The sequence below is a fragment of the Lytechinus pictus genome, chromosome 17 (assembly GCF_037042905.1).
Source record: "Lytechinus pictus isolate F3 Inbred chromosome 17, Lp3.0, whole genome shotgun sequence".
NCBI classification, from domain to species: domain Eukaryota; kingdom Metazoa; phylum Echinodermata; class Echinoidea; order Temnopleuroida; family Toxopneustidae; genus Lytechinus; species Lytechinus pictus.
The window spans coordinates 24,224,734-24,368,912 of NC_087261.1; the positions used below are offsets into that span (position 1 = coordinate 24,224,734).

The following is a 144,179-nucleotide window of genomic DNA, read 5'->3' on the forward strand; positions in this document are numbered from 1 at the left end:
CTCTCGACCAATCAAATAGCAACAAATTTAGGGATATATTATGTAGCTTGCAGGATCAGGCTGGTATAAGAACTTTTCTGTATAATTCATTGTCTATTGGTTGGCTCGGTCAGGTACCGATCAAATGAAATTTTTATTTTGAATTGGAAATTTGTCGAATTTAAAAAAAATGTGTTTATATCCTTCGCACAACTGGGCTCATGCATCAATATGATCTAAATAGTGACATGAACTTTTCGGGGATTTACCAAAACTAAAGAATGACTTTAACCATGCTATGGGGGAAGTTCACCCTTAAGAAAAGTTTGTTGAAAAAAAAAAAACAGAAAAAATAATATTAAGTGAAGGTTTGAGGATAAACGAGCAGCTGCCCCATATGTTATGTAATATAAAAAATAACATAAATTTCAATTTTTAATGGTTCGTGATGACTTATTTTTTTTTCTTTTCAGGAACGGGTGTGAATTGATTTGTCTATTGATATACTGAAGGTACAGTAACAAACAATATTTTCAATATTCAAAGAAAATTACCTTTCATTGATTTTTTTCCATACGATATGTAGGAAAGCTTCTGGCATATGACGTCACAAATCAAATAATTAGAATTAGAAGTTTGATTGTTTGATGGATTTTTCTTAAACCCTTGGCAATATATATTTCTTTACCACTTTTCAAATAAACTTTTTGTCAGGGTGAATTTCCCCTTTAAATTGTAGAATGTTTTGCGACACGTATGAATATAAAATATACTTTACCATTTCTTTATTGAAATAGTGGATATCAAATTACTTTTAAATGAACTGGGATTCTTTTGGGGATGCCCATTTTATATAATCTCATTCTTAAATATTCAAGAGTAACAGTTTTACTTCCAAGTTTGAAGCTTTCCTCATCAGTTGGGCGAGTTGCAAAACAAGTTCCCAATTGCCTCAAGAATCTTCTTTTTAAGGTGTGCAAAAGTACGCTATGAAATAAATGACCCCTCTTCCCTTTGATCAATACTTAATCTACTGGGGTCACGAAAGTACAGTGGAAGAAATATAAAAAATAAATCATTCTCCACATCTTGGATGGTCTTTTTTTAAGCCTTAAATATTTAATGAAGATTATGGTTGGAAAAAGGTCGCAATGAAAAGCATGACCCCATCACTGTCCTTTTTAATGTTGAACACCAAATCTTCAAATCGAATTTACCATAAAGAAAGGTACTTTTACTCCAGAATACAAAAGAGGTAGAAGAGATCAACAACGTCTTGGGTGATCTTAAGTACCCTTTGGTCCCATTCGCTTCCCCGGACGTATTGAAACTTTGACAATGGATGGAGATATTGAAGGACGTGCCACCTTCGTTTATCTCTTAGAATTAATAACGAACTGTAATCAACATTCTTTCATGTTCTTTCATTCACAGACCAATTTACCACTCAGCACTTCTTTTTTTCCCTCTCTCTCTTTACAGGTTGATGTAAGAAAGCAGTTTCATCTTACCTCGAAAAGATGACAGCCATCAATACAGCCTCACAAAGATCGTGATAATTTGACTGAGTTGTGTAATGAGGGACGGTGAAGAATAGACAGTTCGCTCTCTTCTCGGTCTTATTCCAGATCTTATGATTGGATTGAAGGTCTTTGGGGTCTGAGGATGATGGGGATAACAATAGCGACAATAGCTTGGAATCAGGTGTTTACAGGGTCCCAACAGCTTTGACGATTCAATGTTTTGCCGCCCAATAGATCGATACACTAATCATATCTTCGCACGCAATTGGATCTTGGGTAACGTTCCGAGGGTCACCATTTCCCAGGGGCGTGCCGTGGTCGGTCTGGTGGTGGCGGTGTAGGTGGTGGTGGAGGTAGCAGTGGTGGTAGAGGTGTTTCCGGAGGGATCGGACCATAATTATGACCTACTATGCTAAAAAGGTGACGCATGTTACATGATCCTCCAAAACCAACAATATGTACGCTTCCTTTATATACATTGACCATGTTCATGATGTTGACGTAGAATAATTCAGTGTTACCTTGCCTAAAGGCCACCGCACACCTTACGACTGTTCGCGATCCGATTTTGGAGCAAACCGCATTTTGCTCATTTTCTGAAAATGTGAATGGAACATGTAATCTTATTTGAGGTGAAAATCAATTGAAAGAATAATAATATGATAATATGTCCATTTATATAGCGCAGTTACTATGTGCATGTACTCAACTGCGCTTTGATACTTGGTATCATATTAACCATTTTGAAAGATTGCAAGCCTTTATTCTGGAGTAAAGGCCAAATTAGTTTCAAATCGTAGCCATTCGTACGACTGCTATGACGTCATTACGACTAGATATAAAATTCGCTTTTATTCTAAGAAGGATGATAGCATAGTCACAGATTTGAACATAGGTATTCGTACGATGATTTAGAACATTACACAGTAAGATATTCCAAGTCTCAATATTAGCATCAAATTCTACTACGTTTTATTCTGAAATCGGGTGGCAGACAAATCGTAAGGTGTGCGGTCGCCTTAACGCTTCACTTACATGTAGCAATGTCCATGAATACAGTGTGGCACTGAAGAAAAAGTTTGATTAAAGTCCTATAATCTTATTGGGCTTGTTCTGTTGTTTGGGAGAAGAAATGTCCTTAACGGTGATATATTAACAGTATGCAGTGTCGGGAAACACAGCGAATCTCCGACCCTATTCCGGAACAAAATAATGTTCTGAAATATTTATAAATTGAATATTCTTATTCGAGGTTCAGAACGATTCTAACAGATTAAGGCGGAATCTTGGGCCTATACACCATGTTCGGAATAAGCGGTAATGCCCAAAGTAGTTTCCAAGTGTGATGACTGATTTGCCGTCATAATGATAAGTGTTTGACTTTGCTGTTATAAATGATCGAGTGTGGGGTGTGGACAGTTGGATGGTCCATGCCCATGACGTTTCAAATTTCATTTTAACTGTTATTGCATGTTGGTTCCAAATCTAAAGTATGGGATGGCCATTGTTTGGTGACATCATTTCCTTACCCGCCCTTTGCCATCATCCTCATTTCCAAAAGCTTATAAGAGTTTGGTTGCAAAAGGGGTTAGATCCACTTTGGACCTTTCCGAGAAAGATTTTTTTTTATTCTCCCATATTGTAATATTCTTATGAGAAACTAAATTGCCATAATGTACTACCCTAACATGTGAACATAAAATTGGGTATAAACGAAATCTACCTGTCTTCAATTGTTCAAAATATATCTTTTTATATTACCATTTTGAATTTTAAAAAGGGGATATTTCTTTGCCACTTTTATTCACGTTTTCATGTAAATTTCATTTTTTGTATCATCACAGCGAATAAAAATGTATAGGTTTTGAGACCCAAAAAAATAAAACTTTATGTCAAATTGATCTAACGCCTTTTCATTTTAAATGCTTTTTTCCCCCTCCGAACATCCATGCAGATAAATATTATAGAACTCAAAGCCTGCATAGAGTGGGGTAAAATCAACATTTTTTTTTAGTTTTGCTGAGATGAGGAGGGTACCAGTGCCCCCCCCCCCCCCCTCCATCTTATATTTTTCTTTCTTCCCCGTCTCTCACTCTCTTTCTCTATATCCCTCTCCCCCTTTCCCTTTCTTTCTCTCCGCATCCCGATGCCGGTCTGCTGGTAAAACCCCCTTCAAACATGATAAGCTAAGATATTAGGCCGATGTAGCAACATATTATATATATATTTTTTTATTATTCAATTTCTTCATGTTTTACCCCACTGGATGAATGAAAAGAATTTACAAGTCTTTATAGCTAACATGAAAAACGGATGCCATCCATTGCTAAACCTCTCATCGAAGACACCAACACATAATCGCCTTTCGACCAACCAATGAAAATCAAATAAGAGACCCCCAAATGAGTTATTGTAAGCCGGTTTCGTTGACGTCTGTTACGATCTTATAAGCGACTCGGGCTTAACTTGCAACTCGCCGGGTAAGTTCGCGAAAAAGTGTTCTATTGCAAATAATAATGTACACGCTCGCACTGAATGGCGAGTTTGTACGAGAAAATCACGTCAGTATACGTATCACCAATTTTCCATAAAATACGTTTTATTGAAAGAATCGTACTATATCGGTTATGGAATGTTAGGGAGTAATTATATAATTGCGGGCGTGAATTTATACAATCTAATACACTTCATTCGATATATCTGCAATCTGCATGTAATATCGCCAACAAATAATGGGAACAAACAACACAGAGGCAGTGCGCGCACACACTGGACACATTTTCAATAAGCTAGGGAGCGAGTTACTCTATAGCAGCAGTTTACAGTTTAAGACCGTAACAGACGTCGGATGTGTGTTCGGTTTGCCGGTGTGGCCGAATAAGAAATGACCGGTCCAGGGTTTACTGTACTTTTGCGATCAAGCTTCGGAACGGTGCTCCTTTGTGACCAGACGACTTTGCACTCTGCACGCAGATATGGTCAAGGCTTTTGTGGAAGGCATCATGGATGTCCAATTCTTGACTGCGGGTAATTTAATCAAAGAAACGCCGCTTTAATGGCCATAATATTATCATTTTGTAGCAAAACTACGATGATGCAACCGCGGCGTCAGAACGACATGAAAGGGACACTCTTCTGTTCTCGTCGGTTCGCGACACGATTGATTCGGTTTTTGGTGGTCAAACATGGCGAAAAGATTGATCTGAAAACGAAAATCACTTCCTCAATGTTCCGACTTATACTTCAATGAAAATTAAACCTTTTGAAAAAGATAGCTTGTACGAAAACAGACAAGTCAAAGAGATGGATCAACAAAAGTTCGAGAAATTATAATAAATAATAATAAAGTTATGAACATTTGAAGTTTACATCATGATTATGTAGATCCTCGAACAATCGTTTTCGCTTTTTCGAGGGGATGGGGGAGGGGGTCATCAAAAATTCAATGGGGGAACGGCTTTTGCTCACGCTGCCCTTGTTCACTGGAATGATCTTCTCCTGGTTATCCGTGAATGCACTTCCACTTAAAGGGATGGTCCAGGCTGGAGATATATATATATATATGAATAAATAGAGTAAAATCCACAAAGCAAAATACTGAAAATTTGATTAAAATCGGATAACAAATAACAAAGTTATTGAATTTTAAAGATTTGCATTACATGTATTCCGGTGAAACAGTTCTGGGCATGTCTTTATGAATATTCATTACGTGGGCTGATGATGTCATATCCCCACTTGTTCTTTTGTATTTTATATGAAATTAGGTTTATTCAATATTTTCTACCAAGAACTAAAACAATTGGATTGACAACAGAGTAAGTGCATTAGTTATTTATTGCCGTAACATATTTCATCAGAATGGACATGATGGAGACACATCATTTACACATGTATGAAAAAATGAAACATTAATTACTTCATGTAACAACATAAGAAAAGGGAAAGTGGGGATGTGTCATCATCAGCCCACCTAATGAATATTCATGAGGATGTGCATATAACTATTTTCACAAAATATTGATAAACTTTGAAGTTCAATAACTTCGTTATTTGCTCTCCGACTTTGATGAAATTTTTAGCATTTTGCTCGGTGAATTTTACTCTAATTATTTAGATATAAATATTTTCAGCCCGGACCATCCCTTTAACATGCGTCTATTCAATGTTTCCTACTCCTAATTGTCAGTTCTTTAATTTGCATATGAACTTGGCAGAGTGGAGTTGGCGCATTACAAATCGCATCTCTTATCATTATTGTCTAAATTAGTTTTTCATCCATTCGAATGCCAAGGTGAGTTCACATTTTGAAAAAAATATGAAGGTAAGTCTGCTCCGATGAAATGAAATGATAGCGAGCTTTAAAACAAGCACTTTAAAGATGTCCATCATTTATAAACAATACATATGTATTATGCAAAATAGTATGAACATAGACGGTATGCACATGACCTATAGTGCTACACATTGAATTTTCTACAACATTTCAAGGTAGCTATTATGCGAAATTTCAATTAAATCATGCATTGATCATTTATGCTAGGGGCTTGTCAAAAACATCACAAATGGGAAGCACAAATATGTTTTACCAAAAAAAAAACGGATATTCACTTCGAAAAAGGAGCTAATTTGTGGTCTAAATCCTGAAAATCCACAAAAGGGGTGCCCATGAAAAGGGGGGCACGCAGCTGAACCCTCCAAACGCCCCCACTAATATTCACAATCGACTTAATCTGTAATTTATTGTGATTCATGGAATCGAGGGGTATTGTTTTAATATCAAGTCCACGTCTTAGGAAATTGTATTTTTATATGAAAATGTACGAATGAAAATATTTTTTTTTAATTCGAACAGTGCCCTTGGGAATTTTCGTTATATAGAGTAAAACAGATGCCTACAAATCCAACCTACATGACCGACCTCAATAAATAAAGCTAATGTGTTCGAACAACAGTACAAAGGGTCCCGTGCCTCTTTTCTGCGAACATCCCGTCTTTGCATCCCAAAAGGCACGGAGGACCATCATGTCTCTATCATTTTTCTTGTCCGTCCTTCAGAATGGTCATGTCACATAACAGAATGTAAAAAGAAAATGGCTCAGCAAAAGTTATGAAACAAAAGAGCGCTGAGGTAATGACAATTTTCAGTTGCAGTAGTACGATGCAAGCAGCATTCTTTAATCAGTCTAGATAATTATCAAGCGTTGTGCGTACGAAATTTAATACCTTGGTCACATTTGCTCTACGGTCATGACGGTGGCCGTACGGTGAGTCGAAAACATTTTTTTACATTTTTTTTGTCCAACTACATATACGTGGTTTGAATTAAAATTAATAATACGGCTGTTTTCGACTTGACGTACGGCCGCCATAGATCACATGTGACCAAGGTATAACTAAAAAAAATAGGTCATGTTTGAACTTAGCGTGACAAATCGAAACCCCAGTTTCCAATTGTTTGACATTATTGTTCATTTATTCGAACCGTTAACAGAAAGAAACAGAAAAGCCAGGCCGACCCCATATGTTGTCTAGAGACAATATGAAAATATTAATCCGCAGACAGATTCGCTCCTAATTACCATTCGTAAAATGATTGGGAAGACAGAGAGGATATTAAAAACAGGCTTGTGAAATAAAAAGAAGGCCAACGAAAAACATTTCATATATGAAGTAATTCTGAGTTGGTGCGGAACCGTGGCGGGCCTGGGAGAGAGATGATTGTGAACTGTAAAGGCGTTTGAAGGTGACTGTACTTTTTCGAGTCAATTGTGTTATTTTGTTTGTGATTTAGCTTTACCGGGGGTTAATGAGCTGTTTAAATCACAATCAGAGTTTGAGGGTATCACAATCAAGAACCTGCTCCTCTCGAAAGCACAACGAGAACTGATTTTGATCATGAATCATAAAGACTTGAAAAACACAAACCAAATCAAATAAAGATAATTATAGCGTTATGACTATTTGAATTAAAATTAGATTGGTTTATCATGTTCATATTCCAATAAAAATCTTCGAGAGCTCAGATTACAGCGATCTGATTCGGAAAATCGTACATGCTCCGAGCGCTATACAGTGCGTCCCAGAAAAAACGAAACCGAGATTTAGCGATGATTTATCATAACTTAATCATAAATAAAATAGACAAATGACCTACCAATGTAAAGCTTAAATTCTCCTCTTTCATCCGACATTACTTATATTATTCCTCATTCACGCATGATTGAGCAAAAACAATTCGAAGAAAGGATGCCAAAAACTCATTTGGCGGGGGGTATCTGAATTTCAAAAAGAAAATCACATCATTAAAAAGTTCAATATCTGCTCTTTTCTTTGATACCTTAAACACAGAAAATGGTCAAGAAGTAAAAAAGTTATGATCCCTCGAAACAATGCTTGTATTTCCATAATTTTATTAAATAAACGTGTTTTCACTGGTTTCCCACAGAAGCTATCGCACGGTAACAAAAGACTTAATGCATGGCTGATCGTCAACAAAATGGAGTGTCGAGTGACTTTGAACGCTAGCCTGTAAAACCTCTTCATTTTATGAAATTATTGAAATTCAAGCCTTATTTCAAATAACCAGAACTTTGTTATTTCTTGACCATTTTCTGTAATTGAGGTATAAAATTTAAGAGCAGATATTGAACTTTTTTAAACTGTGGTTTTCTTTTTAAAACCCAGATACGGCCCGCCAAATGAGTATTTGGCATCCTTTCTTCGAATTGTTTTTGCTCACTCATGCGTGAACGCGGAATAATGTATGTAATACCAGATGAAAGAAGAGATTCTAAGCTTTAAAATGGTAGGTCATTTGTCTATTGTATTTGTGATTAAGTTATGATAAATCATCGATAAATCTCGGTTTCGTTTTTTGTGGGACACACTGTATATTAGGAAGTTGATATCGATTTAGTTAACTCAGTCTACATGGTCTAAATTCAGGTGTTCATCTCTTGTAGATGGTCGTTGCTCGTTACTAATAGTTTATCCGATAATTGTGCAGAAAAATCGTATGTATAGGCCTTTTTTTAATTTCATTTCATTTTAACCATGATCAAGGTTTTCCGTTTGACATTACATTTGTTATTAATATTGTGGTAATTAATACACCATGTAAAATATGATACCTGCTCAAGCAAAAGTAGCCGTGGAAGAGAGTGATGAAAGCTAAGTTGGGTATTGTGCAATAATTAGATACAGTGCAACCTTCCCGGGGCCCCGTTGCAAAAAGGTACTTATATGGTAACTTTGCCATCCAATGGTAACTACCATGGTAACGATGATCAACAGTTAATTAGAATCAAGGATTCCATACAAGTTACCATAAGGGTAAATTTTATTCAACGAGGCCCTGGATTGCTGATCAAAATTAGCAACATGAAATTTTGTCCCTGTAGATTAAAGTGGAACTTTTCAAAATGTCATCACTTTTGTGAAGTTCCATAACCGATCTCGAGTACTCTTATTCTTTTTAGACATGTTAGATCTCGTTATGTAATTGTTCAAGCTTGTTTAATGATATTCTTCTCTCTAATCATTAAAAAGTATTCAAAATTAATAGCCCATTATCACCTAAAGTTGTTTTGAGAATAATATCAGTCGGAATTATGAGTTACGAATTTTGCTTTTACAGCATATTGTATTTCGGTCTTATTTCAAAAAATTGGAACCGTCACATTTTGCAATATTTAGAATTGCTAGGTTCCTGTATGTTTTCGCAACCTACATTCATGGTAAAAGAATCATCAGCGAGGAGGAATTATATAACAAGAGGACAAATATGACAAATGGAATAGCCTGTCATGACAAGGAGGTCGACTTGATATGGGCGAAGAAACAAAAAGACAGGATCCTTGATGTGTTCTTGTCTTCTCTTCCAGATGAAGTCGGTCCATCAGAATTCCCCATCCTCATTTTAACAGGTCGACCCAACGAGATCCATAATATTGTCTTTTGTCCACTCGTTCTAAAATGGACCCAATGTTATACACGATTTGTATATACTCCTTTAGACTAAGGAATTAATAATCGTGTTTTCTTAATGTTATGACGTCGTGACTAACTCGTGACGAGATTGATCTACTTAAACGATTCAAAGATTGCATCTTTGCATCTTTTCAGGTCATGATAATAAAAAGGAAGGTGGCCCTGGACCATCCAGGTCCATGCAGACGTTTCGAAACCACGTCTCATCTGTTCTTCGGTTAAATTGATTGTAAAGCAAAAAAAAAGAAACGGGTGAACGCAGAAATCGATATGGGTTGTAAACAAGGAATTAAAGAATATTGACGAGCATTATTCTGATTTCTTGCAGAAGGTTTGAGCTGTGTACATAAACAAGGTGAGGTGCCCGAAGAAAACATAGATCGTGTTGAGCAAAATAACAGTGCTTATGTACCCTAAAGTACATCGAGTTGGGGTCACATATTGATCAATTGGATATTTAAAAAAGAAATCGTGGAGGGCCATAGACTTCAGTGGCAACGTGATGCACTCTGTCGGCTATTGTTCTACCCATTGTTTGATGACACCTGGGTTCTGAAAAAACAATGGCTCCAATGACAATTTTTTTTATACCAGCTCATCCATTAGCACCATTTCAGTTTGATGAGTGATATAAAGAGTTCATAAATAAAACGCACTCTGACTCGTCAGAAAACGAATGTTGATGAAACGCTGTCCAAAGGTTTCTAGCAAAGATCACGGCTCGAGTTCGAACCGGCACCCTTAGCATCCTCTCCGATGACGTTGAACGGTCCAGAGGGCTGGTTCATAAAGCTGGTCGTATACTTACGAGTGACTTTACGCACGACTGGTGCCCGTAACACACAAGTTAACGATTAATCGTACGCTCGATTTTCACGATTGAATGACATTGTAGTCAATGGAATCAATCGTAGACAAATGTTCTACGATCATTGCCTAAGCTTTGCGTTACGGGCCCCTGGTGATCCTTCCTTGTGCTAAATGAAATACCCCCGCTATTGCAATGGTTTGGATTTAGTTTCCAAGAAAGGTTCACCTGTCGCTCATGAAGTTGTTCGTAACTTATGAACAGCCTTTATCGTTTATTCATGAAACAGCCATCAGATACCACGTAGCCACGACCAGAGAATGGGATTAATAGGGTAGACCTTGCCCAGTAGGCCAGTTCTTTTAATGAACTGTGTGTTGATAATTGATGCTGGAACTAAACCTTGGGTATCGATTTCTGAAAATGCAGTTCCCTAAAAAAAGATCACCGGTCGCATTTAAAGTTGTTCATAATTTACGACCAGCCCTTACTTACACATGTTACTTGAAACACCCAGCAGATACCACGCAGCCTCGAAGAAAAGATGGGATTAATAGGACAGACTGAGCTAATTCTTTGAATTAACTCTGCGTTGATAATGAATAGTGGAACTAAACCTTGGATATCGATTTTCGAACTTTCTTTGGTCCTTAATTCTGCTATGGGGGTACGTGCCGATACTTTTTCCCCTGACACCGTACAGTCACACCCGCAAAACCGACTCCAGACCGAGAAATATTATCATGTTATGGCCAATGACAGGCCACCGGTAGGCTCGGGGGTCACTGCCATTGAAGAGGTGACATCATCCGTGAAAATCTTCCTGAAATAAGTATTCTAACGGGGATTCAAGCGCAGAAATCTAAACGCTGGTTTTGTGTAGATGCCAAGATTTGCACACAGGGATATGATTTTTGGCGTTTCGACATTTTTTTTGCGTTCCGCACCTATCATGCCTACCGTATGGCTTATCATTGCAGCCGAAACAAATTACAACATCTATTCGCGTTTGAGGTCATCGTGGTTTAGGGGGCTTATTCCTATTTTGGGCTTTTTCTTATTTTGGGCGTTTTTTTACACTCTAGTCGCGTCCCGCGCCTACCCGCAAAAACACCCCTCCCCTTTCCGCGTTATTTTTTTGTTTGTTTTTGTTTTTTGTACAGTGGGCAGCGGATGCTGCCCAATGTACAAGGAAGTGACCTCCCCCCACGGGGTTGGTAGTTTGGGGGTGGTTTGTCTGGCAGGGTTGGTGTGAGTGAGCATCAAAGAGCAAAGGTATTTTTCTATCAGTCCTGTTCTCAATGCCAATATCTTGCCTTGGGCTTTGAATCGTGAACATTGAATCTTGAATTTATTGCGCCCAAAAAGATATTTCAGCTGTCAACATGGTCAATGGTGGAAGTAATGGGACTTATGATATTCATATAAAAGAAGCCAGATATAAGGATGTTAAACTTTGTTTTCCGTTAAAAAAGTTTTACATTTCTGATATTTTCCTCGGAAAATGGAAGTTTAGGTATTAAATTGAATACGTTTAGGGAGCTTGTCAGTCAAAAGTCAAGGTAGATTAGTTTTGAAAGCCTCCATCCATTTGTGTCGTGTGGGTGTCTATTTAAAGATCAATTCTCCACGTTCCATGTGATCAGTGTTGAACAAGTGAATACGTGATTCCCACAAGTGATGTGAAGTGCGTTCATATTTTGGACGTCAGGTATGATTTCATTCTTCAATCTGATTTCGAAATTTTTAAGAAAATGCTTCATTTGGTATAGTGTTCCGATTTACGAGAAACGGTGATTGTTCGACTATGTGCCCTCGTTGGTGAGGAGTGAAGAAGGACATGGGATACCCAACCCAAGGCCGTAATGACCGTGCCCTGTATGCCCCATGTGCCGAAAGTTGACGATGTTGGAAGATGGAAGAAGAAACTGGAGGAATTGCTAGAAAGGTACGACGATGCACCAACCCAGTAGACTGTACTTTCACGGATGATGATGTTGATGAATATCTCTAAAGATGGATATGTCCCGCCCTAACCACTTCACACATTCAACCGCATATGCCCCCAAAAATGAAATTTACGGCTGGGTATCCAAATATACAATTGCCATGTTGATCATGAAGGGAGCATAGGATGTTACCCCATTAGCGAGAAATGGATGTTTATTATCCATGTCCAATATCAATGTGTAAATCCTTATATGAACACATCCCTAATGATCAAACTGTTATGACACATCGTCATCTAACCGTTACGAAAATTTGGGGAAGCCTCTCGCGATTGGCCCATATTTCGACATAGTTATTGACTTGATGAATCCACGTGTTGCTAGGTAGAAAATCTATTTTAGAAAAATGATCTGCCCTACCAGCGTGCATGCGAAGGATACATAAAACAATGGCATCCGACTTTACATCAAACACAGTGCACATGAACGCTGAAAATGACTTTCTTAAGTCACAGTAAAAAAAAGGTTTTACATTGATTTAAAGGGAATTCGAAGTTTGCTAATGTTCTAAATATGCAAGATGGCCTCACCACTTAATTTTATTTATTATTTGGGTGTTTATTCCTTTTATTTTTATATAAGTCCTACCCCAAATATTTGCAATCATATTCAAGTGATATTCCTTATCATTGTTACCATTATCGACGTTGTTGTTGTTATCAATATTTCATTCATAAATCATATTATTATCATCATTATTGGTATTATCATCTTTGTCGTCATCATATCATCACCATCGTTATCAAGTGTCTAATAAATTGTTCTATAATTATCATGTACATGGAGTTAAACATATTTTCCTACATAGTAGTTACATACATACATAGTACGTAGGTCATTGTTTGGGAAAATTTTCGGTTTATCGGCGATGCCATTCGTATTTATCCTTCGGGTAGCCCTTCGCAGAAAGGACGAATTATATTGATTCACCCCCCCCCCCCTTAAGTAAAGTGCGCTCAAGTCTCCACTCAAACAGGTATGGATGTTTCTAAAATGGTGCTCAAAATTGTCACTCAAGCGGCTCTTCTCGTTCTTAAGGTGACGATCAGGTTCTTGCCAACACCCCATACACACACGCACACACCAAAAAGGAATACGAACTTTAATACCATCATGATTATATTGGTGATTTTAGGTATAACATTTTTTCAACTATATTATTGCATCGACCATGTTACTGTAAAAGTCGAAATAACATTCGTTGTACTGCCAATTTACGGAATTAAATGTAAATATATCAATAAGTAAAAATAATAATAGTAAGTAAATTAAATTAAATTTCAATAACATTAGATGAAATTAAGTTACATCAAATTAAATTCAAATAAATTAAATCTTATCAAATTTTATCAAATTTAATTAATTAATCGATTAAATCAAAATCATTGAAATTTTGAAATACTGCTGTATTTCACTAACGCTTCAATTGTACAATGTTACCTGTCACTAATGATGATTGTAATTTGTTCTATTTTGTTTGTTTCCGCGTGGAACAGTTTTGGCAGTGATGATAGTTTAACAAAACAAATAGCGAAACCCCACTAACCACTGATCATCCTTCTTTACACCTCAAACCAATGAACACGCCAAGTATTTCCGATTATAGATCTGTAAATCCAATAACCTCTCTATTGCCAATATTCATTTCCTCGCCAGTCAATTGGCTGAAGTCCAGACGTCATTGTCTGTTACTCAATACGTAATTACTTTGATCTGCTAATTAATTTTCAAGTGCTTTTCATTTTCCACTTTTGTTCGAAAATTTTCAAACGACATTTTCTGTGTATCTCGAATTAAATATATCTATGTTATGTGTAACTTCCACTACATTTAAATGAGAAATTGCCACAGTGGTTGGTCCAATAGCCATTTAGTCCATATACCATTAGGTCTCATTAGACTAAATGTTGTGCTAAATAAATGAAAAGGAAATGGATATTATACCAACTGGTTATGAGACGAAATGGTCATAGGCGAAATGGTGAATAGAAGAAGTTATGATTGGACCAAATGGTTGTTAGACGAAATGTTGATGGACCGAATGGCATTAGACTATTAGATGAAAGTAGACCATGTGGTAAGTGGGCGAGTTGGCAGTAGACGAATCGGCAATTTACCTGGAACAACCACCTGTCTATAAAGTCCACGAGATAGGTTCCCCTTTAATCATTTTCTCCGTGAAAATATGAAGCAAAAGAACCTGTATACAGAAAGCCCACCTGTTTTCCAGAGCTGCAGCCTGAACAAGAATATTTCAGTATTTTATAACCTGAAAATCATTTTTCCTGGGTGAGGAAATCAGTATTTTCAAAGAAATACCACAGGACACTACGTTAAACTGAAACATTACATATCAGTATTTTGCATGAAACCATTAGTATTTTTCTCATTTTCAGAGTTTAAGACTGAAAACCAGTACTAGTTGGCAGCTCTGTTTTTGGTTGTAGAGTCAAGAATGATACGAAAATTCGCTTTGCCGAGAGTGCAGCTTTAAAGATCCAAGCGTAACGACGTGATGAGTCCCTGGGCGTACGAGACGCAAACAGCTGTTTAGGGTCACTGTACTTTTTCTCGTGCGGTGCAACATCAAACGACTCGGTTGTTTGTTTCAGGCGGGGGATTCTTCTGTGTGAACAAACAAAGGCCGTGTTCCCATCTGAAGAAAAGGGGGTACTCAAGCATCACCGTGTACAGATTGGACAATGCCTGACGTCTTCGATGTGCCGCAGTCGCAACAAGATAACCGACGCCAACCGATTTGGTGGCCTGTCATTCAAATTCGTGTTATTACCTTCTACCGGTCTGGAGATAGATTTCACTGATATGACTGCGCCGTTTGAGAATGGCGTCATGAATAGGAGGTATGGGAGATGGTTAAATATAGGAAAGACATGAATGGAGGAACAGTGTGCAATTATTCTAGGTAATGTGGAGTATTTTCGAAAGAATAATACTTATATTTATGATGTTGCATTCAGAGATTTAAGGCATACTGAAGTTGGCTTAAATTGTAGGGAAACTGGAGACATTATTTTTCAAGAAATATGTGAATTTCAAGATATCGAATGGAGGCGTGGATCTATGCTTTACAAATTAGGAAGATATATTATTTACTCATATTTCTGTCTAATGGAATGGAATTTCGAGGGAAATTATATTCGAATATGACATTAAGGAAAGAATAAGAAGGGAAAATGGAAACTTGAAAGAAAAAAACAGTTATCATATGACCTTCACAAAAAAGAAAGAAATTGAAGGAGGAATGGGCTACGCTTTCCCCCTTGTTGCACATCCAAATTCAAAAAATACATATATGTAAAGAAACATGATGGACATGTTTAAAGCGACCCCACCTTCACGCGAGCATTTTTTTTCCTTTTCTGTAGATTATTCAACTAGCATATTAAATTTAAATATGTGGGTAGGTTTCGACAAAAATTATTATTACAGAATCCAGATGGGACGTGAGGGAGAGAGGGTTAATCATTTCAACTATTTGATATTCCAAGGGCTCGCCTCAGTGCATATCCCGTTGATTTCCAAACATTAAACCTAGTTATCAATACGTATGTATAAATATTTATATAAATGAATAAACAATATGTTAATGTTGTTGACACACATACCAATATACTTGTTTGGAAAATATTTGAGATATTGGTGTTGGTTTTTTTTTATTCGTCCAGCCATGACCACTGGAAAAAAAATGAAAAACGACCTTGTCCTTCGCAGCTGATATAAGAAATTTCGAAAAGAATTCAAACTAACGATTCAATATCCCTAAATTGAATGTTTTTTCTCTGTTGTTGAACAGTACGGACTTAACTGCAAAACAAATATATATAGAAAACTTGATTAAATAGAGACAAATATCAATCAATAGAAATAAAAAATGTCTTTGTTATTCATGCTCACAATGAAAGTATTATCGCGATTATTTTTATTGTGATAAGTAGCTATAGGCGTCACTGGATTATATATGCTGTTAGCGTTTAGAAAATAAAGTACATAAAGTTAAAGCCACACCATGGAGCTATCTGTGTTTAATAGCTCCATGGCCACATCATCCTCAAGCCTGAGCACACACCTGCTAGCACCTGACACACGGGTGTTAGGTCTTATGAGTATTGAACGCAAAAGTTCTGAGCATCCATTAACACTCAGGTGGCAAACATGCCTAAAGTGTCATTGAATCCTTTCCTGAATCCTACCGAAGGTTTATTTTTTGGACAAGATTGAGAATCGATAAACCCCAGAAATTAAAGTCAAGCAACCTCCATACCCCAAGCAGAACACTCTTATTAAAAGTTGATTGAGATAAACTCTGATTTAAAAAAAAATGGAGTAGGGAGGATTTTTCGGTAGGCCAAATGTTTTGAAATTGCACTTATTGGAAAGGTCACTATGTTGGTGCAATATTGGGCAAAGATGGGGCCCCTAATTGATAAACGGTGCTTTGGGGAGGAAGGTTAGAGCCATCGTTGATGTATGAACACAGCCTCAGTAAGAACAGTCAGCGCCTCGGATAGATCAAGGCTCTTCACCGGCTTATTGACTGATTTTGCAACCAATTGTGCGTTACAGAGCGGATCGATAAATCCAATGTAACAATGGGTCAATAATTAGCGCCCAACAAAGAACGGTGTGTTTTTGAGCCAGGAACAATAAGATAAGATGTTTTATTCTGTTCTATCTTTACTTCTGATGACACATCACGGAATTACCCTCATGATCAGAGCTTATGGTTTACGGGCGATTCCCCCTCCCCTCCCCCCCCCGCCACTTTTTTCGAAAGGGTGCGTCGAGAACGGAGGAGCTTTTGGCGCGTTAACGCACACTTTCAAGAGAGAGAGAGAGGGGGGGGGGCTTTCTCGAAGGGTTCCGTTAACCCTAAAAGGACTGGGGGCCATAATGCCCCCCCCCCCGACGCTTCGCGCGATATTTCTGCAACGCAGAAAGATAGCGCTGCAAAATTTTAGGATTTTGTTTCTTTGAAGTCTCGCGCAACTTTTGAGACCAAATTCGCGACATACGGGTATAACCAAACATCGCGACGTCACATGACTTTTTACGAGGCAATGTCAAGTCGAAAATGGCTCAATTTTATACTTGGGTATATGTCTATGGGAGATGGAATTCATAAAATGATGATTATTTTTCGTTCTAATTGGTCTGCTAAATTAATTTAGGGTTTAATTTAGTTTTTTGAATGGTCTGTAATAATTCCCATTGAAATAAACAATGAAAAACAAAAGATGAAAAAACAAGCAAATACATTTTTTTCAAAAAGATGGTTTTTGCAATTTTGTTTTGTAGAAACCTTTAAATTAGATTACAAAGATGACATCTGCGAAAAAGAAGAAAATTTGAGGTGAAATTGGGTGTTAAATACGCGAATAATGTTTTTCAGGAATAAATTTGCATATTTTATTCATAATAATTTTTAAAATAATTAGTTTCAGATTTTTTTACACTAGGTTGTAGTTTATGTGGTAAAGAATGTGCATGCCGATCGCGCGAACGGCGGCTGAGATCAGAAGGGGTGCCATCATACACCCCCCCCCCCCCTAGTCCTCAATACATATCAAATAGCCCAGTCCTTTTAGGGTTTACGCAACGCAATGCTTGAGCATTTCGTGTTCTTTTTACACTTTCCATTTTTGTTATGTTTCTTTTGTTGTTCCCAGTCCCTTTTCTTCTTCCTTTAAATATTCAGCTCTTTCTCTCTCAATTTCATTGTTTTTTTCAATTATACAATTGTAATATTATATCATTCTGTACTTGATCGATTCTCGGTTGGTTCATTATTGTTGTTTAATTATCTCTATCATTTCTTCTTTCTGTTTGTTTTTTTTTCCTTCTTTGTGCCTTGCAAACCACCATTCATCTTTCCTTCATTCTTTGTCCCGTTTTTAGGCCATTTTTTTTTTACTTTCGTTCATTGCATTCGTCCATGGTATGTCTCTCCTCTGATTCGATTCGGGAGATGGCTTCATCCATCTTGCCTCTGACGTGATAGTCTGACCATCACCAGACATCAAATGGCGATATCTGAAAACATTTAATATAGGGAGAGCCAAATATTTTTGTACAAAGTCAAGGTTTCTTTAAAAATCCACTTTGCCGATGTCCATCACTGCTTGGTAGATCAACATGGACCAATAATTTCAAAGCGTGCGTGCGCGCATTTATCGAGGTCTTGCTTTTTCCAAAATGGAGAAAAACTGATAAAAATCAAACCAAATTACGGGTGATAAAACGATTTTTCTTTTTACGTGAAAATTCCTTTGATATCTTGCTAAGATAACATTGCCTTTAAAAAGGAGGGCATATGCAAATTTCGTTTATTATACATGGTCTACAATCCTGTTAGGCTAGCTCCTTATAAAAAAAATAATTCTGCATGGACTAAACCCATTTGGTCTATCAATTTGGCCTAGACTACTCCTAGCCTATTAATCGTCATTGTCTATATATTCCATTTGGTCAGTTGGTGTAGGCCCTTAATTTCCTTTGTCAACGATTTTTGTCTTTTTTTACTTTGTCAAATGAAAATTTGGTTCCTAACCAGCTCTTAATTGTAACATGTAGATCTATCTCTAGACTATAGGTGCAGGACCAAGTGATTTGGCCTATCCGATGAGATGGGCAGATTCTAAATGGAATTAGACAAAATGTGTAAATCTAATTAAAAGTGACAATTAGACCATAAAGAACGAACTGGTTGTAGAAAATATGATTACTCCATCTGGGATGAAAAGAATACCACGGGCAGTAGACAAACAGACACCGAACGGCATTTTACGGCTAGTTTAGGTAAGTTGAAGTTCAAGTCGCCGTCGATGGCCAGCCTGACTCTTGTCCAGTTGTATGCCTAGCGGCTAGCGAAATTATTTTTCCCACCGCAGTTGTGGACATCAATATGAATATTCATGACTTTCGTCTTCGGAATAAGACTACGCATGCGCGTGGACTAAAAATTGTGGCCGTTCGCGTTGAATGAAACGATCAGCACCCTAAAATTGCCTGTACCCTATAGTCTAAGCCTTAGTTCTATATCTAGATCCAATTCTTAAACACTTATCAAATTGCCATTAATGACAAGACAAAATGTTAGGCTAGGCCGCTAGCTTGGCTATAGCCTAGGCTAGGGCATTAACTCTGTCTCAAATTTGGACCTGTCTAATGCCTGCGGCCGACTAATGGTTAACTTATTGGTTAATTTTGAACTTTGGGCCTACGTTTATTTACGTTAGAGCAATGAGCTTGGTAGCCTTGGTTTGATATTAAACTAGTCCTAGATCTAAATAAATTTAGTTTAGATCTAGTCTTGTCTCTAGATATATATCTTGATAGACCACTCTGATCTACACTCATGATCACGTAAGCCTATAACGTCATGCACAAATTAACGTCAGTGCGCAGAACATAATTGCATGTGAATGTTTAAAGCGCGGCTCCAGCTCTGCATAGCTATTTCAATTGCCGAGTAAACTCGATCAACAAAATGTAATTGATCGATAAACATTCTCTTTACAATTTTTTAATTTCCCGTGCTCGAAATAGGCAATTGTGTTACTAGTTCTATATACGGACTAGACCTATTAAACTAAGATTACCAAGCTCATTGATTTAACGTAAGTTAACGTTAAGTTCAAAATTAACCAGTTCTAATCTAACTATGGCATTAGTCGGCTGCAGGCATTATAGGACCAGATTTGAAGTTCTAAGTTAATGCCATAGCCTAGCATTTTGTCTTGTCATTAATGGCACTTTGATAAGTATTTAAGAATTTGATCTAGATATAGATCTAAGCCTAATGCCTAGCCTATAGTATAGGGTACCGGCAATTTGGGGTGCTGATTCACGTTCACGCGCATGCGTAGTTTTATTCCGAAGACAAAAATCATGAATATTCATAATTATATCCACAACTGGGATGGGAAAAATTTCGCTAGCGGCGAGGCTTATAAAAAGTTTTATTTTTAACGTGTAGGCCTGTTTATGCCGGAACGCTAACAATAAGGTCTATATCTGGGCCTAACACACGGACTTACTTTAGGTCTCTCAACTTACCCATCTTACGGTATACCCATGACATGTCATTATATGTTGCACCGATCCAAATTCCAAATTAGATTAGAGTAAAATCTGAAATATTCGCTACATAAAAATCTACTAACTTAGTAGGGTCCATGCAGATGCTTACAGCTACGATAGGCCTAGTCTGGCCCATGCCACCACCACGAAATACTCGTGTCGGGTAGATGTTTCAAACTCGTTGTGGGACTAACGTTAGTTGCAAACCTCAGGGTCTTAGGGAATGGAATGCGCAACGGCAAAACAACGTACTTACAGCCGCATGTACATGGTTATAGTCCTTATTGTGGTCTAACTTACTTGTTGTAAATGTTCATCGCTCAGCAACGTTGCATGGTCTGGATTTGTACTAGACCAAAAGCTCGGTCTCTGACTTACATTGGTTGTTCCGCTGAACTTTGTTGGCTCCACTCACCAAAAAAATAGACGGCTGCAAACTGTCGAGATTTGTACCAGGTCCTCGACCTACATCTTCGTTTCCAAAGAGAGGCTGAGGCTGCAAGCTGGGTAACTAGCATTCATTTGAGCTGATCAAGAAATGTCGATAAAGTCAGCAATGTCATCTGCGAACTAACTTGTCATGCTTGTGGGCATTGTGTTATTTTGGACCTCGGCCTCCTCTGTGCGCTGTATTTCACTTTGTTGCGACCAAGGCAGAGTCAGAAGAAAGTTATCACTAATTAGTGTCCAGTGTCTGGCGTTTAATGTCTGCCTTTCCCTTTCTTGTAAAATTGTATCCATTTCAGCGTGACAATTAGGTCATTCTGAATGAGTTTCTGTCCAAAACATAGTCCAACGGGCCCTGTTAGTGTTAACTAGCTAACCTTTACATGATACATCGATCGAGAAAATTTTTGCCACTGCGCGGCCCGTGCGCGCGTCGCGCCGAGCCGGTATTGTATACATACATGATAACTGATAGACCGATATGGAATGAATCATGACGGCATAAAGGGCTTTTATCTGTTTCATTACATGTGGTATGGACCCAAAAATATTTCTTTCGCGCGTACCTGAAGCGATCCAGCGAAACTCAAAAAATTTAATCATCGCTTGTGTGATGACGGGGAAAATAACTGTTTAAAATTATCACGTGATTAACTTTTAGCCAATCCTGAATCAATATTCTTGGTATGTACGTGGAATATAAATGTTATGATTTGGTATCGCAAAGTTTGAAAATTGACCCCAACCTATACATGTATAACCAGTTCGGAGTATAACAGCTGGAATCGACACACCATGTACACCGAAATCAAAATTTGCTTCATCGCAGTGAATTACAGTTTTCACTCTTTCATGTCTTTTGGGGGTTTGAATGATTACAGAGCATTTTTTAGCCATGATCACGTTGAAAAAAATCAGCCAATAAAATTTTATACAGTGTATAACCATTTTGTGAATATGCTGAAAAGATTCTATTTGCATTGACTTTGTGCAGAAAAAACATGTTTATTCCATCTGACGGGCATGTGTAAAAGGATATGAATGGGGGTTGTTTTAACCTATTGTGATTTGATGAAGCCTCCGTTGTCACTCTGCAAAATATGTAATATTATTCTATAATTCAAACAAAAAGATACAAAAGAAATAGTGAGTGACATCGCCCACCATTTCTCTCGTTTGCATATCAATGAGTTGTGCAAATAACTGTCTTGTGAAGAGCAAGCGAAACTTTAAAAAAATATATATATTTTACATCCGATTTTGCTGGACTTGCTCTTTGGTACATATCAAAACTATTAATAGGCCCGACATTATTTCTGTTTTTTTTTTCTATCTAGGGGTAGAAATTACCATTATGTTGGGGGGTTTTAGGGGGTCTTGTTTATCTTTCGTCCCACAGAATCGAATAATTCTATAGGCCTTTGTATACACTCTAAATTTCACGGATTGAAAATACCAATCCAGATAGACTGTTAGTAGTTAGGGACCAGTCGAATTCTGGATTTAGTTTGAATATTAGGCCTACATATTCATTTTAAATCTCAAAGGATTTAAATTCAAAACTATTTTTTAGGATTCAAACTAAATTCAGAATTCCATTGGTCTCTAACTATACAGTCTATCTGTTTTTTATCTAATATTGGTACCAAGTATACAGAAAGAAATGATAGGATTTGCAAATATTTTATACAATTTTTTAGGAAAACATTTATATGATCTTTTTACTGAGTGATTGTAGTGACAGTATATGCAGAGGGTTGAAAAGGATCTACCACGGTAAATCGGCTTCCGTATCTTAAACCGTTCACAATGCGAGATCTTAACCTCATTTGGGAAGGGTTTAGCCATCATCAACTTGACATTGTGAAACTTGTCAAAAGCTTTTGACGTTCCTTTGAAATGAGGATTAGAGATGACCTCAAAATCCCTCCTTAAAACCCATGCTTTTGAGAGGGGTGATATTTTTGGTACACGTGGAACAAGGTGATATCCGCCGTGTTGAAATCCCTGTATTGCATTGAGCAATCTCGAAAATAGTACATTCACCTCTATTCAAAGTTAAACACGTCATGCCTGCTTCAAAATCAGCTGATTGCTTAGTCTCACTAATCAGACCAAAAAAATAAAGAATATGTCGTATCCTGCTATTCCAAACCATTATGCAGGATGCATTAAAACATTCGGCGGAAACTAATTTGCTAGTAGTTTAAAAGATGATTAAATTTGTCTATGCAAGAAAGCATATGTTATATTGCTACCTCGGATACATACAATCAATTAGAAATTTCGGATTGGTCCTTTTTTTTGCGAAAGTAAACTAACCGGATTAGGGAGGGGATCCGCAGTCGCTAATCCAGAGTCGGGCTTTGATGGAGTGCCAACGTGGCTGAAAAATTGGGCAAGCAAAAAAAGGCATCGCTCATATTAAGGGGTGCGCAATTCTACATGCTGCTCTGTTACATTTCCTAAGTTTACGGAGTGCGCCCCCTCCCCCCCCCCCCCCCCTTCCCGCTGGATCCGTTCCTGACCAGGGCCGTTCCCTCCCCGTCAGATATTGGAACAACCAGAGAGGAAATGATTCGGTGGATAAGTAAGAGAGCTAAAAATCATTGTTTATTTTTTTTTAAGTGAATGTATTATTTTTGTATGTCAGAATTGGATATTCGTGTTTAGACCCAAATTAGGCACCCTGCCTGGACGATTTTTACGAAAGAACGACTGAAGGCACAAGACTAACACGCAACGCCCCTGCACACACCCCTGGATTAGCATCAGGTATTGAAGGTAAACCATGTAAAACCCACAACATCATACGCCCGAGCTAACCCGGAGAAAGGGCCCTGGTTAAATACCGCCGACTGGTAACATCGGCAGTCCGATTTGACCCGATGTTTGGATGCAGGCGTACTCAAGGGAACTGGGGACTTGTAATATATAACAAAATAATGCTGATGATAATGCTTTGATTTCCAATAAAGTTGTTATTATTCACTCGAATTTTCGACGGTCCTCCGTCTTCTTTAGGAACAAACAGGAGTTTACCTTGTGACCAATCCAAATGGTAAACTCCTGAAGAAAAAGTCGAAAATTCGAGGGAATTTAATAAAAACTTTAAGCATTATCATCAGCATTATTTTGTTACATTACTGAAGCTAATACACTGTAAAAAAAAATTAATGCTAATTCAGCACTTACATTGCTTGCATAGTGACTGCTCTGTAAGTGCTAAAGTAGCACTTCATTTTTCACAGTGTACGTGAAACTGTAAGATATATATGTAAATATATATATATATATATATATACATGTATATTTTTTTTCGCGGGCTAATTATTTGTTCTTATTTCATTTCCCACAATTATTGTGATTACAGAAGCTGGTCATTATCTGACAATGTTGTGCAAATATTTACGTATGAAATATTCTTTCTTCCGAAGGTTATACACTGCAACCATGCATGCTCATTTAGGTGAGAAGTTACTAAACCATTAAGAGTGTAAACATCACTTCCAATTTTAATTTGTCTTTTATATACTGATAATTGGGTGGTCGTGTTGTTTCTTCGTCTTCTCTTTTTTATCTCTTTCTTTACTACTTTCCATGCGCAACATGAATAAAGAAAACATTGTCTCGTCAAATTATTGTTCTTTTAAGATTTTCTTCTAAGAAGCCACAAACATGACAAAAGAAATGTCTTTTATTCCTGTTGAGCGTTTATGTTTACCTCCGAAAAGGACGCTTACCTCGATGTTCTTTGGGTATTTTTCTTCTTTTATTCATTTATTTTCTCTTTTTTTTTGGGGGGGGGTAATTGTTTTGGGGTTATTTGTCTCTCATTCATGTAATAATTTTCCTATTATTTACTGCATTTCTAAAGAACCCTAGTGCAATGTTACTGTTTCCCTCAACTGCAAGTGAGTAATAAAATATGGCTTTCTCGTGGAATTTTTATTACATAAGCAGTGGCGCTTTTATATGACCATGATTACCTGAATTTTCACGAAGAATGAATGTTTCTTACAGTGAATAAAGACAAATCAAAATAGATTAACAAGTTCACTGGAATCAGTTTTATCGTAAGGCAACTAAAATGATAACCAATGAAAACTGAAGTGATTCTTGGCACATCACAGGGCAAACCACGGGCATGGCAAGATAATTCCACCACTCTGCAAAACGCTGTTTGAAATTTAATCACGTTATTTATTAAGCACGCTATTCTAACAACTATTATTTAGAGCTTTAAACAAGTTGTTGGACAATTTTAAGCAATTCCAAAAACATCAACAATTGCTCAAAAGTTTAAACAACTTGTTCTTAGAGTGACTTAAGCAAAAAAACGGTGTAAACGACCGCTATCCGGCCGTCATGCACTTCTTTTATTCCCCGAGTCTTCTAAGATAGATACACCATGTTTCTTCCTGTCCTCTTCTTTAATACTTCAATGGTGTTAAATCCCAAGATATCTTCATCTCAGCATGATCAGTGTGATGATAGTACAGTCACCCAGAGATTTTCGATCCCGTCTAAGCGTGGGATAAATCCCCCGAGCCCACACACAGCGGTACTTTGAGCCTATATAGGCACAAAACAATGACTCAACTTTCGACCAATCAGGAGGCTGGATTATTCGATATTCTTAAAAGGGTACAATGTACAAAGGGTACATATAGGTTACAACAATGGATATAAGTGACGTGCGCTTGTAGTCCAAGATACACGGGGAAGTTACGATCTGATGCAGAGGTTCGAGCCCTCATCTGGTCACGTCTATCGGATGGTGCATGACGTCAAAGGTCGGTTCCAGACGTGAGTAATCTTTTCTAATGGAACATGTCTGTAAAATTCAAACACACAAAACTGTATGCTTATCCATGGGGGTTAACGTCGTGGTTTCGACTTATTTATACAGAGCTCATAGCATCAATCAAGAAATGATAAAAAAATTTCACCTTATTGTGCTAATCTATCGTGCTTTAGAGGCCCCTTTATTTACGTTAATGGTAAAGAAAAATCAATTTAATCCCTTAAATTTGAAGCACGATGGGGACTTCAAAATTGCCTTTTAACAAAAATTGGCAGATGTATGATCATCGTGGACATTCTGTTTAAACCTTTGTTCATTTCCTATCTAAACAAGTCATTAAAAGTAATATTAAAAGTAATAATGAAGTAATTAAATATAAGTATTCCGTTTGCCAATTTGGAATATATATATATATATATATACTAGGCTTTAAATGATACAGTATCGCTAATGAGTTAATTTTAAATAAAATGCCCTGAAAATTAAAGGTTGATATGGCCCATGAAAAGCAATGACCTTGGTAGTACTAGCCGTTGACATAGTTACCTTGCTTTTTCAGCTTAATAACAACAAGGTTGTTGTTGTTGTTGTTTGGGGTTATTTTTGCATTTGTTTTTGTTTGTTTGGGGGGTTTTTGAGCACACAGGCGAATACTGATCCCCTCGGCAGGCCGAAGTTTGCCACTGTCAGGATTTAGGCTTCGTCCTTAAAAGTATGCAACTCGTTCGTAGAAAAATTAGTGATATATCATTCCTTTCGAACTGTTTCTGTAAACTCGTCTTCAATCCGAAAATCCCATAATTGAGATTATCGAAAAGTAAAGGCGGTTGTAAACATGGAAAGAGTACAGTGCCCTTCCGAGGTGAAGAGCGTAAACCCTTGGACTATTCAAGACCAGGCCCTGAGCACTCTGAGTGGGCGCCAAATAGCTTGCGCAAAACACATTCAGCTGCATGGGCACCATGCATGACGTATATGAATATATTCCAAAGATTTGGTCGGGGTCGGGCGAGGTTCTTAAGAATTGGTTCTGGCACGGTATTTCAATTCGGTAGGTTCTTGCTGGCAAAGTCGTTTCAAGTCTGAAGGTAATTTGATATGACACGCTCAGGGGCGGATCCAGGGTTTTCCAAAAGGGTGGGGCACTTTTTCTGGAGGAGAAATTGATAAGCAAGCAAGCAAACAAGAGAGGGAGAAAGGCTTTCACCCCCAAAATGAAGATCATTTCGTCCACGTAAAATTTGACGTAAAAAATGTCCTCACTTGTGTATGAATGGCATATTCCCATTTTAAACATTTAAATCATATGCTGTGACTTTCAAAAGGAGGGCACACTTGTGTACGAACGGCATATTTACATTGAAAATTTTGATTATGGCTTCGATAAGGGTGTGACACTTGCCGGATGTGCCCCCCCCCCCTTGATCCGTCAATTCGTCTTTTAAATCATTTGCCAAAGTCTATAATATGTCGACTAAGTAAAGCCAAGTTAAAAAATGAAATAAAAAATAATATAAGGGTCTACTACCATGACTTTTGGAACGCATATCTTGTTAGCAAAGGTTCCCTGGAATAAATTCGTGACAAGTGATGAGATAATTTGCTGTATTCATATGAATTTTTAAAAACTTTTATGTGTTTGTGGTTTTTTATAGGGGTATATACCTTTTGTGTTTTTAACTCTAGCTATTCTTCTTATTTTTTCGTACAAAGGCTCTTAAAAGTCCGTAATAATGGTTTAATGTGGTCATAAAACATTTTTTTTCTATATTGCCCATTTTTTAGCCATAGACAACCGAAAGTTACATACAAACCTAACTTGAATCATAGGCTCAGCCTCCAGAGGGTTTTTTTTTGGAATGATTTTTTTATTCGGGAATATCATTCTTCTGTTTCATTGCTATTTATATTTTCATTAGGTTTTTTTTTTTTTTTTTTTTTTTTTTTTTTTTTTTTACAAACAGGAAAATCCATTGCTCTTGTCGGAGCTGGTTATTAGAAAATCGACTCCCAAAGTCCAATCCAGTAAATGTATGTTAAGACTTAAACGAAGGTTAATATTAATTTTTTTATGCCACGAACATTAAAAACCATCCTTGTATTATGTTCGATACACACTCTGGGACAGAATAAGTCAAAGTTGATACATTTAGCATTACAAGGATGTGAGCACTTTTACCAGGGCCCTGGGATCGATTTTTTTTGTAAATAGGGAGTGCTCGTTTAGAAGAACAAAATTACAACCAAAAGAAAAAGTTTTCAGTCCAAAATGAAGGTAATTTTAGTCAAATCGATACTTTTTAGCACGCCAACCTGATATCCAGGGGATGCTGCCTATAGTACCCCTCAGGCAACTATTCGAGGTGCTTCAGGCCATGACTTTTACGGATGTAATTTTGCACCTTTTTATCTGAAAGTTGCAAAGGTGTATGCCACAAAGTTTCCCTTAAAAGTGCGTCCAGTCTGCCACCGGGCTGTGCCTTTAAAGGTGCAAATTTAAAAGAAAAAAAACCTAATCGAATGAGCAGTGGGGCAAACTATCGCAAGACATGAAAGAATAAAAGATGAATAATACAATATGAAGGACAAGATAGAACTCTTATCCACTTTCTTTTAAAAAAAAAAGATGATTTAAATAAAAAGGGAAGGGTTATTTACATGGTCACACTTCAGACCAACTCTTATCCGTTGTTCGCTTCTTATGTAATTAATCTTACTCAGGCGTCCAAAAAGTACCTTGCCCTATCGATGTTTTTTGCTACTATTTTTTCTCCTCTCGTTTACTGACTGAAGAGTTAAAAAAAAAGGTGTTTGGGATTATATAACAGTCCTATTAGCCGGCTGAGCGGTAAGGCCACACACGCACCACCCTATTATAGAAACCCAAGAAATGGTTTCAGAGACGAGCCAAAATAGAAGATGCTTATTATCTCTGAAAAGCGTTGGATTTTCTAAGCAAAGACGTGTTAAATACAAAGAAGAAACGGATGGCACAAAGGGCCCGCCCTTTTCACTTGCCATAAATTTCCCCCTTTACTCATTGTACCCATTCATGCCTTAATCCCCCCCGATCTCTTGTTCATAGGGCAGGCGTACTTTCTGGTCGAGGGTGGCCTTGGAACCCGCCAAATGTTCAACTACTTTATTTATTTATTTTTTATGGAGAGAAGGGGGGGGGGGGCTTTTTAGCTTTTTATCACTACTTGTTATTTATCAGTTCTAATTAGGAGTTATGCTCGAAAACATATTCGCTCTACTTCTAATGACGATGTTGGTTTCATAAGCATGCATGATGAGTAAGTGGGTCATTTATTCTAAGGATACATCATTTGTGTCACTCTCATTTAAGAGCGTATTGCGAATACTTTTGAAAAGCCTAATATAGGCAATTGATAGTTAATTAAAATTAATATCAATGTGGTATCGTGTGATCTGAATAAATGGAAAATATAAAATTGCATTATAATAAAAAAAAAATCGAATCAGATGGAAAATAAGGAATTGAAGGCATTTTAATGGGGAGCTCACCCTGACGATAAGTTTGTGTACCGAAAAACATTGAAACCTTGACGAAAATCCGTCAGAAGATAACGGTGTTTTGAAGTTCCAAAGTTTTTTGACCTCACAAACAAGCCACTCTTCCATAATGTTGTGAGATATAAATTTGATAAAAAGTGCAATTTTCTCACACCTTTAAAGTGATATCTTGTGTGTGTGGTGGATATATCATCAGAATCATCATTTTATTCCACCTTCTAGAAAAGTATGTTTTTACATGAAAAAATATCGAGTCTATAGATTCATATTACTTCCAAAACTCAGATTACTTCCAAGACTCTTTTTATGTTAGAACCTCCAAAGATTGGAACATTCTCCCTAGTAATGTAATAAATAGCACATCTATCTTGACTTTTAAAAACTTACTCAAGGCTCACCTTCTTATATTATTTCTATATTACTAAATAATTCCACTTTTCCTATCCATAATAATATCTCACAGCTAATTTATTATCGTTCTTGTCATATTATGTATAATTTTGAACCACACCACAACTCATAAAGATTTGTCATCAATTTCATTTATTATATTTTGTTATATTATGTTATCTTATCCATGTTTTATTATTTTGTTCTTATATCACGTTTTAAATCTTTTTTTTTAAACGTTACATAAATCTATTAATGTTATTTATGTCCTTTTCTATGGTAATTTACATTGTTTTATTTTTCCGATTGTTAAACTTATGTTTTTATCTTGATGCTATTTTATATTGTTGGGATCCAAACTTGTACGGGTTTTTCAAACCTTTTTTTGTATCCCTTGACATGTTTTACTTTGTATGTTTTACTTGTCTAAATAAATACAAATACAAAATATGACATGCAAAGGGGGGGGGGCTACTCGTACATTGCGTCACAAATTAAAAAAAATTATCATTTTACTCTTCCATGGATTTTTATCAGACCTTCACCAATATTTTTTTATATTGTTTCTGATTTTTTTTACCAGCTTATCTTCAGGGGGAACTTCCTCCTTAACATATTTAAAGTGTGTTCATTATTTTTTTCATCCGATTTCTAAAACTAAAAAACTTTCACCACGATGGTTCTGCAATTTTACCACATTACTTCAAAATGCATGTCACTTTTGCTAGAAATACTATATTCGAAGACCGCACAATCACAGGTACTTCATGTATATTGTCATTAATCACGACAAGAAGCTAACACATATCATGATTGTGGGTGCTTCCATGGAGCAGGTCGGAAAGTAATGCTTCAGTCTCATTTCCCCTACGGCGGCCGTGCGGCGAGTCGAAAACAGCCGTTTTATTCCTTTTTATTCAAACCATGCACCCCCGGCATGCACCTATATGTAGCTGGTACAAAACAACGTTAAAACGGCTGTTTTCGACTCGCCGTCCGGCTGCCGTGGTAGAGGAAGTGGTACTGCGCCATTGCACAATACCGTTCGCTCTAAAATGGTTTGCCAAATAATTATAGGATAAATGCAACATGCGCATGTTTGATTGGTAAATTGTCACCAAATAGTGCGGAAATTTTACGCAAAAATACACTGTAAAAATATTGGGTAAATTTTTAACCAGCACGAGGGTAATTATGCGTCCAACCAAATTTGGGCAGTATTTTAGCGTATAGTCCAGTAAGGTTAAAAATTAGCAGCAATTACTCTAGAATGTGCAAAATTTTCATCACACTTGATAAATAAAAATGTCCAAAAGAAATGCCCAATGTTGGTTGGACACATAATTACCCTCATGGAGCATTTTTACCCAATATTTTTTTTTGGGGGGTAGTGACTTTGATTTCTTACCCTGCCGATGAAACACAAACATGGTATAGGGCAGTGCCGTCTTGAGTCAAAACTTTTGAGAGGCCAGACATGGCCCATGGAAGAGGTGCGAGCGAGCACACAAAAAAACGAAGATTGTAATACAAAATTCTAAATTTTGAGATTTCATTTATTATTTTAAAAACTTATATAATATTCAACTACTTTTCATTTTCTTCCTTTCTTTCTAGGTAGGGAAAATCCTGGGGGGGGGGGGCATGGCGCCAAGCACAATTACCCCTCCCCCCTCCTCCATGTGTACGTCAGTGAGATAGGGAAAATACATCCTGCCGTCGAGTTCAGGTGCGACACGGTCGGTTGTCCGGGGGCAAAACCTACAAGTTTCTCTTCAATGCCGGAAGCTCTCGAAAGCTCAGCAATCTTAAACTTTTAAGATAGCCGTATTTAGCATGAGTATATTATTATTAGACAACACATTACTTCAACGTAAAGTTTCATATAAAATGTGATCCACACAGGCATCCCCGTCATCATGGTCATAGAGCGCTTTGTGGGTTACAGTTGGGGAGCCCCTGACGGTGTCCGGTTCGTATCCTGAGCACCTGGAATATAATATTGCTCACTTGCGCTCTCTTGATTTATTTATCGTTTTCTTTCTTTTCAAATGTTCTGCCCCCGCCCCCCCCCCCTCATTTGATACATATGTCTTCTTTTTCTTCCTATTTAAGATTCTAGCTTCCCTTTTTTGTACCATGTACCCCATCAATGTCATCCATATACCAGTATACTTGCATTGTCAGCTGGACGGGCTAATTGATAAACTAACCTTACGTCGAAACATGACAGGCTCGATTGAGGCACTTTTGTTTAAAGGCAGCTGAAGGCAATTTAAAGGCGATCATAACAAAATGTCGGAGTGAAAAACCGTACGTACACAGCATTCGGCTGTCATCGGATTTTATCAGTCCTTTTATGTATTGAATAATTATAGAAATAACAAAAACCTAATTTTCATTAAACATGTTACAAACAAGCTACAAATGGCAGTTGCGCTTCGCTTCGGTTAAGATTTGTTTGCATAAAATCTCCAACGAGGAACACGGAAAGCGGGAGTTATAACCAATGCCGATCTCGTGGTATTCTTACAATTATATAGAAAGAAACGAATTCAATGTATTAAAGTAATCGTTTATTTTTGTATTAATTTGGTACGCAGAAAAAAAAATCGAATTTATTTTCTTAGGTATAATACCAGGAATCAACTTCTAAATAATTTTAATGAACACTAAGACCCTAAGAGTTATTTTCTCATGTCACTGTCTTATTATTTCCAACCTTGAACTTCAATAAACGATGGCGTTTGTCAAAATAATATTACATATAGCTTAACAAGTGTTTGTTTTAGCAATTCAATTCACCTCTTTGTCTTGCCTTTAAGGACGAAATAGGGTAAATTGAGTTGCCGAGTGTATGGCAATTGCTCACCTGATTATATGACGTTCAAGGCTGTTTTTGTCACAGACTGCCAGATCGCAGGCATGTGCTCATGTAGTTCTCAAAGGCACCTTCAAAAGTGAAACGCGGTTACAGTGACATTGGGACTGTATTCCTTAAAGGGGAATCCAGCCTTGGCCATAAAATGTTGTGTTGGGAAGGAGAAAAATAAATTAAACAGAATGGTGAAAGTTTGAAAGAAATCAGACAAGCAATAAGAAAGTTATAGCTGCTTTAAAATTGAGATCACTAATACTATGTAGATTTCAAATTGACAACTGGGTAAGTAAATCAAGACAAGGGGCAAGGACAACTTCCCCATAGGCCATGTACTTTATTATCAGGGATTCGTACCCATTCCCCTGGGGCAGTAATCTAACTTTAACCCAGGTAGTATATTGTTTTAAGTCCTCATGAAAGAAAAATATAATTTGAAATAAAACTTTTGGGAAAAATGAAATTATAGCCATAATATGTATTGGAGTACATGGAAGAGTAGTCCTTGCCTTACATTACTATGACATCCCATATGCGACCAATTTGAAGTCTCCATGGGTATAGTGATTACCAATATTTACAACATTTAAAAAATCATAACTTTCTTGTTGTTTGTCCAATATTGTTCAAACTTTCACCTATCAACTTGTCTGATTTTTCTTTTCCTTATAAAAACAAGTTTTTATTTGGGTTGGATTCCCCTTTAAAGGAGGTGTGTAGGGATCTCTGAGTTGACAGAAAGGGGTTTGTATGGATACTTTGCCTTGGGTAAATGGTCTCAGTGCACTTGGGCTTGAGTTAAGATTTTTGAACAGTGAAACCAAGCTAGAAAGGCGAAACGGGAGAATTTGGATTAGCTGTTTTCATTAATATCCACGTTGAATTAGGGGTGTGAACGGTCGTGCTCATGGCCAGTCATAAACTCCAAAATCTATAACACCAGACATATCAATAGAACGATACAACATCTCCCACAGTGTAGAATTTGAATTGTGACTTGAACATTATAAGGTGAGACAATGTGAACGGGGTATCTGTGATCAGGGGTATTCCAACTGAAAGGGTGACGAACTTGCCGAATTATTTTCACGGCGCGTCTTAAATTAACCTTTAGAACTGTATTGAACTGTATCTCTCGTTGTTAATCGCTGTTACTTGGGGGTTTTATTTGCGAAAGTGCGCGTGGTAGACTTTTATGAGACATTAGGTAAAAGATTAGTGTTTTTTCATTAAAAACTATTAAGTGCCAGATTCTATTTACGGTCTCGAAAAGAAACGATGCCATGCATTATTTTAACAGGGCAAAGGAGTGACCAGTGAAAAAGATGAATATTTGGGGGTATTTTCTTTCTTTCGATCATTCCGACCGACTGCATTTATACTTCTTTCACCGTGTTGATTAGAATATCACAACAGCAACTATTCTAGAGGCTGGGACAATGGAATAATTTCCATTTCCAATGTACTGCTCATTTAATAACTGTGTCAATGATTGTCGTTGTGGCAATGAGTGTCGTTGCACGGTCTATTCAAAATGGACACGATCCAGGAAGTTGTACTGAACATGTTGGCCAAGAGAAGCAAACTATGTTGCCATTTCACACTTGAAATTGTCATGTTTTGGAAAAGGGAGAATAAAACCAAGATAGATTCAATGTGTTAACAAATTTAATCAAGAAATTTTTCTGTTCTTTTCATCTTATTCGTTAATCACTTGATTAGGATCCCTACATGAACAAGAACACCTGGGAGGCAAATTTTATTTTTTTAACCCTGTTTCCGTCTTCATCTGCGCATTAATAGAATGGGCATGTTATGATGTTTCAACATGATATTGAATATGTTTGCGGTTCGCTGGCTACCGCTACCTCAATGAAAAGGGAAAAAATAAAATTTTAGATGAAAATAAATTATTGGTGCGATGAAAATCTATTCCTATCCGATTGCGTAAAATAGTGAGGTGGGGAAGAGGGCATATTGTTGGGGTTTTTCACCTCTCTCTGGGTAAAAACCTACACATGTTCGCCTGTATTCTGAAGATGTAGAAGCGTTTAAAACGTTGGACCATAGATTATTTTCAGCTAATAGCTTAGTACAATAACACGTCAAGATTTGCTGTTAGAGAGCCGATTACTCACCTGTTCATTTATTGTGACGTCGACGCGCATGGCGTAAAGTATGCGCAGAAAGTGATGCGCACAAGCATTACTGGGGAACGTCTTTAAAGTATCTGAACCAGGGAATTCTTATAGTGGGAGTCTCATTTTCACATAATCACAATATAAGTGCTTAAATCATTCATGATATCATTTTATCATTATTCATGTTATTATTATTATTATTATTATTATCATTATTATCATTATCATGACTATATTATTATCATTATTATTATTATTATTGTTATTGTTATTAGCGTTGTTGTTGTTTGTATTATTAATGTAATTAATATATCTTATTATCGTCATCATTATCATCATCATCATAATCATCAGTAATAGCAGTAGTCAGGTAGTAGTAGAAGTAGGAACAGGATAGCAGTTATTTTGTGTCTCTTTTTTATTTATACAAAAGCTATGCTATTGAGTGAATCCTGGGTAAATCCCCAAATTTCCACAGATATTCACATATTTCTATTTATATGATGTATTACAAATTGCTTACAAAAATATTATAACGACATTAATAACAACTTCATTTTTCTGTTAATAATCATCATCATCAGCTGTGGCAGCTTCAGCAGCATTTTTACACTTTTTTTTCAATTCGATGATAACACTCCGTTCACTCTTCTTCAACCCCCCCCCCCCCCTTCATTGATTCAACATAATTATTTTTTTGTGATTTAAGGAAAAGATCGAACACCCGTAAAGAATTGACCTTGTTGTATTCAACGTCACAGTGTGCTTTTCCTCTTAAAATTCCCATGATCACAGCCAATCATTGCGTTGAGATAATTCAGTAATTATCGATTCATTAGCAAACCCTTAAACCAATTCAATCCCATTGTGAAAAATTATAACGTTTGCTCAAAAGCTAGGCGTGTTTCCATTTTTGTGGTCACAGCTTGAAACTTGTCATCCCTTTTCGTTTTATTCCCTCTACCGAGCATCAAGCGCCTTAGGCATTTAATCAAAAGGGAAAAGACGCTATATAAATAATATGTATTACTATTATCATTGCTATTTAACACAAAACTACCTGAAACTTAACCCTTAACCCTCACTAACTCACCCTCCAAAGATATCGGCTTCGAATCGCGCGATCGCAACGAACATTTGCAAGATGGTAGAGAATTACATAATATAAGCGGCTGCATAGGTAAATTGCACTAGATTTGTACATTTTATTTTTTAAATGAATTAACTATGCTAATTTGATCATGACATCATACTTTTTGCCGTAATTCATTTAACAAAAGTCCTAGAAGGCTAATGTTGGTGAAAATGTTATTTGTAGCATTCCTGACAATTGTGAATTAAAAAAAAAATGGGACCAAAATCAATTCCTTATGTATTTTATTGTTGTAGTTTATTTTTATGTACTTCTTTGGGGGTGGTTGTTTTTCAATGACATAAATAGCATCAAATTGAATGAATGCTTTTAATTACAGTAAAAATAATTATTTATGAATTATAGCTGAAAACACATTTTGTATTGACTTTGTACATGAAATCACATTTTTAGCAATTTTGGGTCTGGCATGCACTTACCTAATGTTACGTAATTAATAAACCACGTACCTAAACGTCACAAAGTTGGCGCGAGACCTGAAAGTAAAAAGCAAGCGAACGGCGAGGTAAAAATATAAAAATGGAAAACAAAAAAAAACATCGCACGGCGGATTTATCGCGAAAAATGTCGAAGAGGGGCACTGGCGGCGGAAGCCCAAAAAATTAGGGGGGTCCACCTGAAATTTTGGGATGGACACAGATAAAAAATTGCCAAGCAAAAAAAAAAGGGTTATCATCCTAAATTTTTAGGGGGTCCACCTGAATTTGGGGGACGCAGGAAACAAAATTGACAAGCAAAAAAATGTTAAAAAAGGTTATCAACTAAAATTTTAGGTGGGCCCGTCCCCCCACCTCAAATTTAGGGGGGACGAAACCCCCCCCCCACCCCCCATTCCGCCGCCTTTGAGGAGGTGGGAGTTAAGCCCCCCCCCCCCCCCCCCCGGGTAGTTAGTAGGGTTATGTCCAATTGAGATGGTTGTCTTCACGTTCATGAAAATCATTGATAAGATGATTTCTGCTTCCTGTAGTTCTTTCGATATTATGTCTTATAATCATCATGAGCTCCTTACAATCGCTCTTTCTATGCAGCCGGAAACACGCTTCAAGCATCCCTACGCCAATTCAACATCGGAAGTCCGCCTTCTCGAAACACACCTATCATGCTATGAGGTGAATCTACTTTGGAAACAAAGAAAGGACTTTGAAATGCCCCCAGCTTTCCTATAATTATTATAACCATATCGCATCGTTTGATCTCGAGAGTGTAAACGATTTTACATCTTAGTGTTTTGTTGATTTCTTTTTTTTTCCATACTTAGGAAGACAGGGGTGACCACGACCCCGTCTTACAAAGATTTGCGATTGATTTAATCAAACACAACTATGGAAAGTCAGCAACATCATCATCCAGAAATCTTTTTTTTTCAACACATTTTCTAGATATGATGTCCATTCATTAATTCATAGTTTTCTAGAAAATGCAGTGTGCGTATTTTTGTTTACAAAGGACATTGTGCAAATTTCCTGAGGAAAATTATCATGACATTGATGGATTTCCATATACTTGAGGTTGATTGGATCAATCGTAGCTCTTTGTAAGACGAGGCCCATGCATTCCGAATTCGCACCAAAACGTCCATTCATTTCGGGGTCGCAAGATGCTTTTTTTTTTACCAGGAAGAGGGGCGGGGTAGTGGTGTCTCATTAAGTGACAGAACCATACCCTTCATTTTAATAACGAAAAATGGGACGCATTCTCAACGTTCAATGTGTTTTAGGTAAAATGACAAAGATACCATCTTGACCAAGCCTCTGATAGTGGGATTCTTTCCGAGATCTACATTTATGCAGATTTTCTTGGTATTTCGCCTGCCTGGGGGGAAGGGGTGAGCCAAACCCTGGAAATGCTCCTGGCGACGGCTATATGCTATTTAACGTGTCATATACAATATCCTTTATATTTACATCTCCGGCGGCTTTAAGAAAAGTACAGGACACCCTCTTGGAAGAATGCGGAGACTTCGCCCTGCGTTTCGTGCTTTCGGAGAATCACCAACAGGGCACCATTGAGACTTCAACAAACTCCAGTGCATTTCTCTCTCTTTTTGTGACGTGTTGGGGTAACTGTACTTTCGCACTCTTTAAGAATGTTTGGAAGATGATATAGAGATGCAACTGTTTATATTCATTGACTCCTGAATAGCAGTTCTGAGGCTTATTCATGTAGAGATCGAGTGACTACCCACTGTCCACCACCCCACCCCTTCTCCTGATCATTATCTTCAGGGGGTTCAGCTTGTATCTTAAAAAAAATGTATTTATGAAAAACAAATAATAAAAACAAAGATATTTATGAGCGATCCAATTAGGCGAGAGGGAAAATTAATAATAGGACATGAGAAATTAAAATAAAATTTGACATGAGAAGACAAAAACCTAATCCGATTTTTACAGAAAAAAAAACATTTGGGTATAAATATGTTGGAAATATAATGCAATTGATTAACAAGAACACTACTAAGACGACCTATTTTGCTAAAACAGTGTTTAGGTATCTCGACCCCCATCTCAGCAGCTTGTCATTGTTTCATCACCCCTCCCCCGCTTTCCTTCGCGAGAGCAAACGGTGACTTTAACTGTGACAAACGCCTGAGGTCGCTGTACTATTTGGATGGATGTGAATTCGATGGAGAGATGAGGGGTGATATTACTGTAAAACGACAGCGATGGACTTTCTTCACGACGTGTCTACTCGTTAAAGATGCCCTCACTTCTCCGTAAGTGACTTTCTTTCTTCTTCCATCTGTTTCCATAATCTCTCTCTCTCTCTCTATCGCTCCCTTTCTGTCTGTCTGTCTCTCTCACTCTCTTTCCATCTTTTTTTCCAGCTTGATTGATTTTTTTTTAATCTCTCTGGTTTTCTTGTCATGCTTCTATTCATTCTTCTTGTTCTTCTTACATTTCTTCTTCTTCTCCCCCTCCTCCTCCTTCTCTTCTTCTCCTTCTTCTCCAACTTCTTCTACTTCTTCTTCTTCGTTTTTAATATTATTGTTATTATTATCATTATTATTATCATCATCATCATCACCGTCATCATCATCATCATCATTATTATCATTATATTTTACTTCTCCTTCTATTCTTGTTATTTTGAAAAGAGAGAAAGGAAGAAAGGGGAAAAATAAGGGTTCACATGAAGTAGGAAACAACAGGAATCAATAAAAATAGAAAGAAAGGAAAAGCAGAAAATAAAATGAATACATAAAAACATATAGAAATAATAAGGAACACGGGGATGATAAAATCCATAGAGTAACAAGGAATGAAAGAACAGAAGAAAATGAGATGAGACTGAAAGGAAGGGGGGGGGGGAATAAAGGACGAAGGAATTTGATAATAAGATTCATAGATAGGGTAAAGGCATACATAAAGACACTAAATGGAAAAGACTGTTGGGAGAGAGAGAGAGAAGGTGCGAGAGAGGATGAGATGGAAGAGAAGAAGGGGAAGAAGAAGAGGCGGAGGAAAATGAGATGAGGGGAAAGGAAAGGGGATAACGGAAGCGGATACTTTAAGAAGCTGTCTCTGTCATTATGATTTATTTTAGAAGTAGGTGAGAATGGAGACCAGTCAGGCCGATTGATAGGTCATCTGCTCTCCCACCGCCAACGGCATCAGACATTTGGCAGAGTCTTCGAAGAGGTTCAAGTAGATATGAGATATTTCAACAGCAGTGGCGTAACAGGCGGGGGGGCAGGGGGGGCAAGTTGCCCCCCCTGGCGGATTTCACCGGGAAAATAAAAGAAAAAAGGGGAAAAGAAAAAAAAGGAGGGAGAAAGAAAGGGAAAGGGGAAGGCAAGGGGAAAAGGAAAGGAGGAAAGGGAAAGAGAAAAGTGAAAAGAAAACGAAGAAAAAACTTTTTTAATGGGAAATGAAGGAAAGCGGGAAAATGTACGAAAGAAGAACATTTGAGAAAGAACAAATCATTGAGAAATAGGCCTATGTAATGCAATAGCACGGTGGGAAATAAATTTAAAGATGGCAAAATGGCAAACAATAGCGGGAAACGAAGGTAGAATGTAATTATTCAAAAGCTAAATTGGAAAACAAAGAAAAGGGACAAGAAAAAAAAAACAATAACACGACCGGGCTGCCGATGATTGATATTAAAGAGCGGGAAGAAAAATGGACTGCATACAACATTGTGCTATATAAGCTTGCTAAATTTTATGCAAATAAGCTACCGGGGCTTTGCCCCAGACCCCACGCAGTAGGGGGCTCTTCATCTATAACCTTCAAATGGCTCTATAACGCCCCCGTTCAATCACTGGCATACAGGAGGAGGGGGGGGTCGTGGTTCCACACCCAAGAGGAAATTAAAAAATTTATAGGAGACAACGTATAATGAAATGAATGGAAACAATGAAATGTGTTATTTGCTGAATATAATGGAAAAATCTATCACATAATTAGAATTTAATTTCAGTAGGCAATTTTTTTCCAGCTCGCTTTGCACGCCGGCGACTTTTTACAAAATTTTTCCACATTGCTATGTTTTGCCCCCTCAAAATATTTGGTTCATTATGCAACTGGGTTTAATAAATGTGTTGTGTAAAAGCTATATTCTGTATATGCCCGCGATTTGATTAAATTGCGGAAATCTGCGAGGTTTAAATGGCTTTGATATCAAAAAGTTCCGGGTGCTCCGCCCCGGATCCCAAACGCGTATGGAAGGGTTGGGCCATGGCCCCAAAAAGTTCTACAGACAAGAACAACAAAAAAAGGAGGAAAGAAAAGCAAAGGAAAATTGAAGGATATGATTTTAATTACTGAAAATAATGTCAAACAATAGCTCAAAGTTAGATTCTCATGAAAAGTTGATTTTTTTCTCGCTCGCTTCGCTCGCTCGAGACTTATATATAAAGCAGCTTTTTAGCACATGTGCTATACTGCGCCCCTCGTTGTTTTTTTGTTTTGTTTTGTTTTTTACTCTTCACGCTACTGCCGCAAATAATCCTGTTCACAGTGGCGTACAGACCAACGTGACAAAAAAGGAATCTAAAGAGAGAAGAATGAAATATATTATTCTCTGGATATCATGTCAAAATCTATCACAAAATTTGATTTTTGTATTAAAAAGGTAAAAAAATTTGCTCGCTCGCTTCGCTCGCTCGCAACTTTTTTTAAAGATATATTCTGGCCTTCTCATAATAGTCGCCTCATTACACCATTACGCCTGTTCATACCATGATTATGACCGGGAAATTTTTGGCTCTTGCCCCCCCCCCCCTGGCCACCGACCCCTGTTACGCCGCTGTTCAACAGGTAAACAGTGGAATAACGTCTGCTCAATCAACCCAGGAAGCCTTTTATAGTTACATTTTTATAGGCGCAATTCTTCATCTTCTCTTTCGAAGGAGAAGAGGAAGAAGAAGAAGTAGTATAGTAATAGTAGTAGTAGTAGTGGTAGTAGTAGAAGTAGTAGTAGTAGTAGTAGTAGTAGTAGTAGTAGTAGTAGTAGTAGTAGTAGTAGTAGTAGTGGAAGTAGCAGTAGTAGTAATAGTAGTAGTAGTAGTATTAGTAGTAGTGGAAGTAGCAGTAGTAGAAGTCATAGTAGTAGTAGTAGTAGTAGTAGTAGTAGCAGTAGTAGTAGCAGTAGTAGTAGTAGTAGTAGTAGTAGTAGTAGTAGTAGTAGTAGTAGTAGTAGTAGAAGTAGTAGTAGTAGTAGTAGTAGTAGTAGTAGTAGTAGTAGTAGTAGTAGTAGTAGTAGTAGAAGTAGTAGTAGTAGTAGTAGTAGTAGTAGCAGTAGCAGCAGCAGCAGGCATGCATCAGTATATCGTGTAGCCAATGTGGAGAACCTCTCGACATAATTTTTTGAAGTCTGCTTTAGGTGATCCCAGGCATTAGCTGTTCCTCAATTTTATATTTCTCTTGTAATGTTTTTATTTAATCATCTTGCATGGAAATAAAGTTTAAAAAAATAAATAGATAAATAAGTAGAAGTTGTAGTAGTAGTAGTAGTAGTAGTAGTAGTAGTAGTAGTAGTAGTAGTAGTGATGATGATGATGGTAACGATGATGATCATCGTCACGATGGTGGTGGTGGTGGTGGTGGTAGTGGTAGCGGTGGTGGTGGATGTGGCTGTGGTGATTGCTAGTGCCGGTGCTGGTTCAGTTGAAGCTCGTAAATGCCGCTGATACGAACTGGCCACGCACCCACAATAACGTTTCGAGAAAAGACTAGGCGCAGTTGAAGAAGATGTCAATCGCTCCGTTCACAGTCGTTGTTTATATGTGTACTACGATATGAGAGCAAAAGTCGTTGCACTTTTATTTGCGGGAGTCTCGGGCAAGGATTCCCAATGATGTCATCAAGACTTCTGCAGATGTCTTCACAAGACACGTCTTCTAACACCCCCCCCCCCTTCTCCCTCCTTCCCGCCCTCTTTCCGTCCCACCTTCGTCCTCTTTCTCCCTCATTGCCTCATTCTCCCACTGTCTTTCTCACTCTCCTTATAATCGCTTATCTTTTTTTTTCGCTCTCTCCCCCTCTGCCCCCTCCCCCCTCTCTCTCTCCCTCCATCTCCCCCTTCCTCACTTCCATTGCCTTTCGACGTCTGTTCTTGTCTCGCTGTATTTTTTACTCTGATACCCCTATGCTCTTTCTCTCTATCCTTTATCACTTTCAAGTGTTTTGTATGTGACGGTATGTGGGTGGGTGGGGTGTGTGTGTGTATGTGGGGTGCGGGTGTATGTGAGTTGTGGATGAGTGTGTTAAATCACATTTCCATTATTTCATTCATCTGACCCTGTTATGTATAGCCATGCCAATATGTATGTTGTCAAGGATATTATTTTTCGAATAGTAAAATGAAAAAAAAATAACAGAATTATCCATCAAACGAAATATAACAACATGACAAAATACTGATTGAATTCAGTTTTCAGTTGAAATCCAACACCCCAACAAAGATATATGCGCCACAATGACATTTGTAATTTCGTGGAGAATAGTACGAAATGCGCATGCTCTCTATCGTTCTTGTCTTGTGAGAAAATCATAAAGACATTCAAGCATCATCTTCTTCTTATTCACCCTGCATGATTTTAAACAACCTTCGGGAATTTTGTTCTTAATAATGATCGTGTACCAAACAGGGCTTAATCGAGACCAGACAAAATTTAGGTGACCCCTGCTTGGGAATCAGGGGAAATATACACCCCATCGCCAACCAAGAACATGTGTATTTCTTTCTTTAAAACAGAGGATCTAGACGATACTTTATAAACTCTGAATATCAAAGGCTCTACCTAATTTTGAAAATCATCATAAAAATTTGCACGTCACTTGGCAACTGTTGTAGTAACATTTCCATTTCGAAATTCCAGATTTCTGAAAATGAGTCAGGAAATATGTTAGCCTATTGTTTTAGGATTGCGTTTTTGTTCTCTTTGGTTTTCAAATAAGTGTTACCACATATGAAGAGTTTTACTCCAAAATGAGCTAAATCAACATCTAGCGTTTTTCTGTAAATCATTTTTTTTATTCACCACTTTCCCTTATCTGCTGCTGTTTATTTTAATATATATGCTAGTGCTATCATCTCAGATTAATTAATTAACGGTGTTTTTTTTATCTTGCATTCAATATAAATTTTGAACATATTTGAAAATATATATATTTTTCATGGATTTTGTTCCATTTGGAATAAAACCTTAGTCGAATGTCTAATATTTGCAAATTCAAAAAGGTTTAATACTGAAAATTGAACTCGAAACACATAAATATTGCTAGCAGAATTTAGTTTACATCTTATTTTCTCACGTTTATCATTGAAAATTTTCGAAAAGAATAAAAAAAATGTTAATCTTTTCCAAGGACGGTAACTATTCGATGTCTTATTCCAAAAGGAGCTAAATCCGACAATATTCATAAAAATAGTAAAATACTGTTATTTTCATCAACATTTGCACCGATGCTGTGAACTTGTATCCACAACATGAACAAATAGTAAAATTAACCAATTTCAAATTACCATATGGTAGTCTTGGGTCCTTTTGTAATAAAATTATTTTGAATTTAGCTCCTTTTGGAATAAAACTAAAATGTGCAATCAATTTTTGCCAACCAAATGCGACATGGTGCATTTGATTCACACGTCTAAGATATGCCTACATATATTTATATTTTAAAAATAAATTTTGGTCAAAAGTGGATTTAGCCCTCTTTCGGAATCAAGCTTTTCATATGTTCACTTATCAATTATCATATATCGTGGTTATATGTTAAACAAATTGTTATACTGCTTCTGAGTAGTCTTTCGAGACTGTTAAATTGCTATTAATACGCTTGATTGATTTCAATTTAAACTTGAATCCTGAATTTGACTTTTAGTTTGAATTTCATTTCGGATTTGAATTTAAATTTAAGTTCAAGATTAAATTACTATTAACTTTGGATTCGAATTCAAATTTGAAACCTGAAATATGGATTTTTTATCAATTTGATTTTGCCTTTCATTTCAATTTCAGTTTCAATTAAGATTTAAATTTGGATTTGGAAATAAATTTGAAAATTGACATTTGAATTTGACTTTATTTTTAATTTGATTTTTTTACTTGAATTTGAATTTCAATTTCAATTCAAATTCAAATTTTGAATTTTGAATTAAAATTTGAAAGTTGATATTTTGAATTTTACTTTATTTTTCTATTTGATTTTGGCCTTCATTTGAATTTGAATTTCAATTATTATTTCAATTTCAATTAAGATTTGGAAATAAAATTTGAAAGTAGACATTTAGATTCGAATTAATCTTTAATTTGATTTTGATTTTGAAAATAAATTTGGATTTGAGTTTTATTTTAGAGCTCTATTGAATTGAGTTTGAATTTGAATTTGAATTCCCTCATAGTTAGTCAGGTACAACCATTCCGTGGATGATTAGGGTGCAACCCTATTGATTCTTAGACCCTGGTTACACCACCTGGAGGCGAGACCATCGGGCCAAATTGAAGACAGGTAGGATGGATGAATCCATATCTGGGTCTCGTCTGCGTTTAACCCTGGAGTAACACGTTTGAACTTGGTTGAAGATTTGTGATCCGACTGCAGGGGGGCGAAATGATGACCTTTATACAAAATCTTACGGCAGTCGTATTACGCCGCTAGGAGAACGAGATGAAAAAAAGATATAGAAGGAAGGTTTGGGGAAACAGAGAAAGCAAGGATTGGAGAGAAAGAAAGAGAGACATGAGGAGATGGCAAGTGAGATAAAGGAGTACAAGAGAGATGGGGAGAGAGGAAAAAAGATAAAGAATGAATGAAGGATTGCATGCTATACAGAAGGGGAAGGGGAGAGAATGAAAGAGGAGGCAGAGAGGAGGATGGAAAGACATGGAGAAGGAGAGGTGTAGGGGAATGAAGGAAAGAAATGGAGGCATAGGATGAAGAGAGAGAGGTGATTTTAAAATCGAATGAAATGCGTGAGGGTCTAGGGGAGGGTTATCTTTGTGTTTGTATCATTCCCACTTGCAAACGAAATATAGAAAGAAAATCAAGTCAAATCGAAGAAAATGAGATGGAGGAACAGAGAGATAAAGAGAGAGCGAGAGAAGAAAGGGGAAATACAGAGTATTATCCTATTACCCTCTATACGATTTGAAATAAAAACTGAAGATTTGAAAGCATTTATAGCATTACCGGTTAAGGCTGGATTGTAGCAGAAGTAAAAAGGGAATTAACCTTGGAAAATTCTTGGCCTCGAGATTGAAGAATGCAGTTTAATGCTCGTTTTACGGCGCAGTTAACAGTTCGAAAAGTACAGTCAAATTGTGGAATCATTCTTTTTTTATTTGCCATTCGCCTCGCAGATGCACGTACTTTTGGATGAGTTACACATATTTCATAAAGAATATCATAATTCATGAAAATATGAATAAATTATGGTGAAACAGGAAGTTCTTGATCATTTTTCTATTAATGTAAGAACAAAATATCTGCAGGTTGTATGATGTACATGTAAGAACAAGGCAGTTATTTTAATGATTGTTTATCTGAAAAAATACAATTATAAAACAATGAGCAGATAAAATGAAGAAGCGAATATTGGTAGCTGTTGTCGGATACCAGACTTTTATAGTGAAATGGCCCAATTTTTTTTTAATGAGCTACGGGTTTCAATGTGGCAATGTGGAAAGTAAACGAGCTAAAGATATTGATATTTAAAAGAAAATCGATCGTGACTATTGGAGGTGGTTGTTCTCCTATGTGTGCCCACGAAAAAAATTATACAGAAAATCATTCAGAAAATAATGCTGAAAAATAATGACATCAAACAATATATCTTTTAATCGCTAGAGGGTATTCATTTGTCTCGCAATCTACTATGGTCAACAAGGAAATTCGTGCTCACTCTCGCAAAAGTGTTCACTAGCTTTCTAGGAAATTCGTGATTACTCTCGCAAAAAGTGTTCACTAGCTTACAAGGCAAGTTCACGAGCTTTTGATTAAGAGTTACAGCGGCACTCGTGAACTTGTAAGCTAGTGAACACTTTTTTGCGATCTGAGTGATCACGAATTTCCTAGAAAGCTAGTGAACACTTTTTGCGAGAGTGATCACGAATTTCCTCGTTGACCATAGTAGATTGCGAGACAAATGAATACCCTCTAGCGATTATTTCAGTCCGCAATAATTAACCTATTTAGTAATATATCTTTTTTTTCTCTTTATTATATCTAAATATCATTTTTTTCTTATTCTTTGTTTTTTTCTGTTGTTGTTGTTTTGTTTTAAAACCCAACCCTACCCCTATATTAAATTATCATGCTTATGTCGTCATTATCTACCGTATTTTTTGCTGTACACACTTCCATCTTTTTAGGCCATCAGTCCAAAATGAACTTTCGTCTCCCGAAAAATTGGACTAGCGGAAAAAACGGGAGCACAATGGAAGCATTCTGCTGTGTCTATACGGGTTGCACTAGCGTACCTAAGGGGGGGGGGCAGGGAGGCAGACCTCCCCCCCCCCCACTGATGAGTCACAACTCATGCAGGGGACGTATCCCTGCCCCCCTGACGAGAACGTGACCTTTTTTTTTTTTTTTTTGCTTGTCAAAATTTTTTTTGTGGTAAGAAATCCTTTCTTTATTTGTGGTTGAAGACCTTTAATATCCTCTAAAAAAATTGCCCCCTTCTGGAAAATCCTAGGTACGCCAGTGGGGTTGCATCATTATATTTTCAAATTTTACCGGGTGCACCGCACACACATTGCACCCCCGCCCCCTGCTCCAGCGCCTGGTTGGGACAGGGCAGAACCAATAAGCATGACAGGACTGTGTCGCATATGAAGCAAGCATTCTAAAAGTCACGAGAAAGTGATGCGAACGAGTAAGAATATTTCTTTATTCTTTAATAATGAAAATGTCTTGCCATATAGAGATCAGAAAATAATATCATATTTAAAAATTTTACATTCCCTCTCGTTTCCTTTGTCCATATTGTTTACTCATCTTGATCGTTGAACGTTGGAGGACCAAGTGCCCCAAGGACCATCCACCCCCCCCCCCTCCCCCTGTTAGCCAGTAGGCAGGTTGCAAAATTAATGTACCTAATGAAATTCTTTTTTATTATCATTATTTATTTTTTTTTTGCTTTATTTTTTTTTTTCAAGCGCCTTTCCATTTTTTTCTTTACGATAATGAATAGATGTCTTTGAATAGGGCCTATGTCATGCGTCATATTCGCCGATTCTAGTCACATTATGTATAATACACGGGTAGGCCTATCGTAACGTTGTAGTATAAAAATTCATAATATATGACAAAGCTTCGATGAGGCATGCACCATCTAAGCGTCTTACAGGCCCATTCATGTTGGGGTGGTCCTGTTTTGTTTTCTGATGTGGTTTTGATTCTTTACAACTTTTTATTCCCTAATCATCTTGGAGTTCCTGGTCCGATGACGCCTGAAACAAGGTCCATTCTGATGGGCTAATGTAGCTGAACTAATCTCTTATAATACCTGTGATTTCAGTGGAAGAAACCTCCTCGATCATTGTTAGAGCAATTATATACACTTCGTTGGTCTCCCCTGAAAAAAAAGATGGTTCGGGGATTAAAAAGGAAATACAAAGGGTTTTGTTCTGTGCTGTGCTTAGAAGCTACGGCTAATTAAACAACTCACAAATTGCATCTCTGTCTGGAATATTACCAAGAATGAAACGAGAAGAAAAACACTTCAAATAATGGCATGGTTTTTAAGGCCTACTTTGGCCTCCCTAATTGGAGAATGACTAAATATTTTCCGAGAAAAAGCATTTCTGTCCAGAATTAAACCGAGGCTAATACAAACACGCTGATTACTGCATGTAGAAGCACGAAACGTCATTACAAAGTAACCAATCGTTTATAGCATGGACATTACTAAGATATTTACAAATTTAGTAATCAACTTCCTGTTTTTTTTTTTTTTTGGTCCTCTTCACCAAATCTTTCTCTTAACAAGCTTTTCGCTCTTTTGTTTGTTTGTTTGTTGTTGTTGTTGTTGTTCATAGTTATCTTGACATGTATTTTAAACTGCAGGGCGCCTTTGTAAAGCAGTTTTAAGAACTGAACAGGCCTACCCTGCAGTATAAAATAAATAAAACAAAATAAATAAATAAATTTTCCGAGTACATTATTTACTGGGAAATTTATTCCGATAACTTGGGAAGATATTGTTATTACTTCGTCAGTCATTAAGGTCCGTATCCTATCCTAGGTTCATTGAATAAGATCCGTTATGTAGATCTTGTTCTTAATATGATCATCTTCTTTTAGTGATGATATAATTTCATTTACACACCATTTACCCCTTAGAAATGCTATATTCAAGAGATTATTTAATTGGCTCTGTGATTTAGGTCCTCATCCCCTATTCCCGATCGCGTCCTTCGGATAGTGACGTTATATGTCGGTCCCAGGTAAATTTATGCAGAGGATTGAGGTTTGAGCCCTGGTCGTGTTTGATTTTCATGGTCGTACGCGGTTGCACCCCCCCCCCCCTCCCATAGAAGTGAAGTTTTTACTGAAAATTTTTCACAAAATCTTTGAACATTTTTTATGAGTCTTGCCCCCAACGACCATGATGACTTTCCTCTCTCGTTTTCTTTCTTGTCGATTCTGCTTTTTGTTTATTTTATTCATTTATTTATTCATTCATTCATTTATTTATTGATTCATTTTTAATTTATTTATTTATTTATTTATCTATCTATTTATTCATTTATTTATTTATTTATTTATTCATTCATCCATTCATTTATTTATCTATTTTGCTTATCTATTTATTCATTTATTTATTTATTTCGCATATTTAAAAATGGTAGCCTGAGTCAACATTTGTTGGTTTTCACCAGGGCCCTTATGAAAAACAATACGTCATAACATTGCATAAATGCATCCATATTTTCTAACGAAACAATACTATTTGAATAATACAAAACAAAGATAACGAAATGACACTAAAAGTGATATACGTCTCCTTTTCCCTCTCTCGTCATCTAACTTGATTTATCATCTCACTCCTCCCCATTTCTGCATCTATCTTCGATTCTGCCTTTAAAGGTGATCCGCGTGTCGTCGATTTCTTTCTCCTTACCCGACAACCATCCATTCACCCAAAGGTCACCTGTACTTTTTCGAAGACCGTCGACGCACTTCGTCTCGTAGTTTATTTCGAGGCTCTTCGATATTTTCATCTCGAGTGTAAAATGCAAGGGAACCCCGAGAAAAATCTAATCACAAAAAGACTCTGTCTTGGATGTGATAAAGAACAATGTCTGTCTATTCGTAGGACACATTTCTTTGAAGCAGCTGATAAAATGCGCTTAGAATGATGATTATTATTACATGACGGCTTGATACAAGATCATAATCGTTCTTCACAAGTTCAATCAAAGAAATGCATTTAGTCATTCATAGGCCATCCCTCTTTGTAGACAAGCGACATTGACACCAATAAATCAGGGGAACTAATCGTGCTTTATGATCCGTGTAAGGGTATGATTCACTTGCAAAATGAGCCTTAATGATCCCAATTGGGCCAATATTTAGCGAGAGAACAAAATGGCGGCGCGGAGTTCAAACGCACCGCCTGCGCAATTTGTCCTTGATTATGGAAGAGAGATGGTCCGTATAGTTGTCATTCATGAGTCCCGGATGGAAGATATTTTCTGATCATTATGACGACGGCATGCAGTATGATTTTGGGATTTTTTATAATCATAAAGGAAGATAAAATCCGATGATTAGTATCTAGCAATTTTACTGAAAAAAGGGAATAAGCCTACCAGACCGGGATGACTATAAAAAGTGTTTGATATCTCCCTCGTAGAAGAATATTAACATTATCATATAGGCCTATGTAAACAATGCTCCATACACCGACACAAATATGACGTGTACAAAATATACGTGGTAACATTGTTTGGGTTTGTATTGATTATAAATAATTATTGCGATATTGCTTTAAACTTAGATTGACAGATTAAGTTGCAAATATTTGAGAAGAAATGTACATGATAAAATAATGTAGATATTATGTATTGACAAGAAATAATTGTTTAATGTTTTTTTGATAGTAAAATAATGTAGGCCTATAATTCTTTATCACAATGATTAAAGTAATGGTTTAGTGAATAAGATCGAATGCAATTTCAATTTCCTAATTAACATTTTCACCTTCTTTTATTACCTGTGTTTCCCGTGTATACGGGTCGCGAGTACTACTGCTTTCATACTTTTTTTAAACATTATTTTTCATATTATTCAATTCAACAATCCCTTTTTACTTAATTTGCGAATTCTACATATGGTAAATAATTAAAAACAGACAACGACGGGAAGGAATCAAATAGCGGAACAGTCGGATGAATCTTCAGCTTTAATCTGATAAGCACTCATCTCTTTCCGCATCAAGCCCCCCTAAATTGCAATAATTTCGTTCAAACGCGTCTTTCTCGGAGCAGTTATCATTCATCTTGATTAGCTCGTTCAAAGTGACTCCCGAATGCATCTTAATCCCTCATTAATCCCTCTCTAATCCGGCCTAACCCTGACCTCGTTCGGTTCTTTAAACTCGACCCTAAAATGGTGTCTCAGAAACGCGGGGGTGTCCCTCTTGTTTTCCTCAACTTTCCCCTGTTTCATCTTTTTATCTCCCATGCGGAGTGATACCAACTTATCTCGGCTCTTAAATCTCCGTGAAAAAGTGTAATGCCCCCTTTTCGACGGACCAACACAAAGCGCTCACCCCTCTGTCATATCTGTATTATAACGTTCGTCCCACACTATCCAGCTATAAAAGTGCGTCCGATCTTCATATACAATAAATTTGTGACTGGACAAAAAGAATTTTAATGATTTGATTTCACTACCCAGTGACGAAACGGATTTTCACCAATTCAAACAAGCCATGGAGCAAAAATTATACGCGTCACGGAAATTTCCGTGATACGCATAGGTATGCCGGGCTTTGATAACATGACATTATAAACTTGATCTTAATATTCAATGGTAAACTCGGATTAATTGTTAAATATAATGTGTCTCATCAGTCTCAAAGACATGATTAAAAAAAAACATGCATCTCCAATCATTTTTGAAAGAAAATATATGAATACATGGTTAGTGATTCGATTATTGATGTAAAAAAAATCACTATTTCAAATATGTTTTTTTTTCTTCTGTCTGCGATCCCACTGTATGAAATTCATCCGATTGACTATATATAATTAGTCTTAATTTGTCATCCATCCTTTTCAGTGGATAAAGATTAAGTGTAAAAAAAGATAGTATATTCGTGACGTCATAATGCATCAATGGAAACTGTCGTCACAGATTACAAGTCATAAAAATTTGAGGAAGCGTTTTGAATATCCAGTCAGTGATGTAATAAGATATATTGAGGAGCACAATTTGGCAAAGAGGGGTTTCTAAAGCGTCGAGACTGAGCGAAGTGAGCGAGCAAGAGTGACATTTTTTAATTGAAATTCTTCATTTATGACAGATTTTAACGTGATTGGTAGAATACATTTTTTTGGGGGGAGGAGGGCTTTCATTATTGCGTGCGTTTTTTTTCCTTCTTTTTTCTCCCCCCTTTTTTTATTGGTCTTGAAATATTCCTCCAGCCCCTTGCCATCTGTACGCCAGTATATCATCTTTCTTTGTAGAACCCACTCTCTGGCTGGTGACTATGAAAATATATACGTTTTGGTATCTCATATATCTGAAGTTGCTCTTTTGGGGAGGAGGTGGATGGGGGGATGAGAAAAAAGTAAGATAAATAAACTGAAATCGTTCTTTTAAAAAGGCTCAAGTAACCTATATATTGCATGTTCCTGCGCCACTGGAAATGCGATTTATAAACCTATTCCAAATATATCTCATATAGTGCTTAACCCTTCCATTTTCTTCTTAACGAACTGCGCTGCAGCTATGCGCCAGTCACATCCGCGAGAATCGACTTAGACTGACCAAATCTATTACGTTATTCCCAATGACAAACCATCGGTCAGTTTGGAGTTGATGTCTGCAGTGTGACTGTAACGTTAAGACGTTAACGAATTATTTGTCAGGAACGCCGAGCATGTGTGAAGTGATTTTCCGATCCACCCAAAGTCGGAAGCGATCTCTAAAAAGTGTATCGGCCCTTCACAAAGCCTTTGGCCGAGCCGACGGGAGTAGTCTGCTTATACCAGACATGCCAGAGGTGACCAGAATCAGGGGCGGCGACATGTGCGGGTAGGGGCGCCCGCCCCTATGAAGGAAGAAAAGGGAAAACAAGTGGATTAAAAGAGGGATTCTGGGTCGTACATTTTCTAAAGAGGGATGTTGATTAGAACCTTTATAGGTTCCCCCGAAGAAGCAGAAAAGGGATGAAAACGGTCCTTTAGAACCGTTTTGGGTTTTACAATAATTATTATGCTCTTGGTACAACCTATGGGGTTTAAAGGTTCCAAATACTGGGCAAAGAAAGGTTCTAAAATTTCGTCTAGTGTTACACGCCTAACATTCAATTGAGAAACGTAAATGACGTCACTATTGGGTCTTCTCCCCCCCCCCCCCCCCCATCCGAAAAAAAATTAAGGTTCCTCCTCGTGAACGGAATGGATTTGGATTTATAAAGCGATTTGGAGCCTGTTTAAAGCTTTACTATAAGGATTCAATAATGTAAATTATATTAAAATGATATCAATAAAAAAATTCCATAGCCCAAGTGTAGCGACCGTTATTTCACTTTTCATTGACAAAAACTTATTAGAATGTGTATTTTCTTAACTTTTTTTAAATGTATAATTCGAAACAGAATCACGACGACAGTATTTCTTTTATTTCATAGTTACTTTTCTTGAAAAAAAGACTCATTAAATTCAACAGTACAGGAATTAGCATGTCCCCTAATTCGCAATCATTATTTATGATCTTCCAAAGAGGCGCATTATCTAAATCAAAATAAAATCAATGATAACAATATTCCTTGTTCTTTAATCCCAATGATAAAACAGATACGTCATGTGCGTAGGCAGCCTAGTAGTGCATAACGTAATAACTTTCGTGGGTCTGGAGAAGAAAAACAGCTCAACATAATTGGAGAGAAAATTGCCCAGGGAAATTTAATAGGCCTATCTTACATAAATATTTTGACGACTTCGGTTTTTGATGCATATCATCGAGTCAACCGCCTCACATTTCAAACTTCTTTTTCTCTTTCCAACCACGGTGGTAGTTATAGATCCTATAGCAACTCACCGGTGTTTTTACCAGAGATTATAGAAAAATGTGCGGTATGTAAATAACGGATTAAGCTTTATGTATGAGGCACATATTGCACATCGATTCCGATATTCGTCAAAATATGATGTTAGCCCCCGAGGTGGAGTTGAAACGCGTATGGCTTAAAGGTTAAATCTACAAAAATGCATAATATATTATGCCTCCACCTGATTAAAAATTATAACCGAAAAAATAAAATCATGCATGCAATACTATTTCAAGAGGAAACCCCGGAAATTTCATTTCATATGCATCATTATGCTAAGCAATAACTTAAAAGTGATTATTTCCCCTCCCTATAAGCGTGACGTATGGGGCAAAATTTCTAAAAAGCTGCGAGCGAAGCGAGCGAGCAAAAAATACTCTTTTAGTACAAAAATATAATAATTGTATTCTAATTTATTTGACGTAATGTTCAGAAACTTCACCCCCTTTTTGTTTTCCTTTCTCCATTGTTTTTCTTGGTCATGAAAACTTGTTTGGGGTCCATGGCCCACCCCCCCCCCAACATCTGTACGCCAGTGTCCCTTACCTTTGGACAGCGGGATTTTCAATATTCTTTGTCAGTTTGTGTTTGACTATCATTTGATTATTTCGCCTGAAATCAAATACATAGATAAATATGCAAAATAACAGGAAAGCTTTGAATAAGTGAATATATTTAATGAATGATTTAATACAAATTCAGAGCGAAATAAATAGGCCTATGTCAGCGTGACTCTTTTTTCTGGGTTGCTATAGACTTGAATGGGATCCGAGTCGGAATTCTCTCTTTAGCCTAACTCGGAATAGGGTTCATCCCACGTTGACGCCCTTCCGGGTCGATCTGACTCTGCGGAAACGGAAGTCATAACACACCAGGATTTTTTTTTGCACTGAATTCAAATAATTGCATGATATTACCCCGGCTTTAGCAAGGGTACCCTGATCGGATGCTCAAACTTTTTAAGGAATTCCTTCATGCTACACCTGGATGGAGAGTGGCAAATATGGATAAGCACCTTGCCAGATGACGTGAATGCCAGGTGGGATTCGAACCCAGACCTTGTGGTTCAATGTCCGGGGACTTATCCACTGAGCTACAACACCGGTAGATATATTTCAAGTTGACTCTAGATTATTAAGTTATTTTTTTCAAATGTGAATAGAAATGGCAAATATTCGTGAGATTACATGAACTGTGTGGAATTTGACTGGTAGTCTTGGTTAATCAAATGGGGCCAGATTGTTTTAAATTTTACTTTGTCTTTGTGTAATGAACGAGAAATGCGGCAGAAATTACAAACAATATTTCTTATTTTATTCTTTTTTACCTTCTTCTCATTCTTCTCTCCCTCATCATCATCCCCCTTCTCCTCCTCCCGTCCCACTCCTCCTCCTTCTCCTCTTTCTTCTTCTTCTTCTTCTTCGTCGTCGTCTTTCTGTTTTTCTTCATTTCCTCTCATCTATTTTGTTACCTCCCCCCTTTTTTTTTTTGGGGGGGGGGGGCACGTTTAAACTTTTCAGCAATCATGTAATACATGGATTCCTCGATATGTAATCATGAAAAAGTAGGCCTTCTTTAAAAACGCATTTTATTTTTCATCATAAAAATTATCAAGATCGGCAAGGTATTGAATGTGTTAAAGCTTAATCTGTAAAAGTGTCGTTTATCTTTGTATATAGCATAGCTTTATGTCAGCGTTTCCTTTAAAAGTATTCGAAAACCTCTAAAAATCTTGATGAAATCCAGAAATAAAACGCATGTCACATTCCACCTTTAAACAAGTTTAAGGCAGTATTGATATCTCAATTATGCATCCAAGATTCTATTGTAGGAGGAAAAGGGCTTGGGGAAAGTGCTTAAGTCAACATTGTCTCCCGATATTAACAGAATTGAACCATTTTGGCTCGAATTGTTTTGGATGGGTTTGCAATTACGGCGTAAACAGAAACTCCGCATGGGTCTGCAGCCACCCCTTTGGGGAATTTGACCCCTAAACCCTACACAAGCTACATACAGGCGGGACTACGTGGGCACTGGCACATTTTCAGCTTCCAAAAAGAGGCGAGGGATTACGTGATTTCTGGGTAATATCCAGAAATAAAGTACAAAATGTCAAAAGAAATAATTTCGTGAATAAACTTTTCATCGCTCAAGAAGCAGGAGAAGAAAAAAAAAATCAGCGCGAGAGTTCGATAGCCTTATCATGACGAGAAAAGTTCCCCCGCCAACATTTTTTTCTGATTCTTTTTTTTTTCTTCTGATAATGTTTCCTAAACGTTGACGGGTCATTGTACTTGTGTTTGAAATCGAACTTGGGTGGAATTTCTCACTCAGCTTTTGACGACACAATTCTTTTGTATCATTAACAAGCTCCTGCACTTTTTCTTCATTTCAGCTGTTTTAAAGGATACAAGTTTTTAAACAGGTTGTTATATTACCTTAAGACCCCATCTGATTTTGGAAGTGCGGCTATTGGCGGACGAATGGTGGCGCTCTGCTACTAAAGATATATACATAAGGTGTCACGCGCGTAAAACATTCCCCATAGACTTGTGTGTTAAAATGGCACTTTTGAAAAATTCATAAAAAATAAATGTGAAATTAGAGGGTGGAATGTTTACTACCAATGGATAGGATATATATCTGACATTCCAAATCTGACCAGGAAAGGGTACCGTAGCCAGCTCATTTTAAAAATAAATTGCCATTTATGAAGATAACTATGAATCGATCGAATTCATCAACTGAAACAGTAAAATAGCCCTAATTATTCCGCCAGTCAAAAAATAGTTCCAAGTCACTTATTTATCTTTCCAATTTGGGCGAAGTAAGTTCAATAGTTACCATTTCTAGAATCAGTGTTAGATTTTGAATCACATTCATACATTTTTGTCAATCAGCAATATCAAATAGACAAAAATTCGAATGGGTTGGGTCGAACGAATATCTTTAGCCCTCCTGATGTAATTAGGCTCGTGGAACCTATATTATATGACCTATGTATTTTAAATTTTTGAATAGCTACTTTGCTATTCTTTTATATCTGTACACTCACACTAGCACAAAGAAATGCATTGAAAATGCCTATTTTCTATGCAATGACCCATTTTAATGTGTACCCATACATGTTATTTTCACTATATATGGATGTATACAAATCTTACCTGCATATAGCCCAACAGTGAATGCAATGACAATATAGGTCCCTATCAATTGTAATATAAAGGTGTATGTAAATTCTGTGTAGATATCAGGATACCAGAACTGCCCCAAACATAATTACCAAATATACATGAGATTGGATGAGGAAACAATAAAAGAATGAGATACTACTTTAGTATATTTGCATTTGACCTATTCAAAATCTTCCTAGGGCTGTTGCCTCTCAGATGTAAGAAGGAAGAGATACATAGATAGAGAGAGAGAAAGAATTTAAAGAAAGATAATTTTATAGATGGCATGGCTTAATAAAGAGGGGGGGAGGGCTATACTAAGATTGCAGCACACAGCCACCCCCCCCCCCCATCCCTCCTTAGTTGAGCACTATTAGATACCTTGCCTTACTCTGTGCCCTTTTCTAAATACCTTCTTGAAGGTACCACTCTGGTTCTCTTCAGTAAAGTTCTCAAAGTTCTATCTCCTCTCTACCTATCCCCTTCCTAAGAACAATTTTTACATGAGCAATTTCTAAAGGTCTTTCTAATGCTAAGTAGGTGATGTACACTAACACAAAACAATGATGAATCAGAACATAAAGAGGCCTTGACTCTATACATTGACCAATATACATACATTCCTAGGCTACACAGACCTACTAACTTTACCTGATGTAGCCCTGCTAGCCATTAAATCCATTTTTTGCACCACTTGATGACTAAACATATTGATATCAGTGAGAAATTGTTTGCTACTGAAGAGTTTGGCCAGGTATTCCATCCACTACTAGGGATTTCCCATATTACTTACAGGTGTCACGCGCGTAAAACATTCCCCATAGACTTGTGTGTTAAAATGGCACTTTTGAAAAATTCATAAAAAATAAATGTGAAATTAAAGGGTGGAATGTTTACTACCAATGGATAGGATATATATCTGACATTCCAAATCTGACCAGGAAAGGGTACCGTAGCCAGCTCATTTTAAAAATAAATTGCCATTTATGAAGATAACTATGAATCGATCGAATTCATCAACTGAAACAGTAAAATAGCCCTAATTATTCCGCCAGTCAAAAAATAGTTCCAAGTCACTTATTTATCTTTCCAATTTGGGCGAAGTAAGTTCAATAGTTACCATTTCTAGAATCAGTGTTAGATTTTGAATCACATTCATACATTTTTGTCAATCAGCAATATCAAATAGACAAAAATTCGAATGGGTTGGGTCGAACGAATATCTTTAGCCCTCCTGATGTAATTAGGCTCGTGGAACCATAAAGAGTTACTAATTTGATTGATTACTCTGACCAAACAATATGTTCCATTTGTACAGCGCAGCTACTATATTTGCATATACTCTAACATGTCTAATACGCTTGATACTTGGTGTCATCATTACCTCGGCTGTAGCTGAGCCGCCGTATAGACGCAAAAGCATTCAAGGAATTAATCCTACCGGGTACCCATTCACCTCACCTGGGTCGTGTGCAGCACAATGTGGATAAATTTCTTGCTGAAGGAAAACACGTCATGGCTTGGATTCGAACCCAGGTCCCTCTGTTTGAAAGATGAGAGTCGTAACCACTAGACCACGACTCCCCCTTCCACAAATACGTCGTTTTTACGTTGGTCTTTGTCGGTCTAACAAAAAGGTCTCTCGGAAATCAAGTAATAAAAAACAAGCATTAAGGACGTTCCACAGTTAAAGTGAAATCCATGTCATTTTCACCAAACTTTGCACATAGATACTTTAGAACCTTAATATTCGAAATATGCAAAAATTAACATAGGTCCATGTGCTTGATTTTTTGCTATAGAGCTTCAAAGTTCACCCAAATTGATGTTCTTAAGAATTGCGCATTCAAAAGAATTTGGCATTTTTAGACCGCCCAAGATTACTACAATGAGTTTAAACTTCCATTACTCATTCAAAATACATGAAAAAGTCATCAAATTTCGCAAGAGAGTTAATAATTGTATCGTTAGAATGGAGAATCTATTAATAGTGCTATTTGTTTGCAATTTTAAGTTTAACAGCACTGTCAGTTCTTAAAAATGGCGTAAAAGATAACAAAATCCCAATATGAAAAATGTAAAATTTCAGTAACAAACTACAAACGTACAATAAATGCTGCACTTTATTCAAAATCCATGTCATTTTCACCAAAATTTGCAGAGTTGTAGAGGAAGGTATACCTAAGAGGTAGAAACATTCAAAAATAGGGGTTCATGTGCTCGTTTTTAAACTATCAGCATTTTTATTAGAGCAAATGTGCTTTTTAAAACACCAAAAATGGGCCGAATGCTTAGTATCTATGTGAAGAAAAAATCAAAACCACTCTACCATTTATTCAAACTCGGGCTAATATTCGTGATTCTTGGCAGCACTGCAGAGTAAAGTATTTTGAAATTGTAGAGAATATTTTTTTGAATGGTCCATGGAATAATTCAATTTTTTAGCTTCATGAAATAACGCATCGGATCTGCAGTTAAAGTGCAGAAGATCAGAAAAATCAGCTCATACCCGCAGCTAATTAATACCTGTTCATCCATTGTGACGTCAGCGCTCAGAGTGTAAACTATGCGCAGATCATAATGCGCACAAATATAACTGTGGAACGTCCTTAAACTCCCAAACATAATTATATGCACAACAACGAAAAATACTGTTAATATTCAAAGGAATATAGGCATGTTAACAGCATGCAAACAAGGGGCGAATTATCCTAATGATTATACAGGTATATTTCCTTTAATTTCCTTTTTTTATTCATAATTATGTTGTGTTCATCTAATAATATAGGCCTACATATGCATTAATTCACACATGTATCGATTAATTTGATTAATTCAGTCATTCATTAAGTCTTTTATCTATTCTTTTTTTATTGTTGAATTATATTATTTATTATTCGTCCAACCATCCATACGTTGATTTCATTCAGTCATTAATTTAGTCATTCATTAATTTAACATTCATTCATTCAGTCAGTCAGTCAGTCAGTCTTTTATTGATAAATTTACACTTTTTATTTCATTTATGCATATAATTCATATTCACATAATATACGATCAAGGTGTAACGTTCTTTAAAGGTTAAGTCTTCCCAAGAAAAATGTTGATTTTCATAATAGCATAACACTGATAAGTTCATGAAAATCAGATGTAAAATAAGAAAGTTATGACATTTTTAAAGTTCCACTTATTTTTCACAAATCAGTGATATACACAACTCAGTTACATGCAAATGAGACAGTCGACGATGTCCCTCACTCACTATTTCTTTTGTTTTTTATTGTTTGAATTATACAATATTTAATTTTTTACAGATTTGACAATAAGGTCCAACTTGACTGAACCATATAGTATTAAACAATGCTAATTCCACATATTCAAGAAGAAATTAATCGTTGTTTCACTCGACAACAGCGAGGAAATTGGAATATTTCATATTTCATATAATAAAATACAAAAGAAATAGTGAGTGGATGATGTCATCAGTCTCCTCATTTGCATACCGACCAGGATGTGCATATAACTGTTTTGTGAAATCAAGCGAAACTTTAAAATGGCATAACTTTCTCATTTTACATCCGATTTTGATGAAATTTTCTGTGTTATGTTTGTTGGATTTTTTTTCTTTTTATTCAAATCAACTTTTTGTTGGGGTAGACTTGTCCTTTAAAGACGTATTTTGCGGGTAAATCGCTGTTTCTCGTCGTATAAAGTTGATGTGTTAGTAAAGTACAAACCTAAAATAAAAGTGCTCAGGAAACGAATGACCTGCTTAATGTGGTTTATTCGGAGGGGAGGGGGTACCAGGGGGTCCGCTTAAAGGAGGGTCAAGGTGGGCTTTAAAGCTGTGTCCAGGGCCAAATCAGCCAGCTCGCTCTGACCACATAGGATTATGCACGAAATTGGGGTCTCTTCTCAGAACAGAGCACGGGAAGGAGGAAAGGTAGTTGCACTATCTATCCATAGAGTACATGATCTATCCATCTTTTTCTTCCTTCACCCACCCTTTCCCTATTCCACCCCTCTCTATCCTATCCTATCATACCCCCCTCTCTCCCCCTCTCCCCCCTCTCTTTGTCTCTCTCGCTTCCACTCTGTCCACTCTGTCCCCTCCTCTCCTAATCTTCCTTTATTACCTTCCCTTTTTCATCTCGATAATGTTGTACTGAATTCAAACACTTTCTTTAACCACTCTGACCAGGGGCCGCAGAACGGTTTCAAAAGTGCAAGGGGGGGGGGGTGACCATGCAAAAAAAACACAAAAAAAATCAGATGGCATTTTTTCCTCATATTTCTACACGTCTGTTGAAAAAAAGTGGTGGGGGGCTCAATTCCCCCAGCCAACCGGTTCCTTGGCCCCCGATCAGTGGCGTACATAGGATTTTCCACAGGGGGGGGGGGGGCAAAACCGTCCGCCAAAAAATTTGACAAGCAAAAAAAAAAAAAAAAAAAGGTCTTAAATCACAAATGAAGGATTTCGTACCAGAAAAAAAATTGACAAGCAAAAAAAAAAAAGGGTCTTCAATCACAAATGAAGGATTTCGTACCAGAAAAAAAATTGACGGGCAAAAAAAAAAGAAAAAAAAAAGAGCTTCAAGCTCGTCAGGGGGGGGGGGGCAATAAAGGTCTTCAAGCTCGTCAGGGAGGGGGGGGGAAAGGTATTTCAAGCTCGTCAGGGGGCAGGGATACGTCCTTTGCATGGGTTGTGGCTCGTCAGGGGGGGGGGGCAGACTGCCCCCTCTGCCCCCCGTAGGTACGCTAGAGCCCCCGATCCCCCTCTCTTTCTCTGCACTTTGTATTCTATCTATGCTTTCTATCTCTCTGTCTACATATTCTCCTCCTGCGTCCTCCCCCCCCCCCCCAGACAAAGAAAATATATATATATCATAATAATGATAAATAAATAAGTAATGGAGACAGAGAGAAAAACAAAATCTTCAAAATCGAGTACAAAATTAAAACGTCGCATGGATGGGGAGTGAACCTTTGTCATTCACGCAACCATTATTTTATTATTCTCATCAGTGCATCTTCCATTAAATTCAATCCGACCAATATCAATTGAACAGTCTATGATATAGGCCTACAAAATATAACACTGATTGAAAACACACCTTGAATCCTCCCCCGACTTGTATATAAAAAACGGCAGCTTTACGTCTCACTTCCTACTTTTTGACAACTCCTCATACATCATAGTCAATCGTACACCACTATGGTCCAATTACATGCTCTAGCTAGTGAGCCCTTTCCTGCGGGTCACCGGCGCCGAGTCTACCCCACGTGAATGTCGTGCTTTGGGGGTAGCATATTTCCCATGATTGGGCATCGTCTCCTAGGACATGAAGGAATGAAAATATCGGAATTTTTTTCAGAACGATTTTTGGAGGGGTGGGGTGTTGGGACGAGAAAGGAAGTAGATATCAGAAGTACACCTACATACAATTGGGATGAGTAGGTCTATTTGAAGTACACAATTAAAACAAAATCATTTGTTTCAATAAACAACGGAAGAATTGCGCCATAAGTCAATCCAATCAAAGTTGGTTTTAATTAAAACAGGAAAAATAGATCAAGTTGTTAAAAAAATAAGAGGCAAAATAAATTGCAATATTTTTATTTTATCGCTCTAACATTTCACAACGCAGATAATGCAGACCCTGGTTGGTATGCAAATCAGGACACCGTCTTACTAACTTCAAGAGTTACGAAGTTGATCCAATCAATCGTAACTCTATGGAAATCCATCGGTGTCATAATTTTTTTTTCTCCAGAAAATTTGCAAAATGTCCTTTGTAAACAAAGGCAAACACACCAAATTGTCAAGAAAACGATGATTTTTTTAATATACATTATATCCAGAGAACATTTTGAACAAACATGCATTTTAGATGTGGGCGTTGCTGGCTTTCGTAATTTTTTGTAAGACGGGGCCCAGGAGGGAATCACGTCACCCACTATTTCCTTTGAATGTTATCATTTAGACCTAAGATACACAATATTTATTTTTCCTCCTTTTTGTAACGCGAAAGTCTGATACATCCCTGGACACACACAATATTGCCCTAGTTGTAATTTGTCATGATTCATTATTTCCTATAGTTGAATCATTTCACTATTCGAAAATATGCAGGGGCTGATCCAGGATTTTCCAAGGGGGGGGGGTGCACATTTTTTCCGATGAAAATTTGACAAACAAAACAGGGGTCCTCGCTTTCAAACGAGGGGGGGGGGCACGGGCCGGATGTGCCCCCTGGATCCGCCAGTGAATATGCATGACGTTCTCGTGTCATCATGGTCAAGGGTCATCCCAGCAAAGTTCGGCGAATACATAAGGCGTAGCCTGTTTATAAGGTCAAGAGTTCAATATCGTTTTAGTTCCATTTTCTCTTTTTTCCTATTTATTCAAATCGTTGTTTTAACTGCGATACTGGTGAAAAAGATTGGTTTCAGTCTTGATGGTCAAGCATGGGGCCACCGCTCTCCATAACTTTTCAAGTCGTGAGAAAATGGGGAGGGAAAAATAGGGAAGAAAGAATGAAGAAGAGTATACAAAGGAGGCAGTGGCGTACAGATGGGGGGTTGGGCGCTTATTTACTACTCTGCCCCCCCCCCCCGAAAAAAAATTCACGACTTAAAAAAGAGAAAAGGGGAAAAAAGTGAAAAGAGAAGGGTGAAATGTGATATTATTCTCTGAATAACATGTCAAAATCTCAAACAAAATTTATTCTTTTTGTAATAAACACATGCTCAAAAATTTTGCTCGCTCAATTCGCTCGCTCGCAACTTTGTATAGATTATGTCCGAGACGCCATATCTGTCCCCTTCATTTTTTAAGGTGGGGGGGGGGGGCTCATTGCGCCTCTGAAAGGAGAGGTCCTGGCCGTTTATATCTATAGTCATGATAGTAATCATGAAATTCAATTAAGAAAAAAAAAATATGAGGTAATTTTTAGGTCACCCCCTCCCCCCCCCTTAATGAAAATATCCTTGTACTGCTCCTGCATAACGCACACGGAATTGATTTTTTTTTAATTTGCATTGAATTTCAATAAGCTGTTAGCGGCCTTTATCTATCTTTATTTTCGTCAGAAAAACACATACCTTATTTTTCGGAAAGAGTGTAGGCTATATTTGGGGCCCTAAGCAATCTAGACTACAGAATGGGAGGGGCTAGAGGCTCTTTAGATCACGAGAACGGTTTAAGGAACTGTGAAGAATAATGTTTTCGAAACTTGATCCTCGAAAGCATCGAATCAAGGTTGAAAAAGATGTTATCTTTATTCCTGAACTTGGGAAAGATTTCGAGTTCGCGCTCGAATTCGCTTGGGACCCAGCGCTCTAAAGTTAGTAAAGGGGTAAAACCCGAGCGCTTGGGTTCAGTTTTTGTTAGATGCAAAAAAGGTTCACCATTGTTTGTGTATTTATGCTGGTATTTTGTTATAAGACGGTAGTTTTGGGCATTGAAACCGACTGAAACGCAGAAATCCTCGCTGTTTCGTGGGATTTATCGCTGTTGATATAACAGGGGATCGCTAAGAATACCAGAGGGTGGTGTTTATTTTAGTGTGCTATTGATGTAACAGTATCGTCTTTGCTTGAGGGTCGCGCCTCCTGGATCGTGCTACATAGGGGCTGAGAAAAAAAAAATTCTGGATAAAATCATGAAAATAAAGAGCTTGGATGAAATATGTCTTATCAAACCATGGATGGAGACACGATGAAATGCATAGAATACAGAAGTGTGATGTCATTCACTCATATTGTAGCTTGAGGGAAGACCGCTGAAGGCTGACATCGGGGCTGACATATGAACTGATAAATTTTTTGAGAGATGATTTCTGAAAGCCTCATTTTCTATTTTAAATTGGAAATTATTTATACGATCAGTAAAGCCTCCATTTATCATCAGAAAGTAGTTTTTTAATCTTCGGGTGACTATTTTTTAAAATATTAAATTAGAATATACAGTGATCAAGGAAAGAAAAAAGGGAGAATTGGAGCAACAGGACCCAAAGAACATTTGACTTCATAATGAAAAGAAAGAAGGACTGTCGTGAACTGACAAGATATAGGCTTACAACTTAGTTTGATTAATTATGCACAGGGAACAAAAAATAATAACAAGAGTGGTAAGTGGCGTAATGACTCAAAATATTGGAAAGGAAATCATTGCGTGTGGGGGAATTTCTAAAAAAGTTGCAAGTGGGCGGAGCGAGCAAGCAAAAATACCCTTTTAAAATAAAAAATCAAATTTTTTCATTTTTACAATTAAAATCAAGGTCACATTGAGAATGGTGTCAGATTTTAATTTCTTGACTACACAATCTGAGATTTAAATTTCAATATGATTTTGTTAATCCTTCGCAACCAGCGGCGTCGATCCATAGTTTCAGGGGGGGGGGGGGCAAAATAGAAAAAAGTCCAAATATTTTGGGCGCGCTCCGCGCTACACATTTTAATACATGTACATCCTTTTGCGCGCCGAAAAAAATGACAATTTTGTCATTCTTCTTAGTATTTTTATGCCAATTTTATTGGTTTAATATCTGCATTGCATATTTTTCAAGCTGTCAAAATTACCTATGTTTTCCCCAAAAATGTTCATTAAGGAGGAATGGGTGATTGCCCCCTGTCCCCGCCCCGTGGTCTACGCATCTGATACCAACATTCATTCTTGTCACTGCAGCATACAATGGCTTTATCGACGACACAGACAATGAACCTTAGACCACCCTGTTTCCCGTGCTACTGGCCTGAGAATAGTTTTTAAAAAGAGAAAAGTCTGCAAAAAATAACAAAATAACAAGTTCACGAAACTTGAAAAGGAGATGGGGCCCTCGGGAGAGCGGGAAGGTGAAAAGTGGGTCACATAGATCAAGGTCAAGGTCATGGTAAAGAGGTGCCCGCGCGACAAAAGACGGAGTTCATTCCACTCGTTGGAAGCACAGGAACGAAAAAAAAGGAAAGAAAAAAGGCCCTTTTCAATTTTTGTTTGAAAGGTGGTGATGTCCCTCTCTCTATAGCGATGAGGGGCTTGGGAGTGAGAGTTGGGTCCCATGGTGGGGTTGAGTGGAGTAGGATGGGGAAGGTCGTGGACAGAACATTCAGGGGCAGCGCTACGGGGGAAAGGGGCGGTCGTCCACTGTGTATCTTCAAGTGTGAAACAACAAGTGAGAACAAGGAAGAAATGAAAGAAAGGAGGAAGAAAATTACTAAACATTAAATTGAATAATAAAAAAAGAAAATTAAGATAGGTCGCCCCTGCCCACATTTGAATGGTAATTAAGACGAAATGTGGTGTGAGAGAGCAGGGCAAGAGTAAGAGATTGGGAGGAAGAGACAAGGGGGGGGGGGGCAGGTATAAAAAAAAAACAGAGGCAAGAGCTAAGAGGACGGGCAGTGGGGTAGCATAAGAGAGAATGCAAATTAAAGACACCAAAAATTGTCATGACAAACAATAATACTGCAGTCGCATTTCCCCTATGGCGGCCGTATATACGGCGAGTCGAAAACAGATGTTTTATTCATTTTTTTAAATTCAAACCACCTATATATGTAGCTGGTACAAAAGATGTTAAAACGACTGTTTTCGACTCGCAGTACGGCTGCAGTAGGGGAAATGTGACTGCGCCATTGGAAACAACAAACCATATCGGTTTCACCAACCATGACTCGGGGCGGATTCTCCTTTAAAAGAAAGAAGGGTGATGAATTTTAACCAACTGACGAACTTTCCTTTAACTAGGTCAGCCTCGGTTACCCAACTTCAAAAGCGGTGGATGGTTCATTCCCTTTTTGGTATCAAGGGGAGGGTATTTAACTTTCTGCCTACATGCAAAATTATGCTTTAAGTTACACCGGTGCATCAGACCCCAGCCCGACCGAAGCGATCACGTTATTTTCAATAGCAAACGTGGCCACCGGTCTCGGTATCGTTTCCTTGATGTGACTGGATATTTGTACGTTGCGTAAAATTAATATGGATGTTCGGGACATCTAAAAGAGTAGATTGGTCCGACAATTTTATGTCAAAGGGATAAAAAATTCAATTTAGACAACGTTAGGTTAGAAAGCTTTGATGAAAATAGCAGATAGCTCATGAAATATACAGATTTAAAACGTAGGAGTTTCATTGAATAAAGTACTCAGATAATGAGCTAGAAACGGGCGGCAGTAGGATATTTTGAGGGGGGGGGGGATCTAAAATGTGCCCCCTCCCCTCTTGAGTAATAGGGATGAGTTTCAAAATATGTGAGAGATGTGAAAGATATAGACTTGAAGTGCAAGACATTGCATAAAATTGGGTGCGGGCTGAATTGTGTACAAAGGCCTACATTCATTTTACTTAAACTGTTGTTTCATTAAAAAATGTCCGATGTTTTGCAATGCGACAAGATGTGTGATGTAACATGAATGAATCTCCACTTAAGACACCAAAATCCCCTAAACATATAATTTTGCACATTCTAATGATAAAATCAACCCCAATCATCTCCTTTTGCTTATTCTCACTACAGCACAAACAAAATGTTTGTGCCATCATTAGAATGACCACAATAAGAGATTTTATGGTACATTTTCAGTGTCAAACAGGGAGTTGTGCATGTGTGACCTTACACATCTTGTCGCATTGTCAAAGGAACAATCTCCATAGCATTAGTGAGCTTTCAATCCAAATGCTCATATCCATATATATTTGTTTGTCCAATGGTTCTCAAACTTTTATTGAACTTCACTTTTTTTTCATTCAAGATAACTTGCTCCAAGAGTTTAATTCTCCTTTAACTCTCACAAAACCTCCCCCAAATTACTCCCGTCCACTTTTTGACTGGCATGTTTATAAACACCCTCACGCATACCAGTCTGAGGGTCAGCCAAGATTTGTTTTTCCATGTCAAACTTGAAATACAATATTGATGAGGCAAGGAAACACATGCCATTCTCAGACTCCCTTCTATTTATTTACAACTCCAATACAAACTGACACAATAGTTGGGTTGCCAATCTTTAAAAGAGAAAAATTCACAAGGTAGAGTTTCACAGGACTTATGTGAACCATATGAAATTCACAAAACCAGGCCTCAACTTACCATAAAAAGAGAGGGGGGGGCACACATTTTGTAATGGAATATTGGGAATGCATGAGGGAGGAAAAATGTATGTGGGTCATCCTTTTCCATTTCCTGGTCATTTAAGTGCACTTAAAGATTACATTTCCCCGGCTAGAACATGGTTTCGTTGCTGGATTTCTAGGTTTACTCTTTTTTTCTGAAACAGTAATTGCAAAGTTTATAAATATGGCTTCAAAAAGGTTTTTTTTTGTTTTACAATGAAGTTAAATTTGGAATTCAAATGAAAATCTATAAAGGGCAAAGCATTCTGAAAACTATTTCAATCACATCATAATACATAGTGAACATCCTTTCCGCATTTAAGTCACAGGAAAACTACTAAGAATTAGCAGCAAAAAGGCACAATATCATATATGCTTATTTCTGCAGAGTCAAATTTGGCTCGGAATGACCCCAGAGGAGAGTCAACATTGTCCTGGGTTCAAGTGTCTCAGATTCGGTATTAATTTGACTTGGAAAGGTGTGGCATCAGATGAAAATCACTCAATTTCAAGTCAAAGTAACTCAAAAAATGAGTCACAAGGGGGGAGGGGGCTTCAGCCCCCCACTTTTTTCCAAAACCGTGTACAAAAACGTAAAAATGACCGTATGATTGTGATTTTTTGCATGGTCAGCCCCCCCCCCCCACTTTGAAAACCGTTCCGCGGCCCCTGCAAATAGTCTGTGATGTTTCACAGACACTATTGCTGTATAACCAATCAGATGCAAGGATTTCAGTAGCTTATAACAATTAGTCTGTGAAAATCTGTGAATCTATGTTCCATGAAACGCTTCCCTGATTGTAATCGGTTGCATCAAAGTTCATTTTTATGATGAATTAATCCTCTTGCTAACCACAGCAAATTGTACTTTTCAAAATACATAGAAAAGGAGGCCGAACAGAGAATTTCTCGCAATCAAAATGTGGTTTAATACTAGAAAATAAGAAAATACATAACTGCATGTACCCTTGACATTTTGTTATCACAGTCCTACATGTGGACAATGATGTAGGATGCACACTTACGAAGCCTCATTCCACAATAAAGCTTCTGAAAAAAAAAGTATTTTCGTCTCCTATAATTGTGATGAGAATAATTGGAACAAATACCATCCCATAAATGTGGCAGTTTTGTTGGTCAAATTTGTTTTTTTCAAATATTTTCATATGCTTCCAATGAAAAAAAATCATCTCACAAAAAGTTCATCTTTACACTTGATACGATCGTAAACAACAGTTCCTTTAAACATTTGTGGCAGATTTATGGCAACTTTTCACCAGATAATCATACAATGTTTTAAACTGAAGTTACCCTTTGTTTGATGCATCATCAGCCAAAGCAAGAAAAGAGTTGAAAATCAGTTTGAATCGCCATGCAATAAGGTACAGTTGGTTAAATAACCTATCCTTTTAGGTAAAGGCACTGCCATAAATGCATTGGCCCATATCAGGGTGCTACATAACTTTTTAGAAGCGCTTGCCCGGTCGGGAAAGTAAATTTTCAAATAGTTGGAATATACTTGCCCAAAAATCTATTTCACTTGCCCGCAAAAATCCTTGAAATTTTGTTTTTACCTCTTCAAAAGAAAGTTTTGTGGTTTTACAAACCTTTGACATTTTTCTCTCTTTTGACATGAATTGACCTACCTTGTTATTGCATTTCTTTTCCAAAGTGATTTTATCTTGCCAGCCATGACCAAAATTAGGGTAAAAATCATATTATATCAAACCTAATTTTGGCCATTCTACTGTGAGAATTTTGCTTTCTACTGTGTGAATTTTGCTTGCCCAATTCGGGCAAGTAGTTATGGTCTCTACTTCAAAACACTTGCCCGACTCTAACTTTTACTTGCCCCGGGCAATCGGGCAAGTGCTTATGTAGCACCCTGCCCATATTCTGAACTCGGGTTTAACGTAGACCATGGTCTAACTCTGTGCTAAAATTATGGGAAGCCAAATGTTTCTTACATGTATGTTTACTGTGCTCTTTCCTGATTCATCAATGGTAAAGACAATTAACTTACTCAGACTTCCTAGACAATTGAGACTAATTCGAGAGTCAGATGACCTGAAATGGTATATCTCTGCTTTGAGTGATTTATGTCACAATCGGCTATCCATACTTAAACCACGACTTTAAACCCGAGTTTCAATTAAAACCGACTTCAGAATACGGGCCATTGTATCCATCTATTTCTTTCACACAACATATAAAGGGAACACTCTTAATTAAACTGCACAGATAAAAAAAAAAGGTACCGAAGTTCTGGAATGCTCAGGATTTAACAACACTGGTTTCCTTTCAGGTTGGGGAGTACATAGCTCTTCACTGGAACAGGACAACCCCCATAGAGTAACAGAATGTGACGTCATCAATTTTCACTTTTTGCATTTCAGCGATTCTTATACCATGTTTTGAAAGAGCATGATGAAATATCCCCACAACCCAAATTTATTGAGAATCGGTCCATGGGGTCCCAAGATATGACCTCATGAATACATAATTACCCCCAATGTATTATTGGCCTGGATCTAAAAGTTTGGAACCAGGCCAACAATACTTTGACTTCAATGGGGCTAATTATGTATTCATGAGGTCATATCTCAGGACCCCCATGGACCGATTCTCACCAAATTTTGGTAGTGGAGATTTTTCACTATGCTCTACCATAATATGGTATCAAAATTGCTGAAATGCAAAAAAAAAAGTTTTTTGTGATGTCATTACTTCGGTACTCTATAAGAGACCAACACACGCTGATATGATTCCAACATGAAAACCCCCTGGAGCACATATCCCAAGAGAGGATAGATGGGCGGATATCCTTGGAGGATAACTCATCTCAAAGACTTCTTCCTGGAGGACAAATTGCTAGTCTCTGGGGGTAATTGTCTTCCAGGAGAAAGTGTATGAGTGTAATTTATTTTATAGAGATGTGTATAATTATCAATCAAATATGATCATTTTTCACTTGGATCCGACCATGGACATCACATTTGGGAGTGTTTCATGAAAGGACTTGTCAGACGTTTTATCCCACAAGTCCTGTTTTATCCATGAGTTACCATAGTAACAGTGCTCCTCAGCCAATCAAAATCAAGGAAAGATGTCAGACCTGACAACTTGTCATGCGTAAACCTTGTTGAAACACTTGGGGCTGAAACCTTGAACCTCTCCAGTTATTTTTTTGTAACTTCCCCCGTTTTGCTAGTATTACAGGATTCAATGCCCACGGAGTTGTCCGGCAAACCAATGGAACATCTTTCCTGGATCCATGTTAGTGTGACTAGGGTACGGTATGGATTATTTTTGGAGGTTTCATCCTCCACCTAGATGCACCATCTTGGTACAGTTAATACAACAAGTCCTATGAGTCTGTCTCCATAGGTTGCGGTTCAGCAGTGGCATCCTCACCATTCTCAACTGCCTTCTGCCTCTCCGTCGTGAACACCGACTCCACGATGTCGTCCAGCCCGCTTTCCGTCAGTCCGGCGATGAGCCTCTCCCGCGATGGCTCGTCGCCCTCTTTGTCCTGCCAGAGTCGCAGCATTTGCTTGGCCTGATCCTTGAGGTCGGTTGTCTCTGAAACGATCGAGGCGATCTCCTCGTCGCTGAAGCCAAGCTCGATGGCAAGCGTCTGCCAGCTGTCGCCGCTCTTTGAAGCTACGAGTGCAAACTGTTCTTCAGTGACGACCGTAGAAGGTGATTTGTCCATGCCTAAAGATTGGTAAAAATCAATGAGAAATGATTGTCATGAATAGTCTTACTGGTCTATGAAATAGAATTATTTGGCCACACCCAAATTCTGTTGGGATAAATGTTACAACTCAATCAATACTTCAAGGTTAAAGTTTATGTTGAGTAGTGGTAACTAAAGGACGATTGGCAGAAAACTGGAAGTGTTATCATGTTGCCACCCTTCCAAGAAAACATCCATGTGAGAGATAAGCTGAAATCATTTCCAGTTAATTTTATTTCTTAAACATAATTCATAAAATGTGCTTTATAGAAAAGGAGGCCTTTTTCACCCTACAAGCTCTGTTCCGTTTTGATTTCATGTTCGTATTTCATTGTACAATTTGAAGTGAACTATCATTGTTAATCTGAAAAGATTGAAAAAAGGGGGAAATAAATGAGTTTAAGAGAATTAAAGTATATTAATGGCAAAGCAACACTCTAGTTGTCCATGCAGGCAGCTTCCCACAATACAGAACAATATACATGTAGAACTAGCCCCATTGCAAACACTGGTGCATCAATGGAAACCGCCACACGCACGCAGAAGATCAGATTTTCATTTCTTTTGACGCTGTAGTCGTTTCTGAACACTTTTTTTTTTTAATGTGACCCTTTTTACATTTACAATTTTTTAAACCTTATATATGCAGTAATTCCAGCTGACAAAGTAGTCAAAATATTCAAAGTGACATAACCCCTATTACTAAAAAAATCACCTTAATGATTTGCTTAACTTTACTGAAACAAAATGGGCTCTGCAATACTGTATATGCACATAATGTGTACAATTAACCACAATCATTGTGATTTCTCGAGTTTATCTTTGATGATTGCATTTTTTATCCTACCTTCTTCGGAGGCCTTCAAGAGCTCATCGTTTTCATTAGTCTCTTCCTCCGTTTTGAGTTCTTCTGCTTTGTTCTCCTCAGATTGCTAAATGAAAAAAAATAACAACAGTAAAACAATATAAAAAATTCCTTAATCTATCATTAGCTTGTGTAGGGACAGTAATTTTCTGTTTCAAAAAGTGGTCTTTCCCGGTTCTGAAAACCTGTAATTCTGTTTCAAAATTGATCTAACGTAGAAAACGTACACAGCAAAGACAAGAATTTTGTTTTGCAAATATTAATCCAATGAATTTTCTCATGAAAATAAAAGAACCAAAACAGATTTCCCATTTGATTTACAGGTAAGCAGGAACATCACTATCCCTACATATGCAAAGCCCAAGGAAATTTTTTGTTCAATGTGCCCTTGAAAATGTATTTGTGCAGTAAAAATATATCCAAGTCAAGATAGAAATTTACATATCTCCTACCATTCAGCGTTGCATGATTACAAAATTATTCTATACCAGAATGTACACATAGTGAAAGCAACTAAAAACACACCAAAAGTACGTCAATTCTAAGGAAGAAAGCACAGACACTATAAAACAAAAGTACTTTACTACTATGTAGCTCATGTAGCGTCATAATTGATTGCTAAAGCTTCATGTTAAGGGGCCTATATGCGATCTCCTTGAGAAAAATGTACAATTGTACATGTAATCAATTCACATAATACGTGTTCGATCACCAATCAATTACACAACTGTTCATGATAGATTTAATCGATGAAAGTAGTAGAGGTGTTGTGGACAAGAGGATGTCTCTGGACTATGAAGCATGAGGTCTGGGGTTTGAATCCCAATGCAGCACTTGCGTCCTTTTACATGCAGTTCTCTACTTTTGCCACTCTCCACCTAGATGAAATATAGGGGTATCCTGCATGAGGAATCCCTTGAATGCTTGAGCACCCAATCAGGGTAGCCAAGCTTAAGACAAGGTAATACCATCAGTGAGTTTTCGCTCAGCAACGCGGAATGAATCCTACAACATAGCAAATGCAAGTCATATCACAAAGAAGTCGAGAGTCGGTGATTCGTAACAGCAGTTTTGTCTGACGTTTCAAAGCTGACAAAAAACTGCAAATAGGTCGTTTGTCCAGAGTCAAGGATGAAACTCCTGTTTCAATTCACCGAACCTCGACAAAAACTTCTTCGTAATGAAGAGCATTTGACAAGAGATTCTCTACGTTCCAGAAAGCGTATGCGTAGTGTTGCGAAAATTCCCTTTATCACATTAACCAGGGCCTCCTAGCAGAGCAGTTTTCGGAAATGATGTGACTACCCTTGGCAAAACATAGCATAATTATTATTACGATTAATACACATGAATGTGCAGAACTTACCGGGAGCTCTTTGGCGATTTTGGTGACCATGTACTCCAGGTACGCAGGGATGGTCTTGAGTGGAGGATTGGTGGCTGTTACGGTCTGGAAGAAATGGGGGCTTCGTTTGGCCAACAGCCTGATGGCTTGCCAGGCATAGTTACTGTTGTTTACCACTCTGTTAAAGTAAAAAGAAACTAGTTGCATCAAACAATTATTTCATGAGAAAGTCTTTTATATCGAGGTTAATTGCCACCATATTATCACAGATATAGATCTGGTACATCAAAGTAAACTTATCTTTGTGAAATCACGAAATCTTAGCTCAAAACCGATAATTCTGATGATCACTACCAGAGAAAAGTACATGTGGGACAGTGTGTTAAAATTGCTGGGAAAAATACCTGACATTTAATTGAATTCCGTGCTTATTTTGCACATTTCTCAGCAATTACACATTTTCTTTCATCGCCATTTGGCACAAATATTTTATTCATACATACAATCACTTGGGTGGTAATTTTTTCAGATTCTGTTCAAACTCAGTTTGAGATTGTTACCATAACTGGCATTTATCATTAGAATACATTAGATAGAAATTAGATAGAAATCCGTAAACAACTTTAAATCAGCACAGTAGAATACATACTTAATGGAATAGTTTCTGCGCTCTATAAATTATTATCATTATTATAAATAAATGTTGATATCACAAATGGAAGACAGAATATATCTGGGTGGGATATGATAAACAAAACAGACATCAACTTGACTGTAATCATAATACTGGTTTTTCAAAAGAAAATTTGATCAAAAGAGCCTATAAATAAAATATTAGTCATTTGGGGGCTTTATTTACTCAATTAGAGCATACATTGGCTATTACACATAACTGGTTAGTAAGGAAGTTTGGGAAGAAACTGAATAAACAGTTTTATTGTTTATATTGTGGGTGATATGCATGCCATTTACTGCTGCAAACGAGTGATGAAAGGCCGAGATCTTGGGGGTGGCGAATTCTAACCTCCTCTGGCTGTGAGGTGGGTCTAAAATTAGGTTAACCGATGGAAGGCCAAAATCTTGGAATGGCAGAATCTGCCTTCCTCTGACAGTGAGACGGGTCTAAATATCCCGGCTCTAATAAGCTTTTAAAAGCAGTTGTATTCTGTCTCCATGATAATTTCAGAACGGGTAAAAGGTGTGCCTAAAGGAGGGGGGGTTAAGCTTACTTGTATTCTGCCTCTATCATGGCTTCAGGATCAGCCTGATCTATGGCTTCTTGAAATAAATCTTCAACCTGAGGTAGAAATATCCTGGAAAAAAAAAATAACAGGGAATTAAAATACTGGCGACAAATTGCAGTCAAGTGTTATTGAAGAGGACTCCAAATATGGTGGACTTAAAGGACAAGTCCACCAAACAGTTTATTTGAATAAAAAAGAGAAAAATCCAAAAGCATAACACTGAAAAATGTCATCAAAATCAGATGTAAAATAAGAAAGTTATGACATTTTAAAGTTTCGCTTAATTTCACAAAACAGTTATATGCACATCCTGGTTGGTATGCAAATGAAGAGACCGATGACGTCATCCACTCGCTATTTCTTTTGTATTTTTTTTTAAGTTGAAATATGATATATTCTTATTTTCTTCTCATTGTCTAGTGAAACTATGATTTATTCCTCCCTAAACATGTGGCATTAGCATTGATTAATGCTATATGGTTTAGTCAAGTTGGTCCTTATTGTCACTCTGTAAAAAATGAAATATTGTGTAATTCAAACAATAAAAAACAAAAGAAAAAGTGAGTGAGGGACATCATCGACTGTCTCATTTGCATGTCACCGAGTTATGCATATCACTGTTTTGTGAAAAATAAGCGAAATTTTAAAATGTCGTAACTTTCTTATTTTTCATCCGATTTTGATGAATTTTCAGTATTATGCTAGTTTGATTTTTCTTAATTTATTCAAATCAACATTTTTCTGGGATGGACTTGACCTTTAAGCATGCTCAATGACGTAAAGGTAACTAAATCAAATCTATTGTGACCACGGAGGTTTGTCCCATGGTTTATTTTCAATTGGTATAATGCTAATTTGTCCAATTACCAGCCCGTCTACTATCATTTGGTCCACATCAGCTCGTCCACTATCCACAGGGTCTAATTGCCATTTTGTCCACTTAACATTTGGTCTGATAGAAATTTAGTACATATACCGCTTTATCTAATTGGACAAAATGAATGGCATTAGACCAACTGGTTATGAGACAAAATGGTCAATAGAGGAACTGGTGGTCTAAAGCCAAATGGTTATGAGACGAAATGGTCACAGATGAAAGGTTTTAGTCATCATGAACATTACAAAATCGAAATTTATGCATTTTATGTTACGTAACACATAGGGCAGCTACTCATAAATAACATTACAAATCAAAACTTAAAATTCATAGACTTTCTTAATCTTTGATAGATTTTCCTCAAACGTTCACCAATATTTTTAATGATTTTTTCCTTTATTTTTACAGCAAACTTTTCATCAAGGTATACTTCCCCTTTTAAAATAAACGTAAAATGCAGTCATCATTGAACACCTGAATTTCAATAGCATACAAACTGCCATTGAATGTACTTCAAGGCCAACATAGCACAGCGAGCATGGTTTGATTTCATCAATTTTCAAATCCATTGCGAAAAAGTCAATGTTGACACTTATATTTCAGTTTCCAGGGTTACCTGTCTTCTGCAGCGCAGGCTTCAAGGTTGCTAGGATACACATTCCATAGCCTCGTCAGTTCTGGGCTTCCCAAGTCAATCTTCTTTGCAGCTCCTGCCATATTTAACTCTTCACCTAACGTCCTCTTCCTAGCTCTGCATCGATGAGAAAAAAAAAAAATATATATATAAAAATTGGTGAGAGTTTGCGAAGAATTTGTCACCGGTTTTCCCTGACAAATTTGCTGGAAACTGATCAGCTGGCCTCTAGTGTCCCTAGCCCTGTGCCTAGCTTAATAGGAGAGTGTGTATCTCACAATCTGAGTTTAGTACAGAATAGGCTCACAAGTTATAAAGTAAGGTATACATAGTAGGCATAAAAATGATTAATCCATGTTCACAATTTTTCAGGAAGGGTTGCGAGCACAAGCAAGCATATAGTGAATGGAAAGAGTCTAATCCTAAGTTCCATAGTTACTTTATGCTCACAAAATATACTGACGTATTCACGTCTGTGCATGCAAAATTTAAACATTTGCACTGTTGTGAGAGATAAACATGTACTAATAAATCATTCTGTAAGCACTCACCTTGATTTCGGCCTAGCTTGTTCTGTCTTCCCTCTGTATAAAAAAAAAAGAGAGCAAGAGATTTTTTAACACTACAACACCATTCAAATTCATGTATGATTAATTAAGTCACATTAATAAGATTTAATAGAATGTAAAAGAACACAGAACACACATAAGCCATTGCAATACTTAATGAAATTCCATAAAGTAAACAGAATAAACCTATTGGCCTACTGCTCATGTTTGCTCTTCCTTTCTCGCATTTCTTGTTGCCAATCGTCTTTGCTCATAAGGATTTTGGATGCGGCCAGTTGAAAATGTTTGAAAAAAAATCAAACAAGCGAGCCAGAAAGCAAGGCCTCTGGGATAGTTTATTTATTGACCTTGTGTTTGCTTGTGTAATTACGTTGTGTTGTGTTTGACTATGTATGTACATGTACGCGTTCGGGCAATAGTCAGCTGAGCTCAAGCCAAATATTCAAAGGGGGTGCGAACAGGGTAGATGGAACAAGAGTAGAACTTACTTTTCTTTCACATAGCTAGGGCATCCTTCATTCTTCCATGCATTCCAGTGTTCTTCTCTGCTTAATATATGCTGGAAATAAAAAATCAATAAGATATTCCAAACATTTAACCATATAAGAAGGCCTATTAAAAGTACCTTATGAACATATCTGAACCACTTGTATTCAGTCTAATCATCAAGTTTACATGGGAGTGGCAATTAGACCATCTATGCATTGGACAAAATGACAATTTGTATCCGAAAGGAAAAGGTGCTATCTCAAAGGTCTATTGGATCGGATTGGACAATTAGAATAGGTTTTGACAGTGTATTGTAGACCAGACATTAATTTGTTGTGTTAGTGCAAGAACGTCCGTAGCAAAACATTTTCACACATCGCATCGGTGCAGAAACACCCCTACGCAATGCCCTTATGCATGCTACTAAGGGCGTTTTTGTACACATGGGATGCACAAAAGTGTGGTTTTAAGGGCGTTCTTGCACTGACATGACGAATTATACCAAATTGATGGTAGAACAAAGGCGTTTAGCCCATGTGATATTAGACTATCAACAGGCAGTCCCTCAGCTATGGAAAAAAAAACTACAGATAATATGGCAGAATGTTCTTCTTTATACCTCTATCCCCTCAGCAAACTTGACACCATGGGGAGGGGTTTCTCTGAGGAGGGCGATGACTTTCTCCCGGGTTTCCTTGATAAATAGTGACATCTCATCCGTGAGAACATGATGAGCTCTGAAATTAATAACAAAAAAAGAATAAATGGTGATCCATGTTATGCATTTATCTAAATGGTGCTGCACTCTACCCAGGTGATGTGGAAGGTTTCCAAGAAGGATTGATTCTCGAATGCAATGAGTGACACAATTGAATGTCATCTCGAACTAGCCAGGGTAACTTTTGTTGAGCATTGTATCCTCTGGTAATCAAGCTATAATTATTTTTCTTATTTTATAAAGAAAGGATATTGGAGTGCAAGATGGCATTGAAAAGTAATTCAACATTTTATGTAATCACAGAGACTGCTCTGATTCAATATATATCATTGCTAAACAGATTATAATAACAACTACATTAGTTACAGATATAAACCAGAAAAAAAAAATCGGGGGGGGGGGGGAAATATGTGGTTTACTGAATCTAGAGAAAAGAGATCAAGAAAATACCAATAAAAATCAATTTAGAATACAAGAGATACATGTATATCCATTTCTATTGTGAAGCACTGCGGATCATAACAATATGGCCAACAAAAGATGCCATCAAGGAGTATCCCACTATACAGGCTCTAATGGACTGAATTCACAAAGGTGGTTTTGAAAACCATCGGTTGACCCCGTGGTTGATGCAGATTTTCCTGTATAAATTATGCTTAATTTATAGCGTATCTAAAAAATAACCAATACCGATGCACGCTTTATGTCACAGTGCGCCAGAATGGGGCCTGTTGCCGTGTTATCCATGTTATTTTATTCATGAGTCCACTGTTTGAAATAAATGAGTCTACTCTTCAAAACAGTGGACTCATGAATAACAATAGCGTACTTAACCATGGCAACATGCGTCAATTTGGTGCACTGTGACAAAAGCGTGCATCTGTATTGGTCATTTTTTGAGATCCCCTGTAAATTAAGCATAATTTATACATGAAATCTGCATTAACCATGGGATCAGCCGATGGTTGTCAAAACCACCTTTGAGAATTGGGGCTTATGCGTCTCTTCATAGCAGCTTTCCTGCTTTCCCCACTGCCTTGCCTATGGAGAAATGCAAGGGTCGGCGAAATGAAAAGCCACATCCAGTTTCCTTGCGGGAAAGACGCTGCTCTGACTTTCGATAAGGTCAGACCTGCCAACCTCTGGGAATGAAAAACTGTATTCTGTGATAAAAAAAACTGTACTTTCCCCAAAAAAGTGTATTTCATAATAAAATGCTTGGCGCACTCGCTCATCGCGGCGCTCAAGCTGCATGCAAGCTAAAATGCGCCCTGCTCTTGAAGATGAAAAAAAAAACATTAAAACATGTGTATATCTTCACCCTGGTTTGAACAAAATGATTGAAAAAAAAAAGTTACCTGAAGTTACATTGATCTAATAACCATATTTGTGCACGTTTTATGAAATAGAGACATGAAGAGATTATTTTTCTCAATAAATTACGATTTTGGTTGCAAAAACGTACTAAATACGGCTAAAACGTACTGGTTGGCAGGTCTGTAAGGTGCCTAACTCCTATCATAAGTTTAGTATGAGAACTCACTGTTTGAATTTGACCTGCTGGTTCAAGTACTGGAAGAGGATAAGGAACTGAACGTAGACATAGCGCCTGAACATGGCATCACTCAATTGCAGATCAAAGAGCTACAAATAAAACAAGAATATAAATAATACACATTGGAAAATTAAAATGAACTAAAATCAAATTCAAAATAAATACATAAAACATGCAGTAAACAAAATTCCTTAATTATGAAATTCAATTTTTTTATAAATGGAAAAGTGTGCCAAATTAACACGCAAAAAATATATTGAGCACTATTCAAATGACAAAAGGGCTTGTTTTTTTCTGGGTCGTCATTTTTTTTCCAAGCAATCTACTTATAATGATAATCCTCTTGCAATTTGTAAATGCTAAGATTATTTGGTAGTTGATCATATTTGTTTAGAATTACTCTTTATTTATCTATTTTTTCTTTATGACTCATACCAAAAATTACTTACCAATATATCATGTTTGTTATGTAATGAAAAATGTATTATATATGAATGTTATGAATGCAGAAGAAAACAATACATCAAATCACACTAAATAAAATAGCATCAAAGACTCTTTTGAACGAAACCGAAATATCAACATTGCTACAATGAATTTTCTTTCATCCTTACTTTGCTAAACACATGCATTCATGCTTTCTAAGTGGTCAGGTAAAACAAAAAAACAAACATCCTTGAATTTTACTAGCTCTAAGCAACTTTCATTAGATCAAGATAAAAGATTAATCTTCTTTAATTTGCTACTCAAATTATAATTTTCTACCTTTCTATTAATTTTCTACCTTTCTATTAATTTTCATTAAGTTTCATGAAAACAAATATAATATGGACATAACATGGGTAAAAACGAATCAGAGTAGCAATATTCATAGAGTCACAAATTTACCTTTTTTTTGGTGTAGGCAATTTGCATTTTTAAACAGAGATTTTATTGCTGTCATAGTGTTGCAAATTTAGAGTTGTTTAAAAATTGATCAACCCAAGTCAAAATGAATCAGAGGAGAAATATGCGCACAGAGATGCAAATTTGCGTGTTTAAATTTTTATTTAATTATCGTTTTTATGATGTTGCCAATTTGCATTGTTAAAGAGTGATTTTAGTGCTTTCTTAGCATTGCCAATTTAAAGTGGGTTGCAAGATGATCAATACCTTCTCGCTGGTGAGGTACTTTGCAAAGGACACCTGATCGCCGGAGCCAGTCTCTAAATCCTGCTCCATCTTCAACAGCATTTTTTGCCTAGCGAGTTCCTCCTCTTCCTCTTCTTTCTGCTGCTGCCGGTGGTGTCGTCTCCTCTTTTTCTTCTTCCCAGCCACCACATCTTCCAGCTTCATGCTGTGGAAGGCATCTAAGACTGAGATGGCATTCTAATAAAAAACAGAATGATTTTAATGAGAGAGGTTGGTTGATTACATTTAAAAATCATAAGAATACTAGCCAGAGAATTCGCATTTTCAAAAGTTCCAGAGCAGAAAAAATCACAATGCTGATACATTTAACTCTGTGATGACGAAACGCACAAACGTATATGCTACAAAGCTGAATAGTAAGTTGAGCTATGTAAAACACAGATTATTGACTTACTGACTTAGGTGCTTAGGACGGTGTGTCCCTTTGCTCTCCTACGGGTGATCCTTTTCCATTCAGTTCTACCCTGGGCTAGGTCTTCAGCATCCAGTAGAGGGAGACCCACATCACGTCCGACTTGGTCCCTCCATCTGGAAGAGGGACGTCCTGGTGGTCTCCTCTTTTCAAAGTCATTTCTGTAAGCCTGAACTGGAAAGCGGTTTTGTGACATACGGCATATGTGGCCGAACTACCTCAGGCGTTTTTTTTTGTAGCTTCCTCACATATTTTGTTTGTATTATGTAATCTCCTCCTGATATCTGCATTCCTGACATTGTCCAATAAATGGACACCTAACATGGTGCGAAGGCATCTCATTTCAAAGACTGCAAGCCTATCTTGATCCACTTTCCGCAGGGTCCATGTTTCTGCACCATATAATGCAATAGGAAGAATGAGGGATTTGTAGATCCTGATCTTCAGCGACCTTGGGATGTCTTGGTTGGACCAAATGTTATTTTTTAGCCTCCCAAATGCCCAGGCGGCTAAGGATATGCGTCGTTTTACGTCATTCTCCACCGAGCAGACTACGCTACCGAGGAACACAAAAGAATCAGCTTTGTCAATGCTAGTGTCATTTAGGGTAATGTCACGATGGTCTTCAGTCATGATTCGGCACTTTGAGGCATTAATATTCATTCCCCATTTTCGGCAGGCCTTCTCCAGGGTATCTGTTGAGAGTTGGAGTTTTTCAAAGACAAGTTCTAAAAGCGTGGTATCGTCAGCATATCTGATGTTATTAATATTCATGTTGCCCACCTTCAATCCACATCCTAGTTTTTTGATGTCCTCCATCACAAACTCGAGAAATAGGTTAAAGAGACTTGGAGAAAGGAGGCAGCCTTGTCTAACGCCGACAAGAACATCAAACCGATCTGATATCTCCCATTTACTATGACAGAACATTTATTTTGTTTGTAAATGCATTCTTTCAAGTCAACTAGAACTTTATCCACTCCAATTGTTCTCATGTTCTCAGGCACTTCCAAAGGGCTTCTCTCCAAATGTTGTCGAATGCTGCCTTTAAGTCAACAAAATTCCAGTAGACAGGCACATGTCTTTCTTTGGCTTTTTCAAGTATTTGTCTGACCCCAAAAATGGCACTGGTCGTTCCTCGTGAGCTGCGAAAACCACGTTGTTCTTCTGCAAGATGATCGTCGATGGTTGCCTGAATTCTATTTAGAATCATTCTGCAAAAAACTTTTCCAGGTATAGATAGAAAAGTAATCGCTCTATAGTTAGCTGGAGTTAGTTTGTCTCCTTTCTTGTGTACAAGAGTTATAAGACCCCTGCTCCAGTCATGAGGAGTTTTACATTCAGACCATGAAACATTGACGCTTTTGAGTAGAAACCGTCTCATTTTTTAATAGACCTCCTGCTTTCAGAGTTTCAGCAGCTATCATGTCCCAACCGCATGCTTTGTTGTTTTCAAGTAGTTTTATAGCAGCCTCTGCTTCCTCTATTGTTTCCAACAGTCCAGCACATCATGGGTTGCGTTTTTTAGTACACCATTTGTATTCCTTAGTGTCTCTTTCCCCAGCAAGCTTCTTTACTTTTTTGAAGAGCTCATGTGAGTCATTCTTTGCCTGAGCAGTTTCCATTTCTTTGACTTCCATGTCGAGAATTTTCTTTTTCCATTGTTTCACTTCAGCCTTGACTTTCTTGTTCATTGTTTTGTAAGTTTTCTTATTCTTTGTGCTGGGGTTCTTTAGCATCAGCGCCCTCGCTTTCCGTCGTTGCTCACAAGCTTTCCTTACATCCTCCGGAAGACCTCTCACTTCCTTAGATTTCTTGAATTCAACTATCTCTTCCGTTATGGTGTTAGTTGTGTCACGGAATTAGCAGGAGCAAATGTTGTGTCACCGTTGATACAATGCACATAAATAAAAAAAGAATCATCTAAATACATCTTATGGAAATGATTTTCCATAATTTTCTCAAAAAAATTGATGAATTCTCTGACCACTTCTTTCCAAAAAAAGTAATTTCAATTTCCATATGCAACAATACGTTTTAGGGTTTAACATAGCTTACATTTGAGAAATCCTTCCACTTGTCCTTGGCGAAGCACTGCAGTGGAGCCCTGAAAAAGTCCTGGAGGGACCAGAACTGACGGTAGAGCTTGTAGTCGACAGGGGTCGATGCCCCCATCTCCCCTTCCTCATAATCCATAGAGTCCTGTTTATCAATAGCCTGAAAATAAGGATTCAATGGGGAATCTTAAAAATTATAGGGGTGACAATATCTTGCAGAGCTGGGAAATTCTTCAAGGACGATGCAACATTTTCTAGAGTTTTTGTGCCTATTCTGATGCCTCAGCTTATAAATCTAATGCTGAGAAAAAATTGTGTATTATGTTTCCTGAACATTTGTTCCAACAATTTTCCCCTGTCATTCATGATATTGTGGTATACAACTGTAGTAAGGGAATTATCAGATAAAGAAAAAGGTGTCTTATTGAATTATTTCTTGCACTGATACGGACTATGCTTTGAGGATCCCTTCTTGTAGAAGTTTCGTTAAAATAAAGGATTTCAATATTTAGGATCAGCAAGATGATTATTTTTACTACAAATTGTAAGTATGTTTGCCACTTTTCTCATGGGGAATTGCCCAGTTACGAAAAGGAAATTACAGAATAGAAAATGGAAATGTAATCTACAAAGGGATTAATGAAATGGCTTTTGGGCCTAGGAATAGCAATAAATGAGGGAAGGGGATGGGGCAAGATGTTCCTAGTCTGCTGTGCAAACCCTTCTCTTGTGTTAAGGGGTCTGAATGCACAGGCTATAATGGTTTATGTACCGAAGGCCCACATTGAAACAAGAAGTTTTATATAAGCGAGCATTTTGTGAAGACCCAATTGTTGATCAAATTTTCAATTATCAGGGTCTGTGCCTGCAGAGTAGGATGTTCCTGTCTGTTGAACCAAAAGATGTATCACCTGGGGTACTCGAGCCCTCAATGGCCCCTCCAGCTTGGTCCTGTTATATGTGGTAACATTGTCCAGATGGAAGTTACTCATCAAGTTAAGACCTGTATGGGGTTTACAAAGAAACATACATTGTTTGAGAGATATCATAAATATGGCAGCTACTATCACCATCAACATCATCATAATCATCATCATCATCATCATCTTCATCATCATCATCTTCATCATCATTATCATCATCATCATCATCATTATCATCACCACCATCCTCGTTAATGATACCAATCAGCATAATCATCCTACCTATGAAAATGACTTTTTCGTCCCTGATTTTCATCACATTGTGGGCTTATAATTGTACATGTATGCTATTAAACTCTTACCTGACTTCTCATCCAGTGGAAAGAACCGGGCCAAGAAGAGTTGAATTCGACCACAAAACACCATGTCCTGAGACTTGGACAACCTTCTCAGTAGATCTGAAAATATGGCAAACGACAATTCAATTAACCTGTGATGAATTTGAAGTACCGGTAGCTATGAAATGGAATATTGCAGATTTATGTAAATATTTTCCCCGAAAATTATTTCTTTTTTGGCCTGGATAAGCAAAACACTTTCTGGAAACAGATGCCTTTTTGTACCGACTCTATAAAAGATTACATTCAGTAGTATGTATACACATGTACGTAGATTGGCGTGGAAATGATTGGAAATGGCTTCATATCGTCTGACTTCCGTGAAATCTCAAGGTAAATGATCATCTGGGTCCCGTCTTACAAAGAGTTACGATTGCTCCGAACAATCACAACTATGGACGGCCAGCACATCAACAAAACGCAAATTTGTTACGAATATTTTCTAGATATGATGTGTTATCATACATTTATCGTTCTCTTGAAGATTCAGTGTGATTCTCTTCGTTACTGTAGAAAAAAAATTATGGCATGGATTTCCATACAGTTAAGATTGAGTGAATCAATTGTAACTTTTTCAATGACGAGGCCCTGATATGCTTCTTGTGGTTTCCCGGGACTTTTTGTTAAAACATTTCAAATTTCTATGAACCATCACTGTCAACACAAATGCTCCCGTCATCCACTAGGGCAGCTTGCATAAGGTGAACATTACAACGAAACAAAATATTAAAGGTCACGTCCAACCCAGAAGAATGTTGATTTGAATGAATAGAGAAAAATCAAACTAGCGTAACAATGCAAATTTCATCAAAATCGGATGTAAATTAAGAAAGTTATGATATTTAAAGTTACGCTTATTTTTCACAAAACAGTGATATGCACAACTCAGTGACATGCATATGAGACAGTCGATGATGTCCCTCACTCACTATTTCTTTTGTTTTTTATTGTTTGAAATGTATAATATTTCATTTTTTACAGATTTGACAAGGACCAACTTAACTGAACCATAATAGTATTAAACAAAGCTAATTCCACATGTTCAGGGAGGAATTAATCATGGTTTCCCTTGACAATAATGAAATACAAAAGAAATAGTGAGTGGATGACGTCAGTCTCCTCATTTGCATACCAAACAGGATGTGCATATAACTGTTTTGTGAAATTAAGCGAAACTTTAAAATTCAGTGTTATGCTTGTTGGATTTTTCTCTTTTTATTCAAACCAACTTTTTGTTGGCGTGGACTTGTCCTTTAAGAAATGTAAGAGAGGGTTGTTACCTACCATTGCACATCCTGAGCAGATAATTCTTTCCTGAAGAATAAAAATCAGTCTGAAATAGAACATCAATAATTTATATATTCAATCATCACCAATATATGACATAATCATTCAATTCAATTAAATTTCAATTTATTGACCATTAAAACACATCAAAATATTTACAGAAATAACATGATACCAACAAACTAATACAAAATATAACAGGTTACAAGTTACTTAATGGTCAGGACCCCTAAGAAGCAAAACTGCTTTTAGCGGGGGCCCTTCAAATACACAAATATCATAACCGATAAAAAAAAGGTCATAAATAAACACACACACACATCATCACACAATGCAAAAACACAGAAGGTAGAATAAAATAGAAGATAAGAGAAGATAGATTTGACATGCTCTGAATTTCTGAAAATAATATGGTATCAACAAGGGAATTTAGATTAAAGGGGGGTTTTCATCTGTTTTCAATATTCAGATAAATGTTAGGTCTGATGGAACGATGGTAGAGTGAGATGTAAGACTAGCGAAAGATATAATATGCCACTGGAAAATATGATATGGTCAAGGCATTATTTCACTTTCCCTGGCTTAACAGATGCCTAAGGATAAATTCGGCTAGGGCGAAGAATTTCTTGTTGGTACATTTGCTGTCCCCTAAAGACATCTCTGTTACAGCTATTTCCAATGCTTTTCACAAAGTCTGGGGTCAGCACATAAGACTTCACTCCCCATGGAAGCTGAGAGTCCAACTGACTTTCAATACTAACCTGTTTCCATGTGGCAACCCTGTCCTCCACAAACTGGAAGACATCCTTGCAGACGCTGATGGTCACAGAATCGAAGATATCTGTCAGGAGCAGGAATGGGGTCGCAGGGGAGCAGAGACCTGCCTCTACAGCCTCGGTGGATAGGTGGACCAGGGACGTGAAGTCACTGCAGCTAGCACCGCTTACCTGCATTGGGATAAATGGCAGGTTATTGATGTATGCCAGACAGTTATTTTTCACTAAAACTTTGTTTCTGTTTATGGACAGCGTTCTGCTGATAAACGCCAAGCTGGAATATAACCAATCACCTCGGAAACATTCTATGTCAAGGTTAATCAGTCATAATACGATAATGATGATGATGATAATAAATGGTAATCTGTACATACATGTATATATACATCGCACATTTTCTATAATGCAAATACTCTACTGCAAGTTAAAAAAGTGTGTGATTTTTTGTTTTATCAGGAATTAAAGCTATAACTCATTTCAAATATTGCTGACTCACAAATGACAATTTGGATTCCAGGATGAGTCTGTGGAATATTTCTTTACTAAAATGTGTGGTTTTTTTTTTTAAAGAAGAGTTTGAAGATTTAGCTGATGTGGGGAGTATGCTATAGTGGGAGGGATGTTTCTTGAATTCAATTTGTGCCTTGAATACTCTACATTATAGAGTGGATATAAACATTTAGTAAATTGCATTATATCACCAACATCATACCAATTACAATTCACATTGTTTATTTGCCAAAATTCAGTTCCTTAGCAAAGTAGATTCCGAGTCTCGCCCTTGAATGTGAGGTGCTTTTAGTCTCTGTTTTTGCCATTTTCCACTACTTTATTTTTTATTTATTTTGTTTCTCAGTTTTTGTATTCTAATCCTGCAATAATTTTTGTAAATATTGTGATTTTCATGATTTTTTTCCATTAAAATGTAGAAAAAAGTAGAGTCTAGGTACTTACCACAAGCTTCCTCACATAGTTTCTATATGCCTGATCCAAGGCAGTCTTCTTCTCTGCATCACTGCAAAATTATAACAATAAACAATGACAAAAATGACATAAACATCCAACAATGTAAAATAAGATTTGAAGTGTGTCCTCTAATATGATTTCCCAGAAGAAGCCATGTAATTTTTCTATATTTTTTCATTAATGGAGATATCATCACTATCATCAACACCATCACTTTCATCACCGTAAAAATCATCACTATCATCCAGCCACCTGACTATCTTCATCACCATCATCATGATCATGATCACCATCATCATCTCTTTATCGCTAGTCTTGTCGATAATCACTTGTTTTTTGCCACTTAGCGATATTGATAACCTTTCTCTCGTTGTCGATTCACGGAAACAGCCTTTTTAAAGTGGCTTTTCAAACGGAAAATCACGGAATAAGTATTTTTCCTCTAAATACACAGAACAGCAACAGAAATTCCTCCAAAATCTCAACTAAAAACAAATATTAAATAGCTACAAAACACAATCTCACTTCCCTATAATCGTGACAACCAAACATCGTGACTGCACTTGACTCCATTTGATCGTATATCGAAAGCATTCATAAGCGCAAGCTAAATTTTAGCGAAGTACCAACGTACAAGGCAGCAGTGAGCACACGGCCATGTGTTGCTGCCCTTTACATTCGAAGATGTACAACATGATATCAAATTGGCAGATAGGCGAAAGATGTTGACTGCTCAGAACGATGTCCAAAAATCCCCAAAATTATCGATTAAACTTCATCCAACTCTAAAATAATGCTAATAACATCAAAGGTGAGGATGTATTTATGCTAAATATGTTTCTTAAAAGATGTTATGTAATCGTTTTCACCCAGGGCCGTATTCTGAAAATTGTCTTAAGTGAAATATTCTTGTATCTTTAGAGTTACAATAAAATCTATATTCCGAAAATTCTTGTATCTTTTCTTGTAAATTTTCTTGTAACTTTCACTGAGCGCGTATGATATCAGAGCTAGAATAAAGCGCAAAATTAAAAACGGCGCATAAATATCCATTTGCGCAAGATAACATATCAAGATAAAAGGTGTTCTAAATATTTTCTTATCTTTGCGTTCTGTTATCTTCCTTGCAAAATAAAATAAAATTTCCAAGAGGTAGGGGGCTATTGTAACTTATTGTTGCATGCGATATTTGTCCGTCTGCAATAATTATTTCTTGCTGCATCCCGCAAGAACATCATGTTTTACAAAAGGAGACATTCCAAAGACATTATAACGACAGATTGGTAGACTTTTCATCAATTAAAAATTGGTGTTTGAGACGATGAATCTTTTCAGAGAAATTATGTCTTTGAGAAGAGCCACGTATATTTTTAGCACAGAAGCGCACAAGCATAAACGTCGGGAGCGCAAGGGAAATTACGCCTCATATCAACAATGCGCTTCATTATTTTTCAGAAGAGACGCTTCTATTGGTTGACCTAAGCATATAACAAGCTTAAAGGACAAGTCCACCCCAACAAAATATTGATCTGAATAAAAAGAGAAAAATCCAACAAGCACAACACTGAAAATTTCATCAAAATGGGATGTAAAATAAGAAAGTTATGACATTTTAAAGTTTCGCTTAATTTCACAAAACAGTTATATGCACATCCTGGTTGGTATGCAAATGAGGAGACTGATGACGTCATCCACTCACTATTTGTTTTGTATTTCATTATATGTAATATGAAATATCCTAATTTAATTCTCATTATCAAGTGAAACGGTGATTAATTCCTCCTGAACATGCAGAATTAGCATTGTTCAATACTATATGATTCAGTCAAGTCGGTCCCTATGGTCAAATCTGTAAAAAATGAAATATTGTATAATTCAAACAATAAAAAACAAAAGAAATAGTGAGTGATGGACATCATCAATTGACTCATTTGCATGTCACTGAGTTGTGCATATCACTGTTTTGTGAAAAATAAGCGAAACTTTAAAATGCCATAACTTTCTTATTTTACATCCGATTTTGATGAAATTTTCAGTGTTAAATGCTAGTTTGATTTTTCTCTATTTATTCAATCAACATTTTGCTGGGGTGGACTTGACCTTTAATGATGAAATATAAGGCGTGTCAGAGATAAAATAGGGGGCGTCCTTACAGAGGTAAGACAATTTTCAGAATACCAATTTAAGAGAATTTTAGCGAGCTGTTATCTTGCTGACTTACAAGAAAAGTTATAAGAGAATACCACCCCTGATGAACGCGGACTCTAAAGCGTTGTTGGTACAGTGGCAGATACAAATTTTGACCAATGCGAGTATTGTGAAATCGCTATAATGCATAAAAAATGTGTATTGATTACTAGTATGTTCTTTTGTCGATAGTTATCAATACCGGTACGATATTTTTAGCGATATATCGACAGAGAATTTTCTAAACGATAACAGCCCTATCATAATCATCTTCATATTCATCATCATCATCACCATCATCATTATGATCACCATCATCAATCTCAAACCAAGATCACCACCACTATCATCATCATACCAACCTCCCTGTAAGTGAATCCGTGCATATCTGAAGACAGGAGACTGATTGTTTCTTGTGGGATGCATCCAAACTCGACTACAACAAAAAAGAAAAGTTATTAAAAAAGCATTAAAAAAAAAATAGGGGTCTAGCATGAAATAAAAAATGAAGAATGAATTTTTTTTCAAACTTATAACAGTTTTCTTTACATATAACAGTAGTACAGCTACAGATAAGAAGATAACCACATAATGAAATATAACAAGAATTAGACTACTATCAAATATTATACTTCATTTTCAATGAATGTGGCCATAAAAAAATTGTTGTCACCTCCAATCCCAAGGCAAACTGACATTTGACAAATTCAAAGAGACTGTTCTCTAATGTATGGTGTCTTTTCTATCATGTAGCTTTGTGAAATAGATTTCAGTCTGCTGAAAATAATTGAGCCGCCTACAGCTAGAGGCATAAAACACTCCTGACAATGACAAGAGCCTGAACAAAAAGGGGGGAACAAAAGTAAAAAGTATCAAAAGACGACAAAAGCTATATAAAAAAAAAGTACAAAGACAGTCATGACTGTAGACCTCTACTAGAACTCTTGGGGGGGGGGGGGGTGTTTCACAAGATTTAGCATGACTTAGACTTAGAGTCGCACTTAAATGCCTAGTTGCGTGCGGTATAAAAGGCATAACCACATTGGTCAGATCATGCAAAGAGGAGGTGCACTACTGCTTATTGATCAATTACTGAATTAGATTGCGCGCGTTTAATTTAGATACGTGTTTGCATTTAAGTAGATCCTACTTGCAATTGTTAAACATCCCCTACATGTACTACTTACTGCTACTGCTTAGTGTGTCATGTGTGCATATTAATGCAGTGTTGGTATGTTACTATGTAGTCACAATGCAGGAGGCTCCTGGAGAGTAAAAATCTTTCTACTAACGTAGGCTTACTCTGCACGGAGCCAGGGATTGCGTCCCATTCATGCGCGTGTACCGCAAAAAAAAATAAAACTTTCGCCCCAGAAATTTCTACTTTCTTTCTAAAAGATCTAGCCCTAAATCATGTAAATGAGATACAACTTCAGTCTTCATTTCCGACATTTCTACGATATTGATTTCATTTTTAAACAAGTATTCATTAAAAATCAAGAAAAATATTATGAAAAGACTGGGAAAACTTGCCACCGATATCGCGATATGCGTGCTGTCATCTTGGCGAATGACAAAGAAAACAAGATGGCCACGTAAACACGGTGGCAAGTTTTCCCCGTCTTTTCATAATATTTTTCTAGTTTTTTTAATGAATTCTTGTTTAAAAATGAAATCAATATCCTACTCGTAGAAATGTCGGAAATGAAGTTGGACTTGTATCTCATTTACAATACATGATTTAGGGCTAGATTTAATCGTGTAGAGTTTTAGAAAGTGCAGATCCCTCCATCTAGGTCATCAGAATACCCATCATCAGTATCATCTAGATGGAGATGTGCTGGAGGAAGTTTCGGAGGAAAGAGACTTGGGAGTCATTATGGACTCTCAACTGAAATTCCATTCCCAAGTAGCCAACGCAGTCTTGAAAGCTAATCGTGTGCTTGCTATGATTCGACACACTTTCTTGCATAGAGACAAAGAAAACATCAAAAGGTTGTACAAGTCACTCGTGAGACCAATTCTTGAATATGCGAATGGAATATGGTACCCAAGATATGCTTCTGACTTGAAGGCTATTGAGAAAGTCCAGCGACGAGCGACCAAGCTAGTACCAGCCCTGAAAGAAATGGACTATGGTAGAAGACTGCGTGAAATGAAATTACCCTCCATCAAGTACAGACTGCGCAGAGGTGACATGATACAAACCTATAAAATAATTCAGGGCATTGATGATGTGAATAGAGACCTATTCTTCACAACAGCTACCACTCAAGCAACGCGTGGCCACCCTTACAAGCTATTTTTGAAAAGGAGTAGACTGGCAGTGAGACAAAACACCTTCAGTGTTAGAGTGGTTAATGACTGGAACTCTTTGCCTACTGAGGTAGTCACAGCATCAACAATCAATGGCTTCAAGACAAAGTTAGACAAGTTCTGGTCTGCGTGGCATTAATTATGTTCACGCATGGGAATAGTGCCTTTTTCATTTCAATACATTGGCACAGCACATTGCACAAATAGCAGACTCAGTTTTTCGAACTTATCCAAGCTAGGAAGACAACAAGATAGACCTGGAAACTTGACTGCAGGAACAACTTTATTTTTCCAGTAGATGCGGTATAAAGGTATAAAGTAAAAAACTCTGCTGCAGTCAATGACGATGTGCAGTCTAGTCTGACTCTGGAGACTGGACTGGGGCGAAGCCAAGCAAAGGCCAAAGCCAGGCCCAAGGTTTAATTTTTTTTGCGGTAGGCCTAGGCCTACGACGTTACGTATTACACGCGCATGAATGGGACCCAATCCCTGCTGCTCCTAAGAGAGTAAGCCTACGTTAGAAAAAGGATTTTTTACTCTCCAGGAGCCTCCTGGCTACACGGATATGGCAATAGCCAACAGACAAGTCGGGAAATTAAAGATTTAAACACAACAAATTTTACAATATATGGGACAGCACACAGTGACACTCGCAGACATGACACTCAGAATTTAACAATGGATTTAACAAGATGAAATAAGCTTAAAATGATACAGAGCCAAACTAAAATTTTGATCCAAATGTACAAGAATCAAAACATGAATGATTTTATAGAATAAATAAATGTTTAGATGGTCAGAAAACATCTTACCAAGTATTTTACCCTCGAGGCTTCAAAATCAAACTGTGACTCGGAGGCCGCCATGATTAATTTTATTAGTTTCAGCTTAGGATTTTTGTATTTAAAATAAACGAAGTAAAACAGAATTAAAGAGACCAAATTACCAAAATAATTACCGCCTTTTCGTTGATTTTAAAGAATAAAAACAATCGTTGTTATGAATGTCAGGAATCGGTGTAAAAGATATGAAAATAGAAAATATCTAGTCCCGAGTCAACGATTATGTAATTAAAAGTCTTTTATTAAGACTATTTTATTCATTTCGCAAATTGTCAACACGCTGACTGTCGCGCACTGGCTGTGCATAGACCATAGTTGTGGAAAGGATTTGATTTTTAACATTCTTCCTTACAAGTATGGATTCCAAACTGGCTGCAAAAGTAAGCGGCAACACATCGAATATCAAGTTCGAGGTAAATTTACGTAAAGAGAGCCCAGTCAGCGCCAGGCTGGGCGCTGCACTGGACCCATGACATGCCATGATCCCTCTGGCATGTCTGGCTCTGGCTCTACCGCCCCAGCCCGGCCCTAGCCCAGGGCCAGGCTAGGGCCTAGCTTGACCCGGGGCGGTAGCGCGGTAGCGCGCGCTGGGTGTCCATTGACAGTGTAGGATAGCGAGAGCCTAACTTAGAAAGAAAGAAAGAAAGAAAGAAAAAAAAGAAAGAAAGAAAAAAAAAGAAAGGAAGGAAGGAAGGAAAGAATCAGCCGCCGTGAATGAGTGAAAGAATGAGTAAATCAGTAACTAATGAATCATGAGACATGAGACATGAGTGAAACGAAAGGTGAACATGAATGAATTAAAAAAAATGTCAATCATGAGACATGAGTGAAACGAAAGGTGAACATGATGAATGAAAAAAAAAATGTCAATATTTTTTATTTTGCGTCCTAGCTTGTAGGTCTAGCTTAAATAGAAATTTTGTCCTTTACGTCATATGTCATCCCCTAAAAAAATTAGACTCAATATTGTATGCCACTGGACCCCCCCCCCCCCCCTCCCGAAAAAAAACCTGCAGCACAGCAGAGAGCAATATTTTTGTTAGTCATCCTTCCAACTAATGCAGGGACTCGGTTTTATAATTATAAGGGGAGCAATAAAAAGCTCTCCTAGAACTTTTAAGGAGAGCGGTAGAGGAGCACTTCAAAAAGCTCTTCTTCAACATACAAGGGGAGCTTTTTGCCCAATTAACAAAATGGATGGAGGAAATGTATGTACTATAAAATTACAATCAACAACCAAAGGAAGTATTTATAATTGTTTTACAATGTATTGTAATTAGATTGTGTGTTGTAAAACCTGTTTTAGTTAGGTTTTGACTTTGGCTAAAAGTTAAGTCAAAACTTTTTTTTTTTTTTTTCGGGGGCTCCATTTTAATTTTTTTGTCAAATTTCGGGGGCTCTTTTTAAATGCTACTTTTTTGTATTTTGAGGAATACCTGTTCACTTATTAAGGAATTATTACTTTTTGTTTAATATTGTATGATTTTTAAAGTTATTTATCATGTTTAGAATCTTGGATGTGGGTGTGTGTGGATGGGTGGGTGTGTGTGGGTGTGTGCGTGTGTGTGTGACTGTGAGTTGGACTTGGATATAAATGAATTCAATATCTAATTTCTACTCCATTTATTCCAGTACAATACCCTAGTCGTACAGTACATGTAATAAAGGCCCATCACATACCCTAACTTTTCCTGAAGTTCTTTGAAAACGCAGATCTCCATGAAAATTTAATTTCTCTATGGGGGAGTCTAAATTTGGTGAGAATGTATTCATTAAGAACTTAAATATACATGACAATGAAGAAATCATCAAACTTTATTGGCAGTTTTGAATAATATTCCTGAAATGTAAACTCTGTCTGAAACAGAAAATCACCATCATTGAGGCCTTTACTGAGCGAATTGTCCCCCAGAGCTCTGGCAGAGAGACAGAGCTCCAACTGGCTAGCTAGTAAAAGCGCCAATGCGTGAGCCTGCCGCCGTCCTTGTAAAAAAGATGGAGCTTTGTTTGATGATTTATTGTCTGATATAATACCTCATCCCCTAGAAAAAGAAAACAAATGATTTTTTAGTTATAATTGATAAATTAGATAACTTATTTTGGAAGTTAATAAGCCGTTATGAAAAGCAAAGCCGAATGACAACTCACCAATGCTAGGTTACTAGACTCTGGGATTTATTTCCTGTGTAATTCGAATTATTTTATCACAGAATTGTGATATCTGTAGGGGAAACATGTGCATTCGAAATGGCACACGGTGGTAGTCATAATGGACCCCTATACATGCAACTCTTTCCCGACCGATGCGTTGATTTTTTTTTCCATACCTGGTACCATGTGTATGGAAATACGTGGTACAGAAAAAATAACGCAACTTCGGAATTTGAAACTGCGCTACTCGCTACTTTTAAGGCTTATTCGTGATTTTGAGTGTGGATTTTGGATGGTTTTTAAATGGTAAGCGGAGCTCGAGCATATGGCACTAGTGGGCCGTTGAGTTGTTATCACTCTGCAATAATTTCGGGGGCGACATTCAGATTTTATGTCGCCCCCGAAAGCATGATTTTGGGTGATTTCGAGGGCGACTTTAGGCATTTTCGCGCAGGTCAGCTATCGCGAGGCGCGCTATTAATCGCGCTACCAAAAATGGATTAAGGCGCGCATGTAGCGCGCGATCGCTCTCGCGCGCCTTAAAATCGAGTCCCTGTAATGATTGAACACCAATTGAGATTTGAGACCTGTGATCTCCCACATGGGAGCCTCTACCTTTGAGTTCTCAACACTAAGTGTCTACCGAGGAGACTACTAGGGCGTGAAACAGGCCCAAAACGAACAACAACAAGCCTCTACTGTTCAGAGTTCCTGTCGAGGAAGGCAACCTTGCCCAGATTTGGGTCATGTCTAAGTTACTTAGCCATAAATTATACCATGCTTCTTCTTCTTCTTTGTTGTTCTTCCCCCGGTATTCGAGGATCAGCGGCTATCCGCAGGTTGGTTGTTGTGTTGAAGCAATTTCTCTAAGCGAATATGATGAATTTTAAGAATGTATCTGAGGCAGTGGGTCATGACATTGGCAGCAAGAGTGACAGATAGGTGCGAGGAGGGTAATAAGATATTAGTGGCAAGGATGAGGGGATGAGCAGAGGTGAAGGCTAATTGGCTAACAAGCAGGGAGGCTTAGAGATGGGACATGTTGAATGAGAACAGACCGTTGGGGTTTGAGAGTTGGGCAGGAAGCAAGGAAGTGGGTGGAGCTTTCTTCCTCCGTTGAGCAAAGTCTACAGGTGGCGCTGGGAGACTTGCCTATGGTCTTCAGTCTTTGTTGTGTTAGGTAGGTGCCTGTCAGAAGTTGGGAGCGAAGTCTTGCAGCAATACGGAGGTGTGAAGGTAGTGCAGGGGGGAATATACTGCTAGGGCTTGGAAACGTTGAACATTGCTTCCAGAAGGCAAGAGTGTGCTTCTCCTGAGTGGCATCAACTAGGCCAGCATTGTGCTTCTTGAAGATGGCCTGGCGGCACAGTCTTTTCCAGGTGAGGTAGTCGAAGCTCAGGGAGCCAGACAGGATGGCAGGCAAGCTGTATTTGGCGATTAGCTGCTTCCAGTAGGAGATGAAAGGGACATCGGCAGCGAGAGCATTTAGAAGTATTCTGTGCTCAAACCTATCGCTTGGTAAAGTAACCAGTTGCCCGAGAGTCATCAAGGTGTTCAGGTCGATCTGCATATAGAGAGAGGGATGATTCCGGTAAGGAGAAAGACTGCCTCGTTTGCTGTGCTTCTGGGGAGCCCTAGGAACTTTTTGAAGAGAAGGGCCTGCGCTGAGTCTAGCTTATCCCTGGACCTCTTGCTAACTCTAATGGCAGCAATGCCATATAGCATCCTAGGAATGCAGTAGGTGGTCCACAACTTGGCAATGGTTGGAGGCCAGAAGTTGTTTCTTGAAGCCGAACCACCTAGCAGAGCGAATATGGAGTTATATCCCTTGGCAATGATGTTCGGCGCAGGATCTTGAGATGTTGAAGATTTGGTGACACCAAGATGGGGATGCTGACTGACTTCTTGAACTTCCTCTTCATTCAGGTACCAAGTGTGCTTGAGGTGGTCTTGCCCATTAAAGACGAGGATTGCACTTTTTGATGGGTTGATCTTGTACTTCCATGTGGTTGCATAGGTATGGATGAGATTCAGCATGCATTGAAGTTCTTTGGCTGAGGAAGCTATGAGGGCCACATCATCAGCTAGAACAATTACCCCAGCATACAGGTTTTGGCAGTGGCATCCAAGATCTTTGTATCTTAGCAGCTTAATCAGGCCATCAATAAAGATGTTGTAGAGAAGAGGGGAGAGGATTCCTCCTTGTCTCACACCCTTCTGAAGAGGAAAGGAGCAGCTGGCATCTCCTTTCCATAGTACTCTGCTGGATGCACCATTGTACATTTCCACCAATGTAGACTGAGCTTCCAGTGGTATAGGAGTGTCAGCTAGCTTTTGAAAGAGGCCAGGGTGCCAGACACAATCAAAAGCTTTAGCAGCATCCAAGAGGGCAAGATATGTTGGCTTCTTCCGAGATGTATTCAGCACAATAAGCATCTCAAGGGTCAGTGAAGCGAGAATACAGGACTTTGAGGCTTGGAATCCAAACTGAAGTTCGTCAGGTGTGTTGACTTCAACCAAGGAGTCCTCAATCTTAGGTTTTAGGGCAATTTCCAAGAGCTTTGATAGAGTTGGGGTCAGGGAGATGCCTCTGTAGCTAGAGGGTTCGCTGACCGGTTTGCTCCCTCCTTTGTGCAGTGGGATGATCACTGCTTCCTTCAATGATGCTGGAAGATGTGCCAGTTTGATGGAGTTTTGGAGGAGAAGGAGAAGAAGGCGACGGAAAATTGGACCTGAATGAACCAGATGCTCAGAAGTTATGTTGTCGAGGCCTGGGGCTTTGTGAAGCTTGAGTTTCCTAATGGCTGTGTCAAGATCATGCGAGTTGAGAGTAAGCAAGACTTCTTCTGCACCTTCTGATTGAATGGAGGGCAGGTAAGGGGAGTGCTCAGTCATGTGTTTGGCTCCTTCGTAGTTGGTAGCAGTAGGATCTGAAGAGAGATCTTGAAAATAAGATTTCCAGCCCTTGATGACATCCTTGCCCTGGAACAGGGTCTCCCTGTATACCATGAATGGGAGGTCCACCGTTGAGGGTTTGCCTGCTTTGTTTGACTTTACCAGGCTGTAGAACAAGGAGCTGTTCATGTCATTTGCCATCTCTATCTTTCCTTGCACTTTGAGTCTGTTGGAGGCTTCAGATTGTCTCAGGGCTCTCCTGAAGTCCTTTTTGGCTTCCAAATAGGATTTCCAAGTAGGGTGCCCATCTACTGGTTTACCTGCCTGTTTCCACTTCTTCCAGTGGGAGTAGGCAGATTTGACGTCCTGAGTCCACACTGGTTTGCCTTGTTTCTTGTCTTTATGCAAGAGAACAGTTCCATAGATTTTATTGATAAAAGGCAATCTTGAATTCGATCCCGTCTGAGTGATCTGATGGGATAGTGAAATCTTTGTCTCGGGTCTGTGCAGTTGTACATTATGTCGTGTCCAGGCTTATAAAACCTTGTATTTCAAAATTTTAAAAATTTGAAGGCAGCTTAGAAATTTTTGTTAGAAAAGGCTGAATTATAAGATGTAGCAATGGTAGGGGAGATCGGGGTTAGTTAAAACGCGGGGTAAGTTGAAACATTGTAATTTTCTTTAACGCCTGTAAAATAAATTTATGCAATACTGCCCTCAATTTATTGCTTTTAATAATACAACATTAAAGAAAATTACAATGTTTCAACTCACCCCTCGCTCCAACTAACCCTGATCTCCCCCACAGTCTCATTTTGTCTCCTGAAACCTGTGAAGAGATCTTTCGAGGCAACAGAATGTTGCTACCCATGGTCATGTTATCATTCTAAAATCTAGCTTATTCTGAGCTTTCATCAAAATATTTGAATTTTGAGATACAAGATTTTAATCATGATAATAACGCATTTCTTGTATAGCACATATCACATTATGTCATAACGTCCCTATGCGCTTCCAAAGGACTTGGATATTATTACCCTGGCTTTAGCCCCGCAGCCATTTACAGCACGGTGCCATTTCAAGGAATAAATTCCTGCCAGGTACCCATTCACCTCACCTGGGTTGAGTGCAGCACAATGTGGATAAATTTCTTGCTGAAGGAAATTACGCCATGGCTGGGATTCGAACCCATGACCCTCTTTTTCAAAGTCAGAAGACTAGTCCTCTGGGCCACAACGCTCCACAAGATTTTATCAGCTCAGCCACGATGTATGAGAAATATATTGATCTTTGGCAATTACTTCTATTAAATTTCATCATTTTTTTACTCCAGCCTATTCCATGGGACTTCAAGGTGGATGACGTCCATTACTGGGTTCACTACGGCCTGGTCATCTTTGGGGCCGTCTTCACTCTTGTATCCTTCGTGGTTCAATTCCGGGAGCCTGCTACCTATGGTAAACATGAAGACAAGCCTGACAGCTACAAGGAGGTCACCAAAAATGGAGCTACTCGTGTCGAACTTTCAGAGGGTGATGATGATCTTTTGAATGCTGAACAGGACTCAACCACACAACTGGAGGTAAGTATCGGCTTGAAAATTTCTGCTAAATTAGCTTTATTATTGTGACACAATTATTTTGTATCAGGTTATTTTTCCAACTTGAATAAAGATAGGACTTATTTGTAAAACAATTGATCATTTCCTGGAATTAGACTGCTACATATATCGAAATGTCTTGTGTGGCAGGTTTATTACATTGGACTGTCCAGAACATTGGTGAACTTTTTTTCCCTAATAATCCTACACTGTAACTGCTGATCAAAACGATCTGCTGTCCCACTCTTCACGTTCCCTTTATCCCTGTAGCCCGATTTCTAGTACTACGTGTATGTAGAAAGGAATTCATCAAGACTATACGTACATTGTTCCTGGTTGTACTATTGGTTAGGCGCAGATGGACGATCCAACTGGGTTAGAAACAATCATTTTGAGAGGAATTATTGTGCACAAACCTAATACGCCACACCTGAAAAGATGATGAGGTTGATGATGATGATTATGATTATGATGATGGTGATGGTAATTACAATCATATAGCGCATAATATTCATTATCTCTAGAACATTTGGTGATTTATCTTGTTCATTTTGATCCGCCATTGCTGCTGGGTCTTGTCTGTAGATATGCTATGCTCATCAGTTACAAATACAATTTGTAATTCATATTTCACCTTTGTGACTCCAGAAAAAAGATCAAACACAGAGTGGTTGTCTCATTCCTCAGCGGATAGGACACTTTTGCTCTGACGGACCACCAGGTTGTATTCTCTTCCCGTTGGTAAGTACTTTGAAGGGTTTGAAGGGTATAGTATTAAAAAAGATCCAGGCAGTTTAGGAACATTCGAAGATATCTTGGAAGCTTAACAAAGGCCTTTTTTATTTGCCAAATTCCACCTGTACGCATACCAGAGTCTTGAAGATCCTTAACAGAACTTTTGAGAAATGTGATAAGTGCCAGGAGTTATGTAAGGGGGTCAAACAATATTGATTACCATTAGATAGCACTTATATAATCACACAAAAAAGTAGAATTTGAACATCAAAATAACATCACAAATTCCTCCAAATGTCCCTTGTGACTTTTGACTTGTCACAAATTGCACTTTTGCCTTTGAAATGATATTTTGAAAAAGGGAAGCGTTACTCTTATCGTGATCATTACAAATATTTAGCTTTTATTTTTCATATTTTTTTCTCAAATATTAAGTAGTCTTTTTGCTCTTTATTACCACTTTTTTGTGTAAGAAAGCAAATTTGTCACAGTTTGTACAGTACTTTAGATATGAATATCATATTTATTTAATATTCAGATATTTTTTCCTTTCAGATAGCTCAACTGTTTCTTGATTATTTCATTCCATTTCTTTCCAGTGGTCAGTGGTCATGAGTTTTTAATTGTCTGTACCAGCTGGACAGAAATGTTGTTCACACTAACAAAGCAATAACAGTAGGCACAGTTACAAATGTACATCCAAGTCTTCAAGGATGTAAATAACGTGTCATTGTAACACTAGGCACTGCAACAATACTGGTCGTAACAGAGGCCTCTGTTAGCATATTGTTTGCGCAAACATTTCTGTGCGGCCCATACTGTCAATTTGTTTTCTTGTTTGGTGTTTTTTCTATTAAACATGATGACATTACCATTCTTTTTGTTTTCTTTTCAGGTATTTTTTCTCTACGGCAACATTACCGATCCTGTCAATGTGGTATTCCTGTCTCTCTTCATTGCTCATTACTTTCATCGTGGGTTCATCCATCCATGTATCATGAAATACAGCAAAGCAAAGGTCCCACTCTGGTATGTCCAAGTTTGTATTTTGCTTTGAAATAAATTGATAATACAGCTCACTTTGCCTTTAAGTCCATTCTGTTGGAACCACAGAAGTTTGTATGACTTCATTGGAGAAGTTTGCTTACATGCAAAATAACTCATGCTTTGCATAATCTGGTTAAACCAAAAAGAAACAAAAAGGCTTCAAATATTTGACATATGTAAGGTTTACTTGTATACATGTTTACCTTTTATACAGTGTGAATGAAAAAGATAGTCTTTGAAAGCTTAGAAGTTAGTATTCTGAGATGAATGAAAATTGCAAATTAATATTTATCTTTTAGATTAGAAATGTGCCCTCTAGGAAAGCGGCCTTGTTCTTAAAGTATTGCAATTTTATGTTTGTCTTCTGAAAATGCGTCCTTTCCTTGATTGTCTTACTCTCTTTCTCTATTTCTCCTACAGGATCACGGTCGCAGGAATAATTCCAAACTCGATATTCAGTTTTGTGAATGCTGACTGGACGGGATCTGCTAAATATAGTGATAACTACTACTAGTGAGTATAGACTTCATGTGATTTACATATTTAAAGGTCAAGTTCACCTCAGAAAAATGTTGAATTGAATCAATAGAGAAAAATCAGACAAGCATAATGCTGAAAATTTCATCAAAATTGGATGTGAAATAAGAAAGTTATGACATTTAAAACTTTTGCTTATTTTTCACAAAATAGTTATATGCACAATTTAGTCACATGCAAACGAGAGAATTGATGATGTCCCTCACTCACTATTTCTTTTGTTTTTTATTGTTCGAATTACATGTATACATTATTTCAATTTTTGCAGATTTTACAATAAGGACCAACTTGACTGAACCATAAAATGTTAAGCAATGGTAATTCAACATGTTCAGGGAGAAATAAAACTTTGTTTAATGAGGAGAAAATGAGAATATTTCATATGATAAAACACACATGAAATAGTGAGTGAGTGATGTCATCAGTTCCCTCATTTGCATACCGACTGGGATGTGCATATAACTGTTTTGTGAAATTAAGCGAAACTTTAAAATGTCATAACTTTCTTATTTTACATCTGATTTTTATGAAATTTTCTGTGTTATGCTTGTTGGATTTTTCTCTATTTATTTAAATCAACTTTTTGTCGGGGTGGACTTGTCCTTTTAAAAATAATATACATGTATGGGTTTGTCACACAAAGCCAATACAGCATTCTTTGCACGACACAACATAGAAAATACATGGGGGTGACATGCAATTTTGCCCTCATGATGTCTCTAAAATTCCTCCAAAATGCTTACTTTTGGGTGACCATTCTTTCTAGAGTCACCCCAGGATCTGTCACAAACAATATTCGAGACGATTTAGAAAATCAATATTCTAACTATGGCAGAATAATGATATTCGCTTTTACTGCCTGATTGCTTGTTACTCCTAAAAAAATAGCCCTTTACATGAAAGTAATAGCTCCCAAATTGCCCGTATGTGGAAGAAAGACAGCACGTAAAAATGGAAATAATTTTTCCTACCCTTGCTCTACAGCTAGCTTATGGTTACTGTATGTACCCAAAATTGAGAGATATGTACAACTGACTGCAGAAAATCTATTTTTTACTTTTTGATGATTGAAATTGAGTTTGGTTTCAAATCTACTCTGAGCTTTTGAAGTCACCATTATTTGACTTTCGGAAGGTTCACTTACTGTACAAGCTATCTGATAATTGATTGTAACTTGTTCATGGCTTGCTATAGACTTATCGATATCAGGGAGGCAGTGTAGCTCAGTCGGTTAGAGCGCCTGTTCCGGATAAGATTGTAGATCTCAACGTGCGTGGGTTCGAGTCCCGCAGCATGCCGGAAGACGTCTAACAAAAAAAACTGATGCTAGCGTTGTGTGTTAACATGCCTCACCGCTGTGTTCAGTGCGGGTGTGAATGCAGTTGGAAAACACTCCGTCCATGGGAAAGGACGCAAATGTTGGTCCCGTGTATAGGAGAGTCATTACCTATTCACGTTAAAACCAATACACTATTCGTCAAAGAGTAGGGTGTTCACCCGGTGTATTGCACCTGCCGGTCCCCGGTACTACAATACTGCAAGAATCTTCAGGATTGAAGGAGGCAGTGTAGCTTGAAGAAGAAGAAGAAGAATTGTGATATTGATTGATCTTTTGTTTTACAAAGTTAGGTTATTAAATAAGAATTTGTGTAGAATTTGTGTTATAATTTTTTGTACTTATTTTTCCAACCCTGTTTTTCAGTGATCCAAGGTTTATAATTGGTGTGGTGCTGTATGTTGTCGGGTTTGTCATGAACAGATGGGCCGACTGGAAACTGAGGAGTCTACGGTCTTCGGGTAAGTATAAATTATATTCTGAAAAACTGCATGTCTAATAATAGACGTAAGCCACACAGAAAGAGGAAAACTTGGATTGATTGTCTATTCAATTCATTTATTTAATTCCAATAAAACATACACATATCATACAATTGCGTGAAAACTTGAGCAGTGAAAGATTTAAAATATAGTATAAAAATTTTATATACAATATAAAAAGAACACATCAGTATTGGAATAGGGCGGTCATAAAAAAACAAAAAGAATTGTCTGGATAACCACCCTTGATAATACAGTACAGAATTAGATTAAATCCATTTATAAATTATATTTAAGTAGAGAAAATGTATGAATAGGTAATGGGCATATAATTGTACAATGAAAACAAAGCAGAACACAACATTGAAAAAATAACCAAAGTTATTCCAACTTTGGTTAGACCCTGATTTTCTGATTTTTTTTTTTACACTCTTGTAATGATACTTCACAACTGGTTATTTTTTCAATGCTTCTATTTTTTACAAATTTCATGAGTTAGTGCTCACAAAAATTTCAACTTAAGTTACAGCATTAATAACACTACAAAAGAAATAGTGAGTGAGAGACGTCATCGACTCTCTCATTTCCAGGTCACTGAATTGTGCACATTACTGTTTTGTGAAAAATAAGCAAAATTTTAAATTGTCATATCTTTGTAATTTTACATCAGATTTTGTTGTGCTTGGTTGATTTTGCTCTATTGATTCAAATCAACATTTTTCTGGGGTGGACTTGACCTTTAATCGGTTAGTAACTTTAGTGTATTGTACAGCTGAATTGCATCTGCAGGCCACAGCAACAAGTTAGGCTTACTGATGTGCAGGGACATTATGTCCAAAGTATTGGAATCACAGGAATCTCTTTAAGTTTTGAGAAATTCAAGAGAGGTAGATATATACAGTGCATCCCAGAAAAAAAAACAGAGATTTATCATAACTTAATCACAAATACAATAGACAAATGACCTATCATTGTAAAGCTTAGAGTCTCCTCTTTCATCTGAAATGACATACATGTATATCATTCCTCATTCCTGCATGAGTGAGCAAAAACAATGAAAAGATACCAAAAAGTCACTTGGCAGGCAGTATCTTGGTTTCAAAAAGGAAATCACATTATTTTTAAAAGTTCAATATCTGCTCATAAATTTGATACCTCAGTGACAGAAAATGGTCAAGAAATAACATATTTCTGTTTATAAATTTGAAATAAGGCTTTAATTTCAATAACTTCATTAACGAGGTTTTACAGGCTAGCGTTCATATATACTTGACTTTTGTTGACGATCAGCCATGTTTTAAGTCTTTTGTGCGATAGCTTCAGTGGGAAACTGGTGAAAATATTGTTGTTTAATGAAATTGATATCCTTTCTTTAAATTGTTTTCAATCGGTCATACGTGAATGAAGATTAATATAAGTTATTTCAGATGAAAGAAGAGATTCTAAGCTTTACGATGGTAGGTCATTTGTCCATTATATTTGTGATAAGTTATGAAAAATCATCGCTAAATCTCTATTTCATTTTTTGCGGGACGAACTGTATATTACTGCTTCGAATTGGGCAAATATTCACTTTATGAAAGTACCTGTAGACTTATCAAAATTTACCTGTACATTTATACTATTCTATTAAAATCTTATCCTTTAGGTGGCGGTGGTTATTACATTCCGCGAGGGGGTCTCTTTGAGCTTGTATCATGCCCCAACTACCTTGGGGAACTGGTTGAGTGGTTCGGCTGGGCACTGGCTAACTGGTCAGCGGCTGCTCTGGTCTGGTGGCTCTTTGGCTGTTCAACCTTCATACCGCGATCAAGGGACAATCACAGATGGTCAGTAACACTTCCCTGATTGGGGAACATTAGAGCAAGCTTAAAACTGTCACCCAGATAATGAGTTCTTGGAACCCTTTAAATATCTTCATCCTCCAAAAAAAATGATCAGATGACAGAATCTTCAGTCTCGTCATGTCAACATCATGTACAAGAGATGATCAGAGGACCAGATTTTGGAGCATGTCATGTTCACACCCTTAGAAGATGACTAGATTTTAGATCTCGTCACGTCTACATCTCGTCATCTGATCATTTCTTTCAAAGTGATGTCAACAGGATAAGATCTGCGATCTTGTCATCTGATCTATTCGTTAGTAAGATTTTTACATGTGGAGATAATTATGTCAACATCTGGGTGGCACTTTTGAGCCTACACATTACTAGATTGTCCTATGGGGTTTGGGGGTATTGAACTTGGGAATCACTGGGTCTCGACTCACACAGATACCTTCAATAAATTCTGAGCAGTATACTGCCTCCATATCTTTCTTCTATAATCCCTCAAATTCTTCATAGACAAAACAAAAGGGAATGCAGGAAATCTTATTGGATTCCAGCTGTAAGAAGTAAAGCAAACCTTTATTAGGTTCTTCAAATGTATATTTCAGCTGGGGTAACATTAAAAAATAGCTACAGAATCCTGTGAAATGAACACTGAAATATTTGTTTACCTGCTTATTTTAATGATTTGGTAGAATGATAAGAGGAAAATAGATATTGCATACCTGCTGTTTAACAGGCTTTTTTTCATAGTAACATATTTTGAAATCTAAATATTTTAATATTTTCATCTTCATTTATTTTGCTTTTATTTATATATTCATTAATCAATTAATTTAAAAAGTTGGGGAGCTCATTCTATTTCATACTTTTTCAACACTCTTCAGCTTTTTTCAGATCTTTTTATTTGTGACCACTCACACCCCTGGAATTGAAACCCAGATCAGATACATTTATAGATACCTCCTAGTTGTATTTAGTTCTTAAGATATTGAACAGATAAACATCTGAATTCAATGATTATTATATGTGATGCTTATATATGCAACTTTTTTTTTCCTGTTCCCCTACAGGTACAAGAAGAAATTCAAGGACTACCCGCCCAACAGAAAAGCCTTGATTCCTTTCATCTACTAGCATTGTGTCTCTTAATATGAAGTATGGGTAGCACCAAGGTATCAATGAGAAGCTAGGGTCAGCAATTTGTTGATGGTGTGCGTTTCAAAGGCTTTGGCTCGTATTCTGAACTCGGGTTTGACTAAGGGTGTGTTCAATGTCGGTTTCTCAAATTCAAAAGGCAACATGGATCATGATTGAAAATGTGATTACAAAACGCAGATATAGTGAGAAACAAAGGGTGTGTTCAATGTCCTCTATTCCTGGTCGTAATAGTAAACATCTTTCAAATCATGATTCGGAGGAAAATTTAAACGTCGAAAATGACGCGTTTGTAAATGCGATCAGCTCAAATTTACGACCTTGAGCATCGCGAATGCGACCTTGAACACAATTGCGTTTTGAAACGTCTGTAAATTCGCTCTCGCAGTGGAAGCCTACACAAACAGGTGCCAGAACTGACCTTTCTTGTGGTGGGTCAAACTGAGCTGCGCTCACGAAAGCGGGAAACTTAAAGACGGTCAACATTTAAACGGCTTTATATTTTCGACACTGAGCGGTGCACCGCTGATCGTGTTTGTTTTCGGTGTTTTTTAATTGAGTTTTCAATCATGATTCATGTTGCTGTTTGAATTTGAAAATCAACATTGAACACACCCTTAGACCATGGTCTAACTCTCTGCTAAAATTATGGGAAGCCAAAAATGTCAAAATTTTGTTAACGTTGTATGCTGCTTCTGTTTACTGTGCTCTTTCATAAGTTTTTAACGGTGAAGGCAGCCGTCTTACTCATCCTTCCGAGACAGTGCAGAATGATTTGAAAGTCAAATGAGCTGATTCATTGAAACATTACAATTAGAGATTTACATGTATGTGACGATTGGCTATCCATAGTTAAACCACAACTTTAGACCAGATTTCACATTAAACCTGACTTCAGAATGGTAAATACCAACCCGTCCACTCACCACATGGTCTACTTTCATTTAGTCTAACGCAATTCCGTCCATCAACATTTCGTCTAACAACCATTTGGTCCATTAACCATTTTGTCCAATTATCACTTCGTCTAAAAACCATTTCGTTTATGACCATTTCGTCTCATTACCAGTTGGTCTAATATCCATTTCATTTTACGCAATTTAACACTTAGTCCAATCAGACCAAATGGTATATGGACCAACTGGTTATTAGACGGAATGACATTAGACTAAATGAAAGTAGACCATGTGGTGAGTGGACGAACTGATGGTAGACCAAATGACAGTAGACAAGTTGGCTATTGGACGAATTGGCATTAGACGAATTGGAAATAAACCCTTCAGAATACGGGCTTTGTATTCATTTGTTCTCCAAGCAGTTGGTCAACTTCTCAGATATCCTAAAAACAAATTACATGTGGGGTAAATCCATTTGATCTACTCTCAGTTTACTCTTGTCGATATTTGGTCTATGCTATGCTTGGTCTAACAACCTTGGTCTAATTTTCATTTAGTCTTATGCCCAATTGTTTCAATTTCCTCTATGTGTACTATTGTCTTGTATTTTGTCAAATGAAAATTCAATTCATTAACAGTTTGTCTAGTCATATGGACTAAATGGTGTTTGTCTGAATGCATATTAGAGAAAATTGGTATAACCTAAATGGAATCTAAGAAAATGGTAAATGGGCATTGGTAATTAGACCAAATGATTTGTAGATGAACTTGTTATTGACAAACTTTGATTAGACCATGTGGGATGAGATCAAATAGAAAGTAGACTAATTGTATGTAGACAAAGTGGCAATATACGTGCTAGCAATGTGAATCTGAATATGACGTTCGAGGTAGCATTGCCTCCAGTGCCCATATGAGAAGCAAGGGTCAGTACTAGGTTGATGGCCTGCATTTCAAGTGCTGAAATTATGACATCCAGAGCCCTGTCTTAAGAGTTGAGATAGATCTGAATAATCTTTACTATGGAATTAAATCAATGTCATAATGCACATTATGTCCCTTTTTAAACAAAGTGGAGCACACTTTATTTGTCGAGACAGTGAAGGCATAGCTGGCTTTCTATAGTTTTGATTGATCTGTCGCAAATTTTTTGTCAGATAGGGCCCTGGGGGCCATTTCATAAAGCTGTTTTTATGTTAAGAATGACTTTAGGAACGACTGGTGATCCTATCTTGTGGTAAATGATAGTCACCTTTTAATGTTCAATGGTGATTACTAATAGCACGTAAGAAAGGGTCACCAGTCGTTCTTAAAGTCGCTCTTCATACCTTGGTCACATTTGCTCTACGGCAGCCGTTCGGGGAGTCGAAAAATAGTTGTTTTATTCATATTTATTCAAACCATCTATATGTAGCTGGTATAAAAAATATTAAAACGGCCGTTTTCGGCTCGCCGTCCTACGGCCGCCGTAGAGCAAATGTGACCAAGGTATAACTTACGAACAGCTTTATGAAACACCCACCCGCTGGGTATTTCATATAAAGTAGTGTGTAAGTTTTGAGCAACTCACTCTATGGATGACTGGTGACCCTTTCTCAGGAACTAAATCAGTACTTATGGAAATATATTGTATATCATTTACCACAAGAATGGGTCACCAGCCGTTCTTATAGTCTTCCGTAAAGTTTTATTCCAAACGGAATTTCTCAAATTGACTGGAATTTAGATTTCAGTATTCATACTACCATCAGGATGATTGGAAAGATTTTATAGGTTGAAATGTTCTTATCAAATGCTATTGCAATTTCTTTTAATCTGGGACCGCAACAGATCGTGTTGTGTGTGCCGGGTTTTAGCCTTGGAGGCCTCAAGTCCTTGGTCTAGGACAATATGGCCTTGGTCTTGTCCTTTATTAATCTTGTCTTTCTGGTCTTCCATACAATGAACATTGTAACAGGTGCGGATCCAGCTGGATTAGACACGATAGTTATGAGAGGAAGAGTATTGTGCAAAAAACAATATGGCAGGGCTCCACACTAACCTTTTTGATTTTCTGGTCTGACCTGATCAAACCTAGAATTTACTGGTCCTAAAAAGTTCAGAAAAACATTAATAAAGACTGGAGTTTGTTTTGCTGTCTTTTATTGCTTTATTGTTAACCACCCCCCCCCCCCCATGTTGCGCGCTGAATATGGCACCTGAAATGTTTTTTGTGTCTAATCCAGATGGATCTGCACCTGATTAATAGTCCTTTGAATACCCCTGGAGTTGAAACTTATAGCTATGTATAATTGCAATCCCCTTTGTCATAGAAGTCATGATTGGCAACAAAAAGAAGTTAAAATTTGGCCTTTACCGGTTACCAATGGGCTTGTAATTAACTATGATATTCTATACCTGAAATAAGGTAATTCTGTGCCTATAAATTGTTTACCGTAAATTGCTAAAGAGAGATCAGTCAGTGCTCCCTCAAAACAAAACAAAATATTATTAATGATTGTGCCAGGATTTTACAACATGTCTCTTTCACATCTCACCTTCACTTTGAGACACCTTTTCATAATATTGAATATTTAATTGAATTCAAAGATATCTGATACAGTAGGGCTTACATGTATGTGTACCTGCATGAAATAAATGAAATTACTGAAGGAATTTTATTTTAAAGAAATATTCATTTCATAATCAAACCTGCATAAATCATGAATTAATCATAAATCAGGGATCAGACAATTTTTTGTAATTAATGTGACAGACAACAAAATAATGGTCGAAGTTTGGCAACAAATGTCCAAAATCTCTCCTTTCTGATCAGGTTCATAGTTATGTATTCCAAACCAAAGAAACACTCAGGACTATGCATGTACTTATTGTGTATAGCACAAAGTTTATATAACCATAATTTATAAATGAACTCTATGCAAATGACTTTTAGCAATATGAATATTATTTAATACTGTAATAAATTATGAAAAATTATGTTTCATGAATCCATCTTTCTAGCATTAGATTGTGTTAAATCACCTCCAGGGCTCCGTAACACAGATTAGCGATTAGCGATCGCTAAATGAACTGACCAATCAATATCAATATTACATGCGCATTAAGTTTAAAGGAGAATGAAACTCTTGGAGCAAGTTAGCTTTTGTGAAAGCAGAAAAATCAAAGAATAAGATCAACAAAACTTTGAGAAAAATAGGACTAGCAATAAAAGAGTTATGAGCATTTGAATGTCGAGATCACTAATGCTATGGAGATCCTCCCATTGGCAATGCGACCAAGATCTGTGATGTCACACACGTACAACTCTCCCATTTGGACACTGAAAATATACCCCAAAACATCTCTTTTTGCTCATTCTAATCATATGACAAAACGATTCATCAATGATATAATGTTGTGAAACCTCTGTACTTGTCATCTCATAAAGAGAACACCTCACCTCACCTTGTGATAGACTCTATAAAAGTGAGAATATAAGTGAAATAAGTACTAAAGTAATGAGGGAGTTGTACGTGTGTGATATCACAGATCTTGGTCGCATTGCCGTTGGGAGGATCTACATGGCACGAGTGATCTCAATATTCGAATGCTCATAACTTTCTTATTATTCATTCAATCTTCCTCAAACTTTCAACAATATGTTTCTTTGATTTTTCTCTTTGATATGGATTCAGCTGGTTTCAAGGGTTTCATTCTCCTTTAAAATACTGACCAGGGACCAATCAGGGGTGTTCGTCCATATTTGCAATTCATCGCAAACCTCTGTTACGGAGCCCAGATACTTAATAGCATTATATGACACCTAGATAGATCCTTGTGATTTGATTGGTTGTTTGATATCGTTCATTCAGCCCATTTTGCAATGACGTCGTCAACCGTGCAATTTTGGATCCATACGATTTTGTCCATTGCACGCGCGCACAGAGACTGCAGCTCATGCACCAGCAGTGCGCATGTTGTAATTACGTAACAATCAACAGACCGAACTCGCACTGCATGAGCATGTTTTGCATCAAAATTCATAAATTTCATATGGAAAAAAAAACAATTTTTAGGTGTCATATAAACATATAAACCAAATAATGAACTTTTTTTCATTCGTGCATTCGGTGAAAGATGAAATAATGATTCATTCAACTCGGCTACACCTCGTTGAATGGATCATTTCATCTCTCACCTCATGAAGTATTCTGTCCATTGCACTCATAAACATTCATTATTTGTATACCATTCATTATTTGTATACCATTCACAATGGAAAGTGCCATCAATCACCATTGACGATAGATCACTGGTTTACGTTGTAGATAACAGATGTCTGAATGGACCTACTGATCACCATTGTGACCAAGTATGTACGCGGACGGAACTTTGGTTGCCTGTAATGCCTCACATCTCACAATGCACAGTGCGATCTTATTTGATTGTGATGTGCTATAATGTCACCATTGCTGTTGCATTGCAACACGTCATATTACACAGTTGTCGATGAAATGTGGTGATGATCATCCAAATGACATGTTACAGATCGCCATAGTGATTGATAGTACTACCCATTGTGGGTGGTGATAACATCCGAAAGCTCCCTTATATGCATCACATTTGTATGACTTATGGGGCGTTGCAAGAAACTATTTGCGATCAATTGCAAATATTCTGTTGCAAATTTACAACTGATAGATCAACGTTAGCTGTAGCAAATCAGATTAAACTTCTTGATTCAAGTAGCAAATTAGCAATCAATCACTAATTTGCAATTGGCTGCAAGACATATGACTGATTGATCGCAAGTTTCTTGCAACACCCCATTAGTATCAAATACATACTATTCATGTATTTGGCAGTCATACAAATCAGTGGTGAATTAGTTGTGATAGAGCCTCCAATGGGCCTTAATATTGGACATGATGAAAATAAAGCTCAAATAGTTTGAATGCTCATGAATAATGGGTGCCGTCTTACAAAGAGTTACGATTGATCCAATTTACATGTACCTCAACTATATGGAAATCCATCCATGTCATGGTTTTTCCTCCAAGAAATTTGAACAATGTTCTATGCAAGCAAAGAGGAAGCACACTGAATTGTCAAGACAATGATGAACATGTACATCAGATTGAGAAAACATTTTGAATTAACATGCATTCTATGGGTGTTCCTGGCTTTCTAAATTTTGGTTGATTTGATCAATTGCAACTCTTTGTACGACGGGGCCTGAGGGTCTATTTCATTAAGACTTACATGTATTACAGCAACTTTTCCATTATATTCGCCATCATTGAAACCTTGAGTTTTAAATAGCTGCTAAGCCCAGTAGCATGGTGATTGCTATGATGGAAAAGTTATCGTACATTCTTTTGTCATTAACAAGATATAAACAGACATAAGGAGGATAACTGAGTGGTCTGACAACTTCAAGTCCATGTAGAGAGTTTTAAAAAAATCCTAATTTGCAATTGATTCCCATGATTTGTCTTCAGATTATCAAACACAAAAATTTGGAGGCAAATAATGAATAACCACCATCTTCCACAGTTCTTTGAAAAGTTTCTCTCTGCATGGCATCATCTGTTCCAATACACAGGTTGGTGTTTCTTGCAAAATAAAGTATAAATTGTTTTTTCACTCAGAATATGAAATTGCTTCAAATACATATATCAGTTCATCTTTAAGGATTCTGTATTAAACCCGCATGGATTCTGTCCTGTTAACTTCATGTGAATCCTGCTAAAATTTTCTCCCTTTCTTCTGGATCAGGGAGCACCGGTGTGATTCCGTCTTTCCTTCGCTGTTTCATAATTTTGCCCTGAAAAGAATAGAATAGTGCAAAAATTAACATGTAAAGCAAGTGATTTTTTTCCCCAGGGTTAAACATTTGTTCTTGCTACAATTTTTCCTGTTTTAGTTTGAAGAATTGGGATTTGGTTTGTGATTGCATTTTTAATAGACAAGTTGTTCACATGTGATTAACACTATACCATTTGATCATCAAAACAGAATATGAAAAAGGTTTTGGTTTTAATAAGTATTGATAGTTCTGTGTTGGAAGCATAAATCATATTGCCTCCCCTAGCTCCAACACGTAATCAGTATTTAAGTAGTGTAAAAAGACAAAACAAATATTGAGGGGCCACATGACGCGTGTAGGTGAAAATTTCTAAAAAGATGTGAGAAAGCGAAGTTAGCGAAAAAAAAATTGTCCTCAAACAAAGATCTAATTGTGTAACAAATTTGTTAAAAAATATTCAGAAAAAAGTATATTTCACCAATTTCTACATACTGGTAGCTTTTTTTTCTTTTTCTTCTTGGTCGTGTTTAGAAAAAAATAAATTGAGGGGGGGTGCATGCCCCAAACCCCCTCTTCCTCTCCATCTTTACGCCAGAGACTAAAATATTAATGATACTATTAAGAGCTCAAAAACTTGAGAGATTAATCCCAAAACAAGGTTCAATTGGTGCTGTCATATTCAGTGGTTTCCCATATTTGAGAGATTCACTTAACTTTGGTCTCATCAGGTCCAACATGTACACCAAAGCTGTGGTAAGATGAACCCTCTGATTCTTTGTAGATTTTGGTCAAATCATCACTAATATTTTTTCTCTTACATATGTACTTATCTGATTTTACTATTAACTTGGCATCAGCATGAACTTCTCCTTCAAGCGCTTACCCAAAAGTTCTTGCAATTCTTATAGTTGGCAAAGTATCCTTTACATCTCTCCCTGTCAAAGTTATAATCATGAAGGCACTGGTACGATGCATTCGCTTCCTGAAAAATAAAAGTGAAATAGAAAAGATCAATGAGATTTCTCTGCTGAAGCAGAACAGAACAAACAAAATTTTCCAAAATATTCAAGAGGGAAATCAAGACCAATGAATAATGTACAGTAGGATTGTGTAGCTAATATCGTTTCCACATACTTGGCTATATTCAATTCAATTCAATTTATTTTTCCTCTACAAATGATTTTTAAAACGTCCCCAATAGCGAAGTATATATATGTGACCTGCCACCCCAAAACCAACAATAAGTCGACAATAATGAATATTGAGGTTTTTTATTGAGCTTAAAAATTCACTTCCTAAAGGTTAAGTCCACCCCAGCATATAATAAAATACAAAAGAAATAGTGAGTGGTTGATGTCATCAGTCTCCTCATTTGCATACCGACCAGGATGTGCATATAACTGTTTTGTGAAATTAAACAAAACTTTAAAATGTCATAACTCTCTTTTTTACAGTTTCCGATTTTAATGAAATTTTCAGTGTTATGGTTCTTGGATTTTTCTCTTTTTATTCAAATAAATTTTTTGTTGGGGTGGACTTATCCTCTATTAAAGCTTTAAAATGATATATAATATGTTGAAATTGACCAACAATAACCATTACAAGAACTTGTTTGAATGCAGAGGAGATTAAGCAAGAGCTTAAAAAATAAGGAGAAAACAAGGTTTGAAGTCTGGGGTTCACTCAAGCATGAGATGTGCATACTGTGTAATCTCAGTGAAACTTCCGAGCAGTCCGAAAAAGTAGTGTCCAATAAACTCTTGTATATTTTCGTTAATTCAACTTCATGACTTCAAATTTTCACGGTATGAATAAGAAGAATTGTTCTTTCAGATATTAAGCTATTTTTTAATAATTTTGGGTTTTTGAAGACCAATTTACTTTTTTGGCTATTTATAGAGAACCTTACCTGGCGACTTATTGGTGGTTTTGGGGTGGTAGGTCACATTTGCAATTAATAATCCATTCATGCACAACATCATGCAAATATTAGGCTGCTGTGCAAACCCTTCACTCAAGTTAAAGGTCTGAATGTGCAGTCTGTAATAATGGCAAGTTTTGTATGTACTTGTCTTTGCGTTGAGACCCACTTGTTGATCAAAGTTTCAATCAGGGTCTGTGCCTGCAGACGAAGCAAGTATAGTGTGGTTGATCCTAATTTTCAGGAATGTTAAAAATACCACCCCCCAAAAAAATATATCGGGGCATTTTCAAGGTAACTGACATTACACGGCACAATGTTTTCACACCTTTCATTGTGTGTATCTATAAAACAACAAATGATGGGAGTTTGCTTTTGATAGAGTTAATAAAGTGAACCTTGCTGTATACTCTGATACTAAGTTTTCTTATGTAACATTATTTTTTTACGCATCAGCAAGCAAAAATGTGTCGGTAACTGACATTACGCAAAAGGACATGCAATTTCAGGGTGTTCATTAAAATTGAAATATCTCATGTCCCTGAGTAGACAGCGAAATAATTTGAATATGTAAATATACCTCCGTTACTAGGTTAAGATGTGTCAAAATATTAAACAATTTGTTTTTGTCTTTTGGGGGCTATGATAATTTTTCCACAACCATGCTGGTAACTGACATTACGGTAACTGACATTACACTTAATTTGCCATAGAGATAACACATGGAAGTCAAATGTGTGGAATCATTGCATTTTATCTTCTGTGCAGGGCTTCACATGAAAGTGAGCTTGATGTGGAAGTATACCCGAGTATCTAGGAACATTTCAATGAAAAAACTTTTTCTTTTTCTTAATTCCTTTCTTTGATTTGAACATTTTTATAATTACTTGTTGGTACATGTAACTGACAATGCACATTAACATTTACCAGTGCTATATAGTTTTCAAAGGCATAATTTTCTTGGTACTTATATGTAAGGCTTTTTAAAATCATAAAAGTTTCATAATACTTCACATTTTTAATTATCGAAAGATAAGAAATGTATGTTTTACTTACTCGGGGGGGGGGGGGGGGGGGGGGGTGGGGTAATAGCTGCTACATGTTTTCCTATAGTAATTTAACATTGCATTGACTGTACACATGGATTTTTCTGACTATACACCCATAATATATTCATCAGTTTTATATTGACTTTTTAAACCTTTTCCTTCTCCAACCTCCCCCTCCCCTCAAAAAAGGCAAAATGAATAAGGGTCTCCCCCCCTAGGCTACACGTACCCCTCCCCCGGAACTCATGCAGCCATGTAGTTTTATTGATTTCTATTCTGGTCAGTGCAAGCAATGCTTGTTCATATCTGTCGGATTTCAATTCTCTTCATAATTTGTTTAATCATTTTCTTTGCTAATTTCTTTTTTAAGCTGTCAACAAAAAATAAACTCCAGCTTCTAAACTGAAACTGAACTATTTGTAAATTAGAAAAAAAACAGTTTTAGTAGATCCGTGCAACATTGATCAGAACTGTCAAAGTTCACTTTTCATCTATACTTGTAAACCAAAAACAAAATTGTATCACACATCCACACTACTAACAGGTATAAAAACCAGGAATTTACTTTTAGCGAGGCAATGCTCAAAAGAATCCTAGAAACTAAAAAAGGGACCCTGGAAATCCCCTTCATCACAATGTTAAGCTTAAAAAATGTTGCAGATTTAGTTGGGAAAAGTACCCCCTACCCCCCCCCCCCAAAAAAAAAATAAAAAAACCAAACAAAAAATTGTCTGATACAAACAATTAGGTACTTGGTAAGTACATGTACAAAACAATTTCATAGTAATTTTTTTTGCATGATGGGAATGCAACTTCCTTCATAATTTCATATAGTATTCCTTGTGAACTATACCTTTTAAAAGTCAATAGCAAGCTCCTTCTGGTGTGACTTTTTAAAGTGAAAGACTTAAATAACAAGTATACAATATTTCTTCACCATAAAATTGACCACATATTTGCATTTCAATATTGGTAACCAACGTTTTATCATGGTAACTGACATTACATTTTCCACTTGGTAACTGACATTACATATATTTAATGGTACCCTATGGCTTCATTGTTAATTGGTAATCTTTAATTTTGGTGTAGAAGGGAGGGGTGTTACCTAGAGAGGAAATCTACCAAGTTTCATATAATATATCCTCTTTTCCAGGAAATGAGAAAAAAAAGTTAATGTTTTCGGTAACTGACATTACAAACCATACCACATACTTCATCAATGTTTTTTTATCAGATGAATGAATTACTGGTGTTTCTTTCTGTGGGATTTTAAAAAGTGTCATAATAGCAAGCTAAATCACAGGCAAAAACATCATGATCAAACCTGTTCTTTAAAAATCTGTCAAAACAAAATATGTATCAATATACTATTTTCAACACTAATTTGTATCCATACTTTGGCAGCCATTTTGAAATAAAAAATGGCTGCCAGAGTCGGAAAAAAATTTTGTCTCAGAAACTTCAGGTCTTGTTTTATCAAAAAACATAAAGCATTTGACATGAATATCAATTTGATTTTTTTGCCTCTGTGTCCATCTGTGGTGAAAATGCCCATCGGTAATATGGGGGACCATCTCCCATGGGAGACTTGGTTTACAATAAAAAGTGACAGGATTGGCATCGAGGAAATTTTTCCAAAAACTTCTTTTCGCTGAGCCGGAGGTCATGCCCATCTGTTTTGTTCAGATAGGTGCCGCACTGTGCACAAGCCGCTGGCGGCGAGTGCCCAGTGTGCACCATCTGAAGAAACCGAGCTTTCTCTGCATTTACTTTTACGCACGACAGAGCAAGTGCATTATTTGTTTTATAGAATAGCAACACAGAAACAAATTCTTAAAAAGTTACAGTAGTTTTGTTGGACTTCTCCTGGGACTTCTACCGCACTGGTCTGCTTGAGCGTGCAATGTTAATTTTCGTTGCGCACCTTTTGCACTGCCGTGCATGCACAAAAAAAGTTGGACGTTATGATGTGACGCATATTAGCCAAATGCGTAGACCAAAAGCTTCAGTCTCTGTATTCTGGTTGTTCCGCTGAACTGCGTTGGCTTACTCACGGGGATTATAGTAAAATGTCAGAAATTGTTGAATAAATCCCCAGAAACGACGGTTATTCCTGTCTACCAAATGCGATGCTTGAAATAATAGTTAATACACCTATTTCATAAATGTTAATTAAGTTTGGATAAACCAGGGAGTGGGAGTTGCGCGACAGCCGAAGTAAGTCATTGATTTTCTTCTTTTTAAGTTGATTTTCCCCGTTTTGGTGCATTTCAGGCCAAAACAGAATAGAATAATCTTATTTTGGTCCAGTTCTTTATTTTATATTTTATGAAATAAAGACAAAAATCGATGAGCACCGTCGATTGTGAGCCGTCTGCGTACGAGGAGAAATTTTAAAAACATTTAATATGTTGTTACAAAACTCCTCGAAACAGACGGCTGCCAGCTCTCTTGAGTCTCTATCCAGTTCCATTCCGCACAGGCACAGCCAGCCACACACATGACACAGCACATTCAATTTTCAAATTTCAAAATCACCACTCTCAGCTCATTGATGTGATGATTGAGTCTCAACATACCCATGCCCATGACCATGTCCATAATGTAATAAATATTGATAAAAATAGCTTAAGTCTTAAGCTATTTTTATTAAATCAAGACTCAGAGCTGAGTCAGACTCAGTCTCAGAGTAAAGTAAATACAAAATAGTGTCAAATTTTAAAATAAAAAACTGACAAACTTACAGTCAAACAGGGATTACTGTCTCCATCAGTCCATCGCCTTTGTTTTGTGAATGGCTGTTTCTTCTTTTGTTCTTGGCTCGGAATCGCCACAGGATCTCCCATTTCAATATTCAGAATGAAAGAAAATGTTGAAATAAATACGTACGTGGGACTATGGAGAAATTGTATGCATGTAATGTGGAGTTCTTGTTTTCCCACGGCCCTGGCCGATCAGTTTGTTTGGATAAACCCATGAACCTTGTAGGGGGGATAAAAATAATGTTTTATGTACCTAGTGTACCAATTTATTACCTGATGATCAAAAAGTTTATGAAACATTATATATTGAATTCATTAAAATATACACTTTGTTTGATTTATCATTATACGTTTATATTGATTAAAAAAGGGTGTAAAGTAAATACGTACACCTATAATTTTTAATGGACTATTCCAAATTCCCGGTACCCAAAATGCATTAGAACTTGGACTGTCAACATGGCTGACGGAATCGCGAAAATTACAGATGACGAGAATAATCAATGAAAGACGATTTTGTGATTTGTAGGTGCCAAGGAGCTCAACAAGTGAGTGGGTTGAGTAAAGGCTTGGGCCAAGGTATGGATCCACTTAATTCCTAAACGTTTTTCCCTCTCGATGTCATGCTAGAGTCATTATTTCGTACCGATATGAATATTGTTCCCACCCAGTTTATGTGTGCACTGCATGTGAATGAATGGATGTTTGAATGCAAATGACAAGTGACAGAATTCAAGCAGACCGAACGAGTGTGCATGTGCGTGCATGATGGTGAGTGAGAATGGGTCGAGCTCGACAATCCAGGAGCCGGTCGACTGTCGAGTGTACCGGCGATTGTCCTCTGAGTTGTTGAGCTCCACAACCAAATACAGACAGTTTTTGGCTCACAACTTGAGTGACATTTTCTAAATAACCTCATTGAATGATTGATGACAATTCGACAATATTTTTCTGATTAATTTGCGGCGCTGCAGTTTCTCATGTCACACTGCACTGGCTGACTTCCCCTTCGCCGCCTCTGAAATATTTCCCCACCAAAATTGAAAATATACCCAGTAACTTAGTTGTGTGTCCGGACAATGAAATTTAGACTGTCATTTTGAAAAAAATTAAAAGCAAAGTTTCATCAATTTTTAGTACAAAATGTTAGGCAATATTAATATAAGAGAACAAAATGGAAGATGATTACAAATACAAATTACAATGAATAATATTTATAAAGACAAAAGAAAAGGCTTCAAAAAAGTGTCTGGACACCCGAGATTTTTGGGGTAACTAACTTCAATCCATATCAAAACTACGGCGAAGCCATGCATTGCCAAGCAAAACAATGTATGAATGAGAATTTGACATGTCAATGACCTCAAGATCCAACCGAAATAGATCTACAGTGTACAGCCATTCCCGATTGCGATATTCAGAAAAGTGATGGGCAATTTGACCTTTAAATGTGATTGAGAGGCTTGCTTTGACACTTGCAAACAATTACTGGTGGGTATTAAAATTCAAACAAAGTCGCCCAGTGCGAGAAACTGCATTAGCACCAAATTTGCATGATTAGTTAACACGTGAAAGATGTTAAAAATGGGGCGCTATAAACTTTCGCATTGGCGCTTGCTAGTACAGTTTGCTAGCTAATTAATTTGTTACTTTTACCAGTTGGTCTAGCTGTCCGGATGTGGTACGGGACTGTCTGAGACCGAGTGGTGCACGAGTGCATTACATTATTAGCGCCATAAATGGGGTTGGTGTTAATCGGTCGTTATTTTTATTGAGCAGGAGAGGCAAATGGCCAATGTTTATTTTGGATACTCTCTCCAATTAATATGGTCTGAGACAATCTCTGATATTGGCATGATTTGAGAATTGCTTTGCATAAGGATTAAAAGAAGCAAACAGCAAAACATTGCAGTCATTCCCTACAAAATCTTGCCTGGCTGAAGTCAAAAGGCCACTTGTTTTGTGTGTGGATAACAAAAAGTGGTATGAAATCAAAGGTAGATGGTGAAGTTTTGAATTAATCAGTGAAGAGGAGTAATTTTTCATGGCAAATTTACTAATATTTGTTTCCCATGTTTGTTTCCCATCAAGGTAATCACACTCTTGCAAATGTAAATAAAAAAGGGAATGGACCCCAAACTGGAGACTGTCTCTGACATTAGATCTATCTAGCAAATTATCTACAAAAGTCTCTTCTCTTGGTACTGGAGATCTACTGTACATGTAGACTCGCCACAGACAGGGTGGATGCACTATTGCACTGTGCAGGAAGGTCTTTAGTAAAAAAAAAAAAAATTTCCTAACTTGGTAATGTAAGGTTACAACATGTACTCTCTCAGTCTATTAGACAAGAGCATGGTTTTTTAGCTGCACTTACATGAAAGTTACTACATGATGTAGTAACTTTTTAGAATCTTTTAAAATGGCACTGTACATGTATACTCCACACCTGACCTGCCAAATATACATTGTACTACTTTGTATACATTGCACTAGTACGAAAATACACCGATGGAGTGTACTGATGCTGAAAATTTCACAAAAATTGGATAACAACAAAGTTATTGAAATTTAAAATTTAGCAATATTTTGTGAAAACATTTTATATGCACACCATCATGAATATTCATTAGGTGGGCTGATGATGTCACATCCCCACTCTCCTTTTTCTCATATTTAAAATTATAATGGCTTCATTTTTTATACGCCCGTCTTATGGTATCATGCTCGGTGTCTGTCCGTCCGTCTGTTAACTTTTCCTTGTAAATGCGAAAACTTCAGTTTGACTTAACCTAGGTTCATATGATTTGGTGTGTATAATACTAGCATGGATTCCAGGAAGCCTATTGATATTGAGGTCAAAAAGTCAAGGTCACAGTGACATATTTTCATCTTGCCCTTCTGCAGTCCTTGTAAACGCGATAACTTCAGTTTAACTTAAACTCAATCAAGGCTCATATAATTTAGTGTGTATGATACTAGCATGGATCCCAGGAAGCCTATTGATTTTTAGGTCAAAGGGTCAAGATCACAGTGACATATTTTCATCTTACCCTTCTACAGTCCTTGTAAACGCGATAACTTCAGTTTAACTTAACCTAGGCTCATATAATTTGGTGTGTATGATACTAGCATGGATCCCAGGATGCCTATTTATTTTGAGGTCAAAGGTCAAGGTCACAGTGACATGTTTCATCTTAGGGCGATTCCATACGTGTCGTACGGGACATTTTGACAACAATTTCTAGTTTCCTAGCGGAATGCTTGAGAAATAAAATAGTCAATTTTTTCAATGATAAAGGTATAGAGGGTAGTCATGTGAAAAACTAATAACCAACACAAAAAAAATGATTATGGGTAAATTATAGGTGAAAATGTGTGTCGTACAGGACGCAGAAATGTCCCGTACGACACGCAACATTTTAAGCTCTAATTCACCTACAGTATAGACAACATATTTTTGTTGGTTGTCAGTTTTTTGCATGTCTTCGGGGTAGTACTTTAATATTACCACAAAGCAATTTTAAGTTCTTCGTTCGTTTGGACAGCAGGCTGGAAAATGTTGTGAAAATGGTTGATTTTTCTAGCATGGAATCTCCCCTTACCCTTCTGAAGTCCTTGTAAATACATAACCGGTAACTTTAGTTTAACTTAACCTCGGCTCATATAATTTGGTGTGTATGATACTTGCATGGATCTCAGGAAGCCTATTGATTTTGAGGTCAAAAGGTCAAGGTCACAGTGACATGTCTTCATCTAACCCTTCTTCAGTCGTTGTAAACGCAATAACTTCAGTTAACTTTACCTAGGAACATATAATTTGGTGTGTGATACTAGCATGAATCCCAGGAAGCCTTATGATTTTGAGGTCAAAAGGTCAAGGTCACAGTGACATGTTTTCTTCTTACCCTTCTGCAATCCTTGTAAACGCAATATAACCTAGGTTCATACTAGCATGGATCCCAGGAAGCCTTTTGATTTTGAGGTCAAAGGTCAAGGTCACAGTGACATGTTTTCTTCTTGCCCTTCTGCAGTCCTTGTAAATGCAATAACTTCAGTTTAACTTAACCTAGGCTCATACTAGCATGGATCCCAGGAAGCCTATTGATTTTGAGGTCAAAAGGTCAGATGTCAAGATCACAGTGACATGTTTTCATCTTACCCTTCTGAAGTGCTTGTTAGCGCGGTATTACTTTAGTTGAACTTAACCAAGGCTCATATGATTTGGTGTGAATGATACTAGCATAGATCCCAGCAATTATATTGATTTTGAGATCAGAAGATCAAAGGTGAAGTCGCCACCTTTTACTTCTCTTGTTTGACCAATAACTCAATTTTCCACGTTACAGGCGGGCGTATTATGTGCTCGCCTAAGCGACACTCTTGTTCATACATGTAATGTACATACATTATGCGTAAATGATGTGTCTCCATTACAATGAAATCAATTGCAGCAATAAATAACAAATGCACTTTATCAGTTGTCAATCCAATCTTTTTAGTTCTTGGTAGAAATTTTTTGAATAAACCGAATTTCATGTAATAAGATACAAAAGAACAAGTGGGGATTTATGACGTCATGAAGACATGCCTTACTGTTTCCCCCAGAAAAATGCAAATCTTTGAGATTCAATAACTTTGTTATTTTGTTATCCGATTTTGATCAAATTTTCAGCACTTTGCTCTGTGAAGTCTCGAGCATTCCTTTAAGGCTGCTTCATTTATGGACTTTTCTACAGTATGTACAGTATGTAAACTGTTAAGGGCAAGTCCAAGAATTCGCGTGATTTACGTATGGGACATTTCAGAGGCTTTAATGACCTGAAAAATAGTGTGATTATAGATTCAATACCCTTATGATGGTAGATACATTTATCTAGGAGAAGAATAATCATGCCCAAAATGGTGACATATGACCGTGACCTTTAATATACATGTAAATGTAGAGAGAAAAGATGGGCTGTTACGTATGGGAAGCAGAAATAAGACAATTTTTAAAACATTTTTTTCAAGTTGAGAATTCTCTGAAAGTATTGGACAACTTGTGTGATAAAAGTCACAACACTGTAGTATCTAAGGCAAGTTTCATGTCATATTAGCCCAAACCCTCTAATTATAGAAAACATACACAATTTTCCCTATAAATAATTCTAAAAATTGAAATAATTTAAAACATGGAAATAACAAAAGAGTTTTTTCTTTAAAAAAATTGAGACATATTTGATAAGACTGAAAAGGAAATTAGCCATTTCAACACTTTTTCTTGTTTTTCATGGTTTCATGATTTTCTTATGTACCGGTATTAATTACTATCGTTTTTTTTTTTTTTTTTTTTTTTCCATTTTCTCATTTTTTTGCTTCAATTGTTTTCATTATTCATAAGAATCAGTCTTTAGAAACTGAAGAAAAGGTAAATAATCACTTTTAGAAACCTCTTGAAATTTGTCTTTCTCCATTCACTTTCTACACAAACCTCCCCATTGACATTGTGTGTACACGTAAATGTCCCACGATACGTAACATTTTGTCCCATGCATAACAATTTTTAAATTAACTTTTAATTAAAAAGTAAACTATATTTTGGGAACTTTTTGTGGATAACATTTTCATACTTAATAATAATAAATTAGAACTTCCCAGAGATGCAACAATACAAGTATTGTATGATGAAAAATAACTTATAAAAACATCCTCAAAATTTTACGTTGGGACATTCCTTCCTTGGACAAGACCTACTTTGCATATCTGATTAGATGACACCACTCCCCCCCCCCCCCCCAAGTAATAAGATGTTAGGGGGTCCATGTCCCACCTACATGTATGACTAAATCTCACAAGTTTTGTTATGATTTTCTATGAGTTTTTATAATTGTCCCATAAGTAATGCCCATTTTACCAATTATGCAGATTAGGTGCCCCAAATCAGCATAAATTTGCATATTATCAAATTTTTCAATAAATTTTTAAATTAAACATTTAGGCTTTCTTACCCCACCAAAGATAACTCTTCTTAGATTATAGATGAAATTTTGCCTTCTAGGGTTCAACCTTTTCTTGGAAATGCCCTTAATTGTTAAATACTTGTAAAAGAACATATGTTTCAGGGCATAAATTTGCAATTTTCATTCTCGCATGAAAACTTAAGGAAACTGTGCATGTACGATTGATTTTTTCCGCTGGGAACAGAATATTGTTTGCTCTCAGACATACATAGAAATGATTGAAATCCACACAAACTCCAATAGTGGTCAGGGACTCGACCAAGCGGCTGGAGGCGATATTATTACCATGACGATTTGATCTATGGAAAGCAATGTGACAGCTGCAAATCATACAGGAATGAAAACAGAATATCCTCTGATTAATCAATAATGAACATCGACACAAGAATATGAGTGTATTGATTTCTTATTTCGCTCATGGAGTTCAGCGGAAGGGAAAGCGGTTATTTGTGACAAAGTGGTCATGGCCAGAAAAAAAAAAAGGATGAGAGATTGGATGCGATTATTGTCTAGGTCAGCCATTCTCAATTACTTTTTTTGAAGCGCCACATTTCATGTTGAGAATCTGTAATGCTCCACTGTCCATTGCGCAAACCAGCAATGTATCAGCGGAGGGGGTTCAGAGGCCCCTGGTGGCGGTCGAGGGGGCAGAGCCCCCAGACGTTTTGGAATATGAGGCCTTTTAAATTGCCCAGAGGGGCTCTAATTAATATCAACAGAAGAAATACAAATGCCAACAAACTACACAATATCAATATTTAAAAAAAAAGACCAGTGACTTTTTCACAACATACCAATGATACCACTAGTTCAGACTGTTCTGCCCCAGATATATTGGCTAAGCAAGTGGCGTAATGAGTAAAAAAAAATGAGGGGGCTAGAATTTATGGCAGCTGAAGCAAAAATATTGAACTTTGCAATACAAATATCTATATTTTGACATAATATTAAGAAAATAATACAATATTCCACTCTTTCCCTTTCCTTTTCTTTCCCTTTCCTTTTCTTTCCCTTTCTCCTTTTTTTTTCTTGGCCATGAAACACTTGGGGGCCCCCAATCGCCACCCCCATCTGTACGCCAGTGGTTGAAGCTACGTTCCCCGATTTTGCAAGGGCTGAAAATTAGGCGTTGCACTGCACTAACGCCCCAACTGCCCCTCCCTCTCTATAACTCACGTGCAGTATCATTCATTCAGTTCATGCAAGAGTGCATGCAGGCAATCACGGCAGACATAGTCCAGGATAGAAGAGGCATAACCTTGTTTTTTTATATATACAATATTTTTTGATGGTTTCTTGTCAATTCGAGGGTGCTGATTACGAATCTGAATGATGCCACTCGTGTAACCTTGAGCATTTTCCGCAAATTGGCAAAATCCAATATGGCCGCCAAAATATGCAAATTACCCATGAAAATCATAATATTGTCCGCACACTGGCTATGAAATGCATGAAATTGTGTGGCAGGAGTGAAATACTCTCTGAAAAAATAATTTTTGACAAAATATTTATTTTCCTGATATTCAAAATGGCCGCCATAGGCCCTTGTATACTCTATTATGTACAATATGAATAGGGAAAACTAATTTTCACAAAAATGAGCACCAAACTGCAAAAAATTGCGATGTATGAACGAACTAATATATGCAAATCTTCATTACTAACGAGATATATCATTTATTATGTCATATATAGGAACATTGCTGTATTTTGATATCTAAAATAGCAGCCACTGGCCGAAACAGCATTGCGTACAATGTCAATGGGGGCCAAAAAAATAACAAGAGTGATCACTAAAATGCATATCATTAAGATTAAACGAGTGGAATACTGACTAAAAACATAATTGTTAACGAAATATATTATTAATATGCCATGTATGTGATGAATGTTGTATTTTGATATTCAAAATGGCTGCCAGAGGCCCTAAAAGTGCTATGCACAATGAGAAAGAGAAGCAAAGAAATCACAAGAGTGAGCACTAAAATGCATATACATGTGATAAATTAATGGGATACTGTCTAAAAACGTATTTTCTAACGAAATATATCATTCAGGTTTCAAGTTTGTGTTAAATATTGTATTTTGACTTTCAAAATGGCCGCCATAGACATTAACAGTATTATGTACAATGCAAAGTGGGAAACCAATATTCACAGGAGTGAGCACCATAAATGCACGTAATAGTGATCTATGAGTAAAATATTGTCTGAAAGCATAATTTCTATTAAGATGTATAATTTATTCTGCCAGTTAGGTGATAAATACTGTTATTGGAAAGTCAAAATGGCCGCTACAGGCCCTTACGGTATTATGCACAATGTGAATGAGAACCAATTATTTCAACAGAATTTGGCTTTGCTTGGCCAAATGGTGATGTATGAGTGAAATATAGTCTGAAAACATGATTTATAACAAAACATATAATATCTTATGTAATTTAAGTGATAAATACTGTATTTCAACATTCAAAATGACTGCCATATGCCCTTTTTGTAAACATTATTTGTCTCCACTCAAATTGTATATTATACGATAAGGGCCTATGGTGGCCATTTTCAATTTAAAAATGCAGCATTTATCACCTTAATTAAACAACATTAAGATATATCTCGTTAGAAACCATGGTTTTAGACAATATTTCACCCTTACATCACAACTCACAATTATATGCAATATTTAGAGTCAAGCAAAGCCAAATTCCGTCAAAATTATATGTCCCATGTTACAATGTACACAATACTTTTAGGACCTATGGCAGCCATTTTGGATTTCAAAGTACAGCATTTATTACCTCCACGGCCAATATGTGATGTATTTATTTAGAAATCATGTTTAAGACATTATTTTTACTCGTACATCACAGTTATATGCATTTTATGATTCTCACTCTTGTGAAAATTAGTTTCCCTATTCGCATGTTACATAATTTAGTTAGGGCTTGTAGAGGTTATTTTGAATGTCAAAATACAGTATTTATCACCTATATGGCAGAAGAAATGCTATAATTAAAAAATATGTGTTTTCAAATAACATTTTACTCATACAACAGGATTATATGGATGTCATAGTCAAGCAAATCCAAATTCTTACAAAATTATATGTCAGAAAGGGGCCTAAGCTTTCGATCCTAGCAGAATCTTCGTCGGAGGCAAAATGACAAACATATAAAGTGGAACAACCATAATATAGACCACAAACAAGCTACAGCAACACTAGAAACAAGGAGAAAAATTATATTATATTATAAATTATATGTCCCCATTCACATAAGTGACATTGTAGATAATACTGTTAGGACCTTAAGGGACCATTTTGAATTTCATAATACAGCATTTATCTCATGCATGACAAAAGAAATGTTATGTCTTGCTATAAAACATGTTCTCAGACAATATTTTACTCGTAGATCACAATTACATGCATTTTATGTTTCTTACTCGTGTGAAAATTAGTTTTTTCATTCGCATTGTACATGATAAATATAGGGCCTATGGCGGCCATTTTGAATTTCAAAATGCAGCATTTATCACATAAATGGCATATTAACAATGATGCTTTTAGTCAGTAGTCCACTCGTTTATCTTAATAATATGCATTTTAGTGGCCACTCTTGTCATTTTTTTGGCCCCGGCCATAGCCATTGTACATAATACTATTTTGGCCAGTGGCGGCTATTTTACATATCAAAATACAGCAATGTTCCCATATATTACATAATAAATGATATATCTCGTTAGTAATGATGATTTGCATATATTACTTCGTTCATACATCGATTTTTTGCGGTTTAGTGCTCATTTTTGTGAAAATTAGTGTTCCTAGCTACTCATATTGTACATAATAGAGTATACAATGGCCTATGGCGGCCATTTTGAATATCAGGAAAATAAATATTTTGTCAAAAATTATTTTTTCAGAGAGTATTTCACTCCTGCCACACGATTTCATGCATTTCATAGCCAGTGTGCGGACAATTTTATGATTTTCATGGGTAATTTGCATATTTTGGCGGCCATATTGGATTTTGCCAATTTGCGGAAAATGCTCAAGGTTACACGAGTGGCATCATTCAGATTCGTAATCAGCACCCTCGAATTGACAAGAAACCATCAAAAAATATTGTATATCTAAAAAAACAAGGTTTGGTCAAGTTTCTATGGGGCCTATCCTGGACTAACAATGCATCTGAGCATATTTCACTTTTACAACTTCGGATTTTAATCAGCTTCGGAAACAAAGTTTCTGCTTGTTATGTCCCAAATTCATAATCTTTTATGATCAGGATGTTCTTTGAATATCATATCATTTGATGTTTAACTCTTAACCAAAACGTATACTCTGAAAATGCAAAATTTCTCGCCGTTGAAATAGAAATCCTACAAACGGGGTTTTCAAATCACTTGTGCGGCACAAAAACTTTGTACAGCGTAGAATAAATAAAAAGGAGAACACCATCGATTCTCCATAATAGGAGTTATCGAGTGCTAAATTGGAAAAAAATTGAGGAAATCAATTAGCAATTAAGTGTCAAGTAAAGAGTTTTTGTTTTCTCTTTGTATTAAAATGATCACCAAAACCTTATTGCCATGCTACTGGTAGATACATTTTTTCTCCCTTATTTTTCTTTTATTTTTTATACCGGCTCCCAAGCGCCACTCCGCAAGGCTCGGTGCGCCACAAGTGGCGCGCGCGCCACCTATTGAGAACCCCTGGTCTAGGTTATGCTGTATACAGTGTAACCTGTACTAAAGACTAACCAAGAATGACAGGATTTTTAAATTCACCTAAGTATTCATTTCTATAATATTATTGTTTGCAGGTCCGGGGGGGGGGGGGGGCGGGGAGCACTTCCATTGATGAATTGATACCAGGCGCGACCAAATGAACCTGTAAAAAGGATCTCTTTTCCAAGATTGGACATGTTATGTACGTAACGTAATTAGGGTGTAAAAAGACTAAAATACTGAAAAAGGGTATCATGTAGTTTGCTTGGAAGCTATATTCTTTACGGTCAAATTTGCAAGGGTAGGGACAGTGATTTTCCGCGATCGCGGAAAACGGACGGAATTCACGGAAAGGGCCTTTTGAAACGGAAAGTGGCATTTCAAACGGAAAATCAAGGAAAACGTATTTCCCCTCAAAATACACAGAATAGCAACATAAATTACTCCACAATCACAACAAAATGAGAATGTTAAATGGCCACAAAATCCCAGAAAACACGATCTCACTTCGCTACAATCATGACAATTCACACATCGTGACTGCACTCGACATCAGCACACCCGATTGTACCCCGGCCCGCGCCCGTACGTATACCCGGCCGGCCGGCCGGATTACGTTGGGCTTCGCACTTATCGTTCCAACTACACGGTCGTGTGTTGCTGCCCTCTACGTTTGAATATGTAACAGCACGATATCGTGGTCTTAAAATCCAAGATGGCGGATTGGCAAAAGCCGTTGACTGATGATAACGGTGTCAAAAAAAAAACCAAATTATCGATGAAATATCATTTCACCGTGAAATAATGCTAATAATGTGAAAGGTGAGGATGTGTGCATGCCAAATGTCTTTGTAAAAATATTATATACACCCGCATAGATCCGATTAGAACGGATTCTATTGTGTTGTTGGTACAGTAGCAGATATACAATTTTGACCAGCGCGAGTCTGTGCGTGTGATTTTGCTATTCAATGTGGAAACGGAATTGTCACTTTTCCGTGTGTACAAAGTCTATGGGGAAACAGAATTTCCGTTTTCTGACATGCTGAAACGGAATTTGAGATTTTCTGAAACGGAAAAGGCAATTTTTTGAAACGGAAAATCACTGTCCCTATTACTATAAGAATTAAGAAAGACTAAAATGCTTTAATATAAAGGATGCACTTTTTGCCCCAACATGTACATGTACATGTTAAGAGTCCGATTTGAGGGAGGTGTGGGACAGTACTAAAGTAACGGTAAAGCCGACATCCGTGACATAATTAGAATATGGTTGTACTTGTTTAGGGGGTCAATTCAGGGAATACTTGTCAAGGGTACCATTTTGTTTCCAATACTTGTTAAGGCTTTGGGTTTCACATGCCAATACTTGTTACGGGTTAATTTTCAGAATATGCAAAATACAAAAAACATGTTTAGGGTGCTTTTCGAAACCCATGGTCGCGCCTGACATCCTCTCAATAGAAGTGCCCCCCCCCCCCCTCCGGTGCAGGTGGTCCATATGTCTCAATAGGTGGTTTCAGACCGCCTCGAAGTTCGTCAGTTCCAGGTATTCTCTGATCGGGAAATTTACCCCGATCAGAAAATACCAGGTATTTTGGTAATGTGAAAGCAAACTACGCGTAATTTCCCCGAAAGAAAATACCCGCTAAATAGTAGGTACTTGGCGAAATTACAAGAACTTTCGCGGGGATTTTTCCAAGGTCGCAGGTATTTTGGCAATGTGAAAGCAATTTACGGGAACTTTTAGCCCAGCGTGTCGTTGGGCGCGGGCGCCGTGGGTGGCTGCTGGGCTAGTGGTTTTGAATCTCGCGCCTTGCCTGCTTATTAGACCATACTGCGCATGCTCCTAACTTCAGGAATTTATCCCGAAGGGTATGTTTCGGGGCGGTGTGAATGCAGGAATAATTAATAGGTATTTTTTAGCCTAAAAATGTTCTCGTAATTTAACGGGGATTCTTGTGATTGAGGCGGTTTGAAACCGCCTAATGTAGGAATACTTATTCAATAAGATAAGGAGACCAATGTTCGGGGGGGGGGGGTTGAAAGGTGGACCTTCTCTACAGATGGTCGCTGAGTCAAATTTTACTGGACCTGCTCTTAATCTGTAATTTGTTGTGGGGAAATTGAGAGAGGGCAGTATATATGTACCAAAAGATTTTGTAGGCATCTTTTGACCCAATCATGCATAAATAATGTACTACTTTCACACCTGTGCCAAGGTATGCCATCCAAGCTTATAAAATGTGTAGCAATGTACATTCCTCGAAACCTGTTATACCTCATACTGAGTTTGAAACCATCACCGGTTATCACCCCCCCCCCCCCCACCATCAAAACAATATGAAAGGTTTGGACTTTATTTTTAGTGCATTCACCATTTACCTTGTGTATTAAAAGGAGGGGGGGGGGGGGAGAGATAGTGTACATTTAAATGTTAATGTACATGTAGTTCCAAAATATCATATTATCCCAAATGATTGTTAGAATAAATTTCTTCAATGCCAAAGCTGAACCTGAAATGCATGGTACATAGATAGCTATTAAAGGTATTGTTTAACTTTGTGAGCAGCCGATTTATAAAATTCTCAAATCAAGATGAAACATGTGTACAAGTGCATGTATTAGAACTAATAAACCCTGAAAACAACCATTATTGAGAATGAAAAGCTAAAACTACAAGGCAAACCCCGATTTTGTAAATAGGCGTCTCATAGACGCCTAAATAGTACACATAAGTGTATGGGATGAAATTAAGATGTTGTTTTCGGTCACTTTATATTTCAATTTTTGAAGCACTAAATAATTATTTTCGAACGCAATTTTATCTGGGCTTCATTTTTGTAACATATCACAGACACAGGTGACAAGTGTGACCTTCTAGCTCATATTTTTTAAAAGTCAAACCAATGTTAACCAATCACTTTAATTCATGCCATTTTTACTCATGGTTGAATAAGACCTAGGGAGCTCTACATGATTTTATTCTTGCGCGATGCACTTGAGCTAAATTTGGTGAGGGCTATAATGACGGCTACTTCACTACACACCACAGTGTCGATCGCTACCTGAGCTTGAGTAGGATCAAGTTATGACTAGATGAGAGAGTGGAAGTAGTGGCAAGCGGGCTTGAATGACCCATTTGAATTTCTTGCTCTGACGTTAACATGAGTACATTTTTTTCTAGCCGCTTTTCGGCATAGGCGTGTACCCCACCCCCCTTTAAACCACCTTGCAATACAGTGCTGTTGAAAAAAAAAAATCTTTGGGAACATGCAGACCTTGGTTCATACAGTCTGAAAAGAAAATAAAAATATTCTAGCATTGCATTTTACCTGTATTTCATACTTCTAGATTACCTTTTGATAGCAAGAAATTGATTCACAGTGTGCTGCACTCAACCCAGGAGAGGTAAATGGGTACTGGCAGGAAGTAATTCCTGAAAAATGTTGTTGGCAACAGAATTGGTTGACTATATGGGTAATATCCTGATATGCACACTGCTATGCAAAACCTTGTATTATCTATGCAGAGCTCTCTAAATGCTTTTTTAAAACTCCAATATCAAGAAGAAAAACAGAAGGCAAAGTAAAGGGGGGGGGGTAAGGTTATAAATGGTAACCAAAACAAAGTGTTGATGGAAAAGGCAAATGTTGTAATTTTCCCCCTAAAAAGGTTGAGTGATACAGCCCAGCCCACTACATTGTCACTATGGATTAAGGGAATGTAATACTTTGTAATGATGTGTGGGGAGTAAAATGGGGTCCAGATTTTTCTAGGTTTCACGCAGGAACCATCTGGAATCATCACTCAATTCTCCACTATCTTTCTATCTCAATGTATCCAATTCCAACAACCTTTCTGTTCTTCCTACTTTCTTTTTTTTTTTCTTGTCTTTATTGTTGATTGTCCCCTCTCTTTGTCCCATCCCTTCAATACCTTTTCTTCTGTCACTGTCTTCTCCATTCTTCCCATCATTTTTCCTATCTAATTTCCTATTTTGAGCCTTTCCGTTTTTACCCCAAGACAACCTTTTCTTGCTTCTTGCCGTTAATTGGGCAAAACAGCGCAACCGGCAGTTGCTACACAGGCACATTGCGCAAGCGAGAACTTCTGCCGGGTTGCCGGGTACCGGGAGGATTCATTGCACCACATGTCGCTTCCCCTCAATCCTTTGATTATAAAGAAGATGAAAAGTGAGAGTGTGCATATATCTTGACATTTCGGTTATAAGGGAAAGTTCTTCTTTAAAAAAGAAAAAAACCCTGCAGTCGTTCTCTCTCTCCCTTTCTCTCGCTTCACTTGCCAAGGGTGAATGTCAGTGACTCACCGTGTTTATTTTCGTGAAGGACATTCTGATGTCAGGGCTAGTTATCCCACAGGTTTCCAGTGAGAACCAACCCCCCAACAATTGACTGCATGTGTGGCGAATCCTACACATGTCCTGTTGATATCAAGGTCCCTTTTTCACTTTGGTGATAAAATGCAATCGGTTTCCCCCCGACCATTGTGCAGCTACCTGCATTTGGGCAATTGTGCATAAAAAGAGAGCACATGTATCTCCAGAATATATCGGAGCGGATTCCCGTGTGCCGGCATTTACAGAATATACATGAGTCATGGCTTTGGTCAGTATACATGTGTAGATCTCAGGTTGAGTTTGGGTAGTGTTTTGTGTCTTTGGAGAATGATATGCATGCTTAAACTTGTCTGAATATGATTTGTATAGTGTCATGTCTCATACTGCTGTTTGCACATGTGCCACCTGTGTGAATGTTTTAATATCTTCTATAGATTGGTGGATTCACATTACATGTACATTGCGTTATCGCTTGCGAATAAAGTATCCTGGGTAAGGTCAAAGGTCACTGGGTCATGACCCTTGATATTTCATGCATTTTATTGTATTGCTTGGCCATGTGTATCTGCAGTGGTGCACAAGACCGGGCGGGCAGTTTTTATCTCTATTCCTACATATGCCGTTGGTGTGAACTACATGTATACGTGCAGTACTATGGAATTTATTCAGTCTGTATCTCTTTCTTTCTTCTTCCCTCTCTTTATCTGTTTAATATACTACAGGTCCAAGTCCCCCACTGGCCAGTCCTTCCAGCCATGGGCAAAGAGCCTCTGTGTAAGTATATAGAACAATTAACCTTATAAAGGCGACCGCACACCTTACGATTGGTCTGCGACCCGATTTCTGAAAAAGTGTAGTAGAATTTGATGCTAACATTGAGACTTGGAATATCTTACTGTGTAATGTTCTAAATCATCGTACGAATACCTATGATCAAATACTAGTATGTGACTATGCTATCATCCTTCTTAGAATAAAAGCGAATATAATATCTAGTCGTAATGACGTCATAGCAGTCGTACGATTGGCTATGATTTGAAACTAATTTGGTCTTTACTCCGAAATAAAGGCTTGCAATCTTTTTAAATGGTTATATTAGTATTATTTCAATTAATTCAAACCTCAAATAAAATGATATGTTCCATTCACATTTTCAGAAAATGAGCAAAATGCGATTTGTTCCAAAATCGGATCGCGAACAGTCTTAAGGTGTGCGGTGGCCTTAAATGATACGGGTAAAAAGTTTCCGTTGAATTGGATGGCTCAGTATGTGCTCTTTAAATTATCAAAAATTTTACAAAAACAAAACCTTACATTTTTGGTCCAATCATGTATATAATTAAGCAATCCCTTGTATTTCTTTGTGTACAAATACTGTAGAAATTTATAGCCGATTGTCTGAAATTGTCTATATTATTATGTACTATTTAATAGGCCTATCGATATGTTTTAGGGTTTTGCATTGAAGGTGGCCGTTCTTTCTATATTTTCCCTATTAGATACTTGTATCTTCCACACGAAAAAATAATAAATCATACAGTGCACAGAATAATTTGTTTTTCCATTGACTGCTTATTGCACGAAAAGTATCACTAAATAAAAAGCCCCCAAAATTCAGTGTCTTTCTAATTTGGAAACAAAAATAGCCCCTAAAGAATAAAAATAAAAATAAATAAAATACTACCCTGGTCCTGAATATATTTTTAAACCCATCTTACAAGCTGTGCACAAAGTTTTACAACAAAGAACAGGATGTGCTTTAATTGGCCTGCCAAATTTCAAACCAGCATGATTATCCCCTCAAAGAAATTGAAAAGAGAGTTCTAATCCTCGTTTGTCACCTTGCACAATGCTAGAAGCCAGATTGCTTAAAGCTGTTAAAGTCTTACTATAAAAAGGAATTATTAGGTCTCTGGAATGATCCAAATTGCCTCGTTAATATCAGGAACCTTGTATGATCAGGGGGTCTGTTTCACAAAGAATAAAGTGTGACTGAAAGTTTCCCTGAAGCGTACCATTTGGTCTTGAATGCCTATAAAACATGAAAGTACTGTATTGCCTGAAACTTATTTTTTGCCACTTATAAAATGCTTTAAGATTCAAATGTAAGTAACATTATTTGAGTTAGTGTTTTCTTCTTTTGTTTAATACATTGTTCAAGCTTCTTGGTTGAGCCTTTTTTATGTAATGCCCATTTTACATGCAGGATCCGTTTCCAGAAATAAGTTTCATTTAAAAATTGTTTGTAATTAAAGGGATACTCTGGGCTGAAAGTAATATGAATAATAGATAAGGAAAAGCAAAACACTGAACATTTGATAAAAAATCGGACAAGGAATATAAATTCTATGACATTTTAGAGATTTGCATTATTCCGGTGAAACAGTTCTAGGCACGTCTTCATGAATATTCCATGAGCAAACTGATGATGTCATATCCCCACTTGTTCTTTTGTATTTTATTATGTGAAATTAGGTTTATTAAAAAAACTTCTACCAAGAACTACATGTAGAACGATTGGATTGACAACTGATTATTAAAGTGCATTAGTTTTTTATTGCTGCAACTTTATTGCATTATAATAGAGAACATAATTTACATGTATCTGTATGTATGAAAAAAATGAAACAATTATGATTTCATTTGTAGTAATGAAGAAAAAGGAAAGTGGTGATGTGACATCATTAGGCCACCTCTGTTTTCACAAAATATTGCTAAACTTAAAAATTCAATAACTTTGTTTAAAATATATATTTATTATCCAATTTGATGAAATTTTTAGCATTTGTATAATAACTGCTCTGAATTTTACACTATTCGATTAGATATGTATATATATCTTCGGCTCAGAAAATCCCTTTTATAGATTAATGCCAGAAATGAAATTTAGTTTATGTATGATGTACATGTATACTGTTACTAAAATTCAGAAGTCATTTTTAGAGTGTTGAGAACAATATTGGATTAACATAAACTAGGTTATTTCAGTTTGAGTTCCAAAGTCCAAGCCATCGCTGGCCCCAACTTGGAAAGCCCAAATGTTCTGGCACGATACAGAGAGGAAACCCGAAAGAAACATTGTAAATGCTCAATTTGAACATTTGTGAGGGATTTATAGGCCACATGTGTGCCAGAAAAGAAGATGATTGGATAAATTTGGTTGAAACTATTAAAAGAAAGTAGAGAAGGGCCCAGGAGAAGGGTGTTACTTTTGTTCTCCATGAACATGAAAACATACCTGCCCACGTTTGTTATTTGCATGCACTGTATTGTTCTTCACTCTCCTCTTTTCCATATTGTTTTTTTTATAAATGTTAACTGCATGTAGGGTGTAATTTGAAATTCATGGAAAACAACATTGTTTTATTGTCTTTTTTTTTTTTTTTAGTTCATTCTTTAGCTCTACAGAATATGTTTCATTGAAAATCACTTCTTTTGTTTTCTTGTCTTGTTCTTTTTTTTCATTTAATTATTTTGACTATAATGGAATATTTATACTACTAGTAGATACATTATAACCTGTCTATAGTGGCCATCCAAGAGAAGTACAAAATATCGCCTTCACAGACAGGTGACTGCTACATTTATTACAGGCCCCCCCCCCCCCCCACACACACACACACAATCTGCATCCATGCTATCAAATGGGAATCAGCTTTTTTAGTCACTATAGGCAGGTGGCTGCTATTGAGAGGTTCCCACTATGACTTAACGCAGGTTTGACTGTATATTATAAGTCATGTGATCACTGAACACCTTTTCTATTTAGAAACAAATATGTGCATATTGATTTATGTGGGGGGGGGGTGGGGTTGGTGGTTGAGGTGATAGTCATTACTAGTCTTAGCCCCAGAAGGCAAGTTTAATTTCCTGTTTGACAAGTTTGTATTACACTTGAAATAATAGTGGATAGATTACAATTGCACTAAATGACCTGTCTTCGATATTCAGGGAGATTATATCCGCTGAGATTATGCATCACCTGTATGGTGTAAGATTCCAGGTCATAGACTTGGTACAAGACTTTAATATATGGCAGATACATGTAGCTAGGTTATTGGGGAATTTGATATTCAAAGGTGTTGAATACTTGGAGATTTGGAAGTCTCTTTTAATGTCCTCTGATTCTATTCTAGTCCTTCTTTAAATGTATTTCCACAGAATTGCAAAGTTGTTATGAAAAAAAAAAAACCTGTCTCTTGTAAAGCATCACCATCTTGAAGTTTTATCCAACATGTACAGCATTCATTCCCCCCGCCCTTTTTTTGTTTAGCAATCACATTTTAATGGTGTTTTAGAATCCTGGGACCATTTCTTGAAAGTTGTCAGCACTGACAACTTGTCATTATTTAGCAGTAAGTAACCATGGTAACAGTCAAACACTGGTGTTTCTCAACCAATCAAAACCAGTGGAAATTTCCAGATTTTGACAGCATTATGCTACAAGAAGAACAAACTTTTTAAATTTTAAGGCAGGGCTCGACATTAGCAGTGGTCGAGGGTATCCAGAAATGAGAGTCAGGCCACCAACTTCTATGAAAGCCCACACTTGGTGACCCTGTTTGGCTACCAAAGTTTTGATTAATTGTAATGTTTTCTATTGTTTTAGGGCCACCAAATTTGCTTTGTGGTCCATCATAAATATGAAATTGATGATTTTGGTGGACTGATTGGGCCACAAAGAAAAAAAGTTTATAGTGTGGAGCAAGTTCACTTTTGTATCAGTTTTTAAGAAATAAAGAATTTGACGAAATGAACAAAAACACAGTATGATTGAATGCATCACTAATAATATGGTTCTACATTGTATAAATTTCCTGTAAGCAATGGGTTAAACAAATAGATTTCAAATATAACCATTTACATGAACATTTGTGCAAATTCACTTTCAACTGTTGCCAAAGTGCGGATAGAAGGCCCCACTTGTAATAGTGTGTATATAGAATTTGTTTCCAAGCCAAGGTTTAATAAGAAGCAAATTAGCAATAATCACATTAGAGCATAGACATGTTGAACATGATTCACCGTTGTCAATGTGAGATGCCTACGTCATCCCTGAATATCCTAAATCCCTCCTCATAGAGATGTGCACGCGTGCATGTGGATCATGCTCTGTGTGGGGTGGAATTAGAGAGGAAGAGAGCATGGATAAGGATGATTCAAAATGTACATGTGGTATAAAATGGAAAGTAAAGGAAAGGAAGGGTAATAGGAGGGGTATTTGGAGAGAGAGAGAGAGAGAGGGAGAGCTAGGGAGAGAGATAAATAAAAGATTGAGAAATATATACAAACATGTAGAACAGGACAATGAGAGAAAAAGAAAGGAAAGTAAATAATTGGTGAATAATCAAGAGAATAAACAAAAGATAAATGATTAGAGTGGGGGGGGGGTGGAAATTCATTAATAGTGTTAGAATTTCTAGTATGGCCAATTAAAGAAACAAAAACTGTTCAGGTTCTTGTAAGACCTGGTATTATAAGCTGTCGGGGTGGGTCGCAAACAGTTCTGTTTTCCCTCCAAAAATTTAAAGCTGATTCTATTTACATGAGAATACATAATAAAGGCCTTTTATGAACAATTTAGACATCTTTTAAAAACAAAAGGTTGAGAGAAATCTAAGTGACACAAAAATCAGCTAGACTTTTTATCCACATCTTTTGTTCATTCTGGAAGAGAGCAGTTCACATGTATCAAGGGCAAGGTGTTCAGAATATCGTGTTTTAGATTTGAAAGTGCATTGTATCTGTTCGTTCTATCAACCAAAGTGACATGACCTTGTCAGAAGAAAAAGAAAAGTGTGTTCTTAAGTCATTATTTGAAAGGTCTATTGTCGACTTAATGCAAGTGTGCAACCAAGTGACGGAGGACAAAACGGGGTTGCTTGATTTTTTAGCGACATCTTCTTGGCAATGATTGTGCTTTTAAGATAATTCTTGCTTGAATTTTTTAGCATGGTTTTCTTGACTGTTTTCCGAGATTTTCAAGAGAATTTTACTTCTTGGCAATGGGCCTTTTTGCTCTTTTTAGATTTTTATATTCTTGCATGAATGTTGAGGCATTCATGAGGTTTTTTTTTGTCTTATTTCAAGAGAATTTCATAACTTGGCAATGAGCCTCTTTGCTCTTTTCAGTTTTTGTTTTCATATTTTTAGGGGGTCTTTGTTCTTTTTTTTTGCTTGAAAGTTAAAGCATGGCCCTTTTTAATAAGAATTGAAATAAGATCTTGGTATGAAGTTTTCATGGTCTTTGAATAGTTATCTTGCTTAAAATCACACTTTTGCTCTCATTTTTGTCATTTTGCCCTTTATTTTCCCTCTTATCATTTGTGATAGACTTCTGCTTTAATTGCGTTGTCATCCTCCTCCTCATACATGTAATGCTTCTCATTCTCTCTCTCCTTTTTCTTCTCTTCATTCTCCTTCTCCTCACCCCCGCCACCTTCCTTGCCCCCCCCCCCCCTTCATCTTCCCTCTCCACTTCTTGTTGTTTTCTGTACATGTACACCTTTCTACCTCCTCCAAGAGAGGAGATGAAAGAGTGAAAATCAACCACAAAAAAGAAGCCTTCTTTGCACACTTCTGAATTGCTGAAAATGAAAATGAGTTTGATCATCTAAAGTTACATGCACAGTGACATACATGTACATACTTTTTAATTTCAAGTACAACAAATAACTTAATCACATTTCATTAGCTTCTTATTTTCATATGTTGTTTTTTTTATTTGTGTATTTTAGGGGAATCCCCAGACATGGAAGAGACCTTAGAGGAAAAGAACTCTACTGCCCAGGACACAAATTACGGTTGGTTAAACTCTTTCTTTTATAATAACAACTTTTTCTTTTATGTTGCCTCTGTTAAATAATGTTACCTGATGTTGTGATAATTACAAGGTTTTGTTTGAAATCAGATCTGTGTATTTTTTTTAATGCCAGTTGCTACGTCTTCTTTGACAAATGTGATGAAGACAAAAAGTTTTCCACAGGTGGTTTTCTCATCCGAGACGAGCACATTTCCAAAGTTCAAAGAAAGCTGCATCTTCCTCATTCTCATCAATGCACTTGGGATGAACTTTGTTATTTTTCAAGTGTTCAAACATTTTGTTTGTTGTGTTTGTTTTTTATTGTTATCCATGTTCTTGTACTTTTGTGTATTGTTCATTTTTTTATAATAACAACACAAGGAGTTTAAAAAGTTTTATGAAAACCCACTGAAAGAAAACCCTCAAGTCCTAAAGATTGATGCCCAATGGCTCATCATGTATTTCAAGTGGTAGTTTATTTCTATTTTTTTTATTTATTCATTTAATATTTGTTTGTTGCTTTGTTATTAGTTTGTTATATATATATATTTTTTTTCTTTTTATTTTGAGGGTGGGGGGGGGGGGTTCATTTATCTTTAGCTGCAATGCCACCCAGAACAGGAACATGCAGTGATGCAGATGAACCCCCCTGAGCTACTCACCTGGCCGTGTAGGCCTATAGCAACAGAATTACAGTACTGTCAGTTGGTCCTTGTATACTCGACACATGTCCTGGGACTATTTGGAGTGATGTGTCATGGACGAGATCAGGGGAGCATTTCATTTGTCTGTGATTTTTACTGACTGGGGTTGCTTTCAGCCAATCAGATCCAAGGATTTCAGTAGCTTATAACAGATCAGTGAAAATCACTATTTGTTTTCATGAAATGCTCCCAAGGTTTGCAAGAGAGTCCATAGCTATCATGAATGCATACTGTCATCTTGTATGAATCAGAAAAAGAACCCTGGAAACTATAAAAAATAAAAACAAGAACCTTGGGAAAAATCTCCATTCATTTCAGTGTTAAAGCTTATCGAATGTTGCAGATTTAGGCAGTAATAGCTATGAAACGTAGCCCCCCCCAAAAAAAAAAAAAATAATAATAATAATAATTAAATAAATGAATAAATAAATGAATAGATAAATAAAATAAATACATTAATAATAGGCCTGATTAATACATGAATAAAAAAAAATTAAGTAAAAAAAGGGAATGAAATAAAATTAATGAATAAAATAAATAACTAAATAAATGGATAATAATTATGAAATTAAAAAAATAGAATAAAATGAAGTTAATGAATAAGATAAATAAATAAATATATGAATAAATAATAGAAATACATAAATAACTGCCCAATAAATGAATTAGAATATGAATCAATGAAATAAATAAATAAATAAATGTAAGTAAATAAATAACATGAAATAAAATTTCAAAAATAAAAAACAAAAACAAAGAAATGCCTGGATGGCTTGTAACAAGCCAAAGTTTGGACTAATGGTTTGGTGATTTAAAGTTTGTTGTTGATCATTTGGTGTTAGCGTTTGGCCAATTTTCAACAAGAAATAATGCTGGTTGGAATTCACAAGGTGCTTCAGAGTTTAATCAGCAGTGTAATTTGAAACTTTTTTTGTATTAAAATCACAGGTGTTAGTGCTTGGGATGGTAATCAGTTTGTGCTTTAAAGGTCAAGTCAACCTCAACAAACAGTTTATTTGAATATTAAAAGAGAAAAATCAAACAAGCATAACTCTGAAAATTTCATCAAAATTGGATTTAAAATAAGAAAGTTATGACAATTTAAAGTTTTGCTTAATTTCACAAAACAGATATGCACATCCTGGTTGGTATGCAATGAAAATTGAATGGTGAATATAATTTTAATATCACAAGAAGAGATCACCAGTCATTCTTAAAATCACTCTTGACTTTATTATTTTTTACTTTTTATTTAATACCCATTACCCACCCGTTTGCATTACCATTTTATTCTATTAGGATGTACATGTACATCATACATGTACATACACTACAGTGTATACTGGGTAAATTGGCCTACCCAGCCATGTTGGCCTACATTTATAGTTGTAGGCTACATAATATCTCCTACAGACTGCGATGAATAGGCCTTTTGTGTCCATTTGGGTGGTTTCTAATAGAATAATTCATTCTTTTGTACAAAATCCAGACATGAGTTTTAAAGTTAACTTGACTGTGAAAAGGCAATAACAGAGGCTATATTATACATGTACTAGCCCAGACAAGAACTTGTACCAAAAAAAAGAAATAAAAACACCTGGTAAAATTCATTTCTGATAGGAAATGTTATACCACTTTCAGAAAAAATGACACTATTTTGGTCATAGGGGTATGATGAAGATGATTATAATCACAAACCTAAGATTGAAACATATATCTTTTTTTTCCTTTCAACTCGATGTACATAATTTTTTGTGAAACCGTACCCAGATGGCCCAACAAGATCAACAACAACAAAAACAACAACATCTCTCGTGCACACTCAATTTTCCACTTAGCTCCCAAAGGAAATTGAATGGTACAGTCAAATTACAATTTCCGGTCTCAGCTTCCGTCTCCAGGCCAAATTTTAGTCAGCTTTGGGAAGCTTTAATGGTCGTCATGGCGATTTATCATTTTCTCTTGTTTCTCATTTCCTCTGATTTCCTTAGGTAGGTTGTAGTGTGGCTTTGATCTCTTTTGTTAGATTTTCTACCAAATCTTTGATTTTAGGAAGCTAAGATTTGTTTTTTTACATTGTAAGTGTGTATTGGGTTTTTTTTTTTTAGCATAATGTACATTCACAGAACTTTATTAAATCAAGATAAATAAAATCCTTATAAGTTAGATGTTATTCTTGATTTGAAGATTCAAGTATCGAATATCAG

General features: G+C 37.0%; 3 protein-coding genes across 6 annotated transcripts; 1 reads left to right on the forward strand and 2 right to left on the reverse strand.

Moving 5' to 3' along the window:
* Positions 1-67,618: 67,618 nt before the first annotated feature.
* Positions 67,619-93,459, reverse strand: LOC129280602 (THO complex subunit 1-like). Of its 3 annotated transcripts, none has more exons than XR_010296365.1 (19): positions 93,153-93,219; positions 90,387-90,460; positions 87,826-87,886; positions 86,857-87,042; positions 86,093-86,141; positions 84,773-84,868; positions 84,399-84,490; positions 83,489-83,647; positions 80,980-81,195; positions 79,816-79,916; positions 78,174-78,291; positions 77,554-77,624; positions 77,048-77,080; positions 76,479-76,613; positions 74,971-75,054; positions 73,763-73,919; positions 72,379-72,463; positions 70,359-71,509; positions 67,619-70,317 (listed from the first exon to the last, which is right to left on the reverse strand). XR_010296365.1 is itself a non-coding variant. In XM_054916605.2 (18 exons), exons 1-18 carry the CDS (start codon positions 93,204-93,206, stop codon positions 71,160-71,162), a joined length of 2,121 nt encoding a protein of 706 aa, XP_054772580.2. In that variant the 5' UTR covers positions 93,207-93,459; the 3' UTR covers positions 67,619-71,159. The 3 variants fall into 3 exon arrangements, 1 of the variants encoding a protein (XP_054772580.2); XR_010296364.1 differs by having other exon boundaries at positions 68,701-70,317; positions 70,370-71,509; positions 93,153-93,435; XM_054916605.2 differs by having other exon boundaries at positions 67,619-71,509; positions 93,153-93,459.
* Positions 93,442-107,429, forward strand: LOC129279903 (uncharacterized). The gene is made up of 8 exons (XM_064112679.1): positions 93,442-93,595; positions 99,562-99,810; positions 100,477-100,569; positions 101,459-101,592; positions 102,031-102,123; positions 103,850-103,944; positions 105,614-105,794; positions 106,871-107,429. The coding sequence occupies exons 1-8, from the start codon at positions 93,539-93,541 to the stop codon at positions 106,932-106,934; spliced, it is 966 nt and encodes a 321-aa protein (XP_063968749.1). The 5' UTR covers positions 93,442-93,538; the 3' UTR covers positions 106,935-107,429.
* A 3,289-nt stretch (positions 107,430-110,718) lies between these two features.
* On the reverse strand, positions 110,719-120,081 carry LOC129280050 (coiled-coil-helix-coiled-coil-helix domain-containing protein 7-like). 2 transcript variants are annotated; one of them, XR_010296366.1, is made up of 6 exons: positions 120,024-120,081; positions 119,360-119,454; positions 114,526-114,624; positions 111,810-113,660; positions 111,563-111,685; positions 110,719-110,976 (listed from the first exon to the last, which is right to left on the reverse strand). XR_010296366.1 is itself a non-coding variant. In XM_064112680.1 (4 exons), the coding sequence occupies exons 1-4, from the start codon at positions 120,064-120,066 to the stop codon at positions 113,568-113,570; spliced, it is 330 nt and encodes a 109-aa protein (XP_063968750.1). In that variant the 5' UTR covers positions 120,067-120,081; the 3' UTR covers positions 110,719-113,567. The 2 variants fall into 2 exon arrangements, 1 of the variants encoding a protein (XP_063968750.1); XM_064112680.1 differs by having other exon boundaries at positions 110,719-113,660.
* Between the last annotated feature and the right edge of the window lie 24,098 nt (positions 120,082-144,179).

Coding starts and splice junctions, on each gene's coding strand:
- LOC129280602 (XM_054916605.2), bottom strand. CDS start 93,206: ATGGCGGCCTCCGAGTCACAGTTTGATTTTGAAGCCTCGAGGGTAAAA. Junction 84,869..86,092: donor TCTGCTCAGGATGTGCAATG/GTAGGTAACAAC, acceptor CCATATTTTCAG/ATCTACTGAGAAGGTTGTCC. Junction 72,464..73,762: donor AAATCGCCAAAGAGCTCCCG/GTAAGTTCTGCA, acceptor TTTTTCATTTAG/CAATCTGAGGAGAACAAAGC.
- LOC129279903 (XM_064112679.1), top strand. CDS start 93,539: ATGGATTCCAAACTGGCTGCAAAAGTAAGCGGCAACACATCGAATATC. Junction 93,596..99,561: donor CATCGAATATCAAGTTCGAG/GTAAATTTACGT, acceptor TTTTTACTCCAG/CCTATTCCATGGGACTTCAA. Junction 100,570..101,458: donor GTTGTATTCTCTTCCCGTTG/GTAAGTACTTTG, acceptor TTTTCTTTTCAG/GTATTTTTTCTCTACGGCAA.
- LOC129280050 (XM_064112680.1), bottom strand. CDS start 120,066: ATGCAGTGCACACATAAACTGGGTGGGAACAATATTCATATCG. Junction 114,625..119,359: donor ACAGTAATCCCTGTTTGACT/GTAAGTTTGTCA, acceptor TTTATTTTTCAG/GAAGCGAATGCATCGTACCA. Junction 113,661..114,525: donor AGAATTGCAAGAACTTTTGG/GTAAGCGCTTGA, acceptor TATTCTTTTCAG/GGCAAAATTATGAAACAGCG.